Source organism: Akebia trifoliata, chromosome 5 (genome assembly GCF_017979445.1).
Source record: "Akebia trifoliata isolate Shusen 1 chromosome 5, ASM1797944v1, whole genome shotgun sequence".
Lineage (NCBI taxonomy): Eukaryota > Viridiplantae > Streptophyta > Magnoliopsida > Ranunculales > Lardizabalaceae > Akebia > Akebia trifoliata.
In genome coordinates this window covers 8,567,471-8,708,984 of record NC_141379.1, presented here as the reverse complement: position 1 = coordinate 8,708,984, position 141,514 = coordinate 8,567,471, and the positions used below count along the sequence as shown (strand labels likewise).

General features: G+C 34.0%; 5 protein-coding genes, 2 long non-coding RNA genes and 1 pseudogene across 23 annotated transcripts; 5 read left to right on the top strand and 3 right to left on the bottom strand.

Moving 5' to 3' along the window:
- The first annotated feature begins 7,829 nt into the window (after window positions 1–7,829).
- On the top strand, window positions 7,830–29,689 carry LOC147401395 (isoaspartyl peptidase/L-asparaginase 1-like). 2 transcript variants are annotated; one of them, XM_086442691.1, is made up of 4 exons: window positions 7,830–8,108; window positions 27,198–27,431; window positions 28,230–28,340; window positions 29,007–29,689. In XM_086442691.1, exons 1-4 carry the CDS (start codon window positions 7,947–7,949, stop codon window positions 29,478–29,480), a joined length of 981 nt encoding a protein of 326 aa, XP_086298817.1. In that variant the 5' UTR covers window positions 7,830–7,946; the 3' UTR covers window positions 29,481–29,689. The 2 variants fall into 2 exon arrangements, with proteins under 2 accessions (XP_086298817.1, XP_086298818.1); XM_086442692.1 differs by having other exon boundaries at window positions 7,839–8,108; window positions 28,230–28,316.
- Window positions 10,559–20,060, top strand: LOC147401396 (uncharacterized). Its single transcript, XR_015178468.1, has 2 exons — window positions 10,559–18,677; window positions 19,698–20,060. It is a non-coding gene; the product is annotated as an uncharacterized LOC147401396 (long non-coding RNA).
- A 19,921-nt stretch (window positions 29,690–49,610) lies between the features above and the next one.
- On the top strand, window positions 49,611–53,388 carry LOC147401394 (ACT domain-containing protein ACR4-like). Its single transcript, XM_086442690.1, has 8 exons — window positions 49,611–49,930; window positions 50,638–50,710; window positions 50,812–50,857; window positions 50,968–51,082; window positions 51,186–51,253; window positions 51,351–51,944; window positions 52,061–52,165; window positions 52,783–53,388. The coding sequence occupies exons 1-8, from the start codon at window positions 49,924–49,926 to the stop codon at window positions 53,113–53,115; spliced, it is 1,341 nt and encodes a 446-aa protein (XP_086298816.1). The 5' UTR covers window positions 49,611–49,923; the 3' UTR covers window positions 53,116–53,388.
- Window positions 53,389–68,508: 15,120 nt separating this feature from the next.
- Window positions 68,509–79,608, top strand: LOC147401393 (Chaperone DnaJ-domain superfamily protein). 3 transcript variants are annotated; one of them, XM_086442689.1, is made up of 5 exons: window positions 68,509–68,823; window positions 74,816–76,414; window positions 76,834–76,944; window positions 77,126–77,275; window positions 78,454–78,784. In XM_086442689.1, the coding sequence occupies exons 2-5, from the start codon at window positions 74,999–75,001 to the stop codon at window positions 78,466–78,468; spliced, it is 1,692 nt and encodes a 563-aa protein (XP_086298815.1). In that variant the 5' UTR covers window positions 68,509–68,823; window positions 74,816–74,998; the 3' UTR covers window positions 78,469–78,784. The 3 variants fall into 3 exon arrangements, with proteins under 3 accessions (XP_086298815.1, XP_086298814.1, XP_086298813.1); XM_086442688.1 differs by lacking the exon at window positions 78,454–78,784 and adding an exon at window positions 78,816–79,608 and having other exon boundaries at window positions 68,510–68,823; XM_086442687.1 differs by lacking the exon at window positions 78,454–78,784 and adding an exon at window positions 78,820–79,608 and having other exon boundaries at window positions 68,523–68,823.
- A 2,466-nt stretch (window positions 79,609–82,074) lies between these two features.
- On the bottom strand, window positions 82,075–93,907 carry GAUT11 (galacturonosyltransferase 11). The gene is made up of 2 exons (XM_086442685.1): window positions 93,266–93,907; window positions 82,075–83,835 (listed from the first exon to the last, which is right to left on the bottom strand). The coding sequence occupies exons 1-2, from the start codon at window positions 93,404–93,406 to the stop codon at window positions 82,381–82,383; spliced, it is 1,596 nt and encodes a 531-aa protein (XP_086298811.1). The 5' UTR covers window positions 93,407–93,907; the 3' UTR covers window positions 82,075–82,380.
- Window positions 93,908–113,255: 19,348 nt separating this feature from the next.
- LOC147401391 (uncharacterized) lies at window positions 113,256–119,408 on the bottom strand (annotated as a pseudogene). The gene is made up of 4 exons (XR_015178467.1): window positions 119,127–119,408; window positions 115,337–115,482; window positions 114,133–114,243; window positions 113,256–114,012 (listed from the first exon to the last, which is right to left on the bottom strand). The product of XR_015178467.1 is annotated as an uncharacterized LOC147401391 (transcript).
- Window positions 119,409–123,885: 4,477 nt separating this feature from the next.
- Window positions 123,886–133,065, bottom strand: LOC147401390 (uncharacterized). Of its 12 annotated transcripts, none has more exons than XR_015178465.1 (6): window positions 132,376–133,065; window positions 127,723–127,847; window positions 127,266–127,322; window positions 126,002–126,038; window positions 125,308–125,418; window positions 123,886–124,286 (listed from the first exon to the last, which is right to left on the bottom strand). It is a non-coding gene; the product is annotated as an uncharacterized LOC147401390 (long non-coding RNA). The 12 variants fall into 12 exon arrangements; XR_015178460.1 differs by having other exon boundaries at window positions 127,723–127,843; window positions 132,376–133,063; XR_015178458.1 differs by having other exon boundaries at window positions 127,734–127,847; window positions 132,367–133,061.
- A 3,496-nt stretch (window positions 133,066–136,561) lies between these two features.
- On the top strand, window positions 136,562–139,485 carry LOC147401389 (uncharacterized). Of its 2 annotated transcripts, XM_086442682.1 has the most exons (4): window positions 136,563–136,861; window positions 137,911–138,041; window positions 138,176–138,283; window positions 139,015–139,485. In XM_086442682.1, the coding sequence occupies exons 1-4, from the start codon at window positions 136,690–136,692 to the stop codon at window positions 139,315–139,317; spliced, it is 714 nt and encodes a 237-aa protein (XP_086298808.1). In that variant the 5' UTR covers window positions 136,563–136,689; the 3' UTR covers window positions 139,318–139,485. The 2 variants fall into 2 exon arrangements, with proteins under 2 accessions (XP_086298810.1, XP_086298808.1); XM_086442684.1 differs by lacking the exon at window positions 138,176–138,283 and having other exon boundaries at window positions 136,562–136,861.
- The last annotated feature ends 2,029 nt before the right edge of the window (window positions 139,486–141,514 follow it).

The following is a 141,514-nucleotide window of genomic DNA, read 5'->3' as shown; positions in this document are numbered from 1 at the left end:
ACCAAACCAAACTGTGAATTTTGGGTTGGTTTGGTTCGGTTTAGACTAAGTAATGGTTCAGTTTCGGGTTTAAAAAATTAAAAATCGATGGATTTGGTTCGGTTCTCGGTTTAGGCTTGGTAAATAACCAAATCACATCAAGAACCCAACCAACATGTTATTTTAAAATAAAGTATAAGTTTTTTTCAAAACCCTAAGGAATAAAGCGCCTGTTACTCTCTTTCCTTCTCTCTCTCTCTCTCTCTCTCTCTCGTTTCTTGCAGTTGAGATGCAGTTGTAGGTTGCCTCTTAACTCTGGCGGTCGGTGGGCGGGTCATCCTTCTCTCTCTCTCTCGTTTCTTGCAACTTGTAAGGCTGCGGTGTGGGCATGCGGTTGCGGGCTACCTCTCAGCTCCGGTGGTCGACGGGTCATTCCTCTCTCTCACAACCTTTTCCTGAACCTAATGCTGCACCCTCAGCTTCAATTCCACCTCTAAAACTTGTGCCAATGACCACGGTTGCTCCTCCTGCTACTCTAGCCCTTTCTCCTATGCAATATGGCATGCCACCGAGATCTATTATGTCAAAAAATGACATAAGAAATATTGGGGGTGATCGAAGAAAGAAAAAGTAAATTCTTTATCTTTTCTTTAATTTGATGAATGATTGAAAAAAATATATGAATACTACTAAAGTGGTGGATTTAGTCTTGAGTTAATATCATAGGCACAATTTATTAGTTCAATTTTGATCCATGTTTGAGTATTGTGAAAGAAAAAATGTTTTTGTCATGCTACCTTTATCCTTATTGATTATTAGATACAAGGTGATCTGGTTTAGAGAAGAATTATGATGTTATTTAATTTAAAATTTGAATGTTTGCATTCAAAAATTTATTTTTAAAATGCATTAAGAAAAACTTATTTTTTTTCCTTGATGAAGTTTTTTGGCAACCCATGAAATCGAATTAAACTAAACCGAATTAAGGTCAGTTTGGATTGGTTTGATTCTAGTTCCCATACAATAGAATTGACCTTGGTCGGATTGGCTCTAATTTTGCTCTAAACCAAAGCAACCCAAACCCCTACTATTAAGAATAAAATCCGATCCATTAACAATCGGATCGGATTTGAATCAGGGCCAAACCCATTTTAATATACAAAATTTTAATAAACTGTATATATTTCAACAAATATATAATATAATGTATATACTTTTTAACATAGTATCAGATCTTGATATGGTTGATCCAAATCTGATCGAAATCCAAAACATTGATCCAAACCTGAAAGTAATGGGATCAGAACAGATTGGATTTCGAGTCAGAACCGATCCATCAACTACCTACCAATTGACTTTACTTAGAACTTACCCACAAAAGACTGTAAATTAATGCTGAAATGGTGTTTATTAATGTAATTATCTAATCAAACCCAGCTAAGCCAAACCGAACCGGATGGAGAGAATCTGTCTGTCAAACCTGGGTCCAATAACAGATCTTGTCGTCCAGGAAAATAACGTACAGATCATGTCCTGTCGAATAAAACGTCTTTCGAGTCCGATTCCTATTCGACGGTCTTTAATTTGCTTCTCTGCCATGTCATTCATTCTGCTAATTTTACTCCGCCTTCAGCTGAGGACCACAGGAGGGTCGAACTCGAACGTGGCCAAGTTGTGCCCTAATAAATGCATAGATTCACTTTATCTATACACGTGTCAGATGTAAGGGATCACATGTTTCACAGGAGCGGATCTTTGCAGTACTTTTCTACTGCAGACTGCAGTTGTCAATGGGAGTTTTCGACTGTTGAAATATTTTCAAAACGCTAATTTCAAGTCGTATAAATGTAGGAGTTTAAGGACCGTTCATTTTTAAAACCTTTAATCTTGATTTTGAAAGTATTTTTGTGACTTTTGTTTTTTCTTTTGAATCATAATAAATTGACTTTCTCATGTGGCATACTCAATCGACTCCCCTAATTTGGCATATGCTAAAATTGTAGATTTGCACTTCTCGAGATATACAATTACATTTTTTTATATGGATGTGCAATTGTGTGTCTCAAGGAGTACAGATCTATGGTTCTCGCACATGTTATGTTAGGGGAGTTGATTGAATATTCCACGTGGAGTAGTTAGATTATCACGAATTTTTTTTTTTTTTTTCAAATCTAATCTATATACACTTTAAAAATGAGAGGATTTGAGTATTCTTGATTTTCAAAGTAACCCCATTAAAACCATAGAAAAATCACAAGAAGAAAAAAGTACTAGAGAGGATCCGTTCCCAATATTTACGACATCTATTTAGGTATGAACGTTTGTATAAATATGTGATAAAAGACGTCCAAAAGTGCATCAACTTTTACTAAGAGCACCCCAAGATGTGTGAGCTAATTCTTAATTGATTTCATATGAATTGGAGTGTTCTTAGCAAAAGTTGGTGTGACAATATAATATCTATTTTATTAGTAAATAAATATAAATTGCTCCAACCAAATTTAATGGGATTTGACCATGTCTAACCAATTTGACAAATTCGAATTTAATTTTAAAACATTGCTACTCATGGATTCCAATTAATGGAAAAACAAAGGTTTAGTCCTTCACCTTGGGCACACATAATATGACTAAGTTTATAATATCAAGACCAAAAATCTGGCCTAAGTGGAGTTTGATTCCCTCTTCTTATTCTTACTCCCTTTTGTACTTTTGATTGTAAGGTATACGTAGACATCATGTGGAATGTCTTAAAAATCTATTTCGTATCTCGAAGTAATTGTTTGCTATATTATGTGTATCTCTGAGAAATTTAATAAACATTTAGAATCAATTTTTATAAAAATATTTGGAGAGGAGTTAAAAGGAATTTTTATATGCCTCGATAAACGTATCATATATTAGTTTTTTATAATAGAGATTTAAAAAAAAAATATGAATATACTATTAGATTTGTATAAAAAATTTATTCAAAATGGACTATAAGTTTGCGTAAATCAGAATCTTAAGTGTGAAGTTATTAGCAAAAGAAAATAATTATTTAAATTACCATTATGTCTTTGGTATCATATAAATACATAACTTAAGAGAAAGAAATCATACTTCTCTTTCTTTTTCAACGTAGAACACCTGAAACCTTTAAGCAACGATTCGATCACACCTTAGAATGAAAACCAAGAGTTAGTGAAGAAGAGAAAAAACTTCGTCTTATCGAGATCTTCACTCTAAATCGAAGAGTTTGTGTTGGGATGAAGAACAAAGTTGAGATTTCGAGCAAGGAGCATTTTTAATGAAATCACATTGTAGAAAACGCAAAATCAGTAGAAAATCTTCATTTCTACATTTTAGTTGCTAATATTTTAAGAAACATAATTTATCAAAGGTGTTTTGTTGGAGTTTCTTATTTAGTGTTGATTTACTTTAAATCGTGCATGTTTAAATGTTTGATTCCATAGATTTATTTATATTTATCTTAAATAAGTTATTTTTTACATTATTTTAAGAGTTTTAGAGAATAAAATATGATAAAACAAGTTTTTTTTTTTTATAAATATAAATTTATGATAAAACAAGTTTTGAAGAAGTTTAAAAAAAAAAAAATCCGAGAAGAAATCTCAAAAAACATATGTTTCACCCCTCTGATCGCTATAACGATCTCTTGATCACTATATCATGAATATCAATCTCTTGGTTGCTATTTTTATATCAAATACATTTTCAAAACAGTGTCAGACACATTTCGGCAACTTATTTTTATTAAAAACTATTTAAGTAATTATCATATTTAATTTAAGGCATTTAATGAAAATAAGGGAATTCCTCCCATTTGAAAATAATAAAAATAGTTTAAAAATCAAAATCAAGATTTTGGGTTCAAGAAAAAAATATGAATTTTGACGTTTTTGTCAGATTTTTAATCCATGTTTATTTTATTTTATTTTTATATTTTCCTTCCAAATTAAGCTCTAAAAATTATATAATATCAAATATTGTAATTAAGAATTTCATTTTCAAAAACCCATTTTACGTTTGAAGAATTTTGAAAAATCACTATTTTGATACTAAGTTAAACTTTCATTGCTTTAGTTATTTATTGTTTTATCGCATTTTTTGAGTTTTTTCTACTCAACCAAGATCATTATATGGATTTGGTTGATAGATTTAAATCACAAATATTTTTAAAAAAAATGTACTTTGATAGATACCTAAGAAGATAAATGATTGATCAACTAATTGATGGATGGATAGGGAAAACTTATGTTCTCTACTGTTTGATGGCTAAGTGGTTATAGGCGTACGTTGTGACCACGCCACGTAAAAGCAGATGGATGGATGTAAATAATATCTCACGCTCCCATGAACACATGAGATATGACCAATTGATGAATGGATTAATAAATAGATGTAATTGTGAGTCACTACCAAAATCTTATTTGTAATTTGAAATAGAGAAATTATGTATATATATACGAAATAAAATTATTTTTGTTTACCAGAAAAGAATTGTATGAAACCTAGAATGAGTAATACGTTGTTATATTTCTATAAGTGACAGATCAATCTAGGATAATAGTTGATGTTTTTTTCTTCTTGGTAGTATGGGATACCTTGGGAAATAATAATACTTTTGAAATTTGGGAATTTCTCTTCTTATTTCTAGATGAATTTTTGGGTGTAAAGACGATATTTGTATAGTGTAGAGATAGTTGATGTTCACATGTATTGTCTTTTGATAGGCTTATACACGATGATTCTCTTTTGGATTAGTTAGTTATCACTAAGAGTCTACAATCGTCTAATGATCGATCTCACCTTTAGTTGAACTTAGAAGTTTAGAGCCTATATACCTAAATCAAACAAGTCTGGTAAACTCCGATCGATTACACCCCCTGCTAGGAGAGATCGAATAGTCATGGATGGAATGCCAATTCTACTAAACATAGTCTTCGAAAACACCTTCCTTTCTTGCTTACATGGGTTTAGACTTGGTAAATGGCCATTGATCTTTATGATTTATGTTGAGAGTTGGAGAGATTGAGTTATTTGTCAACAGTTAATTTGAACTTGATAAATGGTCACCCAAGTATGGTATGCTAGACCGACCACAAAATCAGATAAGAACGGTGAAATTCCATATCGGAGGTTAAGTATTGGAATATCGATTTGTCGTAGTCGATGATGTTATATTGATGTGTTCCTCAACTCTCTTCTCGACTACACCGCTATGTTTGTATTATGTATTTTTCTTTATTTATGATATAATATTATAGATGTTTTACTTTAAATTCTTTGAAGCATGGTAGAACTGATAAATAGATGAGTATTACATATGTTTACTTATTTGCATTTAGTCTTTGTTCAAATCCTATGTTATGATAAAATCTATATTTATTTAAATGCTCAACATGATTATACTTTACATGTTGTAACTAGAAGTTAGAATGATGTATTTCCTGTTGAGTAACTCCTCGTTAGTCACCCTACCATTCACCATTTTAGATTACTCGATTGTGGAAGAGTCAATTTATGAAGAACAGTATTATAAAGAGATTCCTGATAAAGAGCATATTGGTGAACATCAACTTCTTGTAGTTTGAGATGTAGTAGAATTTTAGGATTTTTCTATTTCTATTTTGAGAAACTTATGTCCGGGAATTGTGTGCAATTATATTCACTACTATTACTTATTGTGTCCTTATATAGTTTGGAAGGATTATTCTTTTGAGATTTGTTTATGGATCTAGATTGTGATTGATGTTAGCTTCCGCAAGTTTGTTTACTATTATTAGATATGTTTTTTGTTTCCTTATAATAAGAACATGAACTGAGACATATTATTATCATAGATTTGGTTAAATAATCATGCACTGAAATTTAGCATTCAAATTATTGGGATTCATGCTGGATTTGGGAGCTTAACATCATGTGACTTACTTGGGAGTAGGCGTTGTGGGGACGATTTTCTTTTCTTTTTCTCATTAATAATCAACAACTCAAGATCACTAATAAGTGAGTATGTATATAAGATATTTAAAAAAATGAATGTCCTTAGTAGTAAGGTACGGGAAAAGAATAGGACAAATGATTTTTTTTATATTTTGAATGGGGAAAACAACCTATAACAAGAATATTTTTTTAGTGGGGGCAACAACTTTGAAATGACAAATTGCTCATCTTTTCTTTCATCTGGGGAAAAATGCCTTTAGGTGGAGCTAATAAGAAACTTGCAGGTAAAATAGGAACAATCCCCACATTCAACACTCTCTTTTTACTATTAGTTATAACTGCTAGGCCGTATAGAAAGAGACAAGTAAATAAGGTTTATCTAATTGAATAGCCAAGTAAAACAAAACTAGTAAGATAAAACAAAACAAAAATTACTTAAAGAACCCTGACAGAGGGACTTTTTTCTAAATAATCCCTAAGTTTTGGACGATCTCTTAATAGTCCATTTTAGTAAACTTTTATTTTCTAACAGTTCATGGACCTCATCTCCCACATTTCTCACGATTGAATGCCCTAATCGTTTGAAATCATTGTTTTCATCCAATATTTTTGGATTTTTAGCATCTCAAAAAATAGAGGGAGAGATTCTATATTGCATCTATGTGCCAGGGTCAAACAATTTCTTACGTATTCTGGATCACTAATAGTACTAGATGGGTAACACTTACACAAGAGGCATATATGGAATGGAGAAGGGTATAAGTGAAAGAGATGATAAGGGCCAAGTTTATGTAAAGTTGCTTGCTGATATTAGAAATAAGAAAATCTAAAGGCACTAAAATTTAGACATGATAAGGGCCAAGTTTGATTAAATATTCAATGATTAATGTGGAACCACCATGATTATTTCTGTTACAAAACTTTCAAACCTATTTTATCCTTTTTTTCTATAATTTTGGGGAAATAATGGTATTCTATTATTTTTGTGCCAGGTTGATGTGTATTCTTTCTGAAAATGTACAAGGGTCTAATGTTGAATGACATAGATACTTTGTAAAGGGATTTTAACATGGAATGAGAACACTGAATTTAAGAGATTTCTTTGTGTGTTGTAGTGACATATATTCCTCCAGAGTTTTTTTTTTCAGGGGTCTAATGTTTGCATCACTAGTAAAAAGATTTTAACAGGGATGACATCACTGAATTTAAGGGTTTCTTTCATGTGCTCATTGTCATTTTTATTCACATTTAAGTAATCAAGTTAGAAAAAAAAATTGAGTTTGAATACTTCCTAGAAAGCTTATGTGGGTTTGTGAAGTTTAGAAATGGAACTTAATATGAGTTCTAGAAAATAGAAAACCTCGAAGTCTCAATAAAAACTTGGCTTAAGCATCAACTTTTTGCTAGAGTGCAATGATTATTTGTAGACTATGAAGTGTATAATAATCATTTCACTAAAAATAATTCCTTAGTATGATATATGGTTGGAAGATGAATATTTATCATATTTTTTATAAATGACTTTAGAAATTTATATTTTGTATCGATATAACTTTTTTTTATAAACTATGAAATGTATAATAGTCATTTGACTAAAGATAGTTTCTCTTCTCTTCTCTTATGATTGCTAACCAAAGAGAAATTGAAATTATTCTTTTTCTTTCTCTTGTCAATCCAAGAAATTGGTTTTCTCTTCTCTTCTTTTCTCTCAATCAAAACATAATGTCAGGGTGTCAATCGGCCAGTTCCAAAGCTTAAATAAAATGTCAATTGTAATTGTCATGGATTTTGGTTCCAAATGTAGAATATTTGATAGCAAATCAACCTATAATTACCGGTTGCCATGTAGAATCTTTTGGTTCTAATGAGCTTAACTTTGAAGCAGCCAATCAGCTTTTAAGTTAGGCTCATTAGAGTCGGACTTGTCCCAACTCCCAAGGATACAAGACAAGTCAGACTCTTTAAAAAATGAGTTGAGGTTTGGACAGTGGACACTCTGAGCTGTTGAGACGAGAAGAGACATGGGATGGGCGATCGCTGTACACGGCGGAGCTGGCAACATCCCACTCTCGCTGCCCCCAGAGCGAAGAGAGCCACCAGAGGCAGCACTCCGCCACTGCATCCAAATCGGCGTCGCAGCTCTCAAAGCTAAACGACCACCTTTAGATGTTGTCGAACTTGTGGTAACAAAACCCTATCTACTCTCATCTCTTGTTCTTCTTGTAATTTGATTTCCTTCTACTTTGTTTTCCAAATTAGTCTTCTTTTTAGTTTCTTAATTGTCTATTTAATCAAAGTTATTGTTTTTTGGACTGTTTCGACATGGGTTTGGTCCCCTACTGAATCATATTTGTCTGATTCGATCGTGGAGAATATTTGTTTTTTTTCCGAATCTTTTTGTTGACATTTCAGTGCTTCTATGGATTGATTTTTGTTGTTCCACACCTTAAGGTTTGCTCTATCTAGTCTAGAATAATATGTTTGGTTATTTTTTATAGACTAAATTGGGTTTCTTTCTTTTAATTTTTTCATGGGTATAACGGTTAAAATGTTTGGTTTTTCGTAGACTACTTTTTTTTTTTTTAAAAGACTAGAATGGGGTACTTTCTTTATTTTATTTTTTGATGGGTATGGGGGTTAAAATATTTGGTCTTTTGTAGACTAAATTAGGGTTGTTTCGTTCTTTCTTATTTATTTATTTTTTTGATGGGGATAAGGGTTAAAATGTTTGGTTTTTTGTAGACTAAATTGTCACAAAATGTTATGTGGCACTGAGTGCCCAGGAAGAAAACACTAGATGTAGATGCGTGATTTTTTATTTTCAAATATCACTTCTATGAAGGTTTGGAGTCGCCACCATTCATATTTGTAAAAGGGTGTGAATGGTCACCCGATGTACATTTTTAGAAAAAGTGACATTTTTGGCATTTAGTGACTCTCGTAGGGATAAGGGATCACACTAAGATCTATGTAAGCAGCTCGGTTAGAGAGGGGAAGGTGTTAGGTATCCCTCTCTCTCCATCAAATGATGGTAACTTCAACATAACTTGGTCATTTTGGATGTAAATGTAAATAAAATAAAAGTGTCTCGTGTTGACAGCTTATACCCTAAGTAGGGATTTACTATTGGCTTAGCTTATAAGGATCATCTCATCGAAGGAGCTGATCCTAATAGGCATTAGCCTTGGAAACAACACATATTTGAAAAGTGTTGACTATGGTTATAGGTCCATTCCCATGAGTTGAGAAGAATCCAAATACCGATTGCCTCAAAATTGTTTGAAAGATTTAAAAATCGGTTTTGTTTTGAAGGTGGTTACAACCCCTATACTTTTAATTGAATCGAAGCCCAATCTACCGGAGATAGGAGAGGGGGAACATTAAATCTTAGAAACTTTCTAAAATAAAATAAAAGAAGGAAATGGGGAATTAGAAGAGGGTGATTGAGAAGGGAGAGAAAGGGAGAGAATGGGATATGCAATGCTTATGTTTTAACCCACCTTGAGGCTTGAACCTTCCCTTTTCTTATTTTCTTCTTCTTAGGTTCTTTGTAAAATTGTGAGACTAGATTTTTTTAGAGTTGATGGGGAGTAGAGAAAAGTTGAGAGAATTCTTTTTTCTTTTTTAGACTTAGACTTGGTACCATTGTAGGAGGTGAGGGTGGGTATTTATAGGATTGGAAGGTTATGTTTGAGGGTAAACTGGGGTGAAAAGTTAGAAGAGTAGGGAATGGCATTGGGTTTGAGGATGAGAGGTGTGAAATTTGGAGTTGGGATGAGGGTATTTGTGGAAGGGAGGTAAATTGATAATTTTTTGATCCAAATGGTTTGAATGCTCTTCAACCCATTTGGATTGAGTGTTTGGTGAGGTGAAATGATGAGGTATTTGGTTGAAAGAATGAGATTGAGTGTTAGGTGGGATGAGAATGTGTGATATTTGATTAAAAGAATGGGTTGTGTAAGGAGTTAGGTTTTTAGGTTTTAGGAGGGTGAGGGAGATGGTAACAAGTGTCCATTTGGTATGTAGATGGAGTGTTTAGATGGATGGATTAGGTATAAGAGGTGTGGGGATGGCTTGTAAGAATGAGTTTGAAGGAAATGATGAGAAAAGGTGTGGGTTATAATATGGGTAGGTGATTTTGTTAGAGAAAGGTGATGGGTTAGGTTAATGACATGGAGTGTGGGGAGTGGTATGAGTGATGGTTTTGTTGGAGAAAGGTGATGGGATAGGTTGGGTAGCATGACTTTTGGGAGGTGGGTTGTAGTGAGGACAAGTGTCCCATTTGATGATCAAAGGTTGATTGGTTGATGTGGATAATGGTTTGTGGATTATGGATGCGGGTTTGAGTTTTTGATATGTTGGGCTTGGATTTTTAAGGAAATTTTAGGTTGTTAAAGTTTGTTTATTTTAGGGTGAGGCTTAATGGGTTTAAAGGTGAATGGGTTTTAGGATTTGGGTTAAGAGTTAGGGTTAAGTTAAGTTGGGTGAGGTGAGAGATGATTTTTGGGGAATTGAAAGTTGATGGTTCTTAAGCGGGTTTGGGGTAGTTTCGGTTTCGAGAGCAAAGCGGTGAGATATGGGGGGGGGGTATGCCAAGTCTTCATGTAGGTCCATTAGACCTTTTGGGGTTTTGGGATCCTTCGAATTGTTCAAAATGCCACGTTTTGATGAATTGGGCTTTTTAGGCCCGTTGGTGAATTTTAGTAGGAAATTTGATTTTTTGAGTCCTTTTGAGTGGAGGCCCGTTCAAATTGAGGTGTCTACACTAGGTTCCACTATGCAAGGGTGTCATAACTCTACACTCTTGAAAACTATGCTCTGAGCATTCAAAACGCTAGTTGCTGAATAGAGAGAAATAATTGGTAAGGTTTAGCGGCCATGAGAAAGGGATTGCACGAGGTGCCATCTTCAGAGCCATTAAATGGTGTCATACCCATGAATGGTGCCTTAGCAAGTCTTGCGTGAAGTAGGCATTGTTGTATTGTCAATTCCATATGAAAATCTCTTCTTCTAACTGATGCATTGACATGATTTGTATGGAAGACTGATTATTCCTCATATACGTTTGCAAACCTGGCGGTCGCTCCCCAAACATTGGTCAGATGTATTCTATATGCTTCTGCTTCCTTCCTCTCGTGTCAAAGAGTAGGAAGTTGGTTTTGGATAAGAGGACTTGAAAAAACTAGGATTATTCACAACAAGAGGTTACTGAAAAAAATTATGTTTGGTATACATGTTAGATAAATTTCAACAGTCCTCAAGTTGGAGCATTAATTGTGATGTTTTTTTTTTGATGACCGGGGTTTATGGTCCCACCAGCCCAACTAGCAGGAGCGAGGCAACTGGCCTCTTATAGCACTATATCTCGACCAAATCCTTGGGTACATGCAATGCCCCATGAATCACACATACTAGGTAAGCCGAGATAAATCCCTTTGGGTGGCCGCCCACAGGGGGGCTTGAGCTCAAGACCTCTCCCTTTTGGAGGGAGGCCTTAACCACTACGCCCAACAATGTTGGTTTGATCATGACGTTTAATTACTAAAAATGCTCTATCCCAAAGGCAACGATTTGATTGTCTCTTTGAATATTAGGAGTAACATTTGACTAGAGATGATTTGTTCACAAATAGGATGACAATCGATCTCGATGTGCTATATTCTTTCATGACAAGCTGGACTTGCACGATAAATGACTGCTTCATTGTCACAATAAAGAGACATGGGTTTTGACTGATCTTTGTCTAAATCTTTCATTAGGTATTTAAGCCATGTTAACTCACATGTGATACTGGTCATTGCTCGATATTTGGCTCTTGCTGATGAGAATAAACTGTATGTTTCTTGTTCTTCTGTGGTATTAGTTGCTTCCTAGAAATATGCAATAACATGTAGTCGAATGCATGATTTCGATACATCCCGTCCAATTGGCATCACAATAACCAATTATCTTTATGTTACTAGCAGATGAAAGAAATATACCTTGATTGGGTAAGCCCTTCAAGTATTGTAGTATGCGATGTATGACATCGAGATGTGTTTTTTACCCGGATTTTAAATGAGTTGGCCAAATTTCTGGTTGAAAAGGCTTATATTTGGTCTTGTAATTGTAAAATAATTCAATCTCCCCACAAGTGTATGGAACTAGGCAGGATCATCAAGTAACTCACCTCCCATGCCAGTCAACTACAAATTTTGTTCCATGGGAATTCAAGATGTATTCCACAGATGGTGCTGCTATCCTTAAGAATATTCTAGGCATATTTTCTTTGGCACTAAAAAAGCCTTCAGTAAAATGGGCTATTTCGGTTTTGAGAAAATATTTAAGTTTGCCGAAATCTTTATTGTGAAAATATAGCTGGATAAAGCGTTTGAAATTTGCAATGGAGGAATCATCATTACCAGTCACCACAATGCCATCAACATATATGAGAATAATGTTAAAACTTGCTTGAGCGTGCTTGGTAAACATGGTATGATCGTAGTGGGATTTTGAGAACTAACTAAAGTAGTCCCATTCGAGAACTTATCATATCAAGTACGTGTGGCCCTTGAGTTCATTATGGATTGCTTGAGACAAAATGCCAAATTCCCTCTTGTAGTGGTAAATCCTATGTAGTGGTAGCATTTACGCCTCTCATGTACATCTATGTGCGAAATAACATCTTTAACATTGAGCTGATGAATGAGCCACTTCTTGATGGCATCAATTGACAACATGAAATGAATGGTGATCATCTTTATAACAAGGGAAAATATTTTAGCATAAGTGATGTCGTATAGTTAATCTTATATCTTTGCAATGAGTCAAGCTTTTTAATGATTAATAATCCCATTACTATGGAGCTCGTTCTTTTACAATCAACAACAACAAATAGTTGTTTGTAACCAACAAGTGTTGGGTGTAGTGGCAAGGACCTCCCTCCAAAAAGGGAGAGGTCTTGAGTTTAAGCCCCCTCGTTGGCCATCGACATTGATTTATCCTAACATAACTTGTATGTGTGGTTTGTGGGGTATTGCATGTACTCCAGGGGATTTGGGCGAGATATGGTGCTCTAAGAGGGTAGTTGCCTCGCCCCTACTAGCCAATCTTATGGGTTCGGACACCTTTGTCGTTAAAAAAATACAAATAGTTGTTTGTCCTTTGGGGTAAAGATACAATATTCTACATGTCATTTGTGTCCATTGTAATCTCACCATGCAGAGCCTCAATCCAATTGGGATTTGACATCATGCGATGTCCTTGCAAAATCCTTAAGCAAGAAAGGAAGCATGTGAATGTGAAACAAAATGATAGGTAACACATGCTTTTTTTAGAAGCAATGAGTGGGTGATCTGATGTAGAAGGAAATTGATTTACCTACATAGAGAGGGGATGGTGTGAAGATGTGCAGAATGCCATTGTTGTTGGTAAGGATGTGTTGAAAGGCAGACATGTAATGGGTAGATTGCCAACAATGGTAGTGGATTGATCGACAAGATTGTTAGGAACAAGACAAATACTGTCAGTATATGGGTAATAGGAGTGAGCTATGAAAAATGAAATCCCTATTTATAGTCATACATTTCAATGATCATAGGATTGTCAACAAAAATGCATTTGGTGGCATGATGTGACAATTTCTCTCGTTGATGGATAAATATATGAAAAAACATTGCGATCCAAAGACACACAAATGGTTAATATATAGGGACATGGAAGAGTTCATGAAGGATCTTGTTGCGTGATCATGGCGTAAGCATTCAATTTATCAAGTAATTCGTCATCATAATACCCCCCTAGTAAGTTTTGGGTATATGCATTTGGAACAACTTGAGTAAGTGGCCGTACTATCTTCATACAAACCACTTTGTTGTGGTGCAGAGACAACTAGTTTGATGTAGAATTCCTGCTAGTTGAAGAAAATACTGGTTCAACCAAGTCTACAAAATAGGCACCATGAGAAGAATGAATCGAGTGAGGCCTCAAATGGTTATGAGATCAAAAGGGGTCCAACAATGACTTTTTTTTTTTTTTTGATTGCGAAAAGATTTATTGATAAAGAGGACAGGATGCCCTTTATAATACAACAATAACAAACAATAGGATCATTTACATACTAGATCCCACCTATACATAAAGTCCTCGAAGAAGAAACCTCTAAACTCTTTGAATTGTTTGCACCAACCAAGAATCAAACCTAATATGATAATGATTACATCCTGTGAAGATTGATCATTTCTTTGGAAGATGCGCTCCATTCCTTTCTTTCCATAAACCCCAACAAATGGGGTAGGGGTTTAGTTTCCGTAGAATCCTTTCTGTACCCAAAAGGACAATGGACTTCAAATTCTGCAAAACCAAAAGGATTGAGTGGGGATAACCACTAATAAACATTGAACAATGAGAGAAATTAAGATTAAACTAAGTGAACAAGATTCACATGAGTGAGAAGACTATCCATGGATTCCCTACTCGATTTTCACAATCAACAATAAACACTTACGACACGCCTCGCCTTAGGATGATCACTAGTGAGGAGCTATGTTACCTGGTTCATCGGTTCGAATTTGGGTTTGGAGTTCATGGTTCGCCAATCTAAAATGAACCCGGTCCGTAGGGCTAGGTAGATAAAATTCGTTTTCGGGTTCGCTTTGGTTTTCTAGTTTGGTTTGCTTGTGTATATATATAATTCAAGTATACAAGTTATAATTACAATTATAATATTAAAAAATTCTAAGTGAAATAGAAATAAATTAGTAAAATAATCTAAATTTTAAATATGAATAATGAAAAAAAATAAAATCAATTAAAAAAATATTTGGTTCGCTGAATTTCATGCTTTGGTTCGCTGAACCCGACCAAAATTTGGTGGGTTTGTGGTTCGCTTGATTTTAGATACGTAGTACGAACCGTACCGCGAATTGGTTTGCTTCGTACTGGGTCGTGGTTCGGACTAGTAGAAACAGATTGGGTAACATAGGTGAGGAGTTTATTTAGGGTTGTGGTGAGGAGTTTATCTAGGGTTGTGATTGAAAAACTCAAATGTTGTGGATCAAAAGGGGTCCACTTACTGTTTTATGTGAACAAAAAAGAAATCTACGCTGGTTAACTAAGGAACAAGTGCCACAATAGGCATTTTGAGATGCATAATCTTTTGTGCAACAAATCTACCACAATGAAATGAACTTGAGGGCATGGTTGAAAATTACTTTCTGTTTTGGAATATTTTGGCCGAAATTAGAATGAAACATTGACCTCAAAAAGTAAATGTTTCGGATTGTCTTAGAATATTTATCCTAATTGAAACATTTCCTCAAAACATGATTTTAAATCTTGCCTAGGGTGTCTTGTTTGTACCACTATCCAAACGGTTGGGACTATCTATTTCTTTTCCTTCAAGCTTACGCCTTAATAGGTCCTAAAAAGAAATGCAATGATTGAAAAAGGAAGTGGCATAGTAGTTATGTGATTTGGCAAGTTGATTTCTTGATAAAAAATTCACTTGAAGATTTAGAACACAAAACATCAGAAAGATGTAAAATTAATTATGTCACAAGAGCCAACATGAATAATATGAGATGTTATACCATTTGGCTGATTTACATAAGACTTAGCTGTGTATTAGATTTGGCTGGTTGACAATTTGGTTTGTACTGCTGCCAATAATCCATGAAAGTTGGGACTTAGAATTGTAAGAGTATAAAAGCAAGTGTAATTATTGTGTCCAACTTGTCTAGATGGAAGGAATACTGGGTGCATGGACATATGTGGTGAATCTCTGACGTGCGAATTGATTTCGATCTTTCTGTATGGGTTGCCAAATCCTTGAAATCATGACTGTCGTCAAAGTAGTTTAGTGTTGCTCAACCACATGACAATCAAAATATATATTTCAAACGTGGATAGATGAACAACTATTAGAATGTATCCCCCAAACGTGACTTAAAAGGTACAATTGTTATCGCATGATTCCAAAGTATTGCTTAAATAATATGATAATAATAACTTACCATATCCAACACCTATAAAAGTGGATGAAACGAAGGTTAAGATACGCAATCTTTTCTGACTTAAACATATGTTTTGTTAAATTGTTAATTGACTTGGGTGTCAAAGTAAATTGCAGCATCTTACTAGAGCTCACTGAATGATTATAAAAGAGAATTTGAGAGTTTTTATTGAATACATCACATATCTTGAGGTTTTTGAGAAATATTTCACATCTGGAAACTCGACATCTAATCTATATATATAGTTATGGAGCCCACATGAAAAATAAGTCAATAGTTGATTTGCATGGGGATTATCTTCATACTCAATCAAAATCAATCCATGCAAATATTTATAACATTATAAAATAATGGTTTACAAGTTGAACAAATAAGGACGATCTTGTTTTCATTATTAACTTATGCCACAATTGATCGGGGTAGAAGGTTAGTAACCAATGGAGACCATCCTTACATAGAGATCATCCTTACCAAAAATTAACCCTTGACTCCTCTCCATGTGGGTCCTATGAGTACGATCTCGATGGCTGAACTACATGCATCATTGGTAAGAATAGTATCAAGTATCAACATTATTGTTGTAGTTAGTAGCACTATCGATAATGATGAGTGGACGCCAATTCAAGGCAGCACAATGCTCATTAGTATGATCAATCTTGCCACCAGGATCACATCGAAATATTTTTCTATTTCCTTGTCATCTACCATAGCCTCACATGCGAGTGGCTATTGGCATTGTATCTGAAGGAACTAAACATGAATGCATTAAATGATGGTGATAAAGAGTGAAAATGAACATGATAGAGGGTTGGAGCTTTGGTTGAGCCATTTGATAAAGATCTTCATTTTGGATGGTGAAAACTCTATACAGTGACTCCTATCCCAAAATATGTGAGCGTAATGCGTCATTAGTGTGATCAAGCCACCTATCAAAAAAAAGTGTGATCAAGCACTACAAGAAATTTATACACCTTCCATGTTTCAACATCCAGTTATGCATTTTGATGGCCACAAGTATAGAGTGGTGAAGTAATTCGTACCTATATCCAAAATAAGTTGACATCTAAAGTCACTCTCTCATGAGTACCACATGAAAATATGAGAAGGGTTGGTTTTTTATGATGATGATCTTCATGTAAGGAGCCAACCTTCTACCCCATCAAATGTTCAAATGTGGCGTAAGTGATGAAAATAGATGGTCCATGTAGACCATTTTTGATAGGGCTTGAAATATTGTAATGGGTTAATTTTGTGTGAGGGTAGGGATTACACTCACCCAAATCAGCCCTTGACTCATTTTCATGTGGGCTTTATGTCTGTGTTCCCATTTTAATGAAACTTTGTAGGTGTCTGTGGATCTCGACCTCCTCTTTCTTTTTATATATTTATACATTGTAAGGGCAAATGTTCCACTAACACTATGGGATGTTTATCACATTAGATGATAATCCTATATTTGCTTTCTTGATTACTTAGTGAGCTTGTATGGGACGCTTGCAATTCTACTTTGATGCCAAGGCAGTTAATAGTTCAACAATTTTTATGTTTAATTCAGAGAAGATTGCATACCTTTGCCTTTGTTTTTTCTCTCTTTTAAAGTTGTTGGATATGGTAAGTCATTAACATGTTCTTTATGCTTTGGTCTGGAGTAGTGCAATGACTGTTGCACCTTTGTGGTCACTTTTGTGAGATGCATTTTGGTAGTCGTCTCTTTTTGGTCATTTATGATGGACATATTCTTATTGTTGGTTTAGTAGATGCAGATGCTTTTGTGTTTGTCAATATTTTAGGGATTTGGGGCACCTTCATAATTGACATTAAGCCGCTCATTCGAGATTCAACATGTTTACCCATGCAAGCCTATAGGGATGTATCCTTCGTATGGACAAGTTGGATATGTAAACAATTATCTTTATTTTTAGTAGTTTCATGTAGTGGCATTCAATCCTAATTGTTAGGCATCTTGGTTATAACACGCTTAGTCTATGGATTAGAAGCGATTTTATACCCTTACAACTCTCCATTTTGATTCCTTGGATCATTGGGATGTCTGTTAGATCAAGGTCCTTAGACCTTGTCGTGCATGTCATATCCATATTCCCAAGGCTATCAATGGGTCGGGCTTTGTCCCAGCCTGTCATGGATTGGATTTGGGTAGTGTAAGGCTAGGCCCAATTCATGTTTAGGGTCAGGTTTTGGCTTGGTATCTAGGCTAACATGACCAATTGAGCAATGGTCTAGTGGCATGATCCCTTGCTTTGCCTACAATAGGTCCCAAAGTTCAAATCTTTGAATCCCCCACGTTCAATTTTTCTGGTCCTATTTGCATGCGTGGGCAGGCTCGAACTTTAGCATTTTGTTATTTGGCCTGTCAAGGATGGGCTGACCATTAGATGGGTTTGGTTCGGGCTAGTATTTTGAGGCTTGATTAGGATCAAGTTGTTTAAACCCCAGCCCGACCCATTGACAGCGCTACTTTAGTAAACCTTGGCTACAACAAGTCAACAACATCCATCTTATTAGGGAAGGCATTACACTTTTTCTTTCTAGCAAATTCATGCCTGCCATTGTCTTTAGCTGTGTCCTAGTGTCTAGAGCCATTATTATTTCTTGGCAATCCAACGAAATCTTCCTTACCTTATGCATGAGTTTTTGATTATGATAAGATGTATAATACCAAAGCCATTGTTATTTCCAGGTCATGAATAGTCGAAGAAGGGGGCGATTTATTCCCAATGTTGGATAACTTTGACTTTGTAGGTAGGTAATCCTTTTTCTTTCATCTCGACTCCCATCTTTAATGGAATATTCCCTTCTCCTCCTTGGGGGAGCTTGTCTTGATGTTGAATCTTCTTTTGATGTACCCCTTTCTACTTTTTGGTTTTGTACAGATTGCCTGCCTTAACCAAGCCTCATTATTTTAATGAAGCATCTTCTTGCACAATTTTCCTTGTGCTTACTTTTGCATTTTTCTTTTAAGTCCCTTTGTGCTGGGTGATTGCATGTGTTCTTGATGACTGTGAGGCTTATAGTATTTTGTTACGTGCGAGGTGTTGTTTTGTCATACTCTTCTTTATTTACAAGGTTTGTCTTATATATTCTGAAGTAGCTCGTAGAGGCTATATCATTTGCATCATTGGATGGTTGATATCTTGTTTGTACTCAATCCCTTCTTGAAATTGAGAGGAGGGATGCATGTTTGTACGAAATCCCTTTCCAAAATTGTGTGGAGGAACATGTGGGTTCATGTTGAGTTGTTTCTCTGATTATTTGGATGGATGGAATCTTGGGATTTTATTGGTAGTATTCAAGTTAATGAGTTCTGAGGATGTTATAGTACAATATAGTATTCAAGTTAATCAGTTCATAAGATGTTATAGTACAATTCTGTTAATGTCTTTTAGGTGGTAATGTTGGGTTCGATGACTCAATTACTAGGTAAGGTCTCTCCCAATTGGTGTTAACTTTTTGTTGTTTAATTCACTGGTGGTCTGGAAAACTTTCCGAAGGACAATATCTTTCTTTGTAGCTCATATGTCACACTTTTTGATCAAATGAGCATTTCATATGTTCTTGGTAGATTGCCAGTCTTACCATGATCTATTCACTTCTTTTTTTTGAGATGTCAAGATGCTACATATCAATAATATGTTCTACTATTTCTCTACTTCCCAAGCTTGATTCGTAGGGGGGGTTCTTTTTAGTCATGATAATGTCATCCATTATGTGTAGCAAAGCAAGGGGAATTCTCATGTTGTGCCACTCGTGTTGTTGTTGTAGGCCTATGGTACTCTGGAAAGGACTTTTGGCCATTCTCTTTAGACAACATCCAATCATTGCTTTGGGTTATCCAACATTACTCAATTGGTTACCTCCGCTTTCTAGTTCCCTTGGGGGTTAGTGTGGGAATGAGAAGAGATGCCTTATTCCATGATGTTGGTAGAACTTGAACACCTCTCCTCCTGTGAATTGTATGTCACCATTGTTTATGATTGTGCGAGGGCCTTTGAGCCAACAAACGATGTGCTTCTAGATGAGTTTCTTTACTTTTTCTTATTTGATTTGTGTTAATGGGACGATTACATTTGGTGTAATAGTTTGTTGCCACCATTATATAAGTAAAGTTGCCAGGTGTTTTGTGAATTCTCCCATTGCAAACAACCAAGGGTTGGATACAAGTTGTGAATGAATCTCATATGCCTCTGACATTCATCTAAGTTTTAAGCCAACTTCATTCTGCTTGCTTGTATGTCCAATAGTACCTTTGAGCGACGACTTTAAAAGTGAGAGTAGGCCTTAGACACCTCAAATGTGGCCCCCTACAAGATCTTTGGTGCAACTTCGTCAAGTAGGGTATATTGATATGTTTTCAGTTTTGTCATATTGGCGTCATTGGGACAAAAATTTAGGCCAATTATTACTTCATAAAATTAAATTGAGTAAGAAGCATGGCATTAAAAGTTTTTAAAACACCAATAACACCATTCTTATTCCTAAACAGGTACAACCAAGTATATTTAGTATGATCATCAACATATATGATTTAAAAATAGGCACCAAAAAGAGAATGAATTAATTGGGGCCTCAAATGGTATATAAATGAGACCAAAAGGGGTCCAACTAATGTGTAAAGAAATCTATGTTGTTTATGTAAGGAACAAGTGTCACAAATGGTATTTTGAGATGCATAATCCTCTGTGCAATATATATACTACAATGGAATGAACCTGAGGGAAGGGTTAAAAGTTTCTTTCTGTTTTGGAATGTTTCGCCCAAGATTGAATGAAACATTGACCTCAAAAACATTGAATGTTTCAGATTGTCTCGGAATGTTTCTGTTGGGATCGTCTCGATTTTTTCTCCCAACTGAAACATTGCCTTGTGATAGGATTTTAAACCTTGCCCAAGGATGTGTCTTAACGATACCACTATCCAACCATGTCAACAAATCCTAAAAAATGCAATGATAAAAAAAAAAAGTTGCAGAATAGTTAACTGATTTTGCAATTTGACTTATGGATAAAAGATTTAATTAAAAATTTAGAACACAAAGTATTAGATAAATGTAAAGAAGACAAGTCATAAGACCAAGTAGAGATGTTATATCATTTGTCAGGTCTACATAAAATTTACTCTTGTATTCATAAACCAAATTAGGAGATTTGGTGAGTTGGCAATATGGTGGGCACTACTACCGAACAGAATCGATGTTGGGACTCATTTTTACAAGAATTGTAAGGATATAAAATGCATGTAATCCCAATGTACACGTGTCATAACCATGATTTTGACAAATAAGACTTGATTGCAGGAAACTCCGAACGATAAGGATAATAGTTTTTGTTTCCAACTCTAGATGAGAGGAATATCATTCTTCCATGGTGTATTGACGTGTGTTGAATCTCTAATGGGCAACTCAATTTCGATTTTTCTAAAGAAGGTTACCAAATTCCTAAAATCGTGGAAGTCACCAAAGTAGTTTAGGGTCGTTCAACTACCTAACAGTCAAAACATGTCTCCTAGATCAAAACAAGATAACTACCAGAATGTGTCTTCCCGACTTGGTCTCAAAGTGCAATCTTTATGTCAAATGCCTATAAAAAAACGAAATGAAGGTAAAGGTACGTAATCTTTTCTGATTTAAGCATATATTTTATTAAATTGTTAACTGACTTGAGTGTCAAAGTAGAATTGCAACATCGAAGTTCACTGATTAGAGAAAGGCATTTGAGAATTATTTATTGAATGTACCCCATATCTTAATGTATTGGTGAAAGATTTCACATTTGGAAACTTGACATCTAAAGCATGCATATAGTTGAAGAGCCCACGTGAAATAAGTCACTGGCTGATTTGTGGGAGGATGATCTCCATACTCACCCGAAATTCAACCCATTCTTATATTTTTAGCCTTATAAAGTAATTGTTTACAAGTTGAATGAAATATGAGTCATTTATTTTCATCATTACCTCATGCCACATTTGATGGGGTTAGAAGTTTAATGATGATGACGGTTTATCATGTCTTTTATGCTTTGTTTTGGAGTCATGGAACGACGATTTCACTTTTGTGATCTTTTTAAGGGATACATTTTCGTAGTTGCGTCTTTTTTAGTCATTTCTTGTGGACATTGTTCTGACTGTCAGGTGGTTGAGTAGTCCTAGATGCTTTGGAGGCTGCCATGATTTCATGGATTTAGGGCACCTTTTATGAAAATTTGAGATTGAGCCGCTCCGTCGGAGATTCAACATGGTTGCCAATGCACGCCCATAATGAGGTATCACCTTTTATGTAAACTGTTATCTTCACCTTTGGGAGATTCTTGAGCAGGATCTAATCTTGTGAGGCATTTTCGTTATAACATGTCTATACTAAGGATTAAAAGTGGTTTCTGCCCTTACTACTGACCACTTTGCGTTGTTAGATCCTTGGGGTGTCTATTAGTCCAAGGCCCCTAAACCTTGGTCATACATGCATATCCATAATCCCAAGTGGTCGACCTTTAGGTTTTTGAGGGTCGTCGTTTCTTCATTTATTACGAGGCTATCCTTTTCAAGGTAATAATGACGGTAGGTCATCTCCCATTAGTAGTGAGGATTGCATTGCCCCCTATATTTAAATAAGTTGAGGGGTTTTATTATTAGTTTTTCTTTGTTGAATGTTGTTGCACTATAGTAAGGGCTTAAATCCTATGCTATACAATTTTGTCCTCTCCAGATTGTCAAGTGATCTTTGGCATTTTTTTAGCAGCCCTTAGTCAAGTATTCCCTATGGATCAATCTTGTAGTTAACTTTTGGTTTATACTCTCTTTGCTTTTCCCCCATGGGATTACTAAGTGTGGCACCTTATTTGGATAAGGTAAGGCTTGATTTTGCACTCTCCTCATGTTTTTTTTTTTTTTGGGCGGATTGTGATGGGGAATAGAGGGATGAGGACAAGACCCGCATTTTTGTTAGACGATGCAACTTGGTCTCTGTTTCCTCTTCATTCTTCAATTTAGGAACTTCTTTATAGTTATGATCGACATTTAGGGTGTTGAGTTTATTCCCACATCGAACACAAGTTGCCTTGTTTCTCTCCTTATAAGCTCCTGGGCCTCTCCACTCTTTGCCAAGGTTTTGTGTTGGACCCTCAATTTATTATGGTATTAGAGCGGGCCTTTCTTTCCTCCACGTCACCCAATTCATATCTCCACGTGCTTTGGCCCAGTCCGGCCCACACGTGCAGGGTTGTGTTGAGTTTAGTTCCACATTGGACACAAATTGCCTTGTCTCTCTCCTTATAAGCTCTTGGGCCTCTCTACTCATTGCCAATTGGTTTTGGGTTGGACCCCTAAATTTATCACGGGGGAGATGAATTGTAATTTTTACCTCATTTGCTACAACTAAGGTTTAAAATTTCATTTTGTAGGGAATATTTCAATCAAGGATAAATACCAAAACATAACCGAAATTGAATGAAATGTTCAAATTTTTTTGAAAATTCATAAAAGTCGACATTTTAGTGATATTTTTTTTTTGAATTTTTGTTTTTTGTTTTTTGACGTTAATATGCTTTTGTACATCCATCATTTTTGTCTAAAATTTTTCATTTTTCTCCCAAAATTTTATTTTCTTAAGGTTTGAAGGTTCAAGGAGAGAGAATCCTGAGGTTAAGGATGAGGGTAAAATTTTGCCCTAGAAGATTGTATACGACGAGTTTTAGACAGAAAAACCAGTATTTTTTTGCTAGAGATTGTAGATAGGGACATTTAGGTCATTTTGATTAGTTTCTTAGAGAGAAGACCAAGTTCAAGGGATATGTAATATGTTTGAAAGCATAGTGGGTATAAGAAATATTCATAAAAAATGAATGGGATCCATTATCTAGTTTCCCTATAAATAACCATTGTTTTTAGCTTGTCCCCACTTTTGGATTTTTTATTTGGTTTCATTATGTTTTTGTTTCGCTTTGAAATTTTATATTCAAAACGAAACAAACCAAAACATTTCGAGACATCAGTATAGATCGAAACACGCATTGAAAATTTGACTCTACGCATGTTTTGCATTGGAATATTCAAATCTATATACGAATGTCAATGAGACTTTTAACTTTATTGTTTTTCCTTCTTCCAAGAATACCCTTTCAACTTTACTAACTTTCGTCTTCTTATCCCCTTTCAAAAAATACCCCTCCAACTATATTGTTTTTCCTCTACTACCATTTTTCCAATAATACCCCTCCAAAGTTTTTGCCTTCTCTCTCCTCCCCTCTTAACTCCGACGAGGATGCTTGTGTTGTAGGCACAAAGCAAACTCTAGTAAACAATACGTATCGATTGGTACTTTTTGAAATGAGACAAAATCATTCATCTATTAGGGAAGACATGCTTACTCAAATGATGTTCAAGCCTGCCGTTTTCTTGAGCAACGCCTTGGTTTTATGAGCCATTATTTTTTGCTTAGTTGTCCAGCTAAATCTTCCTTACCTTATGCACGACTTCCCAATTATAGGAAGATGTAGAATACCAAAATCATTGTTCTTTGTGGGAATTCATTCCCAATAGAGGGAATTTAATTTGGTAGATAATTCTTTTTTTTCCTTTCGTCCTGCTTCTTGCCTTTAATGAAAATATTACCATTTGCTTCTTGGGAGAACTTGTGTCTTGATGTTTGATTTTCTTGGAAGATAATGACGACGACAATGTAATGATGGTTATTTGTAATCCATCATCTTCACTACCACCACAACTTTCATCCCCATCCGCATCATTACCATCCTCATTGATGCAAGACAAGAGGGAAGAAGATGAAATACATGATAGGTTAACCTAGTTTGAATTTGGATAATAGTTTGGACTACAATATGGTTACTGTAAAGGTTTAGGATAATCCAAAAGGGTTTGGGTCATGGGATTTAATTATGACGGGTCACAATTATGGTTAAGGATTTAAGATTATAGGATAAATAAAATAAAACGAAATGAGGTTTCAAAAATTCAAGAGTTCTTGTATTCAAGAATAAAGAATTCAAGAGTTCTTGAATTCAAGAAAATCAATAACTAGAAAATACATGAAAATCAAATAAAGAGAAATAAGATTAAAAGAGAAAGAGAAGGGATCAAATGATAGAAGCTTGGAATCACACCGATGATTTCTTCGATGCACACCAAGAATAATGGAGAACGCATCCCAATAAACTCCATTGGAGGAAAGTATTCACACAGAAAACTCATTGAAAGAAGTCAATTCTTTATTTCATGAACTCTATTCTCCCTATAACACTTTATTACATTTTTAAATAGAAAAGACAAGTTGCTAAAACATAAAGGACTTCTAATTGGACTCTACTTTATACTTCAAGGTAACTTTCCCGAAATAGTATTTTTTTTTCGAGATAGAAACCTTGTAACTTTCCAAAAATAGGAAACATTTATAATTCATGAAAAATACTTTCCTACTAATTCAAAATACCTAATTATACGACTCAAAAAATTATAAAATAGGCTCATAACTAAAACTCAATCACTAAAATAAAAATAACACTAAAATTAAACTATGGTCCAAATATGATAAGCACATGACCTCTGATGTCCCCATCACTCTTCCATGCCATTATCGTCCTAATTATGAATATGTTCATTTTCCTCATCATGGTCATCGCCACCATCATCGTAGTTGTCATCATCATTGTCATCCAAAAGGGTTGAAGATGATTAAATTAGGGAAGAAAAACGAAGGGTTTTTGGTCATTTAGATCATTTTTCATTAATCTACAAAAGAAGACCAAGGTCGAGGGGCATGTCATCAAGGTTAGAGCCGGAGGGGACTATTTTCCAGTGGGATAATGGCTACCATTTTATGTGGCAAAGCAAGTGAAATTCTCCCATTGGGCCACTCATGTTGTTTTGGTAATCCCATAGTTCACTGTGGATAACTTTTGGCCATTCTCGTCTGAAAATGTTCAATCACTTCTTTAGGTACTCCAGCAGGACTCAATTGGTTAGACTGGGGTTGAGAAAAGGTGCCTTATTCCATGCTATTGGCAGAACTTGACCACCTCTCTTCCCACGAATTGTCTACCATCGTTATTTTTCATGGTGCAAAGGACCTCAAACCAACAGATGATGTGCTCCTTACGGGACTTCTTTATTTTTGCTTATTTGATTTGCACTAATGGGACAGTTTCAGTTGGTGTAGTAGTTTGTCCCTACCAATAGATAAGTGAAATTCAGTAGGGCTCTTGGGAATTCTCCCATTGCAAATGAACAAGTGTTGGACGCAAGTTGAAATTCTGAGTTCGTTTATGAATCAGTCTGATGTGCTTACGACACTTACCACAGTTCTTGACGAACTTCGTTTCCACTTGTATGTATGACCAAATGTATTCTTGAGTTATATCTTTTCAATTTTGTCCTATTAGCCTTTTTGGGATTCTCAAGGAGGTTCCCATCTTATAAGTAGGCGCTAATGGGATCCATCCAACGAGGTTCGATTGTTACCTAGTCCGTCATCTCCATCTTCCAATTCTCAACCGAGGGGGCTTAATAGAACATCATGGAGAGTGTGCTCTCTGTCATGTATGCTACGTAAATCATGGCCTCAACATGTGGCGCCTGACACGACGAGGTCAAAATCTAATGCCATGCTGGAGTGAGACAAGAGGAGCCTAGCATCGACGACGACTCCTTGAAACAAAAACTTATAAATGTATTGAAACATTTCAAAACATTGACTTTACATCGGACAAATTAGTTTTTATTCTTAAATAAATTTAAAGAATTACTTGTAAAGTGTTTAAATGGATGTTGGAATTGCAAAATCACTTTTTCTCACATAGATACACCATAGAAATGTTTTGAAACATTCCTAAACATGTTCTAACATTCTATTTGATGCATATAAAGTTTTTGAAAATATACCTTTTATTTGACTGAATGTATCTTAGAAATTAAAATGTTCATTTAATGCTTGATATATATAATATTGAAACATTGCAGTTAATTTTCTTCAGTATGTTCATGAAACATTTCTAAACTTCCGAAACATTCTGAAACATCTGAATTTCAGTAAATGATTTTTTTTCCTGTGTGTACCAATATTTTCTATATTTGCAAATCATGTCGAAAATTGTGACACATTCAAAAGTCTTAAAAACATAAAGGAATGTTCATTCTGATATGTCAAAAAATCGGAACATTTCGATCTACTGAACTTTTTAATTTGAAAGTGGACATTCTATCAACAATTATTAAATTTGATCACTATCTTGTTTTATTTGGATCTGCTTGGGACAGGTTCGTGAGCTAGAAAATAACCCACATTTCAATGCGGGTAGAGGCTCCGTTCTAACTACTAAAGGCACAGTTGAGATGGAAGCTTGCATCATGGATGGTAATACAAAGAAGTGTGGGGCTGTTTCGGGTCTGTCCACGGTTGTCAATGCCATATCTCTTGCGCGACTTGTAATGGAGAAAACTCCTCATATTTATCTGGCATTTGACGGAGCAGAGGCTTTTGCAAGGGAGCAAGTGAGAGCAAATTTCCGTGCAATTTTGTTTTCTAGATTTTCCAGCGTTTTTTTTTTATACTTCTGCATCATCAGATGCATTCAGTTTGCCTTCTCTTGCATCCCACATTTCAGTATCTTTTCGAAATATACTGTAAATAAATATCTCAATTTGGGCCAAACTTACTCATTTCTTTTCCTAATTGTTTGGTATATTTTAAAGAGCTGCTATTGGAACCGCAACTTGTACTTATTACGCCCCAATTTCTTAAATTATTTATCACACCCTAATTAAAGATTACACACCACTCGACAATTACAAAATTTTCGGTTCAAGTTATTATTTCAATGTTACAAAGCATTGAAACACATTCAAACTTCGACAGTTGTTTACAATTGGGATTAAGCTCCTTTATAATCCTAAATCTAACACAGAAATTTAAAAAAAAAAAGAAAAAAGAGAGCGAGTTTCTATTGGCACCCTATCTTTGACTTATTCTCAACTTTCACGTGTTTTCTTTATTTTGAATTGGAGTGCAATTAGTAAAAGTTGGGGTGCCAATAGCAGCTCTCGATGGTGTCGCACATTCTCATGTATTACCATGTATTGGCCAATATGGACTGGATTAGCACGTCGAAAAACTATTGGTTATTGTTTTTTTGTGTATGGTTTGGTGGTATATGTTAATATCATTACATCACATTCTTTTTTCTCATTCTGTTCTACTTTTGTATTTATAATTTCTGACCAAATAGTTCATCTATTAATTTATAATTTCCAGATATTGAATTTTTGACTGCATCCTATTAATTTGTGCAGGGTGTTGAAACTATTGATCCAATTCATTTTATTACTCCCAAGAATGTTGAAAGGCTAAAACAAGCACAAGAAGCCAACAGAGTACAGGTATTTGTCTTACTGTTCTGTAAGGTTTAGCCCCCTTTTATTATTTATTTATTTATTTATTTTTGGGTTATTGTCCCTTCTACTTCTAGCAATTTCATCCTTCTTTCCTTGAGAGTTTTGAGTTTCAAAAGTTAAAAATGGCTTAAGCTGTTACGAATCAAGATTCAAGTTTCTTCACTGCTTGGGGGTAGATGTTTGCTTGATAAAAAGAACAGAAGGAAATGACAGCAGAAACCGAATCATAGAATTTTCTTGGATCACTTGCTGTTCTTATTTATGTTGGATGTGTAGGATTTTCTGATCAGTTTGGTAGTTGATATTCGATCTCTAACGAATCTACTCTTGTACGAATCTACAACTCTCTTCACTTCACTAAGAGAGACTGCACAGCCTATTTGTGCTGACTCATTTATAAGATGAAAAAAATCTGACAACCTATACCAAGAATTGGTTCACGTAGGATTGGATGTGGAAATTCAAAAACCATCTTCACGCACAAAATGAAGATCTATTCAACTTCTTTTTGTATTTGGTACTTCACCTTGAGCTTGCATTCCTTGCACAAATAAACATCTTAAGTTTTAAGATCTTAAACTTGAAGCACCCCAATACCTTGATTGAAATCGTAAGCACGCTCTCACTATTCTAGTGAAGCGGAAGCACTTAAGATGTACATATAATGCTTTGCAGATCGATTATACACAACCTATTCCGAAAGACTTTCCAAAAGAAGAAACACCCAATGCCAATGGGGATAGCCAAATTGGGACTGTTGGATGTGTCGCTGTTGATAGCGAGGGAAACTTAGCGACCGCAACTTCCACTGGTGGGTTCGTGAACAAGATGGTGGGGAGGATTGGAGATACCCCCGTAATAGGTGCCGGTACTTATGCCAATAGTTTCTGTGCAGTCTCTGCAACGGGCAAAGGTGAAGCCATTATTCGAGCTACTGTTGCCCGAGATGTAGCTGCACTTATGGAGTACAAAGGACTCTCTCTTAAAGAAGCTGCAGCTTATGTCGTAGATGAATGTGTTCCGAAAGGCAACGTAGGCCTTGTTGCTGTGTCTGCCACAGGGGAAGTCACCATGCCATTCAACACAACGGGCATGTTTAGGGCTTGTGCAACCGAGGATGGGTACTATGAAATTGGAATTTGGCCATAAAAGATTTGAGCTTCAGCTAGGTATGCTTCATCACCCTAGAAATTTGAACTACTGCTTTGTGAATATGATAGATAAAAATCTGATCTATTAAGAAAGCTGTTAAAGGTATCTAGATACTAAATAAATGTATTATGTATTAATAAATGTAAACCCTCGCAACCTTGCATTAGCAGCTTATGCCTCTTTACAACTGAATTATGATTGCTACATCCTTTCCCTTCTTGGGTCCTTGTTCATCGCACGATATTCAAATTGCCGCGACCAAGGTCTGAAATCTTATTCCAATCCAATGTTTGATCAGGAGAAAAACTGAAAAAGGTTTCTATTGAAACATTTAATATTTGGAGTCAAGGTCTGGACCGAAATGTTCTATACAAACTTACATTTAATATTGTAAGTTTTTGCCTTGTATTGTATTGTGGATGTTGATGTTAATATTTTGCATAATGGAAGAAGCTCTCTAACTAGGGTTGTCAATGAATCGAGTCCGGATCGAGGTTGATATGTTGTCGATCCAATAAGGATAGGATAGGATCGGATTTGGGACTGATCCGACAAGTATCAGATAGGTTTTATACGATCTCAATATTAAGAATCAAATCCGATCCATTAACAATCGGATCGGATTTGAATTGGGCCTAACCCATTTTTATATACAAAATTTAAATAAACTATATATATTCATCAAATATATAATATAATTTTTAACCTATTATCAGATGGGGACATGGTCATATTGAAATCCAAAACATTGATCTAAACCCAAAGTAATGGGATCCGATTGGATTGGATTGGATTTCGAGTCTGAACCGATCCATTGACTACCAACCAGTTGACTTTACTTAGAACTTACCCACAAAGAATGTAAATTAATGCTGAAATGAGGTTTATTAATGTAATTATCTAATCAAGCCCAGCTAAGCCAAAGCCAACCGGATGTCGGTCAAACCTGGGTCCAATAACAGATCTTGTCATCTAGGAAAATAACGTACAGATCCGAAATTAACTCTCACATGTCCTGTCGAATAAAACGTCTTTCGAGTCCGATTCCCATTCGACCGTCTTTAATTTGCTTCTCTGCCATGTCATCAATTCTGCTAATTTTACTCCGCTTTCAGTTGGGGACCACAGGAGGGTTGAACTCCAACGTGGTCAAGTTGTGCCCTAATAAATGCATAGATTCACTTTATCAATACACGTGTCAGATATAAGGGATCACATGTTTCACAGCAGCGGATCTCTGCAGTACTTTTTTACTGCAGACTGCAGAGTTGTCTATGGTAGTTTTCGACGGTTGAAATATTTTCAAAACGCTAAATTCAAGTCGTATAAACGTAAGAGTTTCAAGCACCCTTCATTTTTTTTAACCTTTGATCTTGATTTTGATAGAGTTTTTGTGATTTTTTAAAAATATTAATTGTAATAAAATGACTCTCCCATGTGGCGTACTAAATCGACTCCCTCTCTTAATGTGACATGCTAAAATTGTAGATCTGCACTTCTCGAGATACACAACTACACTTTTATGTGGATGTGCAGTTGTGTCCCGAAGATTATAGATCTATGGTTCTCGCACATGTTATGTTAGGGGAGTTGATTGAATATGCCACATGGAGTAGTCAGATTATCATGATTTTTTTTTTTTTTTTTTCAAATCTGATCTATATGCACTTTAAAAATTAGAGGATTTGACTATTCTTGATTTTCAAAGTGACCCCCATTAAAATCATAGAAAAATCACAAGAAGAAAAAAAATATCAGAGAAGGCACCCCAAGATGTGAGAGTGTTCTTAGCAATAGTTGGTGTGACAATATAATATCTCTTTTATTAATAAATAAATATAAATTGCTCCAACCACATTTAATGGGATTTGACCATGTCCAACCAATTTGGAAATTTGAATATAATACTCCATCTAATGGGGAAAAAATAGGAAAAAAAGATTTAGTCCTTCACCTTGAGCACACAAAAGAGGACTAAGTTTGTAATATCAAGCCCAAAAATCTGGCCTAACTGGAGTTTGACGCCCTCTTCTTATTCTTACTCCTTTTTGTATTTTCGATTATAAAGCATATGACAACATGTGTAATGTTCTAAAAATATGTTTTGTATCTCAAGGTAATTGTTTGTTATATTATGTGTACCTTTAAGAATTTTAATAAACATTTATAATCAATTTTTATAAAAATATTGGAGAGGAGTTAAAAGGAATTTATGTATGCGTCGATAAACATATCATATATTAGCTTTTTATAATAGAGATTAAAAATAAAATAAAAATCTGAGTACACTACTAGATTTGTATAAAAAAATTATCCAAAATGAACTATAAGTTTGCGTAAATCAGAATTTCGAGCGTTAAGTTATTAATAAAAGAAAATAATTATATAAATTACCATTACGTCTTTGGTATCATATAAATACATAACTTAAGAGAGAGAAATCATATTTTTTTTTCTTTTTCAACGTAGAACACCCAAAATCTTCAAGCAATGATTCGAACACACCTAAAAGTGAGAACCAAGAGTCCGTGAAGAAGAGAAAGAGCTTCGTGTTATCAAAATCTTCACTCTAAATCGAAGAGTTTGTGTTGGGATTTCTAGCAAGGATGGTTTTGGGAATCATTTTTAATGAAATCACATTGTAAAAGACGCAACACAAGAAGGAAATCTTCATTTCTACCTTTTAGTTGTTAATTTTTTAAGAAACATAATTTATCAAAGGTGTTTCGTTGAAGTTTCTTATTTAGGGTTGATTTACTTTAAATCATGCATGTTTTGGCGTTTGATTTCATAGATTTATTTATATTTATGTTAAATAAGTTATTTTTTACATTACTTTAAGAGTTTTAGAGAAAAAAATATGATAAAATAAGTTTTGGAGAAGTTTTTTAAGAAAAAAATCTCAACGAATGTATATTTCACTCCTTTGATCGCTATAACGATCTCTTGATCACTATATTCGTGAATATTTATCTCTTATTATTATTTTTGTATCAGATACGTTTTCAACACAGTGTCAGACACATTATGGTAATTTATTTTCATTAATATTATTTAAGTAAATGTCATATTTAATTTAAGGTATTTAATGAAAATAAGGGAATTCCTCCCATTTGAAAATAATAAAAATAGTTTAAAAATCAAAATCTAAATTTTGGGTTCAAGAAAAAAACGTGAATTTTAAAATTTTTGTTAGATTTTCAATTAATGTTTTCTCTGCTTTTCCCTTCAAATTAAGCTCAAAAAATTATATAATATCAAATCTTATAATTAAGAATTTCATTTCCAAAAATCCGTTTTATGTTTGAAGAACTTTGAAAAACCACATTTTTTATACTTAGTCAAATTTTTATTGTTTTAGTTATTTATTGTTTTATTGCATTTTTTGAGTCTTTTCTACTCAACCGAGATCATTATATGGAATTGGTTGATATTTAAAATTTACAAATATTTTTGAAAAGATGTACTTTTATTGATACCTAAGAAGATAAATGATTGATCGACTGATTGATGGATGGATAGTAAAAATCTATGTTATCCATTGTTTGATGAGTAAGTAGTTTTAGGCATACGTTGTGGCCATACCACGTAAAAGCAGATGGATGGATGGAAACAATATCTCACGAGCACATGAGATATAACTGATTGATGACTGGATTAATAAATAGATGTAATTGTGAGTTACTAACAAAATCTTATTTGTAATTTGAAAGAGAGAAATTATGTATATGTATACGAAATAAAATTATTTTTCTTTATCAGAATAGAGTTGTATGAAACCTAGAATAAGTGATACGTTGTTATATTTTTAGAAGTGATAGATCAATCGAGGATAATACTTGGTGTTTTTTTCTCCTTGGTAGTATGGTATACCTTGGGAAATAATACAACTTTTGAAATTTTGGAATTTGTCTTCTTATTTCCTGATGAATTTTACATGTAAAGGTGATATTTGTATAGTATAGAGATAGTCAAGGTTCACATATATTGCCTTTTGATAGGCTTAAATGCAAGGATTTTCTCTTGGATTAGTTAGCGATCACTAAGAGTCTGTAGTCGTCTAATGATTGATCTCACCTTTAGTTGAACTCAGAAGTTTAAAGCCTATATACCTAAATCAAACAAGCTTGGTAAAAACTCCGACCGATTACATCCCCTACTAAGAGAGATCGAATTGCCATAGATGAAATGTCAATTCTTCTAAACATAGTCATCGAAAGCATCTTCCTCTCCAACTCACACGGGTTTAGAACTAGTAAAGGGCCATTGACTTTTATGACCTATGTTGAGAATTGGAACGATTGGATTCTTGGTCAATAACTAGTTTGAGTTGGATAAATGGTCACCCAAGTATGATATGCTAGGCCGACCACAAAATAAGATAAGAACGGTGAGATTCCACACCGGAGGTTAAGTATTGGAATATTGATTTGTCATAATCAAAGAGGTTATATCGACGTGTTCCTCAACTCTCTTATCGACTACACTATTATGTTTGTATTATGTATTTTTCTTTATTTATGATGTAATATTGATAGATGTTTCACTTTTAAAAATTCTGAAGCATGGTAGAATTGATAAATATATGAGTATTACAAATGTTTACTTATTTGCATTTAGTCTTTGTTCGAATCCTATGTTATGATAAAACCTATATTTATTTAAATGTTCAATATGATTATACTTTACATGTTGTGACTAAAAATTAGAATAATTTATTTCCTACTGAGTAACTCCTCGTTACTTTCCCTACCATCGACCATTTTAGATTACTTGATTGTGGAAGAGTCAATCTATGAAGAAGAATATTATGAAGAAATTCCTGATAATGAACATATTGACGAACATCAACTTCTTGTAGTTTTAGATGCAATAGAATTTTAGGATTTTTTTGTTTCGATTTTGAGAAATTTATGTCCGGGATCTTTGTACTATTACTTATTGCGTCCTTATGTAGTTTGAAAGGATAATTCCTTTGAGGTTTGTTTATAAATTTAGATTATGATTGATGTTAGCTTCCGCAACTCTGATTACAATTATTAGATATATTTTTTTGTTTCCTTATAATTAGAAAATGAACTATTACCTATTATTATCATGGATTGGGTTAGATAACCATACATTGAAATTTAGCATTCAAATCCTTGGGATTCGTGCTAAATTTGGGAGCATGACATCATGCTACTTAATCATTGGGAATAAGCGTTGTGGGGACGATTTTTTTTTCTTTTTCTCATCAATAATCAACAACTCAAGATCACTAATAAGTGAGTATGTATATAAGATATTTAAAAAAATGAATGTCCTTCCTAGTAGCAGGGTACAGGAAAATAATAGGACAAATGATTTTTTTATATTTCGAATGGGAAAGTAAGCTATCATAAGAAATTTTTTTTAATGGGGGCAACAACTTTGAAAAGACAAATTGCTCATCTTTTCTTTCATCATCTTGGAAAAAATGCCTTTAGGTGGGACTACTAAGAATCCTTCAGGTAAAATAAGAACAATCCCCACATTAAACACTCCCTTTTTACTATTAGTAATAACTACTAGGCCATATAGAAAGAGACATGTAAAGAAGGTTTATCTAATTGAATAGTCAAGTAAGATAGTAAAACAAAACTAGTAAGATAAAAAGGAGAAAATTACTTAAAAGACCCTAGTGGAGGGACTTTTTTCTAAATAGTCTCCAAGTTTTGGGCGGTCTCTTAATAGTCCATTTAGTAGTAAACTTTTCTTTTTCTTAACGGTCCATGGACCTCATCTCCCACATTTCTCAAGATTAAATGCCCTAACTGTTCAAAATTATTATTTTCATCCAATTTTTTTTTGGATTTTTAGCATCTCAATCAAGTTTCGGAGACTCCATTCCGTTGGAAAAGATTTAAGAAGGAAGAAAAAACCATTTTCAAGGGATTTTGAAGATGTATGTAAAAATTTAGAGGTTTTCATTTTTTTTCTTAGTTTTTGGATGACAATTGACCAAGAATGATTCCTTTGGGTTGAAAACATCTAAACAAGTCGTTATCTCAAGTTTTTAGTCAATTTTTCCATGTATTTTAGTTGAAACAACTCAAAAATTAAAAATGGGTGAGTTTTACTAGACTTTTTATTTAAAAAGTGATGAACTCAACAGTAAATAAAAAACGTTGAGTTCGACAATAAATAAAAAGTGTTGAATAAATACTGATGAGTTCGACAGTAAAAATTGTGAACTCGACACTAAATAAAAAAATGTCGAGTTCAACAATAAATAAAAAGTGGTGAACTCGACAGTAAATAAAAAAGTGGCGAGTTCATCAATAATAAGGGACCTTTAAGAAATAAAAAGTTTACTAAATGTCCTATCAAGTTATCACGCAAAACTTAGGGCTATTTAAAAATAAATCCCTCCGTCAAGGTCCTTTAAGTAGTTTTTCCTAAAAGAAAAAGGAATGGTGCAGCTTCATCAGTCAATTGCTAGAAAATTCAATATCATTCCCTTTCTTGAATTATTAGGTCATGCAACACTTATTGAATATGAAGAAAAAAATTGTTATATTAATAAAATATATAGTTTTACAAGGATTTGAAAGAGAGACATGAGATACTAAGACACTTACAAACTTGAGACCTTCGTTATCAAGAAATAGGAGAAGAATTATAAGAATTTAAGAACTTACCATAGCAAGGACCAAGACAAACGACCTTCAAGTCAATCCCAAGGAGCAATTTCTACCTTTTATCTTCTAGACGCATAATTACTTCTCAAGTTTCATAACTACTCATATTTAGAATTTTCATTAATCAGTTACACTCCAAGACTATATATTATCTTTTCTTTTCGCCAATCCCTTTAAGTCGAGGTCTTGCCCTCGAATGCTACGTTAGGGGTGTTAATGGGTACCCATTTTGCAGGAATTGAAACCAAAACCCCTAATTCTGGATTCCTATTTTTAATACACGATTAAAGTAGGGTATATAAAGAACCAATCCGATTGGTTCTACTCAGTAAGTACTCGAAACCAATTTATTTTATCATATTATGAATGGATGAAGATTTTTTTCATTCCTTTTAAAGTTAATAGGTATTACTTGAAATTTTCATGTTTTTATATAAACTATTTATACTAATTTAAAATGTACATCTTTCCTATAAGTTCATTTCTTGTAAAAGAGATGGGTTAGTTTTTTGAAAATCGTTAACTCATATTTTCTAAAACAATTTGAAACTTATGTTTTTGATACTTTTATAGATGATGCATTGTGTTCTTGAATTTTTTTATTTATATTTATATTTATATATATAAATAAAATATGATGCATTGTGCTCTCATATAAGATGTTAGCATCACATGCGCACACACGCATTAAGGGTTTTTGGATCAATGGGTTTAAATCCTTTTAGAATCCATGGGTCTTCACGTACGCGTGGATTTGACCTATATCTTTCTCATACTTACTATATTATTAGAGAGTTTCTATATAAGAGTTACACTTTTTAGTTATTTCTATTTAATGTGGGATTAAAATTTTATACAACTTACAAATAAACCACTTAACTCTTACTTTAACTTTTCTTCTACTTTCATTCAAATATTAGGATAAATCCCATATTAATCCAACACATCAGCTATATAAAGACTAGGTATGTTCTGCCATGCCGATTTATCATTAATCATTGAAAAAAAAAAACATGGGGATCTGCTTCGAGAAATCTTCAGAACCAAGATCTGAAATGCATACCAATCCCAATGAAACTTGTTTTTCAATTCCTCTCATCTCCGCAGTTTGATGTTGTGCGTCAAACGCTAGTTGAGGTAAAATATGGGATCATAGAATGAGAGGGGTTCATCCAAACACCAAAGAGTGTCCACATGGGCCATTGCACCTGATCATACCACGTCTCCATCTCAAACACCTTTGTGCTTGTGCACGATAATAACCGTATAAAAGCCATTGTAAACCTTTTGCTTCCCCACCAAACCAAAGCACAATTGACATCACCAATGGGTCCCACTAATCTTTATCTGATGTGGAAGTGCCTTTAATGACTCGGAAGAGCCTCATCATGACAAAAACGTAATTCTATTGCCACATTAACATATACTTACAACACACCACTGTTTATAGAAAGATTTACTGGTGTACTGTTCTTACAAAAACTCCCTTGTTTTATCAAGTTTATTACTTGAACAAATCTTATTTTATAAAAATAGGCTATCATGACACACTTGGTAAGATTTCAAATCTTACTAAGAGTTATTGGGCTGATATGGGTGATCAAATTAACTATTTAACATTATAATCTTCTAGATTTCATGAAAAAACTTAGATTCAATAGAAAAAATAAAAATAAAAAATTATATTCTTTTTAAACTTGATCATAAGTGTTGAAAATTATGACTAGTAAACTCCCAAATTTAAAAGTAAAATTCGATGGTGAATTTTTTTATATATATTTTTTTCTTATAAAGTTTTTATAATTTTTCCCTTTATGTGGATCCCACTTTCTGTTTTGCTTGGTAATGAACTTGATAAAGTAAGGTTTAGTGGATAACAAACTTCATAAAGTAAGGTTACTTCAAAATTGTCAGGACTTCAAGGGAGTTTTTGTAATAAGAATACAGCAATTAGGTTTGCAGGACTGTCAATGGATGCTTATCGGTTCGGATACAATAAAATCCAAATCTAAATCCAAAATTTTTATCTGATTTCCGAATTCAAATTTGAATTCGACGTATGTTCCAAAACTCTATCCAAATTCGAATCCAATTATCCTATCGGATATTGGATGATATTTGATTAGAATTCTAATAAGTTGCATATTAAAAAAAACATAATTTTTTCTTATCCAATTGATTTTTTATTATTTAAAAAACCTATTATATATTACACTATGTATATAATAAATAAATAAATAAAATAAAATAAAATATATTATATTATATTATTTATATATAAAATAAAATAATATATATTATATATTATTTCAAATCAGATATTATCAAATTCAAAATTTTAAATATCCATTGACACCCTTGGGTAAATCTCTCTTGTTTATATATTGATTGGCATGTCATAAGTAAAAGCTGGTGACCTAATAACAGTTCTTTTTAAAAACATACCCTAAGAATCAAATTCACAAAGGTCAAACAAATATATGTTAAGTTGGAGAGAATGTGTGGAGATATTTTTTTTATCCAATGAAAATTGGACACGTGGGATTCCTGTAGCTTGCTTCCTTGTGACATAATTATGAGATCATTTTTATGACACATCAAAAGCCACGTCAGACAAAAGGTCATGGCCCTTATGGAGCATGAAAGGAACGTGCTTCGTTGCGAGTTTCTAAGGAATCACAAAACTTAGATATTATTCAGAGTTTCAGTCTGTTTTTGCTGCCTCACTGACTAACGCGTCAACGTGAAAGATAATCAAAACTTAACCACGGTTAGTTTCCTAATCTCAATATTTAACTCTAGTTAAATTATCATTTCAATGAAAAATCAAGCTAAAACATTTAATTGGATGAACCCTAAGCTATTCCTACGTCCGTGGTTTCATTGAGCCTAAACTGACCAAACCCAAGTCTGGCTAAGAAGGGTTTGAATCGAATACGAGTTGATTTTTAAATTTGATAAAATTATTAAATTTATGTCTCACGGAATTGTTTAATACATATATACAATATAATAACAAATCAGGATGAATTGGAGACTATTAGGCCCTAGTCCAGAGTAACTATACTCCTATCTTTGTAGATTCAATATCAAGGTCTTAAACCTTATCTTTTGGTTGTGCGGATAGAATTTCGTTAGCAATCCCAATTGACAATTTAACAATATAAAAGGAAAGGGAGTAAAGTTGGAGGAAAAGAAGTCAAATTAGTATAAGAAAATTTTCTCATAATGGGGTTTATTAAAAAGTCAACAAATTCATACCAAAAAATGTATATTTCATTCGAAACAAAATTGGAACTAGTGACTAGGCATCATCGATAAAGTTGTTTTTTTAATGTTTTGGTTTATAGAAGGGAAACCAAACACATACATGGGTTAGTAGGTCCAAAAGAATGAGTCACATCACATGTAACAAAATGGTGAGCAAAATAATCATCAAACTCCCATGCGTACATTCGAGATCAAATATGTCACTTATCTTTGGGATATGCCTTTTATTCCAATTATTGAATTTTGAGTCTTATCGATTGATCAAGATTTCATGTTTTCATGATTCCTTTTAAAAATTAATTTTAAATAACGGGCACGGATCAAGGGACATATGAAAAAGCATATGTAAAAATAATGTAACATTAATAAAATTTCAAAATATGGGTTAGAAGTTTCGGATAGAGCTGATTTTTTGTCAGGATGATCTCTATTATGGGAAGATTATCTAGGAAAAAAAATTAGTTCAATCTGAAATTTCTAACTCCATTAAAAGTGATTTGGAATGTGGATCGTCGATTTTTTGTCAATTTTTGCCAATAATTTATAAATCACTTTTGATGGATTAGAAATTTCAGATTGAGTTGATTTTTTATGAGGATGATCTTCTCATCATAGTGACCATCCTCACAAAAAATCAGCTCAATCCAAAACCCCTAACCCATATTTTGAAAAACCATTATTTTTACATATGTCCCATGAACCGCCAACTTAAAGAACACCTTGAAATCAAGGATATCTTTGAATTTTTAGAATAAAACTTCTTAAAGTTGACGATAAGAGTTAATTATAGACAATTTTCCACGTATGGATAAAAAGATGTCAGAGAATATTCTAGAATGAATACTTGCCAGCTACTTGAGTCAAAATACCAATCATTAATGATGTTCGAATGAGATTCTCTTACTTAAGGTTAAAGGTTGAAGATAGGCTTTATTCTAGATAATTTTTTAACTCTTGGGCGATTAATGTGACATTCTACCACAAGGAGTGTATTAGGTGTCAGTAGAAAAAGTCTTATTGGGATTGACACATTTTTAATACAGATGAATCTCTTAGAGGGGGATTTATGGGGGCCAAGGGGCCATTGTAAGGGATGATTAAGGGTCTCCTCTAGCAGCTCATGCTAGTTGGATTATGGGAGACAATGTTCTAATGCATGAGCTTCGGGCTAATAAAAAAGGATTGAAGTTGGCTATCTCCTTACAAGTTAACAAGTTGTGTGTGGACTCTAATTCTAACCTTGTTGTCCAATTTATCTTAGGTCAAGCAGTTATGCCTTGGTATGCAAGGATGATGATCAACTTTATCAAGGATCTCTGAAGGTCCTTTTAAGAGGTCAGATTCTCGTTCATCTATAGAGAGACAAACAAGGTTACTGACTTCTTAGTGCTGTGGTTTAGATCCTTTCAAAATTCAACTTTATCTTCTTTTGAGTTCCTAACTTAGCTTTTTACCATTGTAAATGAGGATTATAACCTTGGGCAAATCCTATGTGAGATTGTAACCATCTTTCATCGGTTGGGGGTCCGATAAATACTCCCCCATTACCTTCTAAAAAAATAAAAAAGAGAGTTAATTATAATTTCAAATGTTTGGTTTGGAGTTGTAGAGAAGTCCAATTTCAATACTTTATTAGTTTAGACTATATTCGAACTACATGGTGTAAATCCTTCAATAGATCCATGGACAACTAATATGCTTTCTCCATTTATCATTTGTGGTATAATTTTTTTTTCTTCAAATGTCATATTTGAATTTCTATAAGTATATTGAGATATAGTCAGATGATATCATCATCATGATTCATGATTATCATCATTTTTCTTTGATTGGGATATAGGGTTAGCTAACAACTCACTTATAAGAAGTAATATATAACCTTCAACTTAAATGCGTACCAAAGCGTTGATTTTTGTCTCACTTTCGGACTTGGCATTTGCAAGTAACGACACACGCTAAGTGAAGAAAATACCTGAGTGACTTTTGCACAAGAAGGAAGGAATTATTGAACGACGGTGTTTTGCAATTTTCAATCAAATTCATATGGAATTATGTCCTTTTTCAATAAAAAAAAGTTGCACCTCCTTAAAAGTGAGAGTTATTAAAAATTGGAGTTCCAATTTTTTGAAATACATTCCAAACATGCACGGATATAGTAACTTTTGAAAGTTACAAATATTCACCCCCAATCATCTGCTTTCAACATTCAAATAAGCCTCAAGTGACCTGATCTATTTATTATTCTTTTTGCACTTAGGAGTGGACCAAAAGATCGATATCGAAGTTTTGTAGTGTAGGCATTAGGGGTACAACTTGATTTGATTTGTGGCAAAATCAAAATCAAATTGACATAGGTCGATTCCACTAAATAAAAACCAGAGTCAAACCAATTGCCCATAGAACCAAACTAAATCATACCGATCTAAGGTCAATTTGATTTGGTTCATTTCTATAGGTTGCCAATATCTTATAAACTTGTTTTTGGATGAAATATATTTTCAATAAAATTAAAATAAATAATGAACATGAAATTTTAATTAAAAATCATTAATTTATTCATAAAAATATAATTAATTTAAGTCCTAAATCCTTTAAATGTAGTAAGTTACTAAGAATTCATCACTTTTAGTTTGATTCTCGATTTGAACTGGACCAAATTGCATCCCTAATAAGGACGTATTTTTGACATTTCTTATTTAATGTACCAGAGCCAATTGATCTCAGATTTAAGTGAGTACATGAGTAGTTCGATGTCTACATTTCATATTGGTGGATTCAACGTAATTTCTTATATTTATATCTTAAAAAATTTAATGAATGTGGTTGATAATCATTCATTTGTCCTTTATAAATGATGAGGACACCTAAATTGCTCTTTTTAATAGTTGCTCGTACGGATGCATTTTGCTTGTAAAAGGCAGTACAAGTCCAATCAAAGGCAACACCACACCTGACACCACCACACAACAACCACCGGCACCACCACCACCACCACTACTCACTTACAAGGTGGAAGCCACCACGCTCACAAGTCACACACCACCTACGTCCACCAGCACTAAATTTTGAGAAGCAAACACATGGTGATCTAATGCTATAGAAAATGTCACTAAACTTGAGTTTATCTATAACTTGAAATTTGTAGGTCTCTATCTCAAATCAAATAAGTAATTTGATGAAATCATGTTTGTCTAAGTAATCATTTTCGTGACATTGTTTAGGAAGTTTTTTAGAAAAATATTAAGAGTTTTTGGATCTTTTGATCATTAATTTCATATCTTAGATACACTTTTAAGGGGTTTTAGTCATTATATAGAAATATAAGAATATTTTCAACCAACAAACTGGTAATTTTAAAATCTGTCAACTTTATGCAAAAGTTGAAAGTAAGAAGTGGGTCTGGATTAGTTTCACTTTTGATTCATTTTTAACTTTTATTTTTATTTTTTATAATCAGGTATCTTAGTAGACATCAGACTAAGTTTGTATCTAGGTTTTGTCCAAATCATAGACTAAGATCTTGTCCAAGGATTAGTCTTAGGGCAAGTGCAACGCTTGCACATCACACGCACTAAGTAAGCGAGGGTGTGCCCTCGGAGGTGGATCCCAAGAAATTAATGCATATAACAGAAACTTCTATGTGCTTTTTATAGGGAACATGAGACTAATCTGTTATCAAACCAAAATTTAGAATATTGAACCGCTTTTAGGGGCCAAAAGATCATGAAGTTATTCTCAAACTAATTATAATTATGATTTTTAGAACAATCATATTAGTTTATAGAAGTATTTTTGTTGATTAAATTCTACCAACACAGTATTAAATGTTTTTTATAAAATTAAAAAAGAAAAAAAAATACTATAATTGGAAAGATTGGTAATATTGTAATTTTTATATAGAATATTCCTTTGAGTAGTTCATGTATAATCATTCATTTTTATGTCTATATAGTTCATGGTATCAAATTTCAAGTTAAAAAAATTACTTTTTTGAAGGGTGAGTATTATTGAATGAGATTTATATTAAATAATTTCATTTAATAAAAAAAGAGTATCTTTTGATAGATCTAGTAATGTACTTAAAATAATTTATTCATAATAAATATAAAATAATTTGCTTATCGCTTCAAATGTTAGTTTTCACAAACGAAAGTTGTGCTTTCTCTAAAATTCAATTCACACAAATGAAAGTTGTGTTTCACTCCGGACGTTAGTTCGCACAAACGAAAGTTGTGTTTTGATCCGAAATTCAGGTCGCACAAAAGAAAGTTACTTTCTGCTCTGAATGTTAGTTTGCACAAGAGATTTATGTTTTGCCCAAATGTTAGATCGCACACACAAAAGGGATTTTGGCTAGAGATTTATCAATAGGGTAGTTAGGTCGCTTCTTATTAGTCTTCAAGGATGTTATTAGTTAGAAAATAAGGGATATGTCAATTTGAATTTGTTAATTTTAACTTTTATGTCAAAAAATTATAATTTTATAAAAAAAAATTACTAGTGACACCCAACTTTTACTTATTACATCCTAATAAATACACTTTGGGAAAAAGCATTTGGTCTGGGGCTATTTTAGTAAAAAAATATATATTCTTTTGAGTGCATTTTCGATACATAATTCAATTTCCCAAATGTAATTAATGCCCTTTAACGTATGTCCTTTCGAATACATATTAACAAAATCTATTAAAAATAAAGAAAATAAGTGAATGATTGAGAATAAGTAAAAGTCAAGGTGTCAATAGAAACTCTCTTGTTTTCTTTTAGTAGATTTCCTTTTTATTTATTTGGGATTTTATATGAATAGTCATAATTGTAAGCAAACAAATGCTATAATGTTTTGTAACGTGGGAATTATAATTTAAGAAATTGGGATGTAATAAGTAAAAGATGGGTACCAATAGCAGCTCTCTTTTATAATCTTTATTTAAAAATATAGTAGATTTAAAAGAAAAAAATTAAAGACAGCTAGGAAACGCAAGAACTAGGTAAGGTGGCAGGCAGGCAGGCAAGACCACGTGCGAAGGAACATGGAGTTGGCACGAGCCGGAAGACACGCGTGTGTGGGGGGCGCACCCATCTTTGACTGAAAGGAATACTAACTTTGTGTGGGGCCCATCTGCATTCCCACTTTAACAGTACTTAAGACTTTATGAGCGGGAAAGATTGAATTATGATTGAGGGATTCTTGTAGGATTAGTTAGATTCCTTTGACAAGATTCTGGGGATCTAAGCCATTCTAGACTTTAGATTCTAGACTGTCACATTCACGTCTTAAACTAACCAGTCTACTATGTTTTGAGATCGCTAGGATGGGTATATGTGAATCTCTAGGAATGACCAACCGTATAGATTTAAGGAATCAGTCTAGTTAAGAATCTTATGTGCAACCCAACGATTAAAATAAGACAAAGCTGTCATGATCTCAGTCTGGGTCATTGGGTACTCAGTTGACCCAGAACATCTCACCTTTGACTCACACTTATAGAGTTATGGGTGCACTAAACCCTACTTTTTTGATCCATTATTTATAATCTTAAAAAAATAGTTTGATGGATGGTCCTAAGTTCTAACCGTTAGATTCCAAGAAATGGTTTTTCTAGTTTCAAACGACTCAATCCAACATTTGCATAAAAAATTATGAGAATTTGATCAAATGTAGTTCTATAATGGATTCTAGGACTGTCGATATGAATTCTATTAGATTCAAAATTCGATTCGATAACTATGGGCCCAAATCAAGGATTTATACTTTGAAAACTTATAGGATTTAATAAATTCCTTAATGGATCAGTACCGATTTGGTATTGATATGATCCGAACCTGATCCATTGACAATCCTCTAAAGGGATGGTTAAAAAATAAACAAAAGTAAGCTAGGTGATGGCATTAAGATACATAGATACTATAATCTCTTATTTGTTATCACATAGTTTATATTTTCATTTAGTTAAAAAACACTTAAATTTATTTTAATTTTAGAATTTAATAATTGTTATTTGAAAATAGTTTTTTTTTTTTTTGAAACTACAATTATAAATATTTATTATTCATAAAACAGCTTAAGCCATGGGATTACTTAACCATCATAGGCATCTCACACCAAATAAGTATAATAATTATTAGTATTATAAAGTGTGTGACATCTGCTTTTGGAGTTCATCTGGTAGTTTATTAAAAGAGATCTTCTGTCCCCATTCCTATTTTGGATTTTGGTGGAAGTGTTAGGTGGACTATTGTCTAGATATGTGAAACGTGATCGTCTCGAGGGGTTTAAAATGATTTCTTATCTACATTTGTTGATACAACATTATTTTTTTGGATGACGTAGCAATTAAGATTCTTGAGGAGATTATTATCGTGTTTTGAAGGAGTTTTCCACTAATCAATAAATGTGAATAAAGTATGTTGTTTGGGGGGGGGGGGGGGGGTGAGAAGTGGCCTTTGTAGTGGGATGTGTAGTCGATAAATTCCAGGCACCTTATATGGGTCTTCCTCTTTAATTTAATTATAGAACGTACCATCAGAGGGTTAGTTGAGTTGGTAAGGTTGATTGGATTTGCTTCCCAGGTCATGCTTTCGAAATTCTATATGCCCTTCCACCAAAAGGTGACTATTTAATGTTGTATACGTGCCAAGTGGGATGGCACGTGTTGTCCGCTAAAGCAAAAAAAAAAAAAAAGAAAGAATAAGAGAGAGAATTATAGAACATGATCAAAAGGTAGGAACTAATAATATTGGATTTTATGAGGATAAGTGGTGTGGTAATGCCTTGTTAAAATCCCATTTTCCCTTATTATTTCTTTGTCTAATAGGAATTATCAGTCCAAGCTTAGGAGAAACTTAAATGACTAGGAAGTTGTATATGTGACCTTTATGAAGGAAATCATTTTCTCTATCCACATTTCTCCATGTATGAAAGACAAAAGGAAATGGTTGAAGAGTTGACACGAAATATTCTTTGTTAAGTCTTTTGACTCTCTCTTCACACTTTGATCATCATTTTACTAAAGCTATTATGTAGGAATCTAAAATTCCTCCTAAGATAATGTTCTTGTTTGGTCAATAGCCTAGTAAAAAACAATTTAATTGTCAACACATCATATGTTGATCATGGATTTCTTATCATCGTGCGTAAGGTAAGCGAATATTTGTTAGTCATCTTTTTCTTTGTTGTTCATTGGCATTTTCTGATAGTTTTTCTATCCTTTAATGTTGTGTGGGTTCTTTCAAAGTAAGTTAAAGGTTCCTTTTGAAAGTTGGTCCTCACATACTTTTATTGCTAAAGGTAGAATCTTATAGAGTTGTGTATTGTATTGTTTGTTTGATACTACGAGAGGAGAGGAATACTAAAACAGTTGAGGGGAAAGAGATAAAGGTCCATGACACCATCATCGACATAGATTAGACTATATTTTTCATATGCCTTTTAAGGAATTCTAGAGGTATTTCTTTGCAGATATTATTTGCAAATGGATTTCCTTGTTGAAGGGGTGGTGGTCGCCTTTTTTATTTTGCTTGTCCTCGTGTGGGAGGTCGTCTAGCTCTCTTTTGACTATGTATGTGTTGTTTCACTCTTAAGTATCTTTAACTACCAAAAAGAATTTATATAAATTTGGATTTAATATTATCTAGTGTCGTATTTCTATTATATAATTAAAGAGTCGTGCTAGAGTGACCTCAAGATTGTACCTCATATTGCACTTTCCTGATGTGAAAGTGAATAGGAACCATAGATATTTTTCCAAGTCAGGAAAGCGCAAAATGAGGTTACTTCAGCATTAGTCATAATAAAAATAAGAATAATGCTGAAGTGACCTCAAGTTGGAACCTTATATTATACTTCTTGATGTGAAAGTGTATAGGAACCATAGATACTTTTCATTGAGATACGAGTGATAGCACTATTAGTACTAAAAGTAGGTTTGTAATCTATGAAAGATAGTTTTGTAAACATGTTTATATTATTATGTTGTAATATAAAGTAAAAATGCAAATAGGGAAGAAAGGACAACGAGAACAAGAAAAGAGATAAAGGAAGAAAGTGAGGGACATGTGGATAAGTGTACCCACAAATTCAAATGATTGTTGAATAATGCTCAAGTTCTTGGTTTTTGTTTGTACGAACTCATAATTGTGTACACAAGTGAATGGAGTAACATTAATACAAACATTGTTTCTCTTAATGATGTGTATTCTAATAGAAACAACGTTTTCTAGAAAAAAATCAATTTTCTTAACAATAATTGCCTATGATTGGGAGTGGGATCAATCTTGAGAGAAAAACCTTAGAATATTCTTGCCACGAGGAGAAAACCATTTTCTTGGAGGGTCAAGTGAGATAATATTATCATTTTAAAAAGGGAAAAACATGCTCTCTAAGAAAATATTTTTTTATGAAAATTTGCAATTGAACAACTCAAATTAGGGGTGGCAATCTCAACTCCAACCCATGGACACGACTCGAAAACGACACGAAAACGACACGAAATTATTGGGTTTGGGTAATAATCATGTCGACCCATCTAACTCGATTATTAGATGAGTTGTATCTACGTTAACGATGTCAACCCACTTAATCCATTTTGTTCTCGTGTCCCTAACATGTTTTCATGACCCACGTCCAATTGATCATATGTAACCCATTTAAAACATGAAACATAAGAGGTATCTCAAGCATTAGTAATTATTTAAGGATTTTTTAATTTACCCATTTTTTGCCAAATTTTTCGTAGGACTATTTTGGCACATATTTATTTTTTTTTCAAATTTTTTAAGATATAGACTGTGTTTCTTATATTTATCAAATAATTAAGGGTTAAACTTCTAGTTTAGGGAACCATCTCTAAACGACTAATCTGAATGCTATAAATCCTTATTTTCTTGGTTGCGAATCGCTATGATTATACAATTCTCTCTCATCTTCTTGTCTTTATAATTTAAGAAAAATAAGAACACCACCATATGACTTGTACTTTTTTGTCTCCAATTAGCTCTCTATTTCTCTCTCCATCTTTCTATCACCATCTATCTCTTGCTGCATCCATTTCTCTTATAATTTCTGTCGTTTTTGTTGTTGTTATTGTTAGAGATATGTAGTTTTTTTGTACTAGGTTATGGTGACGTTTTCTTTTTTCCAACCCTTTCATTGGCTGTGGTACAAATTTTGGTTGTGAAACTTAGTTTATATTTTTATGATAATTTATGTCGGTGGATATTTGTTTGGTGGTGGAAATGGAACATATATTTACTACCTAAGATTAGAATTTTGTTAAAAGGTTTGATTGGTGACTCATAAAGAATAACTCATGAGAAAATACATGATCTCAACAATGTAAACACAAAATCCAACGATCGAGATTTATATATATATCCAAAAAACTCAAATCTTGTCGAATTCTATGTCGGATATTTATTTTAAGGATAAATATCATTTGTCGAATTCTATGTTTACACGGTTAGGATCATGTGTTTTTTTCCATGAGTTATTCTTTATGAGTCAATGGACCCTGACCCTTTATTAAATGGGTCACATGGGTCGAGTCAGGTTACCTATTTAATAAATATATTGGGTAAATTGTCTCATGTAATTACTAATATAAGTCAATTTTTTTTTCTCGATGAAAAGTATTAGAAAACATATAATTCATTTTCCATGAGTGTTAAGAGTGCTAAGTTGGTAACAATAATTTTTTACCAAAAAATTCATCTATATAAGTTTAGAAAAGAATTTCCTCAAATATATTTCTTAAAAAAGAAAATTTTAGTGTATTAGAATTTTCAAAGCACAAAGAAAATTCATTGTGGCTATGTGTGTGGAAGTTGAAAACTATATAACTGTGGAAGATTAAAAAATTTCTCCAATGAAAAGTTTTCCTTAAAAGTATTTCCACAAAAAAATTTTCATCTGATTTGGAATTTTCAAGAAATATTTGATTAATTAGAATTTTCTAAGAAAATATTTTAGGAAAAAATATTCCAAATAAGAATTTCTAAGCTTTGTGACAAGGCATGAAATATCTTTTAAGGATTTTTTTTTCGTGAATAAATATTTCCATAGAAATTTCTATTGTTTTAGAAGTTTAGAAAAATATACATAAAGAGAAATTTTATGTGCTTAAAGTTTATTCTCATATGGTGTATTTTAGCACATGGCAAGTAGTTCATATTCAGAGCTGATTCTAACATGCACCTCTAACATGCACTGGTAATTTTGATAGGGTTTGTTTGGAAAGTAAAAAAAACTCATTTAAATTCATGTCACAGAAGCATATTGACAGAGAGAGAGCTCTGTACGATTGAAGGTGCAGATTTTGGATTTTCGTGTCGGGAAGATTTGATTCGCGGCGGGTTTCGGAGAAATTTTCCTTTGGTTCAAGTGGTTTGGTATTCCTTTGTTTCCCAACTACAGAGGACAGTCAGAGAAGAAGAAAATATCTCGTTTTCTTTCTCTCTTATCTTTCTATCGCGAAATTCGATTACCAGGAACTTAATAATCCTCAAGAGCTATGATGGGTACGCGCTTTCTTCTCTTTTATCTCATTTTTGTTCTCTTCGATTGGCGTTTCGAGTAGAGAGATTTCATGTTTTTTTTTTTTGTGTGGTCTTTTGGATGTTTTTTTTTCTTAAAAAAAAAAAAGAAAAAAAAAAAATCTGATTTTGATGATTTGGGTGATGGGTTTTGATGGATTTCTCGTTTTAGTGTTTTATTCTGTTATAATTTCTGGCCCAGTCTGATGATTTTCGTTGGTATTCTGGTTCATTTTCTTAATCTTTTTTTCTTTAATGATGGATTACTGTCGGTTATCTGTTTCTTAGTTCTCAATCTGTGGTTTCTGGGTGATTAACCTGTGGGTTTGTTCTGGTTCCTGTGTTTCTCATAATTGGTTTTTTGTACTGGCTTACATGATTTTTCTCCTTTATTTCGCTCATAGATTTTTATGGTTCGATGGTTTTAATTTGTCTTTTTAAGACATGAGAACTCAAGGGTTTTTGGTATTTTTTCTTTCTGCACTTGTTAATTGGTAGTTTTTTTTTTCTTTCTTTCAAGAACTCTCTTTGTTTCTCTTTTATTCTGTTTTTGTGTTTTCTTTTAAACTTATTTTGGATCAGTGTCTCTCATGGGTTTTACTCGGTTGTTTCCTTTTTTCTTTTTCCACCCTTTAATTGGTATTTTTAAGCCTTATTTTCTATCTAATTTTAGTCTAAAATCATCTTCTCAGAGACTGATTTTAGCTCTTCTTGGGACATGGATGATGAGTATGAGAAATTCATTAGAAGGATGAACCCACCCAGGTATACAATTTCTACTTCTTAATTTGTCTAAAATTCACTTTAAAAACCACCCAAACTTGAAATATAGAGATTCACCCCACTAATTTATTCCTCTGTTTTAGAGTTGTAATTGATAATGAGGCGAGCAAGAACGCTACAGTTATACAAGTAAGCCTCGATCTCTTCCTTTTTTATGGACTGGAGTTTGTAATACCTCGGCTTTTTTTTTTTTTTGTTTGTGAGTATTTTTTTTAATTTTCTTTCATTTCTTGATGAAGGTTGATAGTGCCAACAAACATGGAATACTTCTCGAAGTTGTACAAGTTCTTATGGATCTTAACCTTATTATAACCAAAGCTTATATATCTTCTGATGGAGGATGGTTCATGGATGGTAAATGAGACTGTTTTCTATTTTTATTATTTTTTCCTTTGTTAGTCCCTTGTACTTTCTTTTTGTTAATTTTATATTCAAAACTAATTGTGTGATTTACCAGTTTTTAATGTTACCGATCAAGACGGGAACAAGCTTATAGATGAAGGAATTCTTGAATGTATTCGCAAGGTGAGGAGGTCATTTTCCAATTTTATTTTATTTTTCAAATTCTCATTTCTGCTCTTTACGAACATGCTCATATAATATATCTTTATTATTGTTTCAGTCTCTCGGAACAGATTCTTGCTTTATTTCCCCGCTGAGAAGATCTGTAGGAGTTGAACCATCAACCGACCACACATCGATAGAATTAACTGGCACTGACCGACCGGGATTACTCTCTGAAGTGAGTGCTGTGCTCACTAGTTTGAAATGCAATGTGGTGAACGCCGTAGTCTGGACCCACAACACCCGAGCTGCAGCCGTGATGCAAGTAACCGATGAATTGACAGGGTCTGCCATTAATGACCCAGAAAGGCTATCCAAGATTAAGAAACTTCTCTGCAATGTACTCAAGGGGAACAACAAAACCAGGGGAGCTAAGACCGTGGTTTCTCTTGGTGTCACCCACACTGAGAGAAGGCTTCATCAGATGATGTTTGCCGATCGGGACTATGAGCGATGTTGTGATGATGGTTTGGATGAGAAGGTTCGACCCAATGTGACTGTTGTCAATTGGTATGATAAGGACTATTCTGTGGTCACCATTCGGTGTAAGGATAGGCCTAAGCTTCTCTTTGACACGGTTTTCACTTTGACAGACATGCAATATGTTGTTTTCCATGGAAATGTTGATGCTGAAGGGCCAGAAGCTTATCAGGTACTTCATATTTCTTTCTTATGTATGTGTTTGTGTTAATTTATATTGCTCGAGTAATCTTCCTTTTTAGGAATATTTCTTCTTAATCTAAAATGGGTATTTTGTCGATCTTGAAGGAATACTATGTCAGGCATGTTGATGGGTCTCCCGTGAATTCAGAAGCAGAAAGGGAAAGAGTGATCCAATGTCTTGAAGCAGCTATAGAGAGAAGGGTATCTGAGGTAAGGACAATTCTCTCTCTTTAGTTTTCAAGTTATTTGAATTATATATAACTAGAAGGTGGCTTGTGCAAACGCACATGTATCAAAAGGGCTCATCTGTAGTTAAAGCATTGATTAAAGGGTTTGTGAATATTACATAGTAAAAAGGATATTTTTGTAATTTTGAAAATTAACCAATGTGATTCTCTAGGATCATTTGCTACAATTTTTTGGGTTTTGACCAAAATGACCAATGATTATATTTGTTTTAAATGTAAAGGTAGGGGCATTGGTGGGACCTTAAATTTGGTCTCAGACCATTTTTTACTCTGCCTTCTCCCATTATAGTAGTAAAGATATTCCGTGACCAAAACTCATCTTTCGAATGAGATTATAGTTATATCGATACTGTGTGGATGGTGAGATTGAAATAATGTCTTGGGAGAAATTGTGTGAAGTGGGTACCAACCAATCTGTTTATTGGGAACTCGGGTTCTATTCCTTCAACTGGAAGTTACGGATCGATATTTATTATGGATGGCCACTTCACAGAAACTTAGAACTTGTTTAAGTATACTTTATTTGGGTATGTTCATATCATGCTATCTTAAGCTCATACATTCTCGGTTTTATCACAGGGTTTGAAGCTAGAGTTATGTACGACCGACAGAGTTGGGTTACTATCTGATGTCACTCGCATTTTCCGTGAGAACAGTCTATCTGTTAACAGAGCAGAAGTGACGACTAGAGCAGGAAAAGCCATCAACACATTCTACGTCAGTGACGCAGCTGGAAATCCCGTTGATGCCAAGACCATAGATTCCATTCGGCAAGCAATTGGCCAGACAATCCTCCAAGTCAAAGAAAACCCGGAGCAGTACAAGTCCCCTCCTCGAGAATCCCCAACTAGGTTCCTCTTTGGTGGTCTCTTCAAGTCCAGGTCTCGCTGTAATTTCGGGTCCAACTCTTGAAAAAATGAAGGAAATAGTCTTGAGTTCTTTTTCTCAACCACGCAAAAAATAACCAAAATTAGAAGCACGAATGCAGTCGAATCTAGTAGAGAGAGAAGGTGGAGTACCTGTAAATTCACCCCATTTGGGCTGTTACAGCATTCCTTACTGTGTGAATCAATCTGCTTTGGTCCTTGCCAATAATGTAAATATGAAATGCAGAAGGATTCCCACAGTATAGGACTGCAACCTTTGTACATGGTTCCATAATAAAATTCCCATCTTTTCATCTCATTTGCTTGAACAATCTTAATCTTTTACTTGTTTTAGAATCTGAATTTTGATCCTTTTTAGTTTCATGGAAAATAAGCCGTGATGTTCTTGGTCTTCGGCATAGGCGGCATGACTTTTACTGTATTTGACCGATTGGGTTTGTGCTAGTTTTCTACAATGATCGACAACAATCGCTATCTCGAGGCCTCAAATCTTTACCTACCTTAAAACTTAAAAAAGGGACTATCCGACCGGATTCAAGTATGAAGGAGGATTCTAATATTAATCTAAAAACCCGAATGAGAAATTTTTAATCAAATTCATTGGTAGGTGAAACAAAAGATCAGCGAGAAAGGTCCCAACTACTTAGGACGAGCACGATTGTTGGATTGTTGACCACAAGTCAGCTCATTGGGGGGTGGCGGCGGACTCATGTTGCTGACTTCAATTATTAATTTTATGTTAAAAACATCGATATCAGACAACGACATATCCAAATTTTATTATGTATTCCCACCATAATGTTCCTCACCGATTCCTATATGAAGTTAAAACTTACACCTACAACCATTATAATCTCAGTAAACCAAATAGAGGATAACTTTAATCTTGGATTAGTTTATCCATATTAGTTCCAACTTCCAACCCCAAACACCCTCTTATTTGGGTCCCACTTGTCCAGCCTTTTTTGAACCGGTCCAAGTTGGAAGATCTATTCGGATACAGAGGACAAGTCCTTACAAAGAGACTCACCAAATTGGAAAGCGAAATGGCGTCTCGTCCTTTTGGCTTTGGACTTCCATAGTCCATTGCTGTTCAAAGGCCAAACAAATAGCAAAACTTGTGGAAGTTTAAAAACAATTCAGTGGTGGGGTTACTGCCACTTTGGCTACTCCTACTCATGTGCGTGTTTGGTTGGTTTGTGTGACTTTCAACTTTCCATGGGAGTTTCAATTTTTTTGGAGTTTATATTGCCACACCAACATTTTGTATTTGACACCAAAACAGCTGTACATACAAACATCCTCGATCACTATTCTTTTTTGAGAAATGGTCTTTGAGCTCTTCGATCTAGTTCTTAAAATGGGTCGGGTTCGGACTGGATCTGAGTATATTCATATTCAGATCCAGATTTTTTTATTAAAAAAATACTTGGGTTGGATAATTTTGGATAGTTCAACATTTATTTTTTGTTGCTATATTTCTTTTTAAATTGCTATACTTTTCCATTTTACTAATATAATTCTTTTAATTTATAAGAATTCATGTTATATTAAAGTAGTAGAGAAAATATTTAAAAAAATATAATTTTCTAAGCAATATATCATTTAGATTTAGGCGGATATAAGGATGAATCCATATCCAACCTAAATCCAAATCGGATTACTGGATATCGAATTTTGATAATATGATGCGGTTTTTTACTAACGCCCTTTTTTCGCTCCTGCCTATAGTGAAAAAAGTAAACTTTTTGATTGGATCACCTTGTGACGTTAAAAAACATGATCCGATGCAAAGGAGTTGTAGAGGAAAAAATTATATGAAGTTAAAAAAAAAGGGTTATATTTCACCGTTGAATTTTATTTTTAAATTTGGGTGCTCGTTGGCCGTTCATTTTCAACACCTTAGATTAAACTTGAAAGATAATATATATATATATATATTTTTTAATATGAATTTTTCATGAAATCTAGAAGGTTGTGTTGTTAAATTGTAAATGTGACAATCAATGTGGACCCAACAACTCTATTTAAGATTTGAAATCTAAAGAAATAAATATGTGGGTAGTGAGCAAGAGAGAGAAGCTCTCTCTCTATTGCTGATGTCATTCGTGCCACATGTCAAATGTTTGCTGGGTTGTGAGAAAGATGTCAGTTAGGGTGTCAAGGGCATGCACCAAAACCGCATCATATTATCAGCACTCTAAAACAAGTGAGTCGATTGAGATGATTTGAACATATTCTAACAGTGTTGATTACATTCTCAGTTAAAAAACTATTCAAGTTGAAGGCCCTAAAAAGAATTAAAACGAAAAGAACAAAAGAATGCCTACATAACATACATTTAAATAGTAAAAACATATATAAACTCACTCCCAATAATAGATAAAAGACTCGATTTTGGACATAGTAAAATTGAGGAAGAAGCAGGGCGGAGCTAGTAAGGAGACATTGGGGGCAATTGTCCCCACTCAACTTTTTTGGGCATTTTAGATACTCTTGAATTTATGCTTAAATTCAAGATACCCCTGCATTTTGAAATATTGATATGCCCCATTTGTCCCTATTGCCCTCACTTCCTCATCTCCCAACAATTTTTGCCCCCTCCCCCTCCAATTAACTATAAGTTTGCCCCCACTAAAAGAAAATCGTGGCTCCGCCTTGGGAACAAGGTTAGTTTAACTTTTCAAGACTTTGTTGTCGATTTCATGTACCATGCCAACTTTAGTCATAAAATATTGATTAGAAAATAAACAATTAAATAGTGGCCTTAATCCTTATGTTTGGTTCCAATTAAGATTTTTTTCAATGCCACCCCGGTTAATCCTCCTTTTTAGTAGTGTATCTCGGTCGATTGGATCCCCAATTCAGTCCAACTCGACCCATAACCCTATCAATAATGGGTTGGCTGGCTTTTATAAAAACTAGGAGTGTCAACGGGTAGGTTTTGGTTTGGTTCCATAAAGAATAATAATCAAGACTGTTAAATTTTATCAGTTTCACATCTTATTGGTTTTGGTACCAATTCTCAAATTAATGAACCATAATCAAATCAAAATGGTCGAAACTTTTCTCTTTAAACTGTTTCCGTTATCGATTCTTATTGGTTTTTATTGTTTTCAATTCTCAATCAGTTCGAGCCCAAGTGACTATATTCTAATCAGTTCCAATAAAAAGAGATCCAAAGTAAAGGGTTCCGATCCGGTTAAATTGGTACCTATTGCAAGTGTGATTTTGAAAATCCACATTTCCAAGACCCCAATAAACCCCACATTCAAGCCTAATAGGTAGTGTTATGAAGAATGGTGAACTTTGGATCAATAGCAAGATTTTCCATATATCATAACATGCAATGACAGCTGGACATGTACTTTCACAAGCATTTCCTTTCTTGACTTGGTCAACAGTCAACGATATCATTTCCTTGAAACTTTCTTAAGTTATTTCATTAGGTGGAACCATTTCTAAACCCTATTCATAAAACCAAAACTGTCCTCTGAATTCAATAATCAATACTTCTTACCATTTGATTGATCAACAATATCCTTATTGTTCTTTTACATAAAAGAAGTGTTTTATTATGGATGGCTAGCATCATTTAAAGGGAAATGCTTAAGTAACAGCATTAAATATTAAATGTGTTAAGGATTAAATTCTTCACGCATCTTGATCTTCAAGATTTGATTAATTGAAATCGAGTAGACTGCGTCAAGCCACTCGTTCTTTCTTTAGATAATAAGTCTTTCTTCCACCCACAGGTGCCAGCTTCGCTCCTCCCCCATGTGTGTAAACCAATATCCCGTGGTAGACTTACGCTTAGATGGGTCTCCTACCCAGTCAGCTTCAATGAATTTGCATTAGGAGAATGCCTGTCCTATGCCACCTTGGTAGCACAAACAAAGGTCCTGTGTGCCACCTTGGGGGTTCGAAATGTGTTACTATTTTATTTGATATGTTTCTTCTACTTGTACAATGAAACTGCTCTGACTGAGTTCATTGTAGATATGCTACTTTTGAATACAAGGTTAACAGAGAGAGTGACTATTGAATCTTGGGAACTAAATGCTTAAGACCGACTACACTGTGGATTCAATTCGAAAGGGCGAAATTAGTTTTACGGACAATGACTTCTCTGTGCCTCAATCACAAATCGATAAGTTCTTCCAATTCCCTATTTATTTCAATCTGCTACTGTTTAGGTTTTATCTAATTCAAGATTACAAAACCAAAACACACAACAATTTATACTACCATGTACAGAGTTTAGGTCAAACACTGAGTTTGACCAAGCTACCCGAACTCCTTACACTCTAAGTATAGGAGTTTAACTAAACATTGAGTTGGTCAAGTTGTTTGAACTCCCGAGTTTGGCCAAGCCATTTGAACTCTTTACCATCTAAGTGTAAGAGTTTGACCAAGCTAGACAAACACACTATACTTTAAGTGTAACAGTTAGACCATGTTAGCCAAACATCCTATACCCTTGTGAAGGGAGTTCAGCCAAAGCATTTAATCAATTATCATTATTTTGTATTGGACTCGACAAATATCGATTAAGGAAACCAATTTATGTACTAACACTTCAGTCTAATTCAATTCGACCAATTTGCAATCATATAACTTGATTAAGTTAACTTGGGAAAACAAGTCGACGTTGAGTTCAACTATTACTCAATCAAAGTCTACTTTGAGTGGTGGTTACAAAACTATAAATTATGGTCATAAATATAATTAATGTACCATCAATTACTAATATGTGTGGATTAGTAGGTGAACAGTTACAAATAAGAAAATAATGATCCAATTTATAGTTGCCCACTCAAGTCTATAAAAAGAGCCAACCCCTCCATCAAAGTGGACTGAAATCTGATAACAAAAAATTGATATTCTCACTGTAGTCCCTCTCTCTGCAACTTAATTCTATACTTTGTTGGCTTGTACTAAATTGTTATAGATTATTAGATAGCCACCACATTGGTGTTCCAAGTTGTCAGAAAAGAAGATCAAAAACCAACTAAGTTTTATCATATGGATGATTGTATTATGTGTGTATTATGTGTATATTATGTTTTTTACTTTCTGCTACAATTTATATCATGGTATAAATGATAATTTATGACTTGCGCATGATTTTAGCCATTAATGAATTAAGGGGTTGGTTTTTTTTTTTTTTTCTGTTGAATCTTTTTATTTTATTTTATATATATATATATATATATATATATATATATATATATAAACAATTACATGCCTACATGATGAATTCGAAAAGTCAATTATATATATAATGCCTTGCGTAAAGACACAAGCATAAAATCAAAGTTGTCAAGTTACGTCTACCATATATATATATTTGATGTTTTACATATTTATATATGTGAAGGATGAAGAATACTCATGTTTAATAGAAATTCTAAATTAGGTATATATTAATGATGTTTGCATATTGTTTCTTTTGAACAATATTGATTATTGTCGTTATTATTTAATTTGATGTCTATATTATGTATAATTTGTTAGTCACTAAAGTAGCGGAATTAGAAAGTTTATCATAGATGTCAAATTAAATAAAATTCAATTACTCATGATTATGTGATGCTACTAATGAGATGGCATGATGATATGCATTTTCTTTGTCATGGGCAATTTAAAGTTCATTGATTATAAAATATTTAAGGATTGCCCAAAGGTTGATTGATTAATTTTATAATCATAAACATAATCATGGTTAATTAATATACTTGGTTAGATATGTTTAGTATATCCAAATATAGCAAAAATGTTTAATTGGAGTATATATAATTACCAATTATGTGAAATTAAATTTTAAGCATAAATTATATCTTAATTGTTGTATATTGTTGTATCACATAAAAGAGAACATTAATGTATATTTAATGTTTATGTGAATGTTATCTGAATCTGTATTATGTGTTTAAGTTACAACTCAAAACATTAATGTATGAGCATTCTATGTGTTTGCAGTATCTGTTCATGTTTTTCTTCATTCACAAGCTTTATCTGTTTTGAAGTATAATGGGCTTAATTTCTCTAAGTGGTGTGAACAAGTCTAGTTTCACTTAGGTGTTCTGGATTTTGATCTGACACTCCTAACTGATAAACTTGCTACTACTACTGATTCAAGCAGCATAGAAGAAAGAGTTTTCCATAAGGCTTGGGAAAGATCAAATAGACTGAGCCTGATGTTTATGTGGATGACAGTAGCAAATAACATCAAATCCACAATTCCCAAGACTGGAAGTGCAAATGAAGATATGAAATTTGTGGAAGAACAGTCCCAATTTGACTCTACTGATAAGTCATCAGCTGGGACATTAATGGGTACATTAATCACCATGAAGTTTAATGGTTCATCTACGATGCATGAGCATGTTACTGAGATAACAAATATAGTAGTAAAATTGAAATCCATGGGAATGGAAGTGAATGAAAACTTCCTTGTGCAGTTTATTATACACTCTTTACCTTTTGAGTATGGCCCATTCCAAATGAGTTACAATACTATTAATGATAAGTGGAATGTGCATGAATTGCATAATATGCTCATTCAAGATAAATGCAGGCTAAAGAAACAAGAGATTCATTCAATTAATTTAATGAGTCAATAAGGAATTGGAAAAAAACTTAGAAAGAAGAATGGAAAGAGCAAGTAAGAACTACATAAGGGTAATGTGTCATCTGCTCTAATTCACAAGAAGGAGCATAAGAATGATAAGTATCATTTATATGGAAAGCTTGAACACTATTAGAAAAAATGGTTAAAACGTAAGGTATGGTTTGAAAAGAAAGGTAAGCCATGTGCTTTCGTATGTTTCGAATCAAATTTGGTAGAAGTTCCTTATAATACTTGGTGGATTGATTCTGGTTGTACCACTCATGTTTCAAATATGATGCATGCATTCTTTACGACCCAAACCATAAATCCAATGAAAAGTTTATTTTATAGGGAATAGAGACAAAGCTCCAGTTGAAATTATTGGAACGTATTGTTTGATTTTAGACACTGGAAATCATTTAGATCTTTTTCAAACTCTTTATGTTCATTCTGTTTCTCGAAATTTAATTTCTTTATTTAAACTTGATACAGTTAGATATTCTTTTAAGTTTGGAAATGGATGTTTCAATTTGTATAAGCACAATCATTTTATTGGTTTCAGTATTATTTGTGATCGCTTATACAAATTAAAACTTGATAATCTTTTTGTTGAGATTTTGTTGACCTTACGTCATAATATTAGTACTAAATGTGGTTTAGTTGATGAAAGTTCAGCTTACTTATGGCATAAACGTTTAGGTCATATATCCAAAGAAAGAATGCTGCATGAAATCCTTCATGATTTAGATTTTATTGATCCTAGCATATGTGTAAATTGCATTAAAGGAAAATACACAAAACACACAATTAATAAAACAACAACAAGAAGCACACAGCTCCTTGAATTAATACACACTGATATATGTGGGCCTTTTGATATTCTATCTTTTGGTGGAGAAAAATATTTTATCACTTTTATTGATGATTTTTCATGTTATGACTATGTCTATTTGTTGCATAAAAAATCTCAATCAATAGACACCTTCGAAGGGTTTATTAATGAGGTTGAAAGACAACTAGACAGAAAAGTAAAAATTGTCAAGTCTGACAAAGATGGTGAATATTATGAAAAACATGATGAAACTGGACAATGCCCTGGTCTATTTGCTAAATTTCTTGAAAAGCATATGTGCTCAATACATAATGCTAGCTACATCGCAATAGAATGGTGTTGTAGAAAGGCGTAGGTGTATTCTAATAGACATGGTTAGGAGTATGTTGAGATATTCTTCTTTATTCTTATCTTTGTGGATGCATGCTTTGAAAACTACCATGTATTTGTTAAACAGGATTTCCAATAAGACAGTTCCAAAGACCTATTTTGAACTATGGACAAGAAAGGAACCCAGGTACCTACATGTTTAGGGTTGCCCGATGGAAGTAAGGATTTATAATCCACATGAATTAGAGTCAAGAACAACCAGTGGTTTTTTCATTGGTTATCTAGAAAAATTTAAAGGGTATAAATTTTATTGTCCTAGTCATAGTACGAGAATTGTTGAAATTGAAAATGTCAGGTTCATAGAAAATGGTGACATTAGTGGGAGTATGGAACCACGTTATGTGAAAATCCAAGAAGTTAAGGTGCAGGTTTTTTACTTATAACTTCTTCTCAGGCTGTTTTTCTTACTGTTGTTGAACAATTTGACAACTTGCAAGAACAACAAATGAATGACCAAATTCCCCATAATGAAATTATTGCAAATGAACCTGTAGTGGATGAACCACATGAAGTAGCATTAAGAATGTTTCAAAGATAAAATAGGCCTACTATTGCTAATGATTATGTGGTTTATTTACAAGAGTTGGAATATGACTTATGAATTGATGAGCATCCAGTTTCATTTTCACAAGCCATATAAAGTGTTAATTTTATTAAGTGGTCAAACACCATGAAAGAAGAGTTGAAATCCATTGATTACAATGGAGCCTGGGATCTCGTTGAATTGCATGAAGATTGTAAGAGGGTCGGTTGTAAATGGGTCTTTAAGACCAAACATGACTCAAATGGTAATATCGAACAATATAAGGCTAAAGTCGTTGCCAAGGGTTTTACTCAGAAGGATGATGTTGTCTATAATGAGACATTTTCTCTTGTTTCAAAAAATGACTCCCTTAGAATTACCATAGCGATGGTAGCTCATTATGACTTGGAGTTACATTAAATGGATGTGAAAATCACTTTTCTGAACGAAAATTTAGAAGAAGAAATTTACATGGATCAACCTGAGGGTTTTTTAGTTGAAGGAAAACATGGTGTGTAAACTTAAAAAGTCAATATATAGACTTAAACAAGCTTCTCGACAATGGTATCTTAAATTCAATGATATTATCACTTCTTTTGGATTTAAAGAAAACACCGTTGATCGATGTATTTATATCTAAAGGTTAGTGGGAACAAGTTTATATTTTTGATTCTATATGTTGATGATATCTTGATAGCCACTAATAATCTTGGCTTATTACATAAGACCAAGAAATTTCTCTCTAAGAACTTTGAAATGAAAGATATGGGTAAGACATCCTATGTGATATGAATTGAAATATTTCGTGATAGATCACAAGGATCATTAGGATTATCTCACAAAGCATATATTAACAAAGTTCTAGAGAGATTCAAGATGGAAAAGTGATCTGCAAGTGTTGTTTCAATTCAGAAGGGAGATAAATTCAGTCTTATGTAATGCCTAAAGAATGAATTGGAATCCATAGAAATAGAAAGGATTCCTTATGCATCTGTTGTTAGGAGCTTAATGTATGCTTAGACTTGTATCAGACAAGACATCATTTGTGTCAGAATATTGGGCAGGTATCAAAGTAGTCAAGTTTGGATCATTGGAAAATTGTAAAGAAAGTTTATATTTTTGTTGTCAGAATATTTAGACCCTATTTTAGACTTGGTCCTCTCTCTACCCAAGAACAGATTATAGTTTTCTCTCTATCAAGAAACGTATAGCTAAAGGGGTTAAGAGAGGGAAATCAAGTTTTCTATGCAAAAAATTTCTTTTCAAGATTAATCTCATGGATTATGGTATGTCTTCTCTAAAACTATAAAATTGTGAAAATCATATTGTTCAAAGATCTTGGCCATAAAGATTAATGCAAAATTAAGATTTGATTTGCATAATTAAGAATTGCTTACAAAATTTCATCAATTTATTTATCGATAACCTTTGTGCTTCTCAAATGATGAAGTAATAAGTAGTAACGAGGATTCCTAAAATGGGACTTAAAAATTTGTGTCCCGAATGTTGAAATAAATAGGGGTTTTAAGCCAATGTCATATTTTAATATCCTTATTACCAGTAGAGACAAAATGAGTAAGACTTACTAAAATGTGCCTCAATTTCATTTGTCAAAATTTTGGAGAAATTGGGGTATCAACGGGGAATCATCAATGTCTTGTAACTATTATTGAGAGAGTAAGGACCATTTTATTTTCTTTGGAATGAAAAAACATGAAAATTACGGATCAAGACATGAAGCTTCCTAGTAAAGAAAATGAAAAAAAGATAAGGACTTCTCTCTTAATATCAATATTGCAGGTTCTAAAGGAGAATGAGAAAATATGGCTGACTTGAAAAATTATGTCAATACAATGCCCTCTTGATGAAAAATGTCCATGTAAAATTGTAGAACAAACCAGTATCATTTGGTAGTGTATTCTTAAAATAGGACACAAATAACAATGCCTCACATGGTGCAAATGGACTGGGGTTATAGCTAATGATGTTTTCCAACACCACCATTAAGAAACGGTTTGAAGTGTGTAGGACTTATTGAATCACATTTTGCATGCCTCAATCTCATTCAACTATACTTCTTGGGGTTGCCAATTGGGAAGCATCAATGTCTTGAGATTTCCACTAAAGGGGATTGAGACAAATCCTTCTCATGGAAGAAAAAAGTTGTGACTAATTGGGGTTGAAACATGAAGCCCCTTTGTTAAAGAAAAAAAGAAGGATCATAGAGCCCTTAGATGGCTTCGACATCCAAAGTTCAAAATTGGCAATGAAAAAGATAGTTAAATCAACAAAATTTAATATGCTTTCCCGTTATTCATATGTAATCACTCATGCATGAAACTTTCAACATTCGTTAAATTTTTTTTTTTACTTTCTTTTCTCTTCCTTTTTAAAATTTTTTTTATGCCCACTACCATCAAAACTACCCATAGTCCAGTGACACTAGTAGTGGTTACCTTCTAGCATTGTTGGTATATCCATGGTATACCATCTTTTAATTGAATTGAAAGGGCATCTCCAATATTACTCAACCATTCTAGGTACCTTAGACATTTTGAGAGTGCCTCTAATGTCGTTAAACCATTCTGGGCACTTTAACATTGAATAACGCATCATGCTTCTAATCCTTCTTCGGTGAATAATAATAAAAGGTGCCTCAAGGTTCTAATCCTTTCTTGGTGAATAACAATGAAGGGTGTTTCAAGGTTCTAATCCTTCATCAATGGTGACTTATGATTTTATTCCTTCATCGACAAAGTAGTGAGCACCTCTAATGGCGCTAGCCAATTTGGAACACCCTGTACATTACGGGTGTCAGCATCCTATACATTGTGGATGCATCCAACTATGTTGGAACATTAAAAGTTATGTGAAATCATTTTTGAGTGCCTTCAGCATTGTTGGACCATTCTAGGTATTTTGAACATTGAAGAGTGCCTCCAACATTGCTGGATTATTCTGGGCACTTTAACATTGAGAAGTACATAACCAGGACGTACATTTTTTGGTGTGCCTCCAACGTTGCTGAACATTTTGGACACTGAAATTTTGATGTACCTCCAGCATTGTTGGACCATTCCAAGTACTTAAAACATAATATTTTTGCGTGCCTTTAGCTATGATAGATCATTCTGGGCATTGGAATTTTTTAATAAAATAGTTCCTTGTAAGGAGGATTATTTTAAAAAGTCCAATATTTTTTATTATCCAAAATGTGCATTTGTTAAAAACATGCTTACCAATTTCCATGACATGAGAACATCAAACACAGTGTTTTGCATAATTTTGAAAACCAATTTAACAAACCCCTAGTATATACAAACCATAGATCCAAAATTATCTTGAAGTAAAATATATTTTAAGACTAATTCAAGATCGGTTCAAACAATACACTATGCAATATGTCTTCTCAAAAAGTTGAAAAGTGACATGGGTAAGCAAATGATGAGACATTCAAATGATAAAAAAAGAAGCATGTAGAGATGACACGGGCAAGCAAATGATGCATAGACAGTGGACAATTTAACTAGAAAAAACAAACCATCAAATTTGTTGCCAAATCTGGGTATAACCTTATCAACTTCTAGTTTAAGGTTAGTATGTCGGATAGTGGGCGGGTAAAAAATGAACGAGGGGGAAAACAAGATATACAAGAAATATGAAAGAAAAAAAACATATAAAAGCTTGTATATATTACAAAAAATTGGGTAGTATAACACCTTACATGGAAAGAGAAAAAAATAGCTACGACAAAATCCTTTAATGCAAGATGCATAGATGGACAAAGATATGATGGTATGATTTTTCCAAAGAAAAATGTGGGGTATTACTCCAAACCAACTAACAAACGAAAAAAGGTCCTAATTTATGGGGACAATACAAAATCCAAGAAAGGAAAATGTATTGAAACCATAAAATGGTATAGAACTTTCGAAAATCACAAAATGGTGTAAAACTTTTGAAGAAGAACGTGGGGTAGTATATATCTCGCCAGGTTTGCAAATCATCCAGGTGCCAAAAAATCATTGTATGCCACTTCAAAAAATGATGTGTTTGAGTCTGGGAGGTGTAGGACGTGGTGTGAATTTGATTTGACCATGCCCCCTAGTGGGGTTCGGGGACAATGCCCCCAATACAAAAAAAATCAGGATAAGTTGCTATTCAAAAAATGCAATTTTCGAACTCTTGGTGGAAAAGTGTTGTTTTGGCGTATTAAATGCTGAAAATCATCGTAAAATAGTGTGTAAAGCAAACGGGGGTGATACATAACAAATAGAGAGATATCAAGCGATCACTTAGAGAACAATTGGTCATTCAAGAGAGCAACAAAACAATTGCTCAAGAAAGTGACTAAGTAAACACGTAGGAGAGCGAATAGTTAGAAAAATGAAAGAGCAATAGAGAGAGCGAACGCAATCGCACTAAGTAACATAATTCTATTACAAAGATTCTCTTAGCAATCAAAAATCGTTAGAAACTAAAAAAGATGTGCTAAAAAAATTTTCAATGATTTAAAAATGGATTATTTTGAAGAAAAACAATATAAACAAATGAAGAAAAAGAGAATATCCATTAAAGCTCAAAAACAAGGTAAACGAAGAACATGATTTTGAATAAAACGGAAATTCTAACCAATCTCTTCAATTCTCTTTGTTGCATACTTGGACATCCATTAGTAATAAAAAATGTGACTTATTTTAGACACAGGCAAAAGCTGACCATTTTTATTGTACAACACCTACACCCTCGTGAATGGAGTTCAATCGAACCAATTAATCAACTACCATTCTTTTATATTGGACTCAACAAATTGATTAAGGAAACCAATTTATGTACTAACACTTCATTCAAATTCTATCCGGCCAATTTACAACCAAAAAACTTGATTGAGTTAATTTTGAAAAGCTAGTCGACATTGAGTTTGAGCATTAATCAATCATATCCTACTCCGAGTGCCGATTAAAAAACTAGAGTAATGGTCATAAATATAATTAATGTGTCATCAATTACTAGTATTAATGGATTAATGGGTGAGCAGTTACAAATAAAGAAATAATGATTCAAGTCATAGCTGCCCACCCAAGTTTATAAAAAAGAGCCAACCCCTCCATCAAAGTGAACCGAAATCTGAGAACAAAAAATTGATGTTTCCATCGTAATCTCTCTCCCTCTCTCCCTGCAACTTAGTTCTATAATTTGTTTAGCTTGTATGACTTGATTGTCGATGATTATTAGGCAGACATCACATTGACATCCCAAGTCATCAGAGAAGAAGATCAGAAACCAATCAACTTATCGAAGAAGAAGATCAGAATTAAGTCATCCTATCTAAAAAGAAGATTGAAACCAATCAAAATCATCAAAAAAGAAGGAAGGAACAATTTGATCATCTTGTGACAGGTATCTCGAGGAATAGGTAAACAAAAATATTACCCACAAAATGCCACCTCTTCTTGATGTTATTTTCATAGGAAATGTCTTCCCTCTCACTAGGATTGTCAATGGATCGAGATCAATTTGGTACCAATCCCATAGCGATCGCACCCATCAAGACCTAGTTGATCCAAAATTGATCTAATAAGTATCGGATTAGAGCCTTATTGTAATCCAAACCCTCAATTTAGACCTAAAATTATCAGATCGAAATGGATTGGATTCAAGTTTGATTTGATCAATTGACCACCCTGCCTCTCACATGTGAAGCATGTGACATTCTTAAAATAACCACCTTTCTATCACGTGGATACTCATCTATATTTTACTTACCATGCCTTCACTAATATTAAAATACTCCTGTGCTTTCAAACTGATGATATGCCACATTTGACCTTGATTTTGTATGAGAGATTAACATAAAATGACCTAAATGCCATTGTCTTTAAGTTGTTATCTTGTAGGATAAGTTATTTTGAACTTAATCTTATAGTCCGTTGTATTGAAAACACTTGATTTTTCTATCAAAAAGTCCATTATTTACTGTATGGAGGCGGTGCCAGGGGGGTGATGCTTAAGTCAACCCACAATTTGACAGAGTAATAATGTGAGGAGCAAAAATTGCGTACTTTTGCCTGCCTAAATTGGTGAAATATTTCAAATTTTCGGGGGGGGGGGGGGGGGGGGGGTTCATATCCTTCTTAGGCCTTGAACAAATCTAGATCAACATAGGGTGATGTAGTTACCCTATCAAGAAAACTCTGTGATACTTAAGTTAATCCATAATTTGGCAAAGTAATAATGTGAGTATAAAAAATTGTGTACATTTACCCTTTTAAGTTGGTGAAATATTTCAAATTTGCATATGGAGGGGGGGGGGGGGGGGGGCTTGGACAAATCTGGATCAACATAGGGTGCTGTAGCTACCCTGTCAAGAAAACTTTCTAATGCTTTAGTCAATTCACAATTTGGTAGAGTAATAATGTGAGTATCAAAAATTGCATACCTTTGCCCTTTTTTGAGGTCTTATTTATAGATGTTGGTTCCGCAATCCTTGCAAATTTAAAATCCTTCGCCAATTCAAAAGGGAATCAATCAATGATCTTCTTCCCAATTGTGTGAGATTCTACTTTCTCTTAACAAGTCATAATCCATTGGTCAACAATCTTTCTAATTTGGGTTGCAACCTTTGCATACATCATTTTACCTAGTCCAGTGAACTTAATAGATCCATCTCTCGTCAACTGTCCAAGTAAATTACCCTACCCTGGGTATTACAATGGGGAATTTATTTTATGTCATTACATTTATATTTTCAAAAATCTTACTTTATTATTGAGATTTGAGGGTTGAAGGAGATATAATCTTGAGATTGAAGAGTAATTTACTCAAAAAAAAAAAAAAAAAAAACTTTATTTTCAAATTGTTAATCTAAGTAAACTATTTTTGACCTATTCAATATTATTTTCAATTCATTGTCTACAATGTAATATAAAAATCCATAATTTTTCTATCCAAAAATCCATCCTTCCACTTCTTTGAAGGTTGAAGAAAATAAAAATCTAAGTTGAAATTGAGGGTAAAACATAGGTTAGTCATGAAGACGACTGTCGTTGGAGAACGTAAAGATGATGTTGAGGGCATTTAGGTCATTTACGTGTGCAGCTGACGAGGGGCATCCCTAAATCACCCCCTTTTACCATTGGATTGGAGGCTTGGATTTGCTTCTCTCCATAGTCCAAACCGAAACTACATTCGTTACTTCCCAACTTACATGATACGTCATATGCGCAATACGCAACACGGCAGTTGCTCCGTACAGCCTTTTTCCTTCGATAACTTCTCTTTTATAGGTTCTGTAATTCTGTTATTTGTCTCGAGGGCTAGAGAATATCGAACGAATGAGAGAGAGAGAGAGAGAGAGAGCGAACTTCTCAAACTGGTAAGTTGTTTCGATCTCTATCTCTATAGATTTGCATATTTGATCACTATTTCGATTACGATTAATACAATTTGAATTCGCTTTCATTTGACCTAGAATTCTTAAGAATAGCTTCCATTTGTGTGAGAACAATTTGTTCTTGGGCAGTAAAAAAAATTGGTTTTAGGGATTTCGGATGAGGAGATATTAATAAAACATTGAAATTGCTTCTGTTTCCGCTTTTCTCAGTGTTGAGTTATTTATTTTGCTATGTGTTCTTTGAATTTCTTATTGGTTTTGATTCATTTTTGGTTTTTAGGTTATTTTCTTTCTGGGTTTTCTGATTTTTAACTTTTTTTTTTTTTGTTGTAAATTTTTTAGGTTTTAGATACTACAGTAAATTGTATTTTTTAGTTCATTTTAGTTTGGAGTATAAAAAGGTTGTATGAAGGTTTTGTTTGGGAAAAGGCAATAATACCAGAGTCTTGACAAACCCATTTAGTCTTGGGTTAAGTGTTATTTGGTGGTGTGTTAGTTGTGATAAATTGGCCCTTGGAACCTGATATGTTTTTTTGGGTACTATTTTTAGACATTCTGTTATATGTAATATGTGGCATTTGAGAAGTTATTCGTGTTCTTGTGAAATCTTGAATTTGAATTTGTATCAATGTAATAACTACACTGAAATTTGGGGGGTTTTACCGGTGTCGAACACATATTTTGGCTTCGTGATAGTGGTCCCCACAAGGCTAAAGTTTTCTGATAGTCTTGGGAAGCCCAAGTACAAAATTCATACTAATATCTTGCCACAAGGAGCTGGCACTGGCAAAGGGGTATACAAACCGGTATTCTGTTTTTTTTTTTTTTTGCTAGTTGACAAGTGTGATACTTCCCAACAATTTTGACTACGTCTCGTTTGACACTCGGATATAAAATCTATCATCAACAATGGGCAATAATCTTGTTTCGCCAAAAATATCAAGTCGCTCCACCTGCATAGAGTTCTCAAATGAAAAATCTTGTATGTACGTTGCTTTCATGGTCTACTTACATTCTACCATTGATTCATTTGAGTATTTAGTTACGTCATGTTCCCTATCCAGACTGTATAAAAAATTGAGAATTTAGATTTTAGATAGACTAATGCCACAGCTAAGACATTCAAGGAGATTAAGTCAAGGATGACCGAGGCTCTTGTCATTAGTTTTCCAGTAATGTATGTTATTTATTATTCTTGGTAATTCCAACTTAATCTTAGAAACCAAGATCTCAGTTAGTTCTTGGCCTTGCATCACCTTTTTTTTTTTTTTTTTAATTTGTTTAAATTAACTTTTGTGTTTAGCATAGCTATAATATATTATATTATACATTTGTAAAGATGTCTTGGCATTTGGACTTCTTGAAGAAATTGTGTCAAGATATCTCATATCCATGTAGAGTAGTGACACACACATTTGTCCTTAAGATATCATTGGTTTAAATAGAGTTGCATGAGAATGAGTTGGAGTGTCTGAATATGATACATTTTGGGTAAACCATACAAATATGATTCATAGCTTTGATGGTATACCTTAACCGGATTTTTGTAACTGCTAGTTCTTGCAACAAAGAGAATGAATACTTTCTGTAAGAGCCATGCTTTGTCTTTTTTCTTCTTCTTTTTATTTTTTTAGTTGTTACTTATTTTCTTCCATTCCTCTTTTACCTTCCAAAAGAATGTGTTATTTCTTGTCCTTTTAGAAAGTAGAAACATTAGCTAGGCAGTCAGTGTTGCCTCTTGAACAATGGCTTTACTATCATTGTATGTTTTATCTAGTGATAACTGAAAGTATACAAGGTTCAAAAAAAGTTGTATGTAGTTGAAGTAGTTTGCCTCAATGGGGATGAGGTGCAAGTCTCAATTTTTTTAAATGCTTCAAGTTCCTAAAAACCATAGTAAATTCCTTAAAAATGATTTTATTGTTGAAATAAATAAAGTAGCTATTTTTTTCATATGATTTACCTTCACAAGTGATTTCGTGCAACTACCCAATTTACATAAGCATTATTGCTTCCAATCCTCATTTGTGTTATGACTGTGGGAATTGTTGCTTCTTGTACATTTCCCACCATGCCTTTTTGTGCGTTATCATCAACAACCATAAATCTATCCCTATGTCCCTTGAATTCTTCTGATGAAGGGATTTATGATCTCTTAGAACCTGCATGTAGTGTAGTCAAGGCGAGCGCCTTAGTGTGCCTCAGGCGCACCTCAAGGCGGGGTGGACCGAAGGCGCCTTAATACATGTGAGGCGCACCAAGGCGCACGCCTTGACCACGACTCAGTCATGGCACACCAAGCGTGCGCCTCACTAAAAATGAATTAATTTATTTAATTAAGACACTAATTTCATATTTGATTGTATGCTTTTTACATACAAAGTAAAATTTACTTGGAGAGTTCAATTTATTACCATTAAAAATATTGAATTTTGCATTTGGTAATTTTTACTTAACCCAAGCCTTAGGACTTAGTTGACTTAAGCCCGATAAATGGATCAGGCTAGTCTAAGGTTGGGCCCACCATTTTAGGGCCTGGTTAGTGCTCAACCAAGCTTGACCAGAACCCACTCATTGATAACCATAGTCACCAAAGTCGCTGATTTTTTCAAAAAATCGTGTTTAAATCACGATTTTAAAGACTGATGATTAAATCACATCTTTTTCAAAAAATCTTGATTTAAACGCAATTTAATCCTGATTGTTTGAAAAAGTCACGATTTAAACACACAAAAAATGTGATTTTTTTTTTTGTGTTGAACAAGCTATTTTAAAAGGGTTTTTTCAAAAACCATTTATTCTTATAGTTTAAAATAAGATTTGATGATATAAATGATAACACCACTTAGTAGAAAAAATACATTGTCTTAACACTATTTCGATTTTTTCTCGATTTTTTCTTCTTCTTTCGATTTTTTCCCTTGTCGACTTATTCCTAAACCCCTGACTTGGTGACTATGGCAGTAACAACATATGTTGTTGAACCCAACTTCATTTGCTAACCACTAAGCCTTTACCTATCCAAGAAAAAAACACATGTTGTTGGCCTACTTTTACTTCTGTTTCTTCCCTTCTTTTAATTCTCCTTATTCCTCTCTACTTTCTTATTACTAGTGATTGTTTTTCTTCTTGAAGTGTTAAATAGTTTAACTTGGTTGTACAAGCTCACATTTATACATGTTATAATTGTATAATATCTAGAACCTACCTTTCACTATTTAATTTTTATAATTTTATTGTGCCTTACTTTACTTGGGCGTGCGTCTCACCTTACACCTTAGGCACTTGGAGGCCTTTGCGCCTTTCTCCCTTAATTACATTGCTTGTATGAAACTATACTTACCACTACTTGAAGCTTTTTATTAGCCACTATATATATATATATTGGCAAAAATGATTTTATTAGAAAGGAAAAAAAGAGAAGGGGAGGTTGAGATGACCATCCTAAAATACAAACAAGGGAAAAACACACTACACGAAGAACTAAGACTTCCAAGACAAGGAAGGTTGTCCCATAAAAAGATCACAAACCATGTCCCATTTTGCAAGGAAGTCTTCAAAAAAAAAAACCCTTGAATTCGACAAACAACTTGGACCAAAAAAACGTCTAAATCCTGAAGGAAAGCTCTTTCTCGTCAAAAGTCCGACTATTTTTCTCCTTCCATATTCCCCAAAAAATTGCAAACGGAAGCAAACTCCACAATATGCGATCTTGACAAAGGACTCCCCCATGCCGACCGAGACTGAGACAAGCAAAGACAGAAGAAGGAAAGCGACCCTCTAATCCAAACAAGGACAAAAAATGCTACCATAACTTATGAGCCACTTGACAATGGAAAAGAACATGATCAATTGATTATCCACTAGTCATACTTAAACATCATAAATTAGGAGATGGGAACCCCTTCCTTATTAATTGATCCAAGGTTGGAAGCCTCACAAACGTTACAAACCACACAAAGACTGAAATCTTGGACTACACCTTCCCTCTCCAAATGAAAGAATGAGGAAAGTTCTTGTACTAACTAACTAAAAACCCTGTGTGATAATAATTGACCTCATTGAAAAATGACCATCTTTTTAACCACCCCAAATCCTCTTGTCCTTAATCTCAACACACAAATGAGTTGCCTCAATGCTTGAAGTGAACCTCCCTATGATCTCTTGTTCCTAATCATTAAAGTTTGTTCTAAATCCAAAGTCCCAACACACTTTCCCCCTCTCCATATTCAAGAACGAAGAAATAACTTGACCTTTTTTACAAACATTTCAAAGAGTTTAGGATATTGATGCTTGAGAGGGCAGTCCCCACCCCACCAATCCTCCCAAAAGCAAATCTTATTACTCATATTAACCTTGAATTTCACCTGCTTCCGAAACATCGGAAGGCTCTTCAAAATTCTCTTCGAGACCCCAAAACCATAAAACCTTTAGCCTTCCCAGATTCCAACCTATGATTCTAAGTTCCAAACTTCTCTACAATAACTCTTCTTCAATGACAACCCTCGTCGGCTCCAAACCTCCAAAGCCACTTTCCTAAGAGGGCCAAGTTCATCAAATTAAACCTTCTAAAATCCAATTCACCACAATTCTTGGGGACGCACCTTTTTCAAACTCACTAGATGATGTTTTCTTTTCCCATCCTTGTCATGCCAAAAGAAATCCGGAAAAAATCCCATCCAGCCTAATTTTTACATCTATTGGTAAGGAAGAAATGGTAAGAAAATAATTAAGAATTGGATACTCTTGATTATTGGACCAAGTGAAACAACCACCACATAACAAAAGATCCTCCAACTCATTACGGTTAACAAATTCTTCAAAACTTCTCATCTTAGAAGTGAGCCTAGAACCTCAATTTTCATAAGAAAAGCGAATAACGTTGAAGTTGCCACCCAAATACCATGGCTTGCCCCAACGAGCAATGATGTCATTGAGCTCCTCCCAGATTGTAAAAGTTTCTTGTGCTAATGTCTCCTTTTCTCTCCCTTCAATACATCGTTTTATCTTTTGCTTAACATCTTCAGCACTTTAGAAAATGGTGTCATATTTTTTGGGAACTCACATGATAGTTCTCTCCTCTTCCTGTCAGGTAGGTCTCCTTGACCTCTTGCATGTGTCAGTCTATCAGACATGCCGACATGTGCATCTGCTCCGAAACACACATGACTACACCAATTCATCAACCCCTTTCACTCTCCACAATAGCTGTTTGATACTTGTACACTTTTTTTTTTTCTTCTTTTTGGATAATTATGTATATTATTTTATTGGGTGGATCTTTGGTGAGTAAAAATATTCTCATACTTTTTCGTATATTTTACTTCCTTATTAGTAGAAAAATGTGATTTAAATATAATTAAAATTATATTGTAATCGCTAAAATATTAGTTCTTAAATTGTTGGGCACTTTCCTGTGTTTGCCACATTTTATTGTACTGTGGGGTTCTCTTCACATGTGGAGACTGATGTGGCCAATCCAAAACAACTATAGACCATTCTTTGGTTGCTCTATAGATAGGGGCCCTGTCCATTTCATGCATATAACCATGTGTTGTGCATATAACCATGTATTGCGCATATCCCCTACGAATTGCATTCATTGATTTCGTAATTCTTAAATAAAAAGAGGTAATTGGGGAGTGCTACCGGGCTGAACTTTTATCACATGGGGGAGGGTTGAGGTGTTGAAAGCACGGGCCCCATATGGCAATCCCAAATGAAGGAAAGTCTTCAACATTATGCAAATACTTACCACAAGCAATTAGAAGATGATAAATTATGTCCTAATAAGGGAGTGTTGAAAATAGTTTTGGAATCCGCGTCTTGGTTAGGCAGATCTAATGTACTTTATCAAATCTTCTTTGTCCATTTTCTTTTGTATCAGCTGTAATTTTTCCATTCAGTTCATTTCTATTGTCTCTTTTCCCAGTGGCTTTGATGACCGTCCTCATTTTATATTTGTTCATTGCAGCATCTGAACTAGTTTACTTGCGAGGTATTTGGAGACTGTCGACAGCTAATACAAGTGGAGAAGATAAAATTCGCGAGCATATGTAAAAGATATGATACGCCAGGAGTTGGAATGCATGTCAGATGATTTAAAGATTGTGGTTGCTGGACATACTAACCATGAAACAGGATGTTGTTCTAGCTGATGATAGCTCACAATAATTTCCTCTTTTCCACATATTTCTTCTGCATGACTAGGCGAGAGGTAAAGAGGTTGTCAGTGGGTCAACCTCAAACAAGAACTCATTCTGGTAGGAGATTTCTAGAAAGGTGCAAGGAGAATAGTGAAACTGAAAATATGGTCTTCATTGATGTTGACAGTGGTAAGGTCCATTGTGTTATCACCGATGTTCCAGAGACTTCTCAGAATGGACTTCAGGGTTCCAAGGTATTGAGCAAACATGAAAAATTGCTTTCTAGTAGTGTTATTAGCATTGATGATGACAATGTTAGTGATGATGATAATCCTGAAAGTGGTGAAGAAGTTGGAGGTGATCAAGGTAGTGGTGCCATCCCAAGTAAGGCATATGCAGAAGAATCAGATAGTGATGAATGTCAATTCATTCAAGAAGGAGAATTCCCTTTGAAATTATCAAAATGCAAGAGGACATACTCTGGAAAAGCACGACCGAGAAATTGTTTTGGTTTATGTGAGAATAGTTCCTCTGAAAGTGATAGTTCTGATTGTGAGATTATGGAAGGGTCTTCCCAAACAATTCGTGAACAATGGGAAAGAGCTGCTTTTAGGAAAAGAATGCATGAAGATGATGATCAGAATGGTAAATCTGGTTTAGAGGATCATGCTAGTGCCTCTGGGTCTTCTACTGAGACTCCAAAAAATATTGGGGAAAACATGGCTCAACAACATGATGAAGAACCAATTTTCCCTGCTTCAAGAAATGCAAATGATGAAATAGAGAACCTATCTATTTGTTCAAGGAATGAATCACACTTCAAGCAGTACAACGTTAGTTTCCGGGGTGAGGAGGGTTCTATGTGCAACACCGAAAAGTCTTATGCAACACAGTTTAATAAGGACAAAGTTGTTCCTTGTTACAAAGATGAAGGGATTCATCAAGAACCCTCTTTTGGTAACATTCAGTCACTGAATGCTACAAAGCAGGGAAGAGGTAATTTTAAATGCAAGGAGAATCCGGTTTCTGGAGAACAGTTGTGCAACGGCCAGCTATGTAGTGAGAAACTGTTTAATAATGGAATGACTTGTTCTGTGGACAAAGATGAAATGGTTCTACACGAGACAGAATTCATTTATGAAAGACCCAGTTGTCAGGACAAAGAGAATAATGTTGAAAAGGGTGAACCACATGTTAATTACAAGAGAGCTTGTTTTAAGGATGAAGAGGATCCGACTCTTGAATCTGTGTGTGATATTAAACCACAGGATGAGATGAGTCCTGTGTTACATGCTCGAGATGGGGATGACATGTGTGATGTTCAGAATGATATAATTGGTGAAAGAGAAAAATTCAAGGAGACTGATGAGTACAAGCGTGCAGAAGCCGAAGAATGGGCATCCAGACAGCAACAGCTACAAATTCAGGTGTGGCATATATAAATTCCTTAACTTGATGCGTCCCAATTTTTTCTCTCTCCTATGCAACATCTTACCTGTTGTGACTACTTATTATCCTTGAATTGCATGAAAATTTTCTAAAATATTGCTCGTTGTATATTTCAGTTTTCCTTTGATCTTCTGAAATTCCATGGCTTTAAGTTTTTGTTAAATTTTGAACTAGTGTTGTAAAATTTTATATTTTAGTTCCCAGTTTTTTCTGTAAAGATTTAATTTATTTATTAAGAAGTAAAAGGTAAAGGATTCGGGTGATCGAGGTAATCAACCACCAGGTTACATTTTTGGTAGACAACAGATATATTGGTATGTTCAATCTAATTGAGAAATAATGATGATAATGCCATAAAGGCGATGACCCTTCGTAAATTCTGCCTGTATGTTTGCAGGCAGAAGAAGTACAGAGATTGCGGAAGAGAAAAAGAGCTGAAACTCGTTTAATAGACATGGAGAGAAGGCAGAAACAACGGTTGGAAGAAATACGAGAAACACAAAAGAAGGTGAATTCATACCCCCTTTCCAGTTTCCTTAATATAAACTGCCCTTTTCTCCATATTTTGAATTAGACCCCCCCCCCCCCCCCCTGCTTGACTGTCTTCATGATTGCTCTCTCTCTAACCTACATTTTTCAGTGTCTTATTAATAAATTATATTATTCATATGTGAGGATGCCAAATTCAGGATATGGAAATTATGAACCTGAAAGAGCAGCTTCGTGTTGAAGCAAAGAAGGAACTTGATGAAATGGAAGTGAAGTATACTGATATGGCTTCACTACTTCGTGGCTTGGGAATCCATGTAGAAGGTGGTCTCTATCCCATGTCACATGAGGTGAGTTGCTTGCATCCCATATTATTGCATGTAATTCATTGGTGTGTTCATTCACAACGTAGTTTACTGTTAGTATTTTCTACTACGATTACTTCAAAAATATGCCATTCCCAAACTTGAGTCCTGACCATACATTTCATTTAATGGAGGAACTGGATTCATTCGGCCAACCCCCGACCTTCGGGATAAGGCTTCAACGATGGTGATGATACATCAGAAAATGTGAATCACTTACAATCATACATGCTGCTCACCATTAGTAGTAGTATCATAAAACACATATAACATTGATTTTTTTTCTTATTTTTACTGATAGTTATGTAAAATTGATTTTTGGGCAAAGAGTTAAAAGCCTAAATCTTTGGTGCGTAGGCATCTGCTTTTGTACATGCACCTGGCTAATCCTTGTTTTAGGAGCTAAGAGTCTTGGGTAGGCAAAGCGCCTGCTCACCTAGGAAAACCAATGTCTGCACTTTTAAAGACTTCACATTCCAGTCAAGAGAACCCAATAGACAGTATTACAAGTCTCCTAATTCTATTGCAGATCAGTTAAGAGCAACTCCAATGCATTACCCTTCCCTTTACCCATCAGTCCCAACTGCCAATATGGGTAATGGAGTCCGAAAATTTCAACTCCAACACATGACCCATCCCTCACCATTTTTTGGGTCTAGACATTTTCGATACCAAAAAAAGGTACTTCCACTTGGTTACCCATCCTTTTTGGAGGGAAAAAATTCAGGCAGTTATGTTGAAAAAAAGTTAATTTCAGAAAATTTTAAATCTGAATTGAATTAAAAAATTATTAAACAATTTAAGGGTAGCACGGTTGGAGTGCATATCACATGGATACCCATAATTGCTACCCACAATACCTGAAAGACTTATTAGTGGGTAAGGGTAGAGGGTGCTGCGTTGGAGATGCTGCCGCACATAACATTTGACCTGGTGTAAGGGACCACATGTGGATTAACTTCAGTACTAGAAAAGGAATATAAATCAGTTATTTTGTTACTTTTATCTTTTATATTGCTATTCTATTGTTTTGGGTAATTTAATGTTTAGGTATAGTTGGAAAGTAATTTGTGTTGGTGCTCTACTGTTCTGAGCCTATCTTGCGTGCGTAACAGAGGTAGAGGAGTTGTTGAACTCTATAAAAGCTCTAAAATTTATTGTAGGAGCAGGGAGGGTAGGGGCAAAAATGAGGACTAAATATGAGTGGAGACAGGAGGACGAGGAAGATGGGGATTTTGTGATTTTAGAACAGGTTCAAGGGAAGGGCTTGTCAGTTCTTTTGGATGTTCCTTTAATCACCTTAATGTGATTTGGACACTCTATAGCAACGTGACAGTTGCATCTGTACCTGCTCGCCATAGATCAATGTTGTTTGTGAGAATTTTATTTTAACATATATTAAGTGGAGATGTAATCTGGTTTTGGTATTAAAATTATACGTTGGTTCCAATATTTTTCTATTCTATTTTTTTGTTATAGATTTTCTCTTCTATATTGGTTTCTTAACTGGATACTTGTGATCAAGGCAGGTCCATGCTGCTTATAAACAAGCATTGCTCAAATTCCATCCAGATCGAGCTTTGAGAACTGACATCCGCCAGCAAGTCGAAGCAGAGGAAAAATTTAAACTTATTTCCCGCTTGAAGGAAAAACTTCTACTGACATTATGATAGGAATATCGACAAGAACGGTTTTGAAGTTTCTTTGATTTAGTTAATTGATACATGTTGAAGACGTGGTTCAAAGCTTCGAGTTTTCTGGTGTCGAAGCCCTTGAGAAGTTGGACAACTCTTTCGTCCAGATGTCACCTAGATGCAAACGGGATACATCATGGACATGTGGCATTTACACTAGAAAAAGAATTGATTGGACTGTCAAGGTAACATAGCATGTCAGCTTCCCGACTTGTAGTGGAAAGCATCCTTGTATAGCAGAAGCTGTACCCAAGAAAAGAAATTTGATTTGATTTTTTTAAAATTTCATTTGGTTCTTCTTTAAGGGGTTCAACCAATACCCGACTGAAACATTAACTGGGTAATACCCATTTCAGACCAGACCCAAACCATGTGGTACTGGAACCATTTGAAGACAATAGGTTCCTCTTCTGGGTACTAATCCAAACTGGAACCAGGTTCAACTTGTATACTTAGTCTCAGAAACTTTTCCTTTCTTAATTTATGTATCTTAAGAGAACAATTGGGAACTTCATGTATAGACCAGAAGTAAAATTGATTATTCCTGGTTTGGGCTCAGTTTTTCAGTATAGGATATTATTGGAACAAGAACCATTATATATAACAGGTTATAGTTCTGGATTATTTGATAGTTGATGCTGCCCTGTCGACATTTAAGGATACGAGGATACCATGTTAGAAGACTAACAGAACAGACCTATATCTAAAAGCCCTTGATTTTTCTCTCAATAATCAGTCGATCATAAAGCACTTCAATCAATCATCTCTAAACTTGTAATGAACCTCTTTGTAAAAATACCTCGATTTTTCACCCAAAAATCCATCATTTTCTAGTTCCCTAAAAGGGTTGAAGGAGAGAATCTTCAGATTGAAGAAGAGGTTAAAAAATTATATTAATAGTTCTGTCATGGCAGAAGAGAAAGTGTAGTGTAATTTATAAGCTAAGTTTGGTTCCTAGCTTAAGTAGATTTAACTGGTGTTGCCTACTTCTATTAAGGCTTAGAAAACATGAATTTAGGGCAAAGCAACTTTGAGGTTGTGGGTTCAAGTCCAGCTTACCCATAAAATAAAATTAAAAAAAGAAGAAAATATGAAATTTCCACGTTTCAGGATACTTTGATGAAGAATAAGATACATGTAGACCCTTTCCTCCTAGGGACCCTTTTCGCTTGAGCTATGAGCACTGTATTATTTTAGAAGACATGGGTTTCAAAATTCTATTGGAAGTAGCTTCATGACAGACTGTCACAAGTAACATAGATGAAAAATCACTTTGATCATCAGAGGGAATCATCATCATCATCCTTGAATCCGTATTCTTAAGTTTTGTGATCGGCTAAATGAGTCCCGTTCATTCCATTCTATCTAGAGCCATATCTTTTGTTATTAAAAGTATATTGATATCTGCTTTTACTCTCTCTCTCTCTCTCTTTATATATATATATATATATATATATATATATATATCCATGTTCTTTAGGATGTTTCACTCATTCTTTACAACCTTCAACTCGAATATTTCTTCTTAACTGGACTGTAATCTGCCTTTGTTGAACATGCCCCCCCATCCCACACCCAAAAAAGGAAAAACTTCAGTTTAATAATTTAAGAACATATATAAATTATAGATTTGGAACAAAATTATGATAATTATGAACCAACCCATATTAATTTTAGTTGAAATAAGGAAATAAAAATGGAAAAAATGATTCTGTGAGGGAAAAAAAAACTACTAGAATTAAATGAAGGAACAATATCCATCCTCTTGATAGAACAAGAATTTGGGTATCTTCCCATCCATCAACTTTAGTCTCAGTTACTCCTTTTACTTTGTGATTTTTGGGTATCAGATGGGGCTCTGAAGAGGTTTGGAGAGAGAAAAGTATTCGCAGTGTGAAACAGAAGCAAAGCAGACAATTTATTCTGTAAAGGGTTTCAGCACTCAATATCATCGTTTACAACTCTTAACTCTTTTGAGAGGAAAGCTAACAAGAAATCAAAGAGCGTAACAACTTTGCCAACCCTGTGAAGGCGAGGAAATGAATCAGGTAATTTGATCTCAAGATTACCACACTTAAGTGAAAAGAGAATGAATCATTTTTTGTCTCTTAGATTTTCATTGAGCTTCTAAGGATGATCAAGGACGGTGGGAATGCAGTCGTGATAGAACATTCTCAATTAGATCTTTGAGGGAAAAGAACACACTCCAAAAATGAACATTTCAGTATAGAAATTCTTGTACGTTTGGTGTATCTTTTTGAATAGTTCAAAGAGGTTTTCTTCGAAGACTGTTGCACATGAAGCTATCCTACTATGGTTTGTATCAGACAGACAATCTGAACCTCCTCTTTTGAGTTTACTTAGGGTATGTTTGATTGTACATGGAAAATAGGGTGAAAAATCAATTTCCAAGGAAAATGATATTTTCAAGTGTTTGATTGCACATGGAAATGGAAATTCATTTTCCACCCCATTTAAAAAATCCACTAAATCATGAATTTCACTTTCCCACTCATATGGGTGGGAAAATGAAATCCATCCATATTTTCCATCATCAATTCTTCCATACCACCACCACTATTACGTTAACATCGCCGTCGTCGTCATCGTCATCGCCATCATCACCATCGCCGTCCCCCGTCGGTTCCATCTCCGACTACCTTCTCTCTCTCTTTTCTTCTTTTTCTTCTTCTCCTTCTCCATCTCTAACCTCCTCCGCCACCACCACTACCACCACGTTCTCCCCCCATCTTCCTCACTTACCTCCATCGTCGTCTCCTCCACTGTCGCCATCGTCATTGTCGCGGCCTCCACCGTCGCCACATCCTTCCCCCTCCCTCTTCCTCGTCATCTTCTTCTTCCTCTCCCTCTCCTCTCATCTTCTTCCTCATTCTCCTCTTTTTTTTTTTTTCTCATATTTTTTTCATGATTTTATCCAAGTGAAATCAAACAATGGAATTTGATTTTCCAACCCTACCTATTTTCCACGACTAATTTTCCATGGATTTCAAATTCCATGGAAAGTGACTTTCCATGCAATCAAACATACCCTTAATAAAATTCACTTAACCTATTAAAAAAAAACCAACACAAAGGTGCAGTAGTTGAATTACACCAATTTTTGGAATCAAATACATTGTAATCCAACATAACAGATATATTATTACAAAATTTGCTATATAACAAAGAATCCTACACCCTCCCCATCAGATAAAAATGAATCCCCCCACCCTAAGACCTAGATTCTTTTGCTTTCTGATGTTTGAGATTTTTCCCCTCTCAAAATAAATTAAAATGAAAAAAAAAATCCACTGTTTTGCCTCTGAATGTGATATCAATCGGGCATTCAAAACCTAATGAAAGATTGCATCAATATAATCCAAAGAGCATTCATTCTCAACTTGAGACACAATCTTGCATGTATGGGTGTGTCTGATTTACATACCTTTCCCATAGAGGTTTATATCTGCTGATAGCCAACTTTAGCCATGGCTTCATGTTCCCATTAAAGTGAACAACAGCGGCACTTTCAATGAGACGATTGTCAATGTTCAAGTCATACCCCAACCCTAACACGTGCCATCTCCGATCGAGTGGCTCGGTCAACCCATAAAATGTCAGAAGGCCAGGCGGAAGGGTCCCGAGCTTCCAGAGTGTCCGATCACCGTTTTGTTCCTGCCAGTAATGATATCGTGCAGTCACATTAGCTTTCTTCCAAGCAATCAGATCAAAGACATTCATCCCGAATGCCCATCCACATGCCTGCGGGTCAAATTTTGAGCTGATGATTGGGTTAGAAAAATTTAAGTATTTGTAGTAACGATGGAATGACTCGAGACAAGTTTCCACCGCTCCATTCACGCTTCCATGCAAATCCAATGAGAATAGAGGGGTTAGATCCTTCTGAACAACAACATCGTCATCTAGAAAGACTACCTTCTCCAACAATGGGTATATTTCCGGGATGTAAAACCGCAAATGGTTTAGCAAAGATAGGTACTTTGGGTTCCGAAATTTCACTTCGACTTTTGGATCTTGAGACACCCCAAAATAGTAAGCCCGGGTCTCTGGGTTGAGGAGCCGTTTCATCACAGGAGAGTAGGTGGCATTCAACCAAGAGAATTCTTCTAAATTCTGGACCTCAATAGTTGAACCTTTGAAGTCGTATCCAATAAACCATGCCTGCATAGCTCCATAACTGATTCCATCTGTGACGATGTGGAAGACAAGTTGCTTCGGGTGGTCGGCATTAGAGATAGTAGAGTTCACAACAGCCGAGGTCGCCAATACATTATCCGAGAATATGCAGAAGTGGTAAAGATTGTTGTCCACAAGTCGAGGGGAGTTCCTCTTCTCGTTTGCAACCTCACGTAAGATAGGATTTTTAAGCCAATCAGCTGTGAGCTTGATGTTAAGGCAGTGAAGGCTCTTGGGTAGTGCCTCAGAAGCCAATTGTCCAAAAGCTGTACTCTGCACTGTTGCGACATTTGCACGCTCTTCGAGAGCTTGGATGTGTGACTTCATCGTCATGATTGTGGTCGCAATATCATAATGGGCATCTAGTGCTTTGTAGATCAACAATGTTAGGCCTTTAACTAAGGGCTGTGCTTCCTCTAGTGTGATGGGTTTTCCTCTCATGGCAGCTTTTGAGAGCAAGAGCTGGCAACTCCTGATTTTCGAGCTGAGCTCCCATGCGAGCTGAAGGTTATTGTGCTCTTTTGCAATAATCACATAGGCCTTGGCCAGTGTCATTTGGTCACCTAATTGCCTGGCCAATGATGTCACACTTGATGTTTCTTCTGTAAAATTCGAACCCTCATGGTGAATACGTCTGGTCCTCGCGCTCTTGTCCTGGGAATGGGAGCAAATAAAGATCTCCACATAAGTTTGACTAGAAAATAAAGAAGGTGGTATTGAAATGTTTATCACATTAAAACACATCACTATGAAAATAGCAATAATACAAAAAAAGAAAAAGAAAATGTAAAGCCCAAAGAACCGTGCAATTTAATTTTTAAAGAAAAAATAAGAGATTAATTGATGTTTTATTAGAAGGATTAAAAAAGAAAAGTATTTATCCTTCTCTTCAGCATTATGTTGTTGGTAACATATATTGTTTCTGTTCTTTACTTTAACATGTAGCTGGTCTACATATCTCTGACCTCTCACACCACCCTAGTTCTCTTCTATGCATGATTCGTATGCACTTCCACTTGACTTCCGTCTCCTTAATTCCAAGTCGATTGTTTCTTTCATGCAATCCATTCAGAACCAACTGGCTGCTATGCCTCACTCACCAGTCAGGTGGGTTTTTTGGTTGGTTCATGTAGGCGTTTTTCTGAGGTACACACATATATAACTGACCTAAAAGGTATCTAGTTGTGTGTTCTGAAATGTACATATTAGAGGAAGGAATATTATTGTTACAGAGGCAGCATACGACTTCGTTACGGCCTTTCAAGGGAGTTGAAGCACTTTTCCTTTATTACGCGGCAGCAAAATATTAAAAAAAGATTTATTAAGCAACTATTAGAGAGCTGCTATTCGCACCCCAACTTTTACGTATCACACCCTAATTTCTTAAATTATTTATCACATCCCAATTAAAGATTAAAACACACCATTCAAACATTACAAAGGTTTGCCTCAAATTAGTATCTCAACATTATAACGCTCATTCAAACTATTGAAGTACTTGCTTATAATTATGATTAGGCTTATGTAAAATCTCAAACCCAAAAAATAGAAATCTTGCAAAAAAAAAAAAAAGAGAGCTTCTATTGGCACCCCAACTTTTACTTATTCTCCACACATCTTACCACTTAGCTAAGTTGGCACTTCATGTTTCATGCCATATTCTGGATATCTCTGTGTACCTAAAACAAAATACGACCCACAATACCAGCTCTGGTCGATAAGGTATGGTCACAAAATTCAACACCAAAAATGCCAAGCTGACATTGAAAGATCAGAAAAGAAAAAAAAAAAAAGAACAAGAAGATAAAACACAAACAACAAGACCATTGAGGTCACAGTTAAAAGGTTTTCATTTTACAGTCGCAGGTTAATCCAACTTAGCTACCAAAAGAGCGAATGATGGATAGAAAAGCAACAGAGACTTGTGATTCCATACAGAAAAGAGATCCTCTCTAGTTAACAGATTGACCAGAGTGCCAGTATGAAGAGGCTTGTGATTACATGAAGCACAGACTTCCTCTAGTCAACACATTCACCATAAAGTTTACCAGTAATATGTATTTAAACCAAACCATCAAGACACTAATCTGAGTAGGGAGGCATTCAGATCTCCATATGCTCATTAACTCATTTATAACCTGAGTGAACCACCTACTACAATTAAAATGCATCTAGCAGCAGCTATAAAAACAAAAATTTACCTCCTAAAAGTCCTCTGGTCCCAATTGGAACTGTGTAGAAGAAAATTAAGAACTTTACATCTCCATGTTCATTATGAGGCAGCCTAAACGGAAGAAAAAAAAATCAATTTTACCCTTTTCATTTCCTAACCGACTACATAGCATAGTACAACTGTGGAATGGCCTAATAGAGATGATCCTATTACTTCATCACACCAACCACCAGCCATCAATTAAAACCCTATTTCTCTCCTCTTTCACCTTCAACAAAAAATGTCTAACTAGAACCCTTACCTAGCTAAGTTCACACTCAAATGTCCCAAGGCAATAAAATTTTAGGAAACACCACCAGTAGAAAACTTGGGCCAATGTAAGGTTTGAACAAGGACTTGGGGTCTTTTAAGGGTTTGAATGTGGAAGCAGTGATCGAGTTTCTGTTCGTATTTGTTTGCCCTACTTATAGATGAAGTAATTACTTATTTACAAGAATATGTACCTTGATGTATGTTATATGTTATTTGTGGATGATGCAGTATTAGTTGATGAGACTGAAGGAGTAACATATGGAGTTGTTTCGAGTCCAAGGGCTATAGGATAAGTAGAACCAAGAACATGTATGTGGATTGAAATTTGATACTGACACGGAAGAGGAATAATGCAAAGAAAAAAGGGTCTATAAATACTCTGAAGTGGCCATTTTTGTTATCTCGGGTCTATTATATGTAAGGATGGAGAGATTGAGGAAGATACTGCCCACATAATCAGAATTGAATGTGAAGTGGAGATGCATTTCTAGAGGACTATGTGACAGACTCGTACAAATCAAATTAAGATGTAAATTTATAAGACTAGCTATGCTTTAAGGAGCTGAATGTTGGGTAGTCATGAAGCATCATAGTAATAAATTGAGTGTAGTAGAGATGAGGATGTTGCAATGGATGAGTGAAAAGACTAGAAAACATAAAATTATAAATGAATGCATTCGAGAAAATGTACAAGTAGCTTCAATAGGCAATAAAATAAGAGAAAGTCAATCGGGCATGTATAACAAAGGTCGATTACAGCCCAATTAGAAGAAATATCAAGTTATAGATTTTGAAAAGATCCAAAAGAACATGTATTGAGATAGTGGAAGTGGAGATGAACACATTTTCAATGATAGACATGTGGCTTTGGACAAAGTGGAATGGAGGAACAAGATTCATTTAACCAACTCCAAATCCTTGGGATAAGGCTTTGATGATGGCTTGGGCCTAACAGAGAGTCCAAAGGAATATTCAAGTTGTAGGTTTTGAGAAGACCCAAAAGAACATGGATTGAGAAGTGAAAGCGGATATGAACATATTTTCAATGACAAAGACGTGCCTTTGGACAAAGTGGAATCGAGGAACAAGATTCTTTTAGCTGACCCCAAATCCTTTGGAGAGGCTATGATGATGGGATGGGAAATAGGGAGTAGAATTGGGGTTTATGGTGGAAAGGTTTTGAGCAAGTTAGGGATGAACGGACAAATGATATGGGGCAATTTCTGTCACCTGGAAGGGGTTGAAAGACTAAGGTTTTTTAGCATTTTATGGATGGGTTAGGTAGAGAAAGATAAAGAAGCATAGGTGATAAAAAATTTAGTTGTAGGGAGACCAATGATGCCAGAATAGAATAGGATCATAAAATCGTAAATTGGATTCAAAAAGAAATTCCTAATACACTGAGGAAAAACATGAACAATTTCCAAAAAAATCAGAATATGCCTAAATCTTCCATATGTATATAGTACTTTTTTCATATTCTAAATAGTGGATTGCAATATGAAAAATTCATCAATCATTTCCTTAATAGAATCTGCCAACTCAACAACACCACCAAAACCATTGTTATATGGTCAGGAAGCTTCCAGATTTTGCTATGATATGATACCAAAAATTGATGCGGAGTAATACGCCTGGTTGCCTATTCCACCAAATTAAGCATGGGCATCTCAGTTTGGGTTGAGTAAATTGGACTTCCAATATTTCAGGTATTGGACATACACACAGACACACACACAAAAAAGAAGATGAAGAACTATCAAAGGAAAGATGATTCATGTGCCTCCTTTCCTAGAAGAGGTTGTGGGTTCAAATCTTGACTAATCCAAACCTAAAATCCGATTTTATAATATTCCTGGATTCATCTTACTGTAAAACTTTCCAACATCCAATTTCACACCTTAACCCACCTATCATTTTTTTTATTTATCAGTAACCCACCTATCATAATAATTGTGATATGTTTGGCCAGGGTTATCGATCTTGGAGCATCCCAAACAACTCCATTTAAAACATTGAGATGAGCTTTGGTGTATATATACATGTGCCTACATGGAATAGGTGTCTAATCACCATTCATAAGAGCATACACACCATTTTTTATGGTTTTTGGCCCTAACAAGTATAGTGGTGTTTGTTCCAATTGATGGTTATTTGACTGTTGAAATACCACTCCTAAGTTAAAACTTGGGCATGTTTTTCACGTATGCACCATCTTTGATTTCTTGTATCATGGAATGATTTGGAGATAAGCATGGATATCACTTGGCAGAGGGTTTCAATTTTTTTTTTAACTTGGCCCAAGCAAGTATAGTGGTGTTTGTTCCAATTGATGGTTATTTGACTGTTGAAATACCACTCCTAAGTTAAAACTTGGGCATGTTTTTCACATATGCACCATCTTTGATTTCTTGTATCATGGACTGATTTGGAGATCTGGTAACCAAATTTGTAAAAGCATGGATATCACTTGGCAAAGGGTTTCAAATTTTTTTTAACTTCCTTGTCCACTGGTAGCTTTCATCAAATAAAATTAATTGAGTCTTTGAATGGCGCCTTCAAACTGAAGACACCTTCTAGGAAAACTGTCAAAGGGCCCACATGACTAGGATCAAGATTGCACACCCCTAAGGGACACCAAATGAAACAAGGATGAGCCTCATGAGGATGTCTGCATCACATCAGGTTAGCATAGTGATCACGCCGAAGGAGCAGCCAACAAAAGAGGACTACAGGCTGCTGTCAAAGCCGCACCTGTCGCATACAAAAGCGACCTAGATGTTTGATTTGCAGATGGATCAAGCTACAATCTTGACAATGGAAGCTCTACAAGAAGAACGTCAAATGAAGAAGATATCCTCCGATACTTGGTCAGCTACACCAATCTATAAATAACTGGTCCAAAGGAGGAAAACGGGTCTCTTCCATTATGGGACTCTAGACTAGGTGGGAGCTAGAGTCAATAGGAATAATTTAACTTCACCACATGACCAAAACCTATTCTACCTAAAGGATTATTTTATGAAGAAAAAGGTATTATTAGAATGAAAGAAAACGAGGTCGATGCGCATACCTATAATAGAGCAATATACAAAAATTTCAAAGAAAAATAACAAAGCAACCAGCAAAGAGAATACATAAAGTATCTTAATGTTGCTTGAACACATGAGATCCCACCTGAATATGAAGTCATCAAAGAAAAAAACACTTTAACTCGCCGAAGGCCCCATTAAACAAAAAGCCTAAAATGCTAATGATTCATTTTATGAGGATTCTATGGACTTTTACTCCTATTGGAAATTTTGGGCAATATGGAGGGAGAAGAACAACCACATTAGAAGCTACCAACTCAACAACACCACAAAAACCATTGTTATACACTCGAAAAGTTTTCGATTCATGAACATTTATTCATTATAGGCGGACTAACAAAGATAATCGTAAGCTTATCTTGATTTCACTTGAAACAGTACCTTCTTCACCTGGACTCCTAAGGAGGGTGTCAAGGATATAAGAGATTAAGAACAACCTCATTAGAAGATACCAACTCAACAACACCACAAAAACCATTGTTATACACTAGTCAAGTTTCCGATTCATCAACATTTGTTCATTATAAGCGGAGTAACAAAGATAGTAGTAAGCTTATCTTGATTTCACTTGAAATAATACCTTCGTCACCTTGACTCCTAAGGAGGGCGTCAAGGAAAAGACTATATGCCTATTAGTTTGATTGTAGTTAACTATACACAAAATGATTGTTAAGGTCGGTTTTGGAACAACATTTGGGGATGATTTTAGCTTCTTTCCCCAAAAAGAACTTTTGGGATTCAAATTGTCCTTTGGTGGACACTCGGCTTCCAACATCCCGCAAAAGTCAGAAGCAACAAAAGAGAAGTGGAAGTGTCCTAGACCCGCTTTTAGCCTATGGTTTTTGTGGGAAATTTAGATGAGATGAAAATAATATTTTTTTATGAAAATGTCTATAATTTTCAAATTAATGACTAAAATATGCTGAAAATGCTTTTAGGGTTTAAGTGAATGACCAAAAAGTTCAAAGAAGCTATTTTTCAGCATATGCCCTTACCTTTTGGCAAAACTTCTAGATCCCAAAAAAGAACTTCCTAGAAAATAACACCAAATAATCAATGTCGAAATTATTGCATTAGTGCTTCAAAATTCAAACAGAAGTGAATTTATAGAAGCCTTTTGGTTGAAAGAAAAGCAGATAAAATGTGATATAAGATTCTTGCTTCAAGGCTTAGAATAGTGATGAGTTCACGATCTCTTAATCTCTTCCACCAATAATGTTGTCACACATAAGAGGTAAATTCCTAATCAATTGCTAATTGGTAAGGAGTGTATTAATTTTAGAGCTAGATCTAAGGTTCCAAGGGTTGTTCGTAAGATTAATTTAGAGAAAGCTTACGACCATGTAAACTTAGGATTCTTAGATTTCATGATGGGAAGGATCAGCTTTGGGTCTAAATGGAGTAAATGGTTTTGATTCAACATAACTTTGGGCAAGAGCAAGGAGCTTTCATCAAAGGACGACAAACTTTGGATAGGGTTCTAATTGCAAAAGAATGTATTGATTCAAAACTCAAAGAAGGTCGCCCAGGTCTTGTGTGCAACGTGGATATTGAGAAGGCACATTATCATGTTAATTGGAAATTTTTGTTGTACCTTCTGCATCGTATGGGTTTAGGGGAGAAATGAATATGTTGGATTCAAAAGTGTATCTCGTCTGCCTCCTCAATATTGGTTAACAGGAATGTTATGGATTTCTTCAAGAGTTCTAGAGATCTTCACAAAGGAGACTTTCTATCCCCGTTCTTGTTTAACCTGGTGGCAAAAGCTCTAAAGAGAATGTTCTTGAGGGCCAAAAGTTTGGGAAAGTTGAAGGGTTTTGGTGTGGACGAGAACGACCCAAAAATTTCTCATCTCCAATATGCATAGGATACCTTGGTGTTTCTTGATGCATCTCCTGATCAGGAGTGTCTCTTTACTAGTCTTCTGAGTTGGTTCAAGGTTGTCTCTGGTTTTCCGGTCAACTTGGGGAAGAGTAGGATTTCCAGAGTTGGTCAGGTTCCTGATATTCAAGCCTGGGCATATTTTTTGGGATGTCAGGAGGGTGTTTTGCCGTCTTCTTACCTTGGCCTCCTTCTTGGAGCTACTTATAGGTCTATTAGAAGCTGGGATCAAGTCCTAGAAAGAGTCAAAAGACAATTGAGTTCCTGGAAAGCAAGACACCTCTCCAAAGGAGAGAAGCTAACTCTGATCGAAAGTACTCTCGCCCATATTCCAATTCATTTATTGTCTTTGTTCAGAATGCCTAGAAAAATTGAAGATCAAATTGAAAGACAGATTAGAAAGTCCCTTTGGAATGATAGGGTGGGAATTGGAAATTTCATCTAGTTAATTGGAAATTTGTTTGTCACCCAAAAAAGGTTGGGGGGCTTGGAATCAGAAGGTTAAGGCAGAAAAATCAGGCTCTTCTAGGGAAGTGTTTGCGGAGGTTTGGGGTGGAAAAGGATGGACTTTGGAGAAAGATTATAAAGGCTAAGTATAGATAGGAGCCTACGGGTTGGAGTATAGTGGTGAGTAATAAGCCCTATGGGTGTGGAGTGTGGAAAGACATTCAGAAAGTAGCCCCTCTGTTTGAGAAGTTTATTAGGTTCAAGGTGGGAGTGAGAAGGTACAATTTTGGGAAGACTAGTGGTGTGGTGATTCTCCTCTCCAAGTTAGCTTTCCTAGTCTCTATGTCATGTCCACGGAGAAAATGATGTTTGTCTCTTCCTTTCTGTTGCAAATGGGTCAAGAAGTATCTTGGGACCTCGGCTTCAAAAGAAACTTTAACGACTGGGAGATTCCAATGGTTTCATCCTAGCTTAGCCTGTTGTCTTCTCCCGACTCTCCCTCCTTTCTTGCGAAGAATTCCTAGATATGGGTTGGTAACTCCAACGGAAGCTTCAGTGTGAAATCTTTCTTTTCCCACATTGGCAGTTGTTAGGGCATTCCTTTTCTTGTTGCTGCGGTTTGGCCTTTTTTTTTCCTTCAAAGATTTTTTTTTCTTGTGACTAGTAGCCTTGGATAAGCTTTTAACCCATGATCATCTTAGAGCAAGGGGTGTGGTCCTCGTGGAGTTTTGTCCTCTTTGCAAGTCCAATGGGGAGTCTGTTAACTACCTTCTCCTTCATTATGGGGTGGCTTGTTAGGTTTTGTCCCATTTCCTTTCCTTTCTTTGTTCAACTTTTCTTAGTGTGCCCCTACCTCAATCTGTTTGTTACTTGATTGTTGGAGGTCCGCAACCTTTATTGGGAGGAAGAGAAACCTTTGGAACTTTATTCCCCAACTATTTGTTGGGAAAAAGAAAAAAATTGGTGAATCTTTGAAGGGAATGAGCTGTCTCTTCAAGAAATCATTTTTAGCATTGTGGATTTGTTGCTTTACTAGTGTAAGCAATTTCAGGAGTTTAGGCGGTTCTGGTTCGAAGACTTTTTGTTTAGGGTGGAGTTGATTTGTAGTGGGTGATTCCCTTTTGAGGTTTGTCTGTGTTTTTGTTGTTTCTTTCTGTTTTCTTGTTTCTTTTGCTCGCTATATTTTTCCTCTCATGGAACCTTGTCCTCTTTTCAATAAAATTTTAGTTATAAAAAAAAAATGGGGACCATCTCTCCCTTGGTCCCATTATATTGGTGGAGGCTTTCAGTAAGTTGATCAGGAGATACCAAAAGGAGTATGATTGAAAGATTTTTCCTGAGAGGGGCAGGGGCTGATCTATTTATCACCCACTTTCTGTTTGTTAACAATTATTTATTCTTTGTGGGGATTCTCACAGTCAATTGAGGTACTTGTGTGTGCTTAGGGGTCCCTCTCTCCAAGAGTCAAGTCTCCAGGTTGGAAGGGAAATAAATGGTAATTATTTGAGACCTTTGCTTCTCAATGTGGAACTCATGAGCTTAGGACATATACATGGCTCCAAAATCAACATCATAATATCTGCACTAAACACAATCCTTTCAAACTTATCTACAGTAAGGTGAAGATAAGTCTTCCACCTACCGTTCAAGATCTCCAATAAAGCAGTCTTACTTGATTCATTTGCCTCTAAGACTGATGTAACCAATGTCACAAGGGAACAAAATCTAAAAACTTGAAGAGCTTAAGAGTTAAGAACGCATCAAACAGAGATTGTGGATGGTCAAAATAAACTTCGACAAAGTCATGCATCAGTTCAAATCAGATCAGTTGTTCAAATTTTTGGGCTCTATGACTGCATTAGATACACTAAAAATATAAAATATGTAGCTCCAAATACATCAAATCAATCACCTTTCCAGTTCCATATCATTCATCATACAAATCCAATCATAGATATAAAAATGGGCAATTAAGCAGTCGCCAATAAAATAGGAATAGAAATTCCTATAAACTCAAATCAGATTATTTATACAGATATTTTAACTGCCCTAATTCCAAATAATTGATGGGATTTCATGCAATATTACTCAGATTTATCAAATTAGAAACAATTCCAATTCCACAAAACCATTACAAATCAAACCAAAACAAAACCAAATGAAATTGCAACTAAATTACCAGTACAGGCTGCTCAATCTGGTCATGATGATTATGATGGACGACAAACAGAGCTAAAGCTGCAACAGAGAACAATCCCAGAAGTCCCCAGATCCAATAAGAAAACCTCCTTCGAACCGGACGTCCCGTTCGTCTCCGCATCTTTGACAGATTCCTTCAACGATTCACAACCAAATCAAGAATTCAAACCCACCCATATCTCAATTAAGATCGAGAAGACCTTGAAATGGATTTTCTCACCATCTCAACTTCTTTCGATTCCTTGGGTTTTTCTCTTTTGATCTCTATATATGAAGTATGAACCCCTCCAACCTATGTATTAAGTAAGACAACTGGTTTGAACTATATACTTAGCAGATTCAAGAAATGGGTTCAATGGATTGAGGTGAAGAAATCTAAGATGTAGTGAAGAGAGAGAGAGAGTGAGAAGGAGAAAGAATGCCAGAGAAAATCTCTGTTTTTTTCTGCTTAAAACAGGTGAAGAGAGTAGAAGATTGATAGAGGCTTTGAGTTTGAGATGCTCTCCTTATTAATGACAGGTTTTAGAAGAAAGAGACTTGGCATTTGGAAAGGTTGAAATTTAATTGGGGCAAATACACAAAGAAAGGAGACCTGAAGCCTGAAGGCCTGCACATGAAACCATGTGCCTCTTCTTCTATAAATAAAGGGTTCTGATATTACCACACCATTTAAGCTATAACTACACCGACATTTATGAATTTATGATATAAGGATTACACACCATTAAATTGGATAATAACGTCATAAATGAAGCTAATTATTTTTTTTAAGAGAGATTCACTGGGGCTATGTTGCAATTTTATTACAAAAACTCCCCGACTCTATCAAGTCTGTTACTCGGACAAACCTTACTTTATGAATCGTGCTACCATGACTAAGTTCGTAAGATTTCAAATCTTACTAAGAGTCGTTGAGCACACATGGATTATCAAATTAGTAATCTAACAAACGTATACTTGTAGATTTCATAGAAAAAAATCAGATTCAATAGAAAATTTTGAAAAACAAAGACGTTTTTTTAGCTTGATAGTAGGTGTTGAAAATAGATGGTCACTGAATTCCCAAATTAAAATTAAAATTCAACTCTGAAAAAAAAAAAAAATTCAATTTTTTTTTTAAATTCTTAGAATTTTGTCTTTTATAACCTCACTTGCTCGGATCATGCTTTTGGATGCTACAAATTCATTCGATTAGAATCCACTCCGTCATATGTTGAATAATATATTAACCCCATAAATTTGAATTTTATGACGAGGATCCCACTCTTGGATTTGCTCGGTAACAAATTTCATAAAGTGAGGTTTGCTGGACGACAAAGTTCATAAAGTAAGGTTCCCTTGGAGATGTCAGAACTCCATGGGAGTTTTTTTTTAATAAAAATGCTACAGTTGGGTCCACGGGATAAATCTCTCTACTTTTAAAGCATATATTACTCCATTGAATTAATGAATTTTCCTTTTCTGATGACAATGGTATTCGCCCGTAAACCCGACTTATGTTACCTGATTCGTTAGTTCACTCAGTTCGAATTTGATTTTGTGATTTGCCGCTCAAAAATGAATCATGTTCGTAGGGGTAAACAAAAATGAATGCTAATCATGGGCCCAACTAGCAAGAAAGAAAGTCAATTGGCCTCTTGGAGCACCATATATTGCCCAAATCCCCCTAAGTACATGCAATATCCCACAAGTCACACATACCACATAAATCAGGATAAATCCCTATAGGTAGCTAACAAGGGGGCTTGAACTCGAGATCTCTCCCTTTTTAAAAGGAGGCTCTAGTCATATAATTTTTATTTTTTATTTTTTATCAATAAGTCTATTTTTAGTGAGTTCGAGAACTTGGTGCTACCTAGATTCAAACTAATGAATTTATTTTAGAATAACCCTTCAAGTTTTAGTGAAAATTAGAGATATTTATTTGTTTCCATACTAATGATATACGCTTGACTTTTGTATATCATGAGAGACTAACATAAAATAATTGAGATTCCCTCATCTTCAACCTTTCTAGGAAGAAAACTCTTGATTTTTGTCTCCAAAATTTTCTTATCTTCAAATTTTAAGGTAAATTTATTTTATTTTCGTCTTAAATTTAAAAATTCTATCTCCTTCAAACTCAAGAATAAGATGGGGTTTGGGGAGAGGTTTCTCCCAAGAGGTGGAAGATATCATGGATTGAATAGGTCCATGGTGTCAATAAAAAAAAAAAAAAAAATCTCAATAGGTTGAAGACCGTAGAAAAAAAATTCAAGAATTTTCATGTGTTACTCAAAGTCAAGGAGTATGTCATACATTTGAAAATAATATAATTTTTATCAAAAAGTGTTCGAAGTTATGTTTTTTTAAAGTTCTCTCTCACATGTCCATTTTCCTGGCGATCTGTTTTTAAGTTTTTTTTTTTTTTTTCTTGAGTGGTTATGGCTTGTAAAAACAAAGTTGATTTAGACAAACCCCTATTGGCCTTGGTCTTCTCTAAAAGACAAAAATAGAAAATAACTTAAATGCCCTCACATTCAACCTCTAACTTAAAACTCTTGATTTTTCTCTCCAAAACCAATCATATTAACCTTAAGATTCTATATATTCTTCAACCTTCAAACCTCATGGACAACATAAGATTTTGGGTACAACAATCAATGCATTTTTTAAGAGAATGAAGACCATGGATTGGCGATGAAGATGAATAGTTATAAATAATTCACCCTACAAGTTGATTAGTTTGAAGATGCCTATTTTTATAGAGAAAAACTAAGAATTTTTTGCTTAATGCCTCAAGATGAGGACATTTAGAATATTTTCTTATTAGCCTTCTACACTAGTGTAGACATCCCATTTTTGCATCTTCCTAATTCGATAATTCGTCATCCGGTTGTTGTGGATTCTTAATGATGAGTGTAAAGAAGTCGAAGGCTTGTGAGTACTATCCCTAATTTTTCTCGTTTCTAGTCCTCCATCTCCTTGACTTGTTATGACTCAACATAGAACTTTACACACGCTTAGGATCGCCACACTTCATACCTAATTTAGTAAGTACGTATGTTTAGATTTGCTATACATTTCGATAACTTAGGGACAAATAATCACGTTAGAACTAAAATAAACCTCACGCCAAAATTCGTAAAATTTGTAACAATCAACAAAATGACTAAAATACCCCTCATGAATCTCGGCCCTCCGAAAAATCTTGAAAGTACCTTCATTGCATTCAGAATATGATTTCAAGTTTAACATGACCCAAATTAGCGAAAACAAAATGATCGAAACGACCCTCAATGTTTGACTTTGACATAGAGACTTTGACTCTTAGGAAAACGTGATCGAAAATAAATCATCAATGGATTTACGTACATCGAAATCTAAAAAAATTTCACATGAAAAGACGAAAAAGAAATTGAAAATTTTAACCTTAATTAAACAACCAAAGTAAAACAAATTAAACAACAAAAATAAAAAATTTTAACTTCAAAACAAAATATTCAATCGACAAATCAAATTAAAATTAAAAGTCAATCGACTAACGAATTAAAATTAAAATCCAATCGACCAATCAAATTAAATTGAAATCCCATCAACCAATCAAATTGAAATTAAAATTTAATCGACCAATCAAATTAAAGTTAAAATCCAAACGATCAATCAAATTAAAATTAAAATCTAATTGACAAAACCAAAAAATAGCTTGACCAATCAAATCAAAATTAAAAAAATAAAAAATAAATAACCTATCAAATTAAAATTAAAATCAAAATCCAATCGACAAAATCAAAAAATTAACTTGATCAATCGAACCAAAATTAAAATAAAAATAAAATTAGCCTATCAAATTAAAATTGAAAATCAAATTGATCACTAGAGGACTATCGAAGCACGAGTAACATGGGATCACTACCAATATAATTCTACAAGAAACATCCCATAAAATAGAGAAAATCTAGAAAAAAAATTCAGAATAAAAATGTTCTATTAAAGGAGAGAAAATCCGAAAAAAAAAAAATTCAAAATAGAAATTTTATAAGAAACGCCCCATTAAAGGAGACAAAATTTGTGAAAAAAATCAAAATAGAAATTCTAAAAGAAATGTCCTATTGTTTTGGGAAAGAGGAAAATCTAAACCTCTCAAATATGTAATGAAAGAATCTAGGAGGACGTCCCACTCTTTTAAGAATTAGGAGATCTAAAGAAAATTTAGGAAACCTTTCAAATATCCAACATTCTATTCTTTCAAAACTAGAAGTAAAAGAAATTGAAATATATATATAAATGAGAGAGGTCTCTCCACGTTTTAGACACACTCAACATCCGCTAGCTTCTCTCTCAACCACGACTCACCCTCTCTTCCACGTCTATTCTCTCTCAGAATTTTTGTTTGCCTTTTGCTCTCTCTGACCTCTTGGACAGTAAGCAACTGAAAGAAAGAAGAACAACCAGGAAAAAAAATAAGAAAAAAAAAAAGAGGAAGAAGGATAGGATTCGAAGAAATAAAAAAAAAATAGCAGTATCATCGGCCTTTTTTTCTTCTTCCTCAAAGTGCCATTAAAACACAACAACATCGTCTGCACTTTATTCTATTAAACTCTTCAGCATCACCTTCTATGTTGCTTTCAGTCATTCTTTTAGTTGAATGCCTCACAACACAGTTGTTATGTTTTTGTTTCTCTTCTCTCTAGCGCCCCCCTCATAACAACCTCATCAACATTTTCTTCTTTTAATCGACTCACAGTAGTAGCCAACCATTAATTCTTAGTTGCAGCCACATTTATTTTGAAAAATTCGTATTCTCCAATTTTTAATTGGGGAACTCATCATATATTCATAATTTTTTATTTTGAGAAATTTATTTTTTTATTTCTAATTTGATAATTCATCATATATTCATAAATTTCTAATTTCAAATTTAGAAACTTCATAGGTTGCCCATTTATAAATTTCATATTCATAATTTTGTAATTTGAAAATTTTTCACAAATTCTTATTTTTATCTAATTTGGAAAATATATGCCTATGTGGATTTTTAATTAAAAAATGTTACCTCATGAACTTTAGAATATTGGATGAAATTAGGATTTTTTCAAAGTTTTTCCTTTTTCTGCGAACTTCGAGGAATCATTCAAATATTTAGAAAAATTTTGACTGTAAGAGTCTTTTAGTAAATCCGATATAAATTGATGATGATTGGATCCTAGTTTGATTTTAGCTTTTGTATGTTGACCATAGGATAGTTTTGGATTGTAGTAGAGACTGATCATTTTGATTGGGCAGATTCGGTGCTTACCACCTTCTGAAATTCGTAATCTGACCCCTTACCCATTTATCTTATACCGATCTGGATTCAATTCCCAAAAAATCCTCAATTTACCAATCAGACTCATTTTTGCTATTTAGCGAAAGAGGGTCGAGGCGATTTCAACCAGATTGAAACCAAGAACATAAGTTATCTAAGATATTCACCAAAAGGTAAGGAGTGAAAATTTCATTCGTGAATTTCATTGGAATTCAAAAAAGAAAATAAAAGAAAGATCTTAATTACACATTTTTTCCAAAGTTCCATATTCCAATCTTGATTAGTAAAGAAAAATATCATTTAGAGCCCTTTTGAGTTCATGTGTTGGGGGGAAGGGGCATTTGTTTGTTTCACCAAAAAATTGAAAAAAAATAAAAAGTTAAAAGGGTTGCTCAACTATGTTTATGGATGAAGATGCCAACTTAGCAAGTTGGTAAAATCGTGTGGAAAGTGTTCCCACGTCTTAGGTTCAACTCTCTTAGAGCCCAACTTCACGATTACCTTCCAAATAAAAAATGATGTTTATGGCCCGTTACACTTCATATGCAATGTGATTAATCAGTAAATACCATGATGTGTTGAAGGTTGGCTGTTTTAGAGTATTAAATACGAAACATAGCAATAAGGTATACCTATAATACATCAAATTATGTTTTAACATTAGATGAATCTGGTATTAGATCTCACATTGGATATTAGATAAGTCAGAGTAATTAGGATTTTCTCTTATCTTCTAATATAAACTCCCTTAGGATTATTGTAGTTATATTTCAATTATTAATGAATTTTCTGTTTATCATGGTACAGCATAAATGTGTGCAATAACATATCTTTGAGGGGAACGGATCCTTTGTAACACCTTTTCTTGTAGTTATTCTACACTTCACAAAGGATCACATTTTTTTATTAAAAAAAAAATAACATTTTAGATCTCTTGTACTCGTGGTTTAAATTAGATTTGATTGTTTTTTAAACATAATCCAAGACTATGAAAATGGACGGTTATTAAACCTCCAATTTTCAATAGTGTAAATTGAGTGTGGTTGATGTGGCACTCACTTAACCATCTAAAAATGCTACAGGACGCTACAGAAAAAATGATTTACAAAGGATCCACTCCCATCTTTGAGGATTAGACAAGAGGAAGAAAAAAAAAACTAAAACAATTATTAATAATGAATGTTTAAATTTAAAAAATCATTAAATTATTTTTATAGATAGATTTCAATGTATTTTGAAATACTTCACTATCATAAATTGACTTGAATTTAAGAACTTTGAAATGTTCAACTAAGCCATTAACTTAATTATCTTTTTCTTATATAGTTGGTAAACGTCACAATATACTAATTTTTATTAAAATATCATCTTAATAATGACTTCATATACTGTCGAATCATCCAAAATATTATGGGTCGTGCTAAACTGACTCTATAGATACCCCATTTTGCATCCATTTTATTCGACAATTCATTATCTGGTTGCTATGAATTTTTAGTAATGAGCGTAAAAAGGCAATTTAAGAGATCAAGGCTTAAATGAGCCCCCCCCCCCCAAGTTTTTCTTAGTTTCTTCAGTTCCCTCTCAATCTTCATCTGAATTCCCAGAACTCTTCACAGATTACTTCCTCTTTCGATATACTCGACGTAGGAACTATGCACGTTTAGGATCGCTACTACATTTAACTTTGAAAGCCTTGCGACACTAGGAAAACTCGACTTGGGACTTAAAAGTAATCACCTTGGGACCAAATAAGCTTTACGCAAAAATCCAAGAATACGATAAAATTCGAAATACACTTAGAGACCATGCAATGCTAGGAAAATGCAACCTTGAGACTTAAAGATCATCATCTAGAACTAAATGAAGCTTCTCGCAAACATTCAAAAGTCACTACAAAGCTAAAAATCAGATTTCTAAAGCTCTCTTTTATGATGACCATTCACGCCTTAACATTGAATGGTGGCAACTCCTAAACCTACGTAGATGAGATCTAAACACTTGAATCTCACATGTCTACAAAAATATTATTCTTTGAATTATTGAACTATTCAGACTAATTCATGTATTTTAAGTTAAAAAAGAACAAAAGACGATTTTTACAAATTTTTATAAAACTTGGTCTAAATAAATGCTACTATTACTTGTTATATGTTGCAAAGTGTAAATTTGTAAGTTGTGACATGTAACACAAATTGACTTTAAAGTGGCCATGATTCGAAAGTTTGGAGGAATCCACTTTTTTAGGTGATAAATGTCCCTTTTATCTTTAAAAAAAAAATAATGACATGGCTATTTGAGATTACACCTTAATTTTTCAAATTGATGATTTGTCCGTTAACTTTGGTTTTCTTTTATAAACCAAGGAAACTATAACCAATAACTTCAATGCCCTCATTATCACCACCATCACCTTTATCTCCATTAACATCACCAATTTCATCATTACCATATCTACTATCATAACTATCATATTATCGAATTTTTTATTTTTGAATTTTTGAAATGAGAAAAAATACACGTATGAAGCATATGGCACATATTTTCCATTTATTGAAAATTTGGCTGAATTTTATACTAGATATTTGCAATCCAAACTTGAATAGGACCCGAATTTTCTTCTTGTATCAAATTTTTGTCGTATTCTGAATTGCTAAAAAGGTTTTCAATTTTGTGACCTTGACCAAGTGTAGAGACTATATGGGACATGGGACATTCTAATATCCCTCATGTAGCAAGGCCACAAACCCTTCCTTACATTGTTAAGTGATGGGTATTAAGTTGCTGGACTTGGTGCTATTATGGTCAGCTCCTAGAAAACAACTATGGTAGCATCAACCCGAAAACCTTCCATCTTTTATGCCATGGTTTGCTTCCAGACCGGTTTTGGTATATATGACATACGCTTTGAGTTAATTTCAAGACATTGAATAGGATTGGAAATAATTCTACGTGTCTCTCATGCAATTCAAGGATAATTAGATGATCAACTTTTGGAATCTCAATTCATTAATAATAGGATCAATTTTGTGCTTATTCCATGGCTAAGGTGGGTCTTGAGTTAATACATTATAATAGATGATTCGACTCACTTTTTTGGGGTACATTGAGTGAAATTGGAAAGCTTTTTACTCATTGTTTTTGGAGGGACATTAAGTGAAAATTGGAAACTTTTTGTTATTAATTTAAAATGTATATTAAGTCGACTCATCTCTCTTTGGATCATGTGACACACCTTAAATGATGGTTTTTGTGCCTAGGATTTAAATCGAATCAACTCGCAACTTTGTATAATGTGGCAAGCGATAGGCTAGGGATTAATTACATAGCAAATCAATTCATAGTTGCACACCATGTGACACTAATTTCAAGAAATCAGGTTCTTGCAATTATTTTTACACACAACACCTTAGAAAATTCTCAAATCGATCAAAAGAATGAGTGATAAAATGTTGAGAAATTTTAAGTCAAAACTTGCGGATTCGAACCTCTTTTTTAATTAATTTTTGGAACTTCGGTGTAAAATAATGATGATGCGACCACTCTCAAAAAGGATTCTAGACTTTAGTCTTATTTCTTTGACTTAGGAATTTCTTGGATCGTAGTAAAGGCCAAGTTTTTTGTTGGACAGGTTTTGTACCTAACACATTTTGTAGCCTATAACTTGGCCACTACTAGCCCACTATCTCTTACTCGTGGATCGACCCAAATTATTTTTGGAGTCATCTTTGGTTCTTTAACCTATAATTAGGTGGCGACTCCCCATACCTCCCCTCCATTCCAAAAAATAAAAATAAAAATAAAAAATTCCCAAATAACTTTTTTTTTTTATAATAAAAAGACTCAAATACACTCAACTAACGTGGAATGTACATAGAACCATAGATTTTCATTATGTATCTTGAGGAAAAAACTATGCACATTCCACATCAATTGAGTGTATTTGACTGTTTTTTTTTTTTTTTTGTTAGTTTAATATAATTCAAATATTATTCATACGAGTCCTAAAATGACTACAAATGAGGAGTAAGCATAAATGGGCTATTTTATAATTTATAAGAGAAAGATATATATTAATAAAGCAAATATATATTTTGAGATCCCTAGACTCATGGAAAAGGAACACACAGATTGACATAAAATCTCATAAATGTGAAATTTAATGGTTATGATAAATACATATATCAAGAATATATAATAGACCTCTAAGATAAATCCCAATAGTTAGATTTCACATTTGAATAATGTTGAAGTAACCTCAGGGTGGAACCTAATATCGCACTTACTTGACGTGAAAGTGTATGAGAAGCATAGATACTTTTAATCGGGATACGAGTGAAAAAACGTCTATGGTTCCTATCCACTTTCACATCAACAAGTGTGTAGACATAAAAATGTTTATCTTGAACCTTAATACTACATTGTTTGGAGTTGCCACCATTCTTTTTTGGAAATGAGTATGAATAGGCACCCGAATTGATTTTTTGAAAATAATTTTTTTATGATATTTTAGTGACTCTTATATGTTGAAAAAGACAAAGTCTACCTAAGATCTAAGTAAGGAGGTCCGGTTAGAGGATGGGGAAGGTGTTAGGCATCTCATCCTCTCCACCTTGCTTGGCCATTTTATCTTGTAAAAACTTAAGAAAGAAAATACTACAATGCATGAGAATGCATGATAAGAGTGGTGTGGGCATTGGAGTGAAATGTTTCCTTAACAAAAGGTTTTGATTTCAAAATGACATTGAGGACATTCTATGGAAAATAATAACCCACAGTCATATTAAAATTATGAATATGAATGTAGGTTTGAACTTTTAGAGAGACTCCATGATGGAGTTTCCTTGAGGCCACAACCTTGATGCATGTATACATGACTAGAAACTTAGTGTTTCACCCCATCAAAAGGGTTACACATTTCTTCATCATTGTCATGCATAGGTGAATGTGTGCATTGTGTACAATATGATGCATGAAATTAAAGTAAAGAAGGCTTCAACCCCCATCCTTTCGATCAAACCTTAGTTCAATCTACCGGGAATGAGAGAGGGTGTGCATTACATCCTAAGGGATTTCTAAAAAGAAAATTAAGTAGAGGGTTAGAAGAAGAAAATGCAAGCTTTAAAATAAATAAACTACATCTTAGCCCCACCTTGTCCCTTGGTGGTTTTAAACCTTAAGAGGTAGACTTTGAGAGTTGAGTGAGATGGTTGAGGGTTGAGTGAGTTGAAATTAGAAGATGATAAAATGAGTAGGGATTTTGGTAGAGTTTTAGATTGAGAGATGAGGGGGCTTGAGAGCATGAATTGCTCTTAGAAAATGAGGGTATTTATAGAGTTTTTGCATAATTTTTGGGGATAAAGTGGTCAAACCCTAAAATAAAGAGAATGAACATAAAGTTTAAGTAGTTTCTTTTTGGATTTTTCATTTGTATGAGGGCAAAGACGACATTTGTGAATAAATCTTAAAATCATTATTTGATCTTTGATTTTTTAGTAAATAGAAGTAAGAGAATAAAAGTACTTTTGGGAGGATGAATAGGGGATTGACATGTGTAAAGGTAGAGTGGTAAGTGAAAAGTAGACCTTGGTTCATTTGTAAATAACTTATAAAGCAATGGTGGAAGGATATTTTTTGAAATGGACCAATGAGAGAACAAAATACTTTTTGGGAGGGTGAGTAGGAGAATGACATGTGTAAAGGTGAAGTGGTAGGTGAAAAGTAGATCTTGGTTCATTTGTAAATAACTCATAAAGCAAGGGGTGAATGTATGTTTTTGAAATGAACTAATGGGAGAACTCTATGTATGTACTTAAAGATTTCCACTTTTTGAGGGTATGATTGGAAGTTTTCTCAACTTTATTGATTAGTACCAAAGACTAAAGTATCTTTTTGGTTTGACCAACCTTTTTGAGAAGGACATTCTTGGATTTTCACAAGGGGGAGTTGACTCTCCAATTAGATAATGCATTGGGTATTGAAGGCTTATGGGAGATCAACATGTGTCACCTTTTAAGGGGATGTGAGAGAATGTGCTTGGTGTTGGGCTTAGAGTGAACTTGGGGACTTTGGGCTTTGAGAGTGGGCTAAAAGAATGGACTTGGATTTGGGTTAGAAGATGGACCTTGTCTTGGGCTTAGATATGGTTAGGAATTGGGGATTGGTTATGGTATGGGTGATGGAGCGGTGAATGGGCGATGGACTCGGATTAGGGACAAGGTTGAGCATGCAAGCTATATGACATGATACATGTATGCATGTATACATGAAAATGATGCAAAATGACAATGCGGGTCTGTCGAAAATCTTGAGTTCTAAATCAGAATCAATTCGAGGAAATTTGAATTTTCCTAATGGGTTCATGCAAATTGGGGTGTCTACAAAATGCGATATGAGGTTCCAACCTAAGGTCATTCCAGCATGACCCTTCACATTTACATGGTTGAGATTGTGTATGTATGAGCTCATTTTCATGAGTCTAACAATCTCGATGTATAATTTTTTTTATTTTTATACCAAATTAATTTAGGTGTAGGAAATCGTTACACTTGACTTGATCATATCCAAATGAAGTTACACATTAAGATGGCCATTACCACATTGTGAGCCTACCATTTAGTTGATGTAATTTGCGACTAAAGACCTGGATTCAATTCTCGTCATCATCGAGTTACTGATCACATTGAAAATAAAAAATAAAATCTCCTTAATTCATTACGATCTCGCGCAGAAAAAGAAAAAAAAAAGGCCTAACAAAATACTTATAATTACCTCAGAGACTGACTACTCTTACCCCTCAAATACCCACTCTTACCCCTCAAATACCCACATGGTTTCTCTCCCTAAACATCAAAAGATTTATCTAAAAACATTGACTGTTGGGAGATGTCTGCCTTGATTTGTGAGAAATGGGTAGAAGCCTTCATTTTAAGCCCGTTAGAAATGGGTTTAGGCTTGGGCCCAACTGATAGGCCATGAGCCCAGGTGGTAGGTCTAACCAAGCAGTGGCTTACACATGGCGGGACAAGGATTAGGGCTTTAATATTTAGGCCAGTCTCAAATGTTTCATGAATTTAAATTGGATACTTCAATAAGGATGGGCCAGCTATTGGGCCTATTTTAGGTCCCAAACTGGCTTATTGTCTCACATGCCAGGCAAAAGCCTTGGCCTGAGGCCTTTAATGCACCTGTTAACTGCCCCAACACTGAAAGTGCACAAACCAATGTTTTAAAAGCCGGAACGGTTGAACCTAAAAATGAAATATTAAAAATATATATATATATATATGGGTCAGGTTCAAACGACAACCATTTCAACACACATATAGACAACGTGTTTTGTCTTATATGGGCAAAAATGTTTGGAATGGGCTGATTTTTTTTGAGGATGATCTCTGTGGTGAGGAGATCATCCTTGCCAAAAATCAGCTCATTATGAAACTTCTAGACCGTCCAATTTTTGTTGAAAAATTATAGACCGTCCAATTTTTGTAAATCAATTTTGATGGGGTTACAAGTTTTGGAATGGGATGATTTTTTGCCAGGATGATCCCCTCATCACAGAGATCATCCTCACAAAAAATCAGTCCATTCAAAATATTTTTGCCCATATAAGACAAACACGTTGTCTATATGTGTGTCGCAATGTGTGTTGCAGGAACCGACCCTATATATATATATATATATATATATATATATATATATATATATATATATATATATATATATATATATATATATATATATATATATATATATATATCTATATATATATTTGATGTCTTTCCCAAATCAGTTTACTTCAACTTCAAAAATATGATAAAATACCTTAGTTGTATTACTAGATTTTAAGAATTAAAAATATAATTTTCATGATTGAATTTGAATTTAATATTTGTTTGTGATGGACAAGGTAAGTCCCAAGTAGGGTTCCTTTGTCTTAAATAGTGTTAAAGTAAAATCTTTGTCGTCACGTGTTTCCCTAGGATGTCGACACATCATCAAAGAAATGTTTCCACGGATGTGTCACGTGGTCAAGGGTAGGGCTAAAAATGGGTTAGATTTTATCCAAAATTTGAGTGATCCGAATATGTTTTTTAGTGAACTTGGTTTCTCAAGTATATCTGAATTAAAATATGGGTTAGTATCCCTTGATCCATGTCATATACAGACCCATCCCTATATCTGCCTATATCTGAATGATATACTATTTTGTATGTTGTATATGTTATATTTTTTTATTTTTTTATTTTTTAGTCTATTATTTATTAACAAATGAGTATTAGGTGAAGTAGTCAAAGCTTTTTTTAAAATAGGAGAGGTCTTAAGTTCAAGTCACAATTTTTAATAAATTACTTTGTAATAATTTGAAATTATGATAAATGAAAATAAAAAAATCAGATATGGTTTAAGCTAGTAGGATCCGGATTCGGACCCGAATTAAAAATCTGAATATGGATAAGGATAGAAACATATCCAGCTCGAATCCGACCCGTTTTAATCCCTAGTCAATGGGACAAGGTACATTGTTGGCATGTGGAAATCGTTAGTACAGCTGTCTCCCTCCCTTCCGTGGCTCTTTCCTCTTCGAATGATAGGGAGACATACATATCCTACTTGTCTCCCTTTGCTCATGGTGGTTTCCTGACGTCGTAATAAACTCCCAACGACTATTAGTTGTGCACCCCTTTGTCGTGATGGTATAAATGAGTGCCACGTAGCAGGGACCACAGGGATGGGAACCGCGCGAAACATGTCCAATCAATACAACGCACCTTCTTCTCCTGACACATGTCCCTTAATAATCTATGTTGTCAATAAAATTTTAAAAGTTTAGTGGTCATCCATTTTCAAATCATGGATCAAGCAAAAATATAAATATTTTCATTTGATTCGTTTTAAATTTGGTCTAGGCATGGATTTTAGAGGGTTGTAGTGTTATTTTTCCAACATGACAATCTAGGTGGTCCAACAATTAAAATCTTGGTAAATTAAATCATGAGAGATTCTCTATTGGCACACCAATTTTTGTAGTTAGAGCACATCAATCCTTTTGAAAGTAAACACGTGTTTGCATACAGTGTGGTGTGCTATAAGTAAATGTTGGTGTGTTAATAGTAACTCTAAATTATTTTCCAAGCGTTCTCTAGTTACCTCTTGAGATTCATTCTAACAAGGTAATCAGGTAGAAGGGATGGACGTCTCTCTTCTCATGCGAAAAAAAGAGTCGACTTTTCTAACGTGCGCATGGAGAACATATTTCCAATGACTGCGATGCGAGGAAAAACACAGTTTTCCTCGAGATCAGTATCTATTTCTTAGGAATTTATGATATGTGTGGGTCCCACCAAATATCTTCAGTAATATGTAAAGAGAAATTACTAAAGTGACTTTCTATAACACTGCCCTGATCCTTGAGATATGAGTGAAAAGCATCTATACTGCCATGCATACCACGATGTCAGCTCAGTGTCGTGTCTTGTGAAGTCACTCAAGCATTACTCATATGCAAAATAAGTTCGGGACCCACCCAAGATATTTAATTATTATTTATTTATTTTTTTATTTTTTTTTGCTTAAATGGCAGAACTTCAAAATCCTATGATTGCATGGAATAATATATATAAGATGATTGATTTTAAAATTGCTTCTATTTGACTATTTATAACATTAAAGAAAAAAAAAAAATCCATCTTTAATTTTAAATATTAAATCCTACTAAAAGATTTTTAAATCATTTTTAGAGTAGGTTACAACTAATACATTTACGTGGATAATCAGAAGAACACTAGTTTAAATATATGGGTAAAGCCTCCCCAATTGTTGAAGAATTCTATTTGTGATATAATACATGATACATCTGAGGTGTATCTTCCTCGGTGAACAATACTCCACATATCATACCCACATGATCCCACTTAGCTTATCGATCCTCGTTATCCAATGATTTCTAACTTTACTTGATTTAAGGGGGTCATATAGTTGATTAATAAAAAAAGAGCTGTTCCAAACTGACTTCTTTTGACACTGAATTGACATGGTAGTGTTGAGAGAACCATAGATTTTTGTACCTCGAGATACAAGGAGAAAAAGGTTGTGAAATTCTAAATCTAACTACAAAGGCAATACAAATAAATGCTTCTCTTAGACATTCAAATCCAAGTATGGCTTGGTCTATTTTTAGAGACATTATTGATTCCTTCCATGAATGTCTATGATTTATTAATCATATTTGCAACATCTATGAAGACCATACCTTTTACAATAGATTTCTACCAAGAATGTCTATTTGAAAATCATTATCTTCAATCTTGCAATCCCTTCACCTTACAAATAAAAAATAAATAAGGAATATTTTACTTACCAATAAACAATACTTTCAAACAAAAATTCCTAGAAAAAATTAGTGAGAAGCACCTAAATCCTAAACCCAAAAGTCCAATTAAAGAACATGATCACAAAGAGTTAACTAAACAATTAATAAACTTATAATTTCCGGCAATCCACACCAAAAATATTGGGAAAAAACCTTAGAATTACTGAGAAAAGTAAAAAACATAACCTTCTTCTTCAATTAGTTGTTCTAACCCTTGAAAAATAAGGAGAGGTTGATCAAAACCCCTCATTTCCTCTTCTTTTTCTTTACTCCATTTTAGACCTTGAGAGATCGAGATTGAGAGGGAGAGAGAATGAGATAAAGGGAGATATATAATGCGAGAGGGGAAGAGGAAACAATTTTTTTTTTTTGCTCCAAAATGGATACCACGAAACATAGGCACCAAAATTGAGATTATTTACTTGGATTTTAGAGTCGCAACTATTCAAAGAGTTTGGGTGTGAATGGATACCACAAAAGAGTTTTGATTCCCAAAACATGAGTCGAATATGACGAAATTTCCATTTCGGCTAACTGTTCATTTTAATTCCCAAAGTGTGAACGTGCAAAATTGCAAACCAAAAGTAGTGAAATCTACATGATAGTCACTTGATACCTGCTAGATTGTCACTTTAAAGTTTAAACCTACAAAATTGTCACTATCAAACCTCCAATGTCTTACCGTTCACATTTTGATAATTAAAATGAACAATGAGCCAAAATCGGAATTTCATCAAAAGTTGGTCACGTTTTCGTGAATACCTTGAGAATACATAATTGGTCTCTAAGATAAATCCAACAGTTAAAGAGTTCACCTGTTGAGATTTTGTATGTATGAGCTCATTTTCACGAGTCTACCGATCCCAACATATTTTTTTATACCCAAGTAATTTAAGTCTATTTATGTAGATTGAGATAAATGAAATCTTTACACTTGACTTGATAATATCCTAATGAAGTTAGGCATAAATATGGCCATTACCACATTGTGAGCCTACCCATTTAGTTGATATAATTCGCGACTAAAGACCTGAATTCAATTCTAGTCATCATCAAGTTACTGATCCCATTAAAAAACAGCTTTAAAAGGCCTAAAATACCTATAATTACCTCAAAGACTGACTACTCTTTTCCCTTCAAACACCCACATTATTTCTCTCCTTCCAAAACATCAACAGATTTATTCAAAAAAAACATTGAGTGTTGGAGATGTCTGCCTTGATTTGAGAAAAATGGGTACAACCTTCATTTTAAGCCCATCAGAAATGGGTTTGGGCTTGAGAACAATGGTCAATGGTGGTAAGTTACACATGGTGGGCCATGGATTAGGGCTTTAGTACTCAGGCCTGGCTCAAATGTAAACACGAATTAATTTAAATTGGATACTTCAACAAGGATGGCCTAATCTTGGGCCCCACCCTGGCTTATTGTCTCTCATGCCAGGCAAAAAGCCTTGTCTAAATATGGCTTGACTTGAATGCAACCTGTTAACTGCCCCAAGTTTAATGTATACAAACCACCCATAGATTCAAAGGGCTCTCTCACATTAACTTAGGCCTTATTCTTTTGAGTTTTAGGAATCAATGTTTTTTTTTTTTTTTTTCTACTTTTAAGTTAAATAGGTCAGATAAATGATGTTCGTTTGAGCTTTTTTGGCTCCTACAAATTTTAATTGAAACTCAAAATTGACTCTTAAAAGAAGTCGTCACTCAAGAGGGGCTTCTTCAAATGCCTTTTATAAGAAGTCAAAAACATAAAATGGCTCAAGTGTTGTTATCAAAATACCATTTATCTTTAATTAAATTTTCAATCAAATTTAACATTGAAAAATGAAATGAGATTACTAAAATACCTTTCATCTTCCAAAATAACCTTAATCTTTAATCAAATTTTCAACCAAACTTAATCATAAAAAATAAAAGGGAATTATCAAAATACCCTTCATCTTTAATCAAATTATCAACTAAACTTAATCTTAAAAAATAAAAAGGAATTATCAAAATACCCTTTATCTTTACCAATTATCAAAATACCCTTCATCTTTAATCAAATTTTCAACTAAACTTAACCTTAAAAAATAAAAAAGAATTACAAAAACACCATTAATCTTTACAAAAATACCCTTCATCTTTAATTAAATTTCCAACCAAACTTAACCTTAAAAAATAAAATAGAATTACCAAAATAACTTTCATCTTAATTACCAAGATCAAAAAGTAATTCATAATCACTACTTTATTACCAAAACATCCTTCATTTTTATGTGGACGTTGGATTGTGTATTATGTAGGTATTTTCTTTATCATATGTTCGTCTTTAAGAGGAGATACTACCGAAATTTCGATAGAATTATAAAATTTATAAATTTATTTAAATTGAAAATAACTATTTTTATAATTTTTTAATATATATATATATATATATAGTGTAATTATATATTTATTAAGGTATTTTACTCATTTTTTGTACATTTTAAGTGCATTATCAAAATTAAGGGTATTCTGGTCATTTTATCAAAATTTAGCAATAAAAAGCTGTTAAACGAACATCAATTTCTTAGTTATGTACTTCTGTAACGAACAAGTTTCTATAGGATGTGACTTTTCAAGCTATAGGTTTTTGCTTCTTCCAAAAATCAACTTCTGTAAATAATAGACCCTTAGTGTCTGATTGAATTTTTTTGTAAGAATATATTTTTCTCAGAAAAAAAAAAAAATTTCCTTCAAGAAATACTAATAAAATTTTGGGAAAATTACTGAAAGGAACTTGGTGAAGGGATTTCTTTCTAAATAGTCCTTAAGTTTTGTACAGTAACTTTATAATCCATTTAGTAAACTTTTCTTCTCTTAATGGTACCTAAACCTCATCTCATGAAATAATATTTTTGAAATACCAAACTACCATTTTCTCATCTTCTTCACATACTTAGGTTTTTCAATGGGGATTGAGATCAATTCCAATGATTTTTGGTTGTGAATGATGAATGGAAAATGATATACTTCTAATTTTGAGCATTAGATGTATTTTTCAATTTATTTCAATGATTTATAACAAAAAAGAAATACAAAATTGAAATTCTATTTTTATTTTTTTTTTGAAGATTTCATCCTTACTTTTGAGCCAATTGTCCATTTCACAACTACAATATATGCATTTTAAGTATTTCAAGACGATCTATCCAGTATCGTAGTGGAAAAAGAAAAAACTGGATTGCATTTATCGAGTTCTTCACTTTTTGTTGTTGAGCTCACCACTTTTTTATTCTTGAGTTCAACATTGTTAATGTGGAGTTTGATATTTTTTTTTTTAAATGCCGAACTTGAAGATAAAAAGTGGTGAGCTTGACACTATATAAAAAATTTGGAATCTCAATTTCATTCTTCATTTTTTGTTATAAATCATCAGAAAAAAAAACATTTAAACGTTCAAAATTAGAAGTATATCATTTCTATTTGTCCTTCATGATAAAAAAAAATGTTGAAAATATTTACAATAGCCATTGAAAAATTTAAGTATGTGAAAAAGATGAGAAAAAAGGTGAGATGAGGTTGAAGGACCATCAAGAAATAAAAGGTTTTACTGAATGGACTATAAAGCTACCACCCTAAACTTAGGGACTATTTGGAAAGAAACCCCTCCGTCAGTGTCTTTTAGGTAATTTTTCCTACATTTTTCTATTACGATTGCCCCTCTAGGTAATTTTAACATACCCCTCCATGTTTTTGGTGAAAAGTTGAGTTGCCCTCCTCATGTTTTCAAACTGATGATATACCCTTTGACCCTGGTCTTCCATGGGAGACTAACATAATAATATGACCAAAGTCCCTTGATTTTTCTCCCCAAAACCCATTGTCTTCAAACTTTTCAACTTAAGGTGGTCATTTTTATTTTGCAAACAAGATCTATATTGACGATCCTTAATTTAAGCAACATTCTTTTTATCAGAATTTGCTTTAATTCGACTTTGAAAAATCATTTAATTAACAAAATTGTGTTTCTCTCATGTAGCAAATGATTTAAAATGCAAAGTAGTTCATCTATAAATCTCAGTCCATCTAAAAAGAAAATCTCAATGTCATAGTTCACAGTACCCAACTAGCCATATTTCATTTATTGAAGTTAACCATGGAATTGTGGTGGCTGCTCCATATTTCCTAATAAGAAAATCTCAAATGTAGATCACAAGATACAATTTTCCTATTTTAACGACATACGAGAGACATATAATAATTCGGTGTATCTCATCTCATTAATTTTAATTTTAATACATCTCTATGATGTAATAAGGTAACGAAATCACATCAAGACTTCAAAAGCTGTTTAGAGCAATTTATATATTTTTAATAATAGGGATCACAACAATTAAAACTTAAATAACAAGCAGCTTGTACCAATATTCATACAATCAGATCATAGATTTTTTTATGACAAACACAGAAACCGACATCGAATCTCTCATATTTATTCTATTACTTATAAAACCACCCATATTTTTTCACTTGTTGCAGATAGTTAAGAGCAAGCCATAGTGATCACTAGGGTAAACAGGTCGCACCAACTTTTTCTTTGGCTTCTCCTCAGTATAATAAAGATCTGGTATCACTTCCATCCCAATCATATCGATCCCACAAATTCTGAAATCTCTCAATTTGCAAACAAATCGATCTAATCGGTTCTGTAGTGGACGATTTCCAAACAACATTTTATTCGACTTGGTATCATAAGTGTAACCATTTTCCCCGGGTCTTAACTCAACCCAAGCGTCAATCCACCCGTTGGGTAAGGGAAATTGGCCATCCAACATGTCATCCCAATTCATGTCACCACCAAATATGACATTTGGTGAATCCTTGAGAAGGATAAGGGCCTCTTTGGCCTGAATAACACGTTCTTTGCTGTACATCTGATCCCATTTGAGAGGGGTAGGGCTTGGGCTCTCGAGGTGGCTAGTGGCCACGACCAACAGTTTGCCTACTCGTTCAGTCTCGGTCACACAAAGTTCTCTTCCCATGATGGAGTTGTTGAAGGGTTTGCGCGTGAAGGATTTAACGGGAACTTTACTCAACTACAAGTGATTTAGTTGAGAGATTAGTGTGTAACATCTTAAAAATCGATAATTTCTTTGAACATCTATTAGAGTAGTAAGACAAGTCTGAAGTTATAGATAAGAGGGATGAAATATCACCTGCATGCAAAAATATCGTCTTTTGTAGGCCATTTCATTGGAAACTGAACAACGTTACGCTTTCCACCAGTCGGATTGTTGGAAAAGGTCATAGATATTTGAAGTGACCTCCTGCATCCATTTCATTTAGTAATAATCATATAAACATACGTTAGCCGTTCAACTTAACTAAGGTGGTAAGACGTGTAGAGTCTTGATCATGACCGAGGTTCAAAACACACCTTCACGCTGACAACTAATCCTTGCTTGCCTGGCAAAAAAAAAGTATAACTCGCAAGTAGAGGCAGAGCCAGGATTTTTTGTCAGTGGGGGCTAAATGCATGTTAACGATGGTCGACTGATAATCTAAGTTTTTTATCTACTCGAATGGTTTGCCTTGTCACTACAAATGATGATTGACTAATAATCTCCATAAGAGCAATAGAAGATTTTTACTGACCCATGATTTTGGGAGAGAGAATGAATGTGTAAAGAGAGAAAGATGATATAATAGGTATTTAATCTAAAGGAATGAAAGGTATCATAGGCATTTAATCTTAAAAGACACTTCCCTTACTTTTTTTTTTTAATGCAGTGGTATCCCAGAAGATAGTGGGCCCTGGTATTGTATCTGGGCTTGTGCTCAGTCCATAGACCATTGGGCCTTATCTGACGAGGACTAGTCTACTGGGCATTGGCCTGACCCACACAACCCTTTGCCAGATAAGTTATGAGGTTTTGGGGGGTCGAAGGCATGATCAGGAGCAAGCCCCTGCTAGCATCTTACCACCTTGCTACATCCCTGGTGGGTACTTTCCTTACTAACTTAGTAAGGTTTCAAATCTTACTAAGAGTCGTTGATCTCAAATGGATTACTAAATTGGCAATCCAACTATGAAAATCCCATCTAACTCCCAAATTTAAAATTAAAATTTAACAGTGAAAAATACTTTTTTTAAAAGTTTTTTTTTTTTTTTTCAAAGTTCATAAAATATTGTCCTCTACATCCCCTGTGATGTCGGATTATGTTTTTGGATGCTACAAGCACTATGTGAAAACTGAAAATTTTGACAGACCAACCGGAAGCCTAAGACAAGTTGATATCTTTAATTGTAATCTACATTAACCTATATGTACAAGGATCATTAAGAGAAATTCAAAACTTAGTATCCTATAAACAAACAAACATGAAATTAAAAATAAAATTGAGAGGAAAGAATCAAACCTGGAAGCAAATGAGATCTGGAGAATGTTTTTCAATAAGGTCACCTATAGCTTCCATCCTCTTGTAGATTTTGACGTCCTCTCGAAACCAAACGTTATAGCTCAAAATCTTCAATGTTCTCGAAACATTATTCCTTTGTGCCTTGCCTGCCCAAGTTTTTTTCTCTTAGTTACAATCGAATGGAGACACACACACACACACACAACTGATTCATTCAATGATTTAACTCAAAAAAAAAATTTCCGAGTTGTTTGTAGATGATTTCTAGTCCACTGCTTATAATTGGGACCGATTAGTTGCAAACCATCCATTACCAATTGCACTCCATCACTTAAAAATTCACCTTTGCACTCAATTTGGATGATTACACTCCAAAAATAATTAAAAAAATTGTACTCCTTTTTATTTTTATTTTTATTCTTCCTCAACTATGTTAAAGGAAATTATTACTAGTTCAGTAAATTTTGCAATAAGCATATTTTTTCGTTTTAGAACCATGTTTACAATTTTACTTTTTCTTGAAATACACAGGTTCAGATTAAATTCTAAATAAAGATTAGAAAATTAGTGCCTTAATTAAGTTAGAGTCAAAGAGAGCATGAACAAAATCAATCACAAAACACAATCAAAATAGAGCACAAGCAAATAATACAAAATTACAAGTTAAAATAAAGGTTAAAAACCCTAAAAGGTTAGGTATTGGAGTGCAAACGGTAGGTTACAATAGTGGTGATAAAAAAAAAAATAAATAAATAAAGGATTTTTTAAGATTGGTGTGCAATCAATCGTTAGTGGTGTGCAACTAGTCAGTCCCATAAAATTTCTTAGTCTTAGGAGTAATTAAAAATTAGATTTAAATCAACATGCATAAAATACATAGAAGAATATTCAAATGGTTGCAGGATTTTTCAACCCAGGCCCGGCCCGTTTAATGACTTGAATTTCCCATGTCAAGTCCTGCCCGTCCATAAGTATCCAGGTCTATTAATGGGTAAAAAGTATGTAATTTTTTTTTTATACTATTTAGTTTTAAATTTCTATAATTACATAAATATCCTTTTATTATATTATTCATAAAATTTATCTTAGGTAATATTTTAAAGTAGATCCTTATAATATATTAAGAGAGCTACTATTGGCATCCCAAATTTTACTTATCACACATCAATTAGAAATAAAGAAAATAAATGAATGACTGAGAATAAGTAAACGTTCCATCAATAATATCTCTCGGCTGTTATTTGCTGGATTTCTATTTTTTGGGTTTAGGATTTTATATAAGACAAATCTTAATTGTAAACAACTACTGAATTTTTTTTGAACGAGTATTATAATGTTGAAATAATAATTTGAACCAAATATTTGTAATGTTTGAAGCGTGTGTTTTAATCATTAATTGGAGTGTGATAAATAATTTAAGACATTGGGGTTTAATATGTAAAAGTTGGGGTGCCAATAGCATCTCTCATTATTAAATGATTATATATGATATAAAATTTTATTCTCTATTTAAAAATTTTCTAAATAATTTTTTAAAAGTTGGGGTGCCAACAGCATCTGTCATTATTAAATGATAAAATATAATATAAAATTAAAATTAGATTCTCTATTATAAAATTTTCAAAATAATTATTTTTTACTTATTAATAGAAAATTTTAATCATGCATAATTCCTAATTGAGTCGTGATAATCTAACAACCCCACGTGACAAACTCAACTGACTACCTTGATGTGACAAGTTTGGAAACCGTACATCTGCGTTCCTCGGGAAACATGATTCCCTCGAGATACACTTTTTATGGGGAAGTGTAGCCGTGTATCCCGAGGAGCACAAATATACTGTTCCCAAACTTGTCACGTCAGGGTAGTAGATTGAGTTTGCCACATGGGAGTAGTCAGATTATCACGATTCATCCTAATTATTGTAATACTTGTGGGTCTAGAAACACCACATACTTGTATAATACTATAGTTATAGAGTCACGATAATACGACACCCCCCTTTGACACACGCCCCCATCATAGAAGTGTAAATAATTTGACTCAAGATACACAAAAAAAAGATTTATGGTTATGCGTATTGTAAGTAAGGGTATCAATGACTGAAATCGAATCGGAATCGGAACCAAATACCCTAGTTCCGAATCCCCTTTTTGTGGAACCGATTAGAGCTAGGTCTAAATTGGAATCGAACCGATAGGAACTGTTAGGTTCTATCCAACGAGTACCCGGAGCCGATTTATTTTGTCATTTTTTTCCATACTATAGATGATTTAAGATTTTTTTTATTTAAAAAAATAAATGCATGTTATATAAAATTCTTCAATGTTTCATATAAATTATCAATTGAAACTTCAAATGTATTACTCTTCTTATAGAAATCTAATTTTATGAGAATTCTTGGATGAATATCACATAAACCTTATTAGGATATTTATAGAGATTACATCAACCAAGATATTAAAAACTAACTTAATATAGATATATTAATTATCTATAATTCCTAATTTAGAATATCTTAATAGATATTACTAAATATTTTATTCTAAATAATCACCTCAACCTTCTTTTATTACGAGATACATTGACAATGATACAATGTATCTCATGCATTATAATATGATGCATTTCTTACACTTCTAAAAAGTTATTATTTTTAAAAAAGATAAATTTTTATTTTTGAAAAAAATAATTAATTTGTATTTATAATAAATTATAACTAAATTAGCAATTTTGTTGATAATATGTTAATTCTTTGAAAGGATTTTTATTTATAATGATTTGAAATACTTTTTTTCTTATTTGATTCTTGGGTATCGGTGATTTTTGATGATTCCGATGCCATTCCATTTATTTTGGAACCTAACCTAAACCTAGAACCGGAACCTATAAAAGCCGAAATCAAACTAATTTAATGATTATGATTCTAAGTTCCTTGGGAGCTGAACCAGAATCGACCCATTAACACCCCTAATTGTGTGAGGCAAATGATTTAGGGCGTCAGAAAATCATTCGACATAGTTATAATATATGAATAATGAACCGTGTATCCCGAGGAGCGCAGATATAAGGTTCTAAACTTGTCACGTCAGCAATTGAGTAACAGACCGCGTATGCGTGTAATCATCACGACTCTTATAATATAAGTTATCAGGCGAGGCCACCTGACGGGACTAGCTACGTATCGTAGTCCACTCCTAAAACATGAAGTGGACCTATTACAGCCCAACCCGATAATAGTGGGCCCAATTACACTACCAACTTGGCAGCTGAGGCTTAAGCTGAACCCATTTAGCTCTAGTAGCCCGCGCACCCCACGAAAGCCCTTAAGAAAGGGTGATTTACACATACCCCTCCCCATTATGTTGAAGATTTTATACACCCCCAAGTATTTTCAAACTGATAATATATACCCCTTGACTACGGTTCTTCGACAAAAGACTGACGAAAAATAACGTAACTACCCTCTTCTTCAACATCTGATCAAAATACCTTGATTTTTCTCCCAAAAAAAATCCGGCTCTGCAGTAAATTATTATTATTTTCTAGACCTACTCAACTTAACTAAAACCCATAATTTTTCTTTCCAAAATTCAAAATTTTTTTTTTTTTTTTTGTCGAAATTTGAAGGTTGATGGAGAGAATTTTGAGGCTGAAGACGAGGGTGGTATCTTAAATATTCATCAAGATCTGGAAGGGTAAATCTAAAAATTAAATCACCCCTTAAGAAACTACCTCCACAGCGTAAATATTTGCGATTACATAGAGATGCAAAAATTAGTGACTTACCCTTGCCGCGTAGATCACGAGAGTAGTTGGGTTGACTGTGGTCAACTTGATGATGATCATGATGGTGATCAAGCGATTGAAGTTTGGCATTAGAGTCAGGTGACGATGATGATGATGATGATGATGACATACGAGATACACCCCATGCCGCAAGAAGGGCCGTTCCTACAGCTGCACCAAAAGTAAGTGCAGTAGTACTGAATCACTGCTCTTTCTCATCTTCCTCATCTATCTCCATTTTGATTTTGTTCATACTCTCTCACACACTTATGTGAGGCATTTATATAATCAAGACCTGTCCTCTTGAGTCTTAAGCCATTGGATTCACTAAAAAGGCATTAAATTGATCTGGGCCGTTCATTTTTTTAACTAAAGTGTGGGTGGTGTCACAAATAAGATTGCAAAAATGGATATCCAATCCGTTTCAATCAAAATACTTTTGAGTCCGGGTCAACGATTTGTGCTCCAAAAAATAGTAGGTCTGTTAATGGATAGGATTAGACCCGAAACCCAATTCATTTCAATCCCACAACTTGGATTCCAATAAAGATTTAATCTGATAAGGTTTTGAGCCAATATCTTATTAAATCACTTCTTGATTATTATTGGATCTTAATATTGGGATTCGATAAAAATCCAATTCAATAAGAGTCTAATCCGATAAATTTTATCTATATCGGATTGATAACAATGTGACTCAAATCTAATCCAAATCCAACCCAATATCTGTCCTAAAGTAAAGACCTATCCAAGAAGGATTTAATTTGATAACTCATTGGATCTGTTTTAGATCAATAATATCCCAATCTAAAATGTAAGAAAATTTATATGTCATATGATTATTTTACATACAAGATGTATATTTTCATTTTATCAGATTCGATAATTTTTTTTTTGTTATGTTTTTAATTTTTTTCAATATCAAGGCATACTTGGAAAGAGTGATGATAAATGGATGTTACTTTTGGCAAAGCCATTTTCTCTCTCCTGCCCGTAGTGAAAAAAAAAAAAAAAAAAATTTATTGATTTGATCATCTTATAACATTAAAAAATATGATCCTTTGCAATGCTTTGTAGAGGATAAAATTATATGAACTTAAAAAAATATATATATTTTTCACCATTGAATTTTACATTTAAATTTAGGAACTTGGTGGTCATCCATTTTCAACACCTTGGATCAAGATTTAAAAATAATATTTAATTTTTTTTAAAAAAATATGAATTTTACATTTAAATTTGGGAGCTTGGGGTTGTGTTGTTAGATTGTCAATGTACGCCTAACGACTCTTTTTAATATTTAAAATCTAAAAAAATAAATATGTGGACAGTCAACAAAAAAGAAAAACTCTCTCTATTATTGATGTCATTCGTACCACATGTCAAATGTTTGTTGGACTGTGAGCCAACACGTCAAGGGATTCAAGGGGATGTGCCAAAAATTGTGTCGGTTCATCGTTATTCATTTGGAAAATCAGATATCATTTCTATTGGGTGTGTAAATTAATGGAGCGAGAATCGAAATCATTAAAAATATTTTCTTCAAATATTTTGATTCCTATCAACTCCAATTCTCAATCAATTCGAATTTTTAGATCAAATGCTAATCAATTTTAATGAGAAGATCCAAAATGGAGATTTTCAATTTTTCCATCGATGCCCTCCTCTAACATAAGCCCCTTACACCATCACAAAATCGAGGATCATTTGTCTCGGGATATACAAGAAAAAGATTTATGGTTCTGTGCATCTCAAGGCAAATGATAGGTCAAAGGGCGGCATAAGAAAATCATTAGTCTTGTAAGAATCGGATTGGTTGACAGAAGTTATAAATCACCAATCATGATGATGGGCTACCTATTAAACAAAATTCCACGTGGCATTCAGGACATCAGAATTGAATTGCAATTCAAAGTTAGTGACAAAAGAAGGGGATGCAGAGGTACGGTAGTCATTTTCAAAGTCAAGAAGATGTTATTTTTAGAGTTTTAAATAGAGATTGATGTTATTTAGTTAAGAATTGTGATACACCATATCAAAATTCTAGATAAGGAAAGGGAGTTTGATAAAAAGAGCTGCTATTGGCACCTTAACTTTTACTTATTACAGTCTAATTTATTAAATTATTTATTACACTATAATTAAAGATTAAGACACACCATTCAATCGTTATCGATTGGTTCAAGTTATTACCTCAACATTACCATGCATTGTAACACATAGAAACAACTTCAACTGTTTTTTACAATTAGGATTAGGGTACAAATTTTTTGTCTAAAAAGGAAAAAAAAAAAAAAAAAAAAAAACAAAGAGAATTTCTATTGGCATCCCAACTTTAAATTATTCTTAACCCTTGACTATTTTTATTTTATTTTAATTGGAGTGTAATACATAAAGTTGGGGGTGTAAATAACAACTCTCTTAAGAAAATATGAGATGTTTAAGTGGTTACGATTCCTAATTTTCCTATTTATTGTAATCCTACTAGAGATTATCTCTCTCTCTCTTTCTCATTTCAGTTTGAGTTGTGCTGGAGTGACCTCATTTTGCACTTTTCTGACGTGGAGGTGCTCACAAAATCATACATGCTTTTCATTCATATCTCGATGAAAAGTATATGTGATTTGCACATACTTCCATGTAAAAAAAGTGTGAAATGAGGTCAATCTTCAGATCACTTCAGTATTATTCTTTCGATTTATCTAAAAGTTCTAACAATTTTCATTCACTTTTTTTTTTTTTGTGTTTTATATATGACACTATCTTTTTTTATTATCCATACATTCATTTTCAATCACTCCTGGTTCACAAACAATGCATTGGGTTGGGTCGGAAAACTCAACCAAGTTACTCAATTATATATGATTTTTCTACTTGGCTCGACTTTGTACAGTCAAATGACTCTAAAACTCATCATAAGAGATGATATGATTTGAGCAACTCATTTCGGTCTTTGCGGCCTTGAGCAATTTTTCCAACATAGATGATTCACCTCAATCTCAACTGGTATCTACCTTTGTATTCTATACAAAATGATGTTTTGTGTATCTATCAATCCAATTTAATTGGTAAAATATTATTATTATATATATATATATATATATATATATATATATATATATATATATATATATGAAAATGTTTGGCACCTTACTATTTACCCTACTATTTGCCCTACGTGTTTTGTCCTATATGGGTTAAAAGTTTTGGAATAGACTGATTTTTAGTGAAGATGATCTCTATGGTGAGAAGATTATCCTCACCTAAAATCAACCCATTTTGAAACTTCTAGCCCCATATTTACAAGTTGAAAAATCGTGAATCGTCCATTTTTTGTAAATCATTTTTGATGGGGTTATAATTTTCGGAATGGGCTGATTTTTGGTGAGGATGATCTCCTCACCATAGAGATTATCCTCACCAAAAATCAGTCCATTCCAAAACTTTTAACCCATGTAGGACAAAACACGTAGGATAAATAATAGGGTACCCAACATGCCCTAATATATATATTTGTCAAATAGATTTGTACCTATTTGGGTGGATTGTGCACGTCTGAGTCAACTGGATCTTGGTGGGTACTACAGTGATCCAAAAACAAAAAAAAAAACTTTAAAGGAAAATTACTTAAAGGACCTTGGCGGAGGGATTTCTTTATAATTTATTCCCAAGTTTTAGAACTTCTCTTGATAATTCATTTAGTAAAAATTTCTTTTCTAATAAGCCCTTGAACCACATCACCATATTTCTCACGATTGAATACCCTAACTATTTAATTTCACCATTTTTGTCTCAAAAATTTAGATTTTTGACATCTCTATTGAATTTCGGAGACTATTCTATTGAAAATTATTTGAGAAGGAAGAAGAAATCATTTTCAAGAGTTTTTTTCAAAATTTTTTGAAGACATGTAAAAAATTAGGATTTTTTCAAAGTGGTCACTACAACATTTTTTATCTACAACGACGGATTTTTCCGCCGCTACAAGGTAATTTTTCCGCCGATAAAAGCTATTGCGACGATGAACAGCGGAACATCTTTGCCTCCGTTGCTAACTATAGTAGCGGATAATGTATTCCGCTATTGCAAATAGTACCTTTAACGACGGATATTAATATCCACTGCAATAGGTCAAATTTTTAACAAATAGAATATACTACATATAGCAACGGATCTTAATATCCATTGCAATAGGTCAATTTTTTAATAAATTGAATATAATAAATATAGCGACGGATATTAAGATCCGCTGCAATAGGTCAATTTAAATATATATATATATAACACATATAGCGACAGATCTTAAGATCCGCTGCAATAGGTCAATGTTTTTTTTAAAAAAATATAACACATATAGCGGCGGATATTAATATCGGCTGCTATACGTTTTTTTTTTTTTTTTTTAATTTATTATATATCCTTCAAAAATAATATATGAAAATGGAATTTGTATCCACTACTGTAATTTTTTTTCATATATATATATATATATATACATTTAACCTGTGTCCAACCTGTACAGATTGAAAACTTTAAAATAAATAATATAAGAGAGTTGCTATTGCCACACTAACTTTTATTAATCCTGCACTAATACATAAGTAAATCACCAAAAATACCTCGAACTATTTCTAGTGTCATACCTTGGATCTCATCCTCACTATTCACACAATCTAAACTGCATAAATTGCTCTTTAATTGATTTCTGAAAGCACTTATAAACCCAAAAAGCACTTCTCTAAACAAGGTCACCAAACAATAGATATCACAATTGTGACAAACCTCGATTGATTTCCACACACACATCAATGTTCATCAATTTCCACACACATCCATATTCATCAATTTCCACACACATACACATAAATCCACTAAAGCAGATGATCTAAAAGCTTACCAAAAGGAGTGCATCAATGAAATAGCTGTAAATTGTATCAAGAGGACGCATATTGTAATCCGCTAGAGTACAAATAGCAACCAGATTGATCATCTACAACACAACAAACCACATTAACAAGATATGACAGATCGAGAGAACTAGTGGGACAAGTGAGTGAGTGTGCATTCGCGTATGTGTGACTATGTTCCTAACTAAATCGACAATGTGTATTTCTTATCTTTACATTTGGAAGGGGAAGGGTTTCCAAGAGTTGTGACCAGCTGCACAACAAACCCAAAGCAAAAAAAATATCAGAAAATCCATCTTTTGTAGTCTCCTTTTTGTAAATTTAAAACTGCTCACATCAATACTCAAATACTTAAAATTACAATGTACAAGAACTCAATAGCAGGCAAAGCTGTTTCTTCTATAAGAAATTTGATAAAACCATTATTGCATAACTTCAAGGATACAACTTTGAATTTTGTTAATCTATCCGATTGTGACCATGTAGTCAAAGTTAATCATAGCCCCTAGTATCCTCATCAAAGCCTTAGCAAAAACAATTGCGTTGACCAATGTAGTATTGAATCAAGATGACATTGAAAAACCATGAATAAGCTAATATAGATGTCTAGAAAGAAACCAAGTGTACAAGCAAAGTAGAACACATCTTAACGTGAATTGTGAGTATAATGTTAATCACATCAAGCATTTAGTTTACTTATTTATTAGTATTAAAATCCTTGAGAGAAAGTGGTTAACCTCTAAGTACAAATCAATGGCTCCACTAAGTTGGCTGTATAACCAAGGTAGTGGTCAAGTGGTCCCCTATTAAAGCCTTTCGGCTCATTCACTTTCATGATTCAAGATTGCAAGAAAAGGTACGAACCACAAATCATGTTTATTTACTTCACGGCACTGCTACCCTTTCCAATTGAATCGATTAGAATAAGAGTCTTGAGAAGAAAAAAAGGATGTATAGTTTAAGATGGTTAAATTTCATATAAAATGAAAACCCCAAGAGAAGACCAGACATTGACATTCTCCATCCTTTTTTCTCTTGTTTTTTACAACATAAAGTCCGCCATTTCCATACAAAGTATATGCCCCCAGTAAAGAGAAAAAGAATAAAACCACACCTATCATCGCCAAAAAAGAAGAGAATTTCCATCTTTTATGCTAGTTATCGAGAATCAGAAATCTAAAATTAGTTATTTTTGATGGTTGAGAAGTGAAGTAGTGAGAGCAGATATGAACACACGGGCAAACGAATTTGTAAACTTTGAAATGTAGACGTACCTTAAAAACACCATTGATGTTCCGACTGCCTACGAGGAAAGTGCATCATGTTCTCTTAGATCCTAGCAGTATTTCCAACATCTTACGATGATCTCCATCATAGTACTTTGGCTGAAAATTAAAGACAGATTCACATATTATAGCATGAATCCTAGAGACAAGAACAAAGATGATTTTTTCTGTGCTAACGTGAACCAATTCTAAAGGACCATAGATATACTTAGGGAGGAAACACAGGCACCATGCGCAACTAGTATTTTCCATGAGTTCCATGTCTGAAATGCATCTCAAAGAAGCATGGGTGGTTAGGTATCATTCACACAGTGTTGAATGTTTTTACAGGTTCACGGAAGTCATTCAAGTTCAGTTATTTTATTCTATAAAGATTTAACTAATTTCTACAAGACAACTAGTAAGAACATTAACTCTTCATCTTGAAGTACTCCAAAGAATCAGAAATGAGGGCCCTTTTACAAGGTTACTAATCTTTATGTAAAATTTCTCAGATCCACTATAGGTGGAAAGTGATATTTCTAGTGCCATGTTGTAGGCTTCTACGAGAGGTGAATAGCAGAAATTGGCAAAAACCTTTTACCTATCAAAAAGAAATTACAAAAAAAAAAGAAGGCAAGCCTCCCCAAACATGGTCAGGTATAGACAAGCTCAAGGCATCAAAAAATGCAGTAACACATACCCATGCTTTCCAATGAAGTTATCCGATTGATGTAGTCCTGCATTAATGAAGTTGTTTTTTCATGATTAGGGAGCAGTTGAGATAAAATTTACATGAAACCAATTTAGCGTAATCTTAACCAAAATTCAGTAATCACTGTGCTCTACAATAGAAAATAGCCCAGGGTTCGTACTGTCCTACCAATGAGGCACCCTTCAAATGGTGCTACAGACTCAAATCACATTAATGTCTCTGAAAATCTGATCAGTGATATTTTGTGGAACATGGGACATATTTTATTAATGATCCAAGGATATAAGTTGGATACTATGGTCTAAACCAGATGGTTTAAAATTTTAAGTTGTGAGATACAAAAGAAAGTGTGGACTCTCTGGAGTACTTGTGACTCTTTGTAATATGCAAGACTGCTTGAACTCTTCTATATATGAAGTTTTATTTTTATTTTTTTTCCTAATAGAGGTCAGGTCAGTTCGTATTTGATCTCACTCACTATTTGTAGGGAAATTCAGAAAGAGAAATAGAATCCTTGATGGCAATGAGGAAGCAGTCCAGAGATTAAAGTTTAAAGATAAAAACACTTCTTTTTTTTCTTTTTCGTTCTTTTTGTTTTTGTTTTTGTTTTTTTTTTTTGAGGGTGTGGGGTGGGGAGTGTGGGCTTAATGGTGCAAGAATATAGTGGTATGCCTTTTGATGACTTCGTATTTACATAGGACACAATTGTTGATAAGTCAGCCAACCCCAAGTAGTTGGGATACGGCGTCAATGACAATGATACGATACAGTTGTAAATAGGACTGCATAGCCTCCATTGTTTTGTTTCTATTTGCCTTGATGGGAAGCCTTCCCTTCTTGGTTGTATTCTTCTTGTTCGGTGTAGCCTTTTAGTACAAATTCTTGCTTGTCAAAAAAGGTAAATCATTTGATGGTTGTGCACATGCTCCAATTTGTGCTTAGAGTTATTCCTCAGCATGGATGGTACGGTTCCACCACACTACATTTATTCCTCTAATTTGCATGAGCTATGCGCAAAGTATGTGTATAATAGACACAGAAATATTCGATCGATGCAGTAAAAGGGATAATGGACATTAAGACATCTTAGGCAGTAAAAATTTACCGACGTACCAGACCTTATGAGAGCATTTTAGAAAGGGAAAAAAAAAAAAAAACACAAACTTCAACTTTTTTTTATTGCCAATGAATTCACTTCAACTTTGGTGCTTCTAGAGGAAAAATTAAAAGAGGCCAGGTGTTCTTGAAGTACCTGAGTCCGTAGTTTGAACTCTGCGGCAAGATCTTCTAGTGGAACACACTTCTGTTTCTGCAATGTCATACAAAAACAGTTAGCAATGCAATTTCTGTTTATTGACTCTTCATATAATAGCCTCATCACTCTTCTCATCCATTCCTCATCCTGAAATATTTTCTACTTTATCCATGCATTTGAGATGTCAGACAGTGACCCATAAATATTGATACAAAGACATACCTGTCCAGTTTATTTGGTACAACAGGCGATACACTTCAGAATTTATACATTTTTTTTTGGTAGGTAAACAAAACATAAAGTAAATAAATGTTTAAATATTAAAAACACCAATTTAACAAGCTGGACAGTCCAGAATTTTTTGAAACCACTAGACTGTAGCATTTTACACTTTCCAGAGAAGCCATGGGCATGGTGGATTCCCTGGCCCACCAAGAGGTAAATAAGCACTCACAATGGACTTACATATCCCATATCCAAACATTTCTCCATTCCAGCCCATGTTGACTCCATGTCCAACTCTTCAAAGTCTTCTTCATTAGGCACAGCATATGAAGCCCATTCCTTCAATTTGGCTGGCTAGTGTACAAGGTACAATACATTCATATTAGTAAATCAGGAAAAAAAAAAAAACAGAAAATCTCTTAAAGGTACAATACATGAATAATCGCTCAAGCATGTCATGGACTCAATACCTCTACTCATTAACAATCACATAGGGGCTGTGGCGTGACAGTGGACTTTGTTAATAAGTCCATCTCATTTGCATAAAGCACTCAATAACAAAGGGATAGAATTCAGTTCATGGACTTGAATTATCTCTTACCACATTCATTGTCTTAGGCATGACCTATTGAGATGACATTTCACCAAACATCAAAACCCTCTATAAAAAGGGATAGAACTCAAGGATGAGGAACTTTTGGGCAATATAAGTATGGAGAATTTTGGGGAGAAGATTTTTGACAGGGGATTTTGGTGGGTTAGATTGAGTGGCTAATGTTTAATGTTTAAGAGATGATTCCAATGGTTTCTTCCGAGGATGTAGTTGCCGATTTTGGCAAGGAACCTTGTAAACTCTCTCCCTCTCTCTCTCTCTCTCTCTCTCTCTCTCTCTCTCACACACACACACACACACACACACACACATAGTTTGCATTGATGTATGCAGAGGGATGAAAAAATCTAAATTGTAGTGGGCAAAAATCTTGATACATTGATGACTACCTGGATTTTTCTCTATAGTAATAAATAGGTGTTACCTATGGCCAACTGATCAACTCTGAATCCACCCAAGAATAAAGCATTATGATAGGCAATGACTATAAAAAAGCCTCACTACCTTGGAACTGCACTTCTTAGAAACACTCAAGGAGCGGGTAACAAGGATTCAGTTTCACATCTAAAGACAATGTATTACATAGTTATAATGATTATACCATTCATCTCATAGAGATGAGAAGTGCAATTTTCACTTGAGCATTTCACATATACTATCACCCACATGTTACTTACTTAAGTCCTTTTGGGCACAAGTCTATACCATTCTACTCGACACATGCCTACCTACCTATTCTTAATGATTTTCCTGAAGCTATGACTCAACTTGATTTTTAATAGAACACCCTCTTAATTGATTCCAATAATGGGACCTACTTTTAGTCACCCCCAAAAGTCTAGTAGTCTCTTTGGTTATGGTTGCATTTCTAGTAGTTCAATCTTCTTCCTTAATGAGGAGGATCCTTCCTCTCATTTGGTATGAAAGTGAAAGAGCATTATGTTGTTAATCTAACTTCTAAGCACAACAAAACTTGAGAATTCCCTGCATAGAGAGAGGATCTTTTGGTGGGCCTTCCACACAAGTTTGTTAATTCTCTATCTGGTGTAATGATTGTTGTGCCCTAGTATATTGAGTGTGTTAGGCAAGTCTGACCTATTCAGCTCTGTTCTTTTAACTAGGCTTTTGCTGTTAGTGTTCACCAACTTCTGGCAATGGTACAGCAGGACTCTTCTTGATAGAACCAGATTTGTTGCATAGATTGTATTAAGAGCATATATTTGTTTTTTGTCATTTTTTTTTTCTTTTATAGATTATGAATGTAAGTAACACTAAAGGAGTGAGATCAAGGTTGGTGAAATGCTTTTTGCTTAATGACATTTTCTGCAATTGTTCAGGTCATGCTTTCTAAGCAATTATAAGTGTTTGGATTTGCATTCCTTGTAATTACACATATTTCTTTTACTTTTGTTGAAGGTAATATTTTTATTTCTTTTACAGGACCACTTGGACATTAAGCTAAACTTCTCTAGAATCTACTTGAAAAGAAAGGCTTTGCTAGAATTTTCTCTATGTGACATTGGAACTTGAAGTAGCATTTAATGGTTGTTCTTTTACTTAGTTTCTATGTATTTGTAAGTTAAATCAGTGAAATTTCAGCCCAAACCTTAGTACTATCACATAGCCTCATTTTCCTTTAGGGGTGTGTTTTATTACAAGAAAATAGTGTGACAATGCAAACTGTGTGAATCTGTTGTCTTTCACTTTTTTAATCCATGACATTCCTTCAAAATTGCTTCAGATTGAAAGAACAGAACCCTTGTCAGATCTCTAAGAGAACCTACTTTAGAATTGAAATCAGGATCCACCAACTTTAGTTTGCATTAGAATTTAGGCTAATTCATTTGAAAATGTATTAAAAGGGAGACTTGTTTAGTAATGAAACAATCTAACTGGTTTAAGCTGACAGTAAACACCACCAGTCCTATGTTATTGAATTTTTGTCAAAGTGATGAAGAGTGTGGGGGACTTGACCTGTTTTCAAAGTGATAACAGGGAAAGCACATAGATAGATCTATTCTGACACTAGAAATTAGGAAGAGATTAATATAATTAAAATCCAAACTTCAAATATAAGTAATTAAAGCCAAGTACATGTTCTAACTTTGTAATATATTGTTTACTAGTTCAATTATATGTCATCTCTATCAACATATACTGATGAGGAAAAGTCTATAAGTGTCATGTAATTAACCTCAAGTTATATATATTCAAGCAAGGCGTAGATTGTTCATGCCAAATCCACCTCCACTCTGAAGATTGGGTTGGCTCTGTTACAGATGGAAAGCAAACATATGCAAGCCCCCATTGCCTAATCCAAGAACAGATTCATATTCCCCTTCATGAACAGCCATTACAAAGTGAGGCTCATCATCTCACCCTTCCTGAACCCAAAAGAGAATTCCCAATTTTTAAGAACACAAAAAACCCCGTCCTCACCTACTTTGCTAAACCCCACCGAAAAGAATAAATAAAAGAGATGCTTCTTATCATCTATATTGTTCTCTCTTATTTCTCTGTGACATACAGATGAACTAAACAGAAGCCTCTATATTTTCTTCTTCAGATTTATTTGTTTCTTCTTTTCTGTTATTTGCTTGGGGGTACCATAACATTGTTAAGTTTGCATGAGTTATGCGACATGAAGTGTTACCTTCCCAACTTCCCGTAACCGTGGCTGTTGAATCATGACAGTAGACACACCCACCAATTGCAAGGGATGAAGATGCTTTAGGAAAACACGGGTTTTAAGTGACTAAACAAAAAAAGGACGTAATCAATCTCTAAAATGTAATTTTCAAGATTTGTTTGAAAAAATGGGTTAGCATGTGCCAGGAATGTGATTATGACATGATGTCAAGCACGATAAAATCTTAGAAAATATAGTATCCTTGTTACATAGTTTTAAGTGACCAAACAACCCCCTAAAGTCTCTTCATCCATTATCCTATCTTCACCATATACGAATCTATCCTTCCTAAGAGTGACAGAAAACCCAAAATCCACTATTGATTGAATGTCATCGGAAAGAAGAGAAAAGTGAAGGAAGAAGTTCATCTAAAAAGATGAAACCTGTTTACACTGATCTATATCTGTATTTTCATCACTACAAAATCCAATAAAGTTGATATATTTGTATTCCTTGAATAGTATATAATACATTAAATACAAAAATATGTCATTATTTTTGGAGGCGTGAATAAGTTCATACATCAATGAGAGCTCAAAAGCTTGCAACACTAACATAACAGTGTTAGCTCTTTGGGGTGGTCCTACTAGAATCTATTGTTCTTATTGCTACAAGCCCGGTGCATCAAGTTTGTATCTCAAAATGGTAATGCTTTATATCCTTACAAGTGAAGTCTGTTATCTTCTCATACTCGACTTTACTAACATGATACACTTAGTCACCAGTTCATATCTATTACAAAATATAAATAGAAGAACTTGGTATAGTTTTACTCACTTACACTTTTTCATCCTTTCCCACTCACTTACACTCTTTAGTATAGTGCTCCCCTCCCTAGCAGAATCCTTAATAGAAATTGGGATTTTCAGAAAAAAAAAAAAACCCACATTTGAATTTCTATTTTGATCTCATTTACGTAAATCATTCTCACTATGTTCTTCTCTACTATTATTTCATTAGATTTTTGTTTTCTGAAATAGACTAGATTACTAATGCATTATGAAGAATCCTAATGACTCAAATTAAAGCTCTGTTTTCAAGTTCAAACCTACTTATCATAGGTAATTTACTCTGCCCAACACTAGAAAGCTCAACCCTCCAATACCTGATCACAATACCAAACCAACCCAAATCAGAACCAAGTCCTATGGATCTCCCTCAATGATGGCAGCTCAACCACTTCTAAGAATCCTCCTCATAGGTGGATTCCACACAACAACATTGCCCAACAGTTCACATTAGACCTCACACTTCAAAGAATCGATACCAAACCACATTAGGTTTGAGCTTAGGGATGAGATTTGAGGGAAAGGAAACTACAATTAGGTTCGTTTGCTATCAATCCAGATAAAAACAACAAAAATCCCTAACAACAAAAGCAATCAATTTGTCACTCATCTACTGATAGATTCGTGCTAGATGCATTAACAAAAACATCCAGATCAAGAGCAAAAAATAGATTTAAAAAAAAAATTACGAAAGGTTTTCTTACATTTTCCCTAAAAAGAAAATTATAAAATTGTAAAAGCTATGCAACCACGAGAAACGATTATAAGAAGAGAGTGGCAAACCTTACGAACCTTGATAATGAGTTCGAGAAAAGATTTCTTCCGAGATTGAGATCAAGAGCAAAAGAAGATTGCTTGCTTTTTTTGTTAAAACAAGATCAAAAGAAGATTACCGTTAGGGTTTGGGGTATTAATCTTGAGGGGGTTTCGAGGATTCCTTCTGCGAAAGTACCGTTCGTTGTGCTAGGGTTTCAATTTCTTAGAAAAAGTAGCAGCTTTGCAACCATGAGATCAAGTTCTGACTCTGAAACTTTCGTAAAAAATGGAGGAGACCGAGTTGTGATTCCGTAAAAAACTGATATTAGAGAAGGAGATGATTTAAGAGAATAGGCAACCAAGATCAAAGAGTTACGGTTTGAGTGAGAGCAGAGAGAGAGAGAGGAAGAACTCTTCGTTCTTCAATGGCGTTTCCAACGAGACTGCCTCTATACCTCGTTCTTCAATGGCGTTTCCAACCAAACTGACCCTCTAATAGCCCTCGATTTTGTAGTACAAACACCAACAAATGAGAGAATGAGAGAGAGTGACAGAGACGATGAGGGAAAATGAGAGGGAAGAGGGAAAAAATTTCGCGCCTGTTATTTCGTTGGGTAAGGTTTCATTTTGAAAGTTTTACAAGCGGATTCTTTTTTCCTCTGGAATTTAATATGGCAATGGCAGCGGATAACTTTATCCGCAACTAAAAACGATTCATAATGTGAGAAATGTTGCATCTATACCTGCGGAAAACATAATCCGCTACTGTATTCATTTTAAAAAAAATTTGATAGAAGGTAAATCGAATTTTTTTCATAAAAAATTTGACTTTGTAGCTGTGGCAAATTTCTTCCGCTGTTATATTCAATTTTTTCCATCGATTTATAGCTGCGGAACATATATTCCGCCACTATATTCATTTTTTTTTAAATTGATATAGAGATAAATCGAATTTTTTCCATTATAAAATTGACTTTGTGGCTGCGAAAAATTTATTCCGCTGTTATATTCAATTTTTTCCATCGATTTATAGCTGCGGAAAATATATTCCGCTACTATATTCATTTGTTTAAAAATTGATATAAATCGAATTTTTTCCATAATAAATTTGACTTTGTAGCTGCGGAAAATATATTCCGCTACTATATTCAAAATTTTCCATCAATTTATAGCTGCGGAAAATATAATCCGCTGTTATATTCATTAAAAAAAAATTGATAGAGAGATAAACCGAATTTTTTTCATAAAAAATTTGACTCTACTGCGGCGGAATATATATTCCGCTGCTATATTCAATTTTTTCTGCCAATTTATAGCTCCGGAAAATATAATCCACTACTATATTCGCTAAAAAAAAATTTGATAGAGAGAACTCAATAAACCAAATTTTTTTCATAAAAAATTTGACTCTATAACTATGAAAAATATATTCCGCTGTTATATTTAATTTAAAAAAATTGACTAAATAATAGAGAGGACCTAGTAAACCGAATTTTCTATATAAATAAATTTAATTTTTTTAGTGGCGGATGTACTATTCCGCTGCTATGTGTACCTGAATAAACAAGAAACTATTGAGTGCGAATTTTCTTTGTATGCGGATCCCTATAACGACGGATCGAATTATCCACTGCAACAAAAAGTATCTATAGAGGCGGATAAAATAATCCGCTGTAATAAATATACATATAGCGGCGAATAAAATAATCCGCTGCAGTAAATATATATATACCAGCGAATAAAAGTATCCGCTATTATAAACCGCTGCTATAAATCAAAAATGTTGTAGTGGGTGAACTCAACAAAAGAAAGTGGTGAGTTCGAGAATAAAATATGACCTAATTCGACGATAAACTTTTCTTCAATTTAATTATAAGAAAAAAGTCTGTGCTTGTATCATTAGGTGTCTATAATATTAAGATACTTGATGATAGGCTGATATTCAATCTAACGAATTAATCACGTAAAAGGGATCCTCCCATCACAGGTTAAAAGAGCCGGACTTTTCTTACGTGAATGGGGATCATATATCTTATAGTTAAGAAATGAGGAAAAACATATGTTCATTGGGATCGGTACATGTTTCTTAGGGATCCATAATACACATTTCTAATTCATGTATACTTGAACACAAATGCTGAGGTGGCATAGGTTTTACTACGAGTCTCACAATTCTGATGTGGAGGTGTGCACATAACCATAGATGTGTTTCTCGCGATACAAGTAAAACCATCTATGGTTATTTACGCACCTCCACGTCAGAATTGTGAGAATCACAATAAATCTTGTGTCATCCCAACTAGACTCTTAGTTGAATGTATCCATTGCTAACATCATTAACATAAGTATGGACCCTCACAAGTATCCTGCTTACATGAACTCTTTGACAATCCAAAAAAATGAAATACAAATAAGAAAAATGCTAGAATGACACAAATGGAGACACAAATGATGTGGTGGTGTGCACATAACCGTTAATGCTTTTTTACTTGTATCTCATGGATAAACATCTATGGTAATATGCACGATACCACGTCATTGTGTCACCCTAGTATCTCCCTTTGTGTCACCCCAGCACGACTCTAAAAATAATGATGAATGCACGTTGTCTTTGGTATTGGTATGTGATTGACATGGTAAGGTTTTCCTGTGTATTCCGAAGGAAAAGATCTATGATTTTGTGCTCTTGCCATGTCAGTAGCGTACCATCACTTACCAAAAACTGTGTGCATCATCACGACTTTAAAAAAAAATAAGTTTTCCTCTCTAGGTATTTCTTGAAATTCAAGTTTCCGCAACTTGATTTTCATCAGTTTGAAGATTTGGAAAAAATGACATTAAAAAAAAATGTGGGTGACAAGTAGTGGAGGCCTATCTTACATTCCTCTTTTATCTTAGTTTTTTTAGTTAAGTGGTTGCAATTACTTTATTTTATTTCATTTATTTTCTCTATCTTTTCTTTTCAATCTCTCCTTGTAATTTATCTTTTTATTTTATTCATCTACCTAAATTTCAACTTCAACTTTTTCAATAATGAGTAATAAAAACCTAAGTGTATCAATAAAATTACTCATATCATTAGTACTATTTGGGTCACACAAATATCTTCTCTATAGTATGCATCATAATTTTAAAATTCAACACGACTGAGTTTGATATAGAAGTGACTCGGCACCGAAACTAGACAAGACCATAGCTCACAAAGTCAATTTGACCGAGCCGATAAAAAAATGCATTGAGCAAAGTAGGAAACTCAATTGAGTTATTCAATTATATATAATAAAGAACAAAAAAAATATATTTTATTTATTTTCAAAAATTAAATCATATTTTAATTTATAAATCAATCTAAAATATTTTTTATTTGACTCATCCGGGTCTACACATTTCAAATCAAACACCAAAGAGTGGTACTGTGTGAAACAAGAGTGACACAATGACGTGGTGGTGCACAGATAATCGCAGATGCATTTTTCATGAGATATGAGTAAAAAGTATTTACGATTATGTGCACATCACCACATCATTTGTGTCACTATTGTGTGTCCATTTGTGTCTCTTCAGCATGAGCGAACACCAAATCATCTAAGTACCTTATAGAATCAATCAATTATAATAAATAAGTAGCGTATCCCATTACTTGAGAGAGAGAGAGAGAGGCTATACCAAGTCAAGATTAATGAATCACAAAGATAACTGTGAAGCAATAAAAGCAAAAGAAGAATTATATATTTTTCGATCACTTATTATTTTTTTACCCCAAATTATAAAAGTGATCAAAACTTTACAGAAACTTGAATTTCACGAAATACCCATAGAGTAAAAATATTTCCATTAGAGGGCTGGAGGTTGTCAATCATTGTCACATCTTCCTCAAAGATATCTCTACTTGATAAAGAGTGCATATACTGTACTCCCAGGAGTTGAGTTGCAATCCAATTCTGCTCGCTTCATATGACACGTGCAACACAATTTTGTGTAGTAACCCATTTGTTTGATTGGTGACTTCTAGCCATTAGACATTGGTCGTGACTCGTGCTGCAATCCAACTCCGGTAGTACAGTATCGATACTCAGGAAAGTTGAAATGTATTGTATATTTTTTTCACACATCACTTCGATTAAATCAACCAATCAATGTCTTTTATTGGGAATCCAACGGTTGGAATTAGTCATGAGAGAACAAGACCTCCATTATATAACTCTCTCTCTCGCTCTCTCTCTCTCTTCGTTGACATGAGGAAGCAAAGCTACTCTTAGTTTCAGCTTTTCTTGAAATTTTTTTTTGGAAGATCTATTGTAGTGGTTCCTTCTTACCATCATTGGTGTTCTCATTTTACATACAATAACAATGGGTGGATCAAAGAGTAAGCTAAGGGCCAAGTGTCATCCTGAGATTGGTGGAAGCAGCAGCAAGAAGGAGAGAGAGGAGGAGAAAGGATTCAGTACTGCATCACTTGTGGTGCGTGGGAAAGTTGGTTATGATCATCATCAGATTCAGATTCACATTAATCGAAGCAAGGGTAAGCCATAATCAATTTTTGCGATTGTAAGTTGCAACAAAATAGCGAACTTTTTGGTTAGCGAAGTTTCTTTTTGTGTGTGTGATCAATTTTTAGATGAAAATCAATTCCTCAGTAAAATGATTTTCTTTGAAAAAATGATTTTCAGTGTTGACAAAAATGTGAGAATTAAAACAGAATTGATTTGTACTCTTTACTTTGTAGATGTGGTCCGTGCCGTGGGAGTAGTGCGATAAACCTTTTCCATCTTGGAAAATATTTTCCACAAAAAAGGAATTTTTTAGATAAATGTACAATATAGACCTCAAAAAGACATTTTCCAAAGAAAACTATTGTCCCTCAAACGTAGAGTGCATGGAACCACTCAGGGGCGGAGCTAGTTAGGAGCTTGGGGGGGGGGGGGGGGGGCTATATTTTCAACTAATTACATGCCCCATTTGTCCCCACTCCACCATCTCTCTCCCCATTTGCCCCCGCACCAATTTTTGCCCCCTCCATTCAACTTTTTGTTGATGACCTAAATATCCTTTTCTATAACTTCTACTCAAAAACCTCTGAATTTCTCCCTAAAATCATTCATTTTCAAGTTCTTCAACCATACAACTAATCATAGTTTGCCCCCACTACAAGAAAATCCTGGCTACACCCCTGGAACTACTCACAAACAAATGATGCCATTTACTTGATAAGCAACCAAGCATCCAATCTCCCTCGAACATTTGCCCGATTCTGATTCCTATGGGAATTGAATCGAAATCATTAATTTTTTTGGATCCTGATTCTCAAATTAATCAAAAAATTTATCCTTAAATGATTCCCATTCTTGATTCTTAATTGGTTCCAATGAAAAGGTACCCACACCATTCCAATTAAATGGGTACCCATTAATACGCTTTCTAAGACTATAATTTACTCCTTGTAGGCCCAAATAATATAATGGGTATATGGTTTAATTACTAACATTATTGGCTTAGAGTTTTTCTTTGCAATATGATTGAAAGTCAAGTTTTTAACATTTTTGTGCGCACGGGTATGTAAATGTGTTCTAGGTGGTAAACCTAGCACTATCAAGGTTTCTAGTTTTAACGTTTGGTATCAAGAAAAATTTGAAATATATGAGAAGATGAAAGCAATAGATGAGCTTATCGAAGAGCATTCTCCGGATAATATTTACTTCAAGGTTTGCTTCTTTTTCATTCCATTAATTTTCAGTTTAATTTTTCACTAATCAATCATTTTTTCTCTTAATTAGATATATTTTTGAATAGATTTCTCTTAACAAATTAATATACTAATTGAAATTCATGCACATAGGATGTCACTCCATATATTCATGGACTTTTCCAACAATCCAACTGGTGGAAACCATATCATTGCTCAGTTTACAATGCGAAGGAGGACTCATCATATTTCTCCTTGGTGGTATATATCCATCCCCCTATATATAAACTATTGTTTTAAGAATCGTGATAATCTGACTTACCCACATGGCATACTCAATCGACACCCCTTACGTGACAGGCTCAGGAACTGTAGATTTGCTATCATCGGGATACAAATCTACGATTCCCCATAAAAATTAAAGTTGTAGTTTTGTATCCTGAGAAGATCAGATCTACGGGGTGTCAATTGAGTATGCAATGTGCCTAAGTTAGATTATCACTACTCTTGTTTTAAAACTTAAAAAACTCGATTCCACTTGAATGTGAATCGAGTTGGGGGTCAAACACTCTGGAATCCTAAGGTTTTAAAATTATTACAATTATTAAAGAATGATGGAACGATATCAATCTCTGTCTATCAAAATAATGATTGATTCTCATGATCGAATTGCAATGAATCCCCTAATTAATAGAGTGAATAATCCTAAATAAATCTAATCTAATCTACTTATTTTCTACAACACTGCAATCGACACATTTGACATGGAAGTGTGCACAGAACCATTGATTTTTTTTCCTTGTATCTCAGAGAAAAAAAAATCTATGCTTCTTTTGCACACTATCATGTCAAGTGAACGTTTACCCCCAATGTAGTGGGGAGTTAATTTAGAATGATTTGATGTATCACAATACACCTTATTCTAATACATCCTAGAATCTTTGTATATTAATTTCTCCATGTATCCATGATCTCTATTATCTAATTTGCAGTTGCGTAAGGTTCCAATAAATTTCAAGATTCGAAGTAAACTTTATTTGACTAACATGAAAGTTGGAATCTCCATATCGAAGCCGTTGGTCAACCTAGCCGCCCCTCCTCACAAACTAGTTGAGTTAAAAAAGGACGAATGCGTAGCTCAGCCGAATGAAGTACTTCCCATTTACATTCTCAAGGATTCACCCGATGTCATATTTGTTGGTGCCATGAACTGTGATACTATGTCAAACGATATGTTGTCTGCAAATTCTCGACCACTCAATAGTTATTACCGCTTTACAACCTGCAACAAGTAAAAAATATATATGCAATTATTATAAGTAATAGAAAAAATATAGTGTAAGTTTTTATGTTTAATTTAATGTGAGGAACCTCTTACTGTTTTGTGGTTGTGTTTTAGTTTTAATATATCTGATTGTATGAACCTTATTTCAAAGCAAATGATATGCTTATTATTATAAGAAGCCTCATCTTGCATTGGGGAAATGGAATTTCATTTGAGTTTTACTTCATGTAATTAATCATTAATTCCTGTCACATGGTTGTAAAACTAGTAGAGTGATTCAAAACTTTTCCGCATCAACTCGATTTTATTTTAAGGTAACTTAGCCCCAAAACTTGATGAAATCATCAACTTGAAGAAGGCAGGGTTAGCTCAAAAAAGCATCAGGGTACGATCAGGAACTTGACCGATATATTCGACTATATATAATCTTTTTGTGGAGAGTAATTAAAGTCAAATACTTTTTTTTTTTTCATAATAAAAAATATAAAAACTATTTTTTTAGCTATTTATAAACCAATACATTGTTATTTGACTCCACGGGCATCGATTCAAGTTTTAGAGTTATAAAACTATGAACCCTATTATTAGAAGTTCATAATTCTAAGAGTTCTCATTGAACTTAGCTATAAAACAGTGAAAGTGTTCTCATTGGGATATTGCTTGTCTATATATCATTCTTAACTAGAAGTTCTTTCCTGAAAGTGTCTGGATTGTTTATATTATGACTTATTAATATTTTTCTTAACATCCTTCTATTCCCATGTGTATTCATCCATATATAATACTACTTTGAATCTTTCATGAATTTACTTCTTTTCTGATTTTATCTACCAACGCTATATGATCTACGAATGATATATGCCAAGGGATCGATAACTCCTTCATCCAATCAAATCAATTTGACAACTTGTGAGAGTTGACTTGAACAAACCACCAAAATTATCTAACAAGTCAAATCAGAGCAATCCCATAGTAATAACCATTTTTATGGAATAATTAAGGTTTATGGTGATCTTGAGATGCTCAATTTTTATACTAAACATACAAAATTAACAAACCAACCCAACATGTTAGTTTTTTTTTTGTTTTTGCTGAGAAAAGGTGTATTGATATAAATGAAATTTAGAGTAAGGGAGGTCCTCGATAGGTTACAAGTTTGAATTGTAGAAGATCAAGCTAGCTTATCGTCCACATAACATTGTTAGAATCCAATGTGATCCATTGACCTACACGTTTTGAGTTTTTGATTTGCACAAGGATTCTATAATATAAAGACATCAATAATTAAGGATAAATCCCAATTAAATTAGAAATAGAAATAACTCTTTAGGTTTTAGAAGGAAACCTTGATAGATAAAAATCCTACTAAAAGAGGATGTCTAGGCCCTCTATTCCCATCTATTTAAGTAGATTGACACCCCATAATAGACAAGCATGAAACGTGAGAAGAAAATAAGAGAAATAGGATTTTGAATCGTGGTGATTTCCATTAATCACTATAGCCCTAGGGAAGAGAAGGTGAGTCTAGAAATTAGAAAACTTGGAACAAGGTTCACACGATTTGGGGATTTACTTACATTGGATCACAAGCACGTGGATTTGGGAAAGGCACACCTCCAGCATAATCTTGAATTTTTGATTTAGCTTATGGTACAAGATAAGTACCTTAATCTTTAATCTTTAGGAGCATGAATACATTTCTTGATATATATATATATATATATATATATAGGACAGCGTTATTACGACCCCCATTACGACCCCCTTTACGACTCACCGTTTGTCTTATATGGGCAAAAATGTTTGGAATGGGCTGATTTTTTGTGAGGATGATCTCTGTGATGAGGGGATCATCCTGGCAAAAAATCATCCCATTCCAAAACTTCTAACCCCATCAAAATTGATTTACAAAAATTGGACGGTCTGTAATTTTTTAACAAAAATCGGACGGTCTAGAAGTTTTGGAATGGGATGAATTTTTGCCAGGATGATCTCCTCACCATAGAGATCATCCTCACAAAAAATCAGCCAATTCCAAACATTTTTGCCCATATAAGACAAAACGGTGTGTCGCAAAGGGGGTCGTAATGAGGGTCGCAGGAACGCGACCCATATATATATATATATATATATATATATATATATGATTCTTGATCTTGAAAATTTATAGACTAATAGTTGTGTCGATAAAGAGTTAGAATGATTTA

Bases quoted from the DNA above. Each gene is read 5' to 3' on its own strand.
- LOC147401389 (XM_086442682.1), top strand. From the start codon at position 136,690: ATGGGTGGATCAAAGAGTAAGCTAAGGGCCAAGTGTCATCCTGAGATT. The intron at 136,862-137,910 runs GTAAGCCATAAT...AATGTGTTCTAG, and splicing joins TCACATTAATCGAAGCAAGG to GTGGTAAACCTAGCACTATC. The intron at 138,284-139,014 runs GTATATATCCAT...TCTAATTTGCAG, and splicing joins CATCATATTTCTCCTTGGTG to TTGCGTAAGGTTCCAATAAA.
- LOC147401393 (XM_086442687.1), top strand. From the start codon at position 74,999: ATGATAGCTCACAATAATTTCCTCTTTTCCACATATTTCTTCTGCATG. The intron at 76,945-77,125 runs GTGAATTCATAC...TGCCAAATTCAG, and splicing joins TACGAGAAACACAAAAGAAG to GATATGGAAATTATGAACCT. The intron at 77,276-78,819 runs GTGAGTTGCTTG...TGATCAAGGCAG, and splicing joins TCTATCCCATGTCACATGAG to GTCCATGCTGCTTATAAACA.
- LOC147401394 (XM_086442690.1), top strand. The intron at 50,711-50,811 runs GTATACAATTTC...CCTCTGTTTTAG, and splicing joins AGAAGGATGAACCCACCCAG to AGTTGTAATTGATAATGAGG. The intron at 51,945-52,060 runs GTACTTCATATT...TCGATCTTGAAG, and splicing joins AAGGGCCAGAAGCTTATCAG to GAATACTATGTCAGGCATGT.
- GAUT11 (XM_086442685.1), bottom strand. From the start codon at position 93,406: ATGCGGAGACGAACGGGACGTCCGGTTCGAAGGAGGTTTTCTTATTGG. The intron at 83,836-93,265 runs GTAATTTAGTTG...TCCCATTCCCAG, and splicing joins AGATTGAGCAGCCTGTACTG to GACAAGAGCGCGAGGACCAG.
- LOC147401395 (XM_086442691.1), top strand. From the start codon at position 7,947: ATGGGATGGGCGATCGCTGTACACGGCGGAGCTGGCAACATCCCACTC. The intron at 8,109-27,197 runs GTAACAAAACCC...TGCTTGGGACAG, and splicing joins TAGATGTTGTCGAACTTGTG to GTTCGTGAGCTAGAAAATAA. The intron at 27,432-28,229 runs GTGAGAGCAAAT...TAATTTGTGCAG, and splicing joins AGGCTTTTGCAAGGGAGCAA to GGTGTTGAAACTATTGATCC.